This window comes from Anopheles marshallii, chromosome 2, assembly GCF_943734725.1.
Source record: "Anopheles marshallii chromosome 2, idAnoMarsDA_429_01, whole genome shotgun sequence".
NCBI classification, from domain to species: Eukaryota; Metazoa; Arthropoda; class Insecta; order Diptera; family Culicidae; genus Anopheles; species Anopheles marshallii.
This window is the reverse complement of record NC_071326.1, coordinates 1,137,722-1,249,582: the sequence shown is the minus strand read 5'-3', so window position 1 is coordinate 1,249,582 and position 111,861 is coordinate 1,137,722. Positions and strand designations below refer to the sequence as shown.

Genomic DNA, 111,861 nt, shown 5'->3' with positions numbered 1-111,861 from the left:
CTTCGGTTCTGTTAGTGGCTCGTGTGCTCAAACTGATGGAAACGCACGGCACATCTATGAGTAATCTCTTTTCGAAGCAAACAAAGCAATATTGCGAAGGAACTCATTAATTTCGAAACCCATTAGCAGCCAACCCCATCCTTGCCAATTAAATCTTGAAATATGCGCGCTCTACGTTCGGACCATTCTTTACTCGTGAGCGCAATGGATGCCTTTGCATATTTACTGAACGGCTTAGTTCCGCATTTCTCCATCGGACTGGACCGTGCCGAGCCGTTCGATTCTCCCCAGGGGTAGGTTGGAAAACTGTTTGACCGTGTGCATGGTGGGTTCTTCTTCGTGGCTGGGTAGCTCTGGCTGGGTGCGTGCCCAACGGCAAGGCCAACGGGTGAGCAATAATAACAACAACAACAACAAAACCCCCTTCTGTAACAGTGAAAGGTAAAGGACGTTTGCAGCAGAACAAAACCCGAAACAAAAATACACAACCGCAAAAAGGAAAGGATAAATGGTGGCATGCCCAAAAAAAAAAACAAAAGGGCGAACTAACGCCAGGATGAATGATAAACAAAACCGCACAAAAAGCCGTAAAAAATGAATAAAAGATGCTGAATTTTCCGTACCATAACTTTTGAGGCTGCGTGGTATTAAATTCGGCGTTGGTTCCGAGCCGCACCCGACGGTCCAATGGTGTCAAGTTGGGTGCCGGGATTGTCGGTGGAGTGTAAAAGCTCAAGTCCGGGAAACAGATGGCGAAGCAGAGGAATTCGTCGGACACGACGATGGCTTACCGGAAGAAGGTACGTGTCCACGGTAATTCCGCGCGACGGAAGATGGTTTGGAACTGTCAAGCAATGTGGAAGTGCAGCAGGAGAACAAAAAATGGAATACAAACTTGCAACCCATTAGTGGGCGAAGATGCCGGTGCCCCGGTTTTGCATTAGGGAGGGTGGCGTGCATTTCCTGCGTCCCAGTGGACGATTCGAGTTGTGCTGGCGAACATGTCCGGGTGCGTCGTTCACTCTCGTGCACACCTTGTGTGCTTTGTTAATTAAATACTGTCCGTGTGCCTCAGTGGCACTCGAATTTTTCATTTCCATTATTAAGTCTCGGTGGACCACGGGTCGTTACATTTTGTGCGCCACGTTTGGTACAGTAATTTCAGGCAGGAGCGTGCACGAGACACAGGTACGGAGGCCCGGGTGATTTGTTCCTTCGTATTCAGGATGAATGGATGAAAACAATTAGACTATGTCACACTTGCCACATGCAATGGTGCAGAGTCAGTGAAAGCACATATTTAATGAGAATTCCCGTTTTTCAATGCCTTGTGCAATAATATTTGGTGAGCACGTTAGCGGCAGCACAGGCACGGGAGCTCACTCCTCTGTGGCACGATACCATGGGCTTTATTAAAAGAAAATATTAATCAAAACCCATATGAGGTACCAAGTGAAGTTTGTCAGGTACGTAGAAAGCGCGAATAAAAGAGGAGAAGCTCACCGTATGTCAATGTCCAATAAAAAATGTCTAGGAAATACAAATTTTCCCGAACAATAAAAGCATTTCTTTGCAGTAACGTATTGTAATATGCAAGGAATTTCCTGAAGGTATCGGCTAGGAAACACGTTTGAAGAATCATTATGCGTAATGGAAGGTTGGCTAAAGGGAATGCTAAATTCGCTGCACCTTAAAATGGTCTGTTGCATGCACTGCTCGAGTAACGATAATATGGCCGAGGCTTCACTTGTACGTGCGCTAAACAGAACTCCCTGGCGACGGTCGGCATCGTTACTCGAGATCTACCAAAACGGTACGGCCCGAATCGACCCGGCACGAGAGGAAGCTAGCAGACGCCCTGTTACGGCACGGTTCTTGTGAAATATGGTAATGGAATATTCAAAATGAAGAATTGTTATGTAGATTGTAGAGCATTGGTTTGTTTGCACTGTTTGCTTTTCATTTCCCTGCGCTTTCCCGATCCAGCGCCATGTGGTTCGGTGCAACGCTGCAAGTCAGGGCGACGCATTGATTAAGACGAACGGTAGACAAAGATGCTTGTGCGAATGCGAGAGACGCAGCTAAATAGAAATGCAAATTCAAAAGGAGAATCCCGAACGAGCGGGGGAAACAATGGCTAGGCGGAGGGGGGGGGGGGGGGGGAGGGGGGGAGGGGTCCCGGTACGAAAGCGCCGTTCGGAGCAATATGGAGTAATATATAATTTAACCGGCGTAAATGGCAGTTGCTCTATGATTATCTCGCTCGCTGCAATTAAATGCAACCATGACGGCTGTCAGCCTCGGGCGTAAGCACCGGGTGTGATTAAACGTGATCTGCAGCTGGCGGAAAAGCAAGCAATCGGTTCGCATCGAGTTAAGCTCCTACCGCTGACACCGTACGGATCTATTTGCCGGGTTCGCTGTTGGCGGAGATCCGCCCGCGTCAGTATGATCTTTTCGTCACAGTGTGGAACGCTATCTGCGTGGTATTATCTGTGAAAATCGAATCAATTTAACCTTTGCCACCGACCGGGGGTTTTCCGATCCGGTGGCCTTTTACACCATTTTAATTACACGGCTTAATGGCGTGCAATGTTTGCGCTCCCGCTCAGCTCGACGCTTTTCGAGTTCGTGCTCTGTCCCTTTTTGGGCGCGGGATCCAGGAAGTAAAATGAAAAATTTAGGACAAATGCGAAAAGGACGGCACGGACTGTGGCACTTGATTGGGGCAAGCTGCAATCGGTGCGAATTTGAAATCCCTTTCTAAAGCGGTAAAATGGATTCATCGAAAAAAAAGGGAAACGAATTATTGGATACGAAACTGTCTTACTTAGGCGAATTTGCTTACCGCAGCGAAAAACATAAACGTTCCAATGGTGAGAAAAAGCTTCCAGCTTTGTTTTGATGAAGTTTGCAAAATATGCTCCGATGCTGCAGAAACCGAGCGAAACCTGCCCGGTTCGGAAAGGATAACCGCTGCCGGTGACATCGAGCGCTGATGCATTGATGAGAGGGTAAAGCCGAGGGTTGAAAATCGAACCGACCTGCGGGAAAAAAGGGCTGACCCAAACTGTTAATGGTTGGTTTCTTAATTCCCGTCCGACGGTAGGAAGTAAATCGAACAAATATGAGCCTTCCGGCATGGTATGGCAAACGAGATTAAAGAAACCTGCTGCGTAGCGGGGTGCATCTTTTCATTTCGGACGATTATTTCCGTTCGTTCGTGGGCGAGGATTAATGGGAGAGTCGTTAAGCCATGGAGACCGGGTGAGAGTTTAGTAAATAGATAAATCAGCATAATAAATGTGGATTACTTCGGGTTACATATGCAGCATAGTATTCATATTATCGAATGGAAACCGTGCCAACTTTAGACGATGCCGTATGCGTTTATTGTAAACTGCAGTGTAGTACTTGTGTGAATACTTCAAACCTTGGGGATTGAACATGCGACGAAATTGGACGAAAGTTGTGCTCAATCTCTAGCACGGGCTCCCGGAATCCCGGAAGAGGACCATGCTCCGAACACATTTTGTGAAAGCATGAGCGACCTGTACGGATCAAAGATCCGTGCCATTAGTTCTGCCTGTCAGCCGAAGGATCTTAATCGCCACCACCACGTCATCATCATCATCATAGACGATGGTAGTTGCTGGCGATAGTGTGTTTCCACCCAACTAGCACCATACGGATTTGCGTTGCCCGGCACCAGGGCATGTTCCATTCGATTCCGTTCGACGAACAGGAAAGACAGATGCATTGTTGGAACATGCATGTTTTGCTCAAGCAGTCGATTAAGTCCACAGCATCGGTCGGTGGAGGGCGCTGATGTTCTTCGTAAGTGGTTCCGGTTTGATTAGCCATCTCCGCAGCGCCGTCTAGCGCCATGGTACCGAAACCCCCACCAGAGTGGCAATAGTAACGGGGCAAAATTAATTTAATTTGTTCCGGAACAGAACTCCCCGAATGAACCGGAACCTTGGGTCCAGCACAGACGCACAGACACTGTCGGTAGAACAGAGCAAAGTGTTGGGTTTTTGGTGTGCATTTGCATTGATTCAATTAGGATCGATGATCATACAAAAGCAAGTTGCGTGGTGGTATGTAGAACCATAATCGTATAAATTCGTATCGGAAAGCTGGCAAGCAAAACTGGACCGTGGACGAGGTGGAGTTGATAGTTTTGTTGTTTATCAATGATGCAAATCTACTTATCCTGCAGTATTCCGTACCACTTTTGAGCAGACTGAATGTATTTGGATTGTTTACATTGTGAATTGTCTTTAACAATTGAAAGTGCAAACAAACATGTTGCATCGTGTTGTATTGTGAAGAGGAAAAACAAATCGAACCAACGAATGGTGGGAAGTACCAGCGGAATTGGGTTTGGTCCGCATAGAATGATCAACTATCTATCATACTGAAAGAGCCACCTATAGCTAGCCCTGGTTCGGTTCATTCTTCACGTCTTTATGTTTCTTTAATGGTACGATGGACAAAGGATGCATAAATCGCTTGAGAACCCTTTTTTTTTGGGTTGCCTTGTGGAAGGAAGGATGTCATCATTTTCAAATTAGATTCACATTTGAGAACCCTTCTTCGGAAGATGGTCGTGCAAGTTGGGCATAATTTTACAAAGCGGTAGAGTTGACCTATAGGACATAATTTTTCTACAACCGACAGAATGATTAATTGCATTATGATAAACCTCTAACAAGTGGTTTGAGTGTGGCGATAGCTTGAATACATCGCGTACGAAGAATTTGCCATTTGGGAGCGAGAGAAGGGAATGGTTGTCATCATAAAATAGTTACTAGCAAACACATACCCTATATCGTTTGATAAGTATTGTGGAGTGTCATAATAAGAGTTTTGAAAGAACACCAACAAGCGTCATCCAGTTCGGTCGTTCTGTCCGGCAACCGAGCTAGAACTCTCGTAAAGCCCGATGGATAGCTGTTGCTCGGTTGCATAATTGGATCAGAAGTGTTGACCAACGGATGTCTTCACAAACTCGGTCGGATATTTGGTTGGCTCTAGCTAGCGAACGGATAGAGGAAGGTAATGAAAACTCCGGGCTGCGTCCGGACGGACGAACGAATGCAGGAAAACATTGCCTCAATAATTTTCCCATTTTGCCATGGTTAATTTCGATAATGGGTGAGATGAGCACTTGCCGCGTGGTGGGTCGTGAGCTTTGGCTGATCGGATGTGTTCCGAGAACGATGCGCCCGGTCTCGCAGGCAGAGCGCAGTGGCTGCCAAAATGGGCGTGTTGAAAATGGGACAATGGTGCCGTCCCGGTGAGCCGAAGCGGAAATGTATCCGGTGTTTGTTGACTATGGTCGACCTTGCATCACCATGCACACACCGTTGCCATTGAGATAGCTAGGGCAGGAATGGGTACCGCACAAGTCAACACACCCACACACACACACACCTCGCTTCGCATGTTCTAATCTTGTTATCAATGCGAATACTAATGCAGTGACACGGTCGTAAACCGTTATTCGCAGTGTTGGAATGGAATAATCTTACACTCAAATATTCACCACCGCCAGACGGGCAGACACGACAAGCAGCGTTGTTTGGAACACCGCCATCCTGGAGGAGGAGAGGAGAAAGGACACCAGTTCCGGTGTGAGCTGACCTCCGACGTTGGCTTTATGTGCCAGTACCGTAGATCTGATTCATCGTTCACGTTGTGACATCTATTATGCTCTGTTTACTGTTCCATGCATTGTAGCAGGACACAGATACACAGGCGCCATGCGCCATGTGGTTTTATGAGCTCATTGTTTTTCTATGTGTAGCTTGATAAAGCTAGAACTTGCGCTTAGAAGGTGCAGATGCCGTGGAACCCAACTCTAAATAAACCCGACTTCATGCATCGCGGCGCCGTGGCTTAGTTGGTTAAAGCGCCTGTCTAGTAAACAGGAGATCGTGAGTTCGAATCTCGCCGGAGCCTTGCTATATGTTCTCTGTATTCGTTGGAAAACCAAAGAAACGAGAGAGAGGAAAAGCAACAGAGAGTTTTTTTCTTTAAGGCAAAATGCGTAAGAGAACGTGGTGATAAATGAGAAAATGGCGATGAAGTGTGTTTGTATGAAAAATCTGTGAGACGGGGGGATATTTATTTACAACACTCTTTACTGGGCGGTAAGAATTCAATGTGAGGTAATCATTAGTCACGTATAAATAACTGGTACCGGTATTCTGTTTTTGTTTTCAGTAAATAATGTTTCATCCTCTACAAACGCTCATCATATTATTGCTCGTTGGTGGTTAGTTTGTTTGAAAATAAAAATAAATACACGACACTGCCTGGTCTCCGCTTTCAAGTCGTCCACAACTGCCGAAATCGCGTCCGCTGCAGTTGTAAGCACGCATTGATTAAGAAACTAATTATGTCCCCGACTGCGGAGCGATAAATCGCACCCGCAACGGCTGTGCCGAGGCCCCGAGTTGTCGTTGTTGGATTTGTTCGCTTCGCACGAGAACACGGTCCCACCTGAACATAGCGCGTCCATACCGGTGAAGCATTGTGGACGGTAGAGGACGGGACCGGGTTGTTTGTTTAGATGTCGTTAGCGGACGACGAGTGCTTTACGTGCTGACAAAACGCTCGTCCCGGCGTTGACGGCGTGAAAATGTAGTCGCGGAGCGCAAGATGTAATGGTCCGGCCCTCGGTTGCAGCTGGGTGAACGTTTAGCAAGTTATTTATGAGCGTTCTACGTCGACACGCTGAATGATGTTGGAACTTTGCGAATGTTGTGTTAGGCTGGCTGTGTGCGTGTAATGGCCGGGAAAGCGTTTGGTTTGAATGGTCGGGAGAATCGAATTCGTGTATTTTGTGGAAGGTTTGTTGTGCATTTTATGGTTTTACAATGCAATGTGTGCCTGGGCGTGGTGAGGCTTTCAATGGCGTTTATTGGCATTTTACAAGTGCTGCGTTTCGCCAATAACTGCCATAATGCGATGCATGCTTAATTACCGTTTAATTACAGAGTAGTCTTTCCAATTATGGAAGAGCAACTCTGTGAAATGAAGTAAGTCGAAAAAAAGCGTGAATACTTTTTTTCTGTAAATAATCGTAAAACAAACACGCGTGTTTACATTCGTGAAGATGTCGTTTTAAATTAAATACTCTTGATGACTTTTCCAGTTTCGGAACTCAAAACAACACCCGTCACGGAAGCATTTTCTGATAGTGACATGCTTCCAAATGGTGGAAACATACATCAAACGAACCAATGTTAACAATAAGCCAGACCACACCTCTGTGATCGCGGGTTTGATGTGTCAACTTCGCCGCTGAACTCTGCCAAACAGAGTATAACGTGTGACGGGGATTAGCAACATACCCACATGACACGTACGAGTATTTTTAATCAGACACCATGTGGTGGAAGTGTAATCACAGTGAGCATACAAAGCAACAAATGAATGAAACTCACCGCAACGGTTGCAATTAAAAGGTGCGCCCTGTGTGTGATCAATGCGTGCGTACGGGGGACAGAGGCTGCCGTAGGTGTTGGCGCTGCAGCGATGATGTTGCACAGGAACGTACAGTTGGTGCGCAACTGTAAAACCCCCAATCTCATGTTGATAAGCGGCGCTTACTCGTGTACTCGTACCGCCGAGAAGGTACTGCTTTCATCACTGCGTATCCGACCTGAAAATAGTTTACCGGCAGTGCAGCGTGAGCCGAAATAGCTCAGTTGGGAGAGCGTTAGACTGAAGATCTAAAGGTCCCCGGTTCAATCCCGGGTTTCGGCAAAGTTAATTGCGTTTTTTTTTTTAGTGGTGGAGATGTATTATTTTTATCTTGACTAACTTTCGTAGATGGAGTTAGCGTCTTGGACAGTTTCTATCGATGTGTTGATTATCTCTATTTTAATGCGGGAAAGATTGAATGGCGATTAAAAGTTCACTTCGACTAAAATGTAAAATCCGCATTCTTAAAATGTTAAAGTTTAAATGGATTTGCAATATCTTTTCGGTTTTGGTTATCGAGTGAAAGTTCCACTCTTCGGGGGAGTTTTTGCTGCCTTCGTGTCCGTGTGCCATTTCGTGACAAACAGAAACTATTATAAGTCACTCGAACCATCCCAGCTGCAGTTCTATAGCAAAAATGCATCGGGAAGTGCATTGGGTTGGGAAGTGTTCCGCCACCTCCAAGAAATGGGTGGATGCATTTTCTGCTTCTGCGTTTAAGGCTCCAGTGTAGTGTTGAAAACGGTGTGGGAAGGTTTTTTTTTTGTATTTTCTTAATATTTTTTTTTCATTAAAAGCATCGCGATATCGGTCTGCTTGAATGGTTACGCCTTTTTTTACGCCTGTCAGTGCTCTATGGCCAGCAATGGTGGCATATTTCTCGGAGGAAAAAGGAGAAAATAAATTTTCCATTTTCTTCACCGTTCATCGATTGCGGTCCAGAGCGCATTGATGGCAGGAAGGTATGAACGGTGCTAGAACAGCAGTTGGATTTTGGCAATGGAGACGTAGTGTTTAATAACATACGATGCTCGAACGGCAGCCAGTCCGTACTGGCAAATATACAAGAACTTTCAGCGTACGGTACGGAGCGAAGGGAAAGTAGATATAATAACGATGTTTTTCGAGCTCTTAATAACTATATTTCCAGCATCCACAACACTGCGCGATCGGGCTAGGCGAGCGTGAAGTCAAAGGCGTGTGGTGCAGGATTGGAAAGTTTCTAGCTGCACTTTGCTCTCGCTGATGCACGCCCTGATGCACTCGGCGCACAAAGAGTGCGGTGCATCGATCGTGCGAAGTAGAAAACCATCCCTACGGTGTCGGAGAAAACCGACATCAGGAAAAGTTATTAAAAGGAAGAAAAAGTAAATGAGTTTTCGCAGCACTTTCCGCTCGTTTACTGTGTGTGTATGTGTTTTTTTTTTTCACTTCGTCCGGAACCGGTTTTTGGCTGGTGCGGAAACAGTAATAGGAAGAGCGCATTCGGTGAAATCATTTTTAAATCGATTACCGAGCATTGCCGCTTGGCTTTACGGCGAACGGGCAACCACCGCTAGCCAGCAGCAGAACATTAAAGGTCTATTACAAGGCGACTGGAACGATTTAACAAACAGCTGTGCAGCTATTTGGGCCGTTTTGTTGAGTCTGAAAAGCGGAAACGCCTAGAGCAGCAGATACTAAATGTCATCTATTATCTGGCCTCAGCTCAATGACCAAAAAACGCCGATCTGCCGCTATCATCGTAGCGAAAACGGTAGGAATGGTTGGGTTGGGTTTGACAAAGAGACCGATTATCCTTGGATGTAAGGCACCAGGCATGCATTCTTCGTCCATAGGTACGCCTCAACCAAGTCTCGTCCAGTTTCCATGTCGGGTGCGAATTGGTTCTTGCTCATTTCTTGCCCAATTTCTATATACTGGCCACATTTGAAATTGGCCATAATCTTACCACAAATCGAATATCTGTAACTGTGGCGCTTTTTTAACAGTTCGAATATGTCTTTATAGATTTTCTCTAATCAAAAGCCAAAAGTGTAGCCATAACTTAAACATTCTATAGTAGAAGAAGGTGTTCATTTATCATTATGCGCGAACGATCTATCATCAGTTTTATTTTGTAGACAAATTTCGACCACTCGATTGATTTCTCTGCAAGGCCAATATTTCGACGCATAATGGGCGAAATTTCTTGTCCTTGCAAGTGTTGCCGAATGTGCGCATGTTAAACATCATCATGCATTAGCAATGCATGTACGTACACGTGGGAAGAATGGCTCGTTACGTAGGATCATGGATGCAGGTAACGGATGCGATAAAGGAGTTGGACATTTTTCTTGCATCATCCTGTGTGAGGAACGTTCTCGTTGACACTCGTTTTACATCGCTTAACGAGGGCAGCCAGCGTAGGTAAAAACGGGCTGAGTTCAAATCAATAATGTGCTACTTTGCGCGGAGGCAACGTACGTTCCGGTGTCAGCTTGTGTTTCCCGCCGTCCTAATGTGATAGCCTGTTTGGAATACCATATCGAGACAAAAGGTGTTACTGCGGGCTGCTCATGCATGTCCTCCCTGCGCTCGGCAGATGTTGCAGCAAAGACGGGAAGCACTGCAACAAACTCATCGGTTTTGTATGGATAAATGGTACTTAAGAGGTTGCGGAACTTAAACGAGCTTCGGCAAGGGCATCGAGACACAAACCCGGGACAACTGCAAATACCCGACCCGGCACGGGAAGTGTATTGCAACGAGCTGAATGCAAAAGAGGAGGCCACGTTTACAGCAGTTATGGATGCACTGGGTGCAAAACGAATCGTTACCAAGTGGCATCGTGCTTTAGTGGCCGGTTTTGTGAGAAAACCTGCAGTGGATGCTGGATGCGCACTGGATACATCATTGGTGCGAAGCATAAAGCCATCCCAGCCATTGACTGGATGGCAAAGATCGTGACTAGCTTGGAACATCGTTGGTGAAATCTGGTGAAAGAATGAAGCAGAAAAATATTCGCACTCGCAGCACACCAATTTCATTTCGGGGCCACATTTAGTTGATGTCAGTTCGGGAGATGAATGATTTTATTTTGCCTACCGCATGCCGATTTTAAAGTGCTTTAAGGCGTGAAATATTTTTGCCGCCAAGGAATGTGGCGCTGCTACCCATTGCTGGGTGCAGCGAAAACATACGTTGATCCGAAAAGTGCTTCTTGATTTACTGCATCCCCAAGAATCGGGCAGCGTGGCGCAAGTAGGGCGAATCCTTTGTAGTGCCTGGAATGAAGTCAGAAATTCGCACACGCCTGTACGCAAAAGGGCAAAGACTGCGAGCACCGGGGGTTTGATTGGAGTTAAAAGGTTTGCACTGTAATTATAAGTTTTCTGGCGGTGTTTTTGTGAAAACCGGGTTGGCCACTCTGGTGAAATTGGTCTGCAGCAATTCATTGGCCCGCTCCATGGCTGGCGGCTTTGTTTGTCTGCCGTCCAGGAAGAATTGATGGAGGGATGCGTGAGGAGCCTGTGGATGAAGATGATTACCCTGCGGACGGCGCTAGGCTCTGGGTTCTTAATGAGATGTGTAAGCAAAAGTTAACTGGGCAAGGGCGTTCGATTAAGACAACGATTATAAGATTAACTTTAATTCGATTAGCAAACCTACGAGCGAGGTTTCGATGGAAATGTGTTATTTGAGTTCATTTCTCAAGTTTTATCTTGGGGCCTTCCGTTAAGAACTGATTAAACCGAGTACAAGAAATGAAGCTTGAACTCGAGATCTAAATCAACTATCAGCACATTCTAACATTTTAAAGCTTCTCAATAGATTTGTGCAGCAATGTTTAAGCAAGCTATAGAACTACACTTCCTTGCCCACCTTAAAAAAGGATCATTCGAACGACCCTTGAAGAGGTGTACATTAATGCAATGCAGTTCGGCGAGAGGTCACGAAAGGATAATGAACAAACGGGACTGAGCGCGTAAAAGAATTTTAATCAAAGTATCAGATAAGCAAGTCAAGACCCGGAGGGGGGTGGGGGGATCTGTTTGGAATGTGCAATGGATGAAATATGCATAAAAGGTGTTTTTCTGGCTACACGGGAATTTTACACTGTCCGGATCAGGAGTTTCTGTATAACCGAACAGATACAAAAACACTGCGTGGAATGCGTCTTACCACACCTTTTTCTTTATCCAATTTTTTACTACCTCCAAACCGTGTTGGGAAAGGTTTTGTGTGTGTGTGTGTGAAGATGTCTGAGCGTGGAATAAATAATGATACTGGTCAGCCGGCGTACAGGAGGATCAAACGCACTGCGCCAAACATTCACCCTCGGTTTGACGCGTAGTGACGAAGGAAATTAATTCTAATTTTCGCAGATTGACCGCCTGAAGGATGTGCGTAGCTGGTTGTGAGTTTTTCCCTGAAGTGAAATTACCATGAATAGCATGGGCGTGTTGCGGGTTCGTCTTGTGGGTCGAAGCTCTCGAGTTTCGTCTATCAGATTATTCCCGGACAGGTGGCACCGTACTTGCTGCGGGGTGCTGGTGGGAATTTCTCTATTCTCCCGGGTCGCGTCGGGACAACGGCCCGATTGTCCGAAGTGAAAGTAATTCAATTCGCTGACGCTCCTAGATGCGTCTAGCCCACCAGTGCCCACCGGTCTCCTCGGCGAAGGAGCGTTGATATTCGGTAACTGGTTATCGGCAAACGCAGCTCCGGCGGACATTTCATCCCTGGAGAGGTCAAGCACGGGGAGTACGGATCAGTTTAGCAACGCCCAAACGATGGACAAGCTGACTCGACACGCTGAATGGTTCCGGAATAGGGAAAACTCAACCGTATCGTCCAAGGCATTCAGCCGGAAAACTGGGCCTCCACACTTGGTGAAACAAAGAAACTCGCTCGTACCGTCTCGTACATGGGCACGGAAATAGATGGCGCACGGATCGTCAGACACACACGTTGGCTGGATTGACCGGTCGAGTTGGTCCGTATGCAAATCGAGTCTCCAAAACTTGCCGATACCAACCCTTTGGGATTGTGTATAACAGCGAAAGAAGTGCGAGAGAGAGAGCTAACTAGAGAGTGTGTGTGTGAAAAAGAGAATAATAAACTTCCAGAGGTAGAGGATTGTGGCTCGCTTAGTGTTCTGGTGGCGGTTTATGCTTTTCCTATTTTGCGTTCAAAGGCTTACGTGGCATACGGGTGGACTGGAGTGCTCCGTAGATGAGAAGTGGCTTCCCGTTCTGACAAGTTTTCCCGGTGCTACCGGTCAGCACACGGTCGGACATATTCTTTCTGCCCATTCGCAGCAAAAGACATTGGCGCAACGTGCCTATCGGTCTCCGCTATGCCAAAGCGTCTCGAGGGAGCAAGAACCAGATGCGAGCACAATCGTATGACAATCGTTTTTTGTTGGATGGACGGCTTATTCCTCTATTCCAGGCGTCACCTAGAAAGAGCCTGAGCTGGATACGATAGGTTGGAATAGAATAGTAATGTTTGATCTAGATGAAGCACGAAACGAAGGTGTACTACTAGGAAATCTCCACTTGTTAGTTAAACTATGCAAAAGTAGTGCGTATTTACAGTACTATTATTTCGTTCTACATGTATCCAATGAACGTTTTTAATTCCAATGCGTAAATGTTGTTTTAAAACATAATTAGTTCGGGGCCAATTGGGATATAATCTTCAAAAGTTAGAAAGATCTCCAAATTGCCTTCAAAACAATTGGGCATCTACCCGCCATTATGGTGCATTGGGTTGGTCAAAGGTAAAGTTTTCATTCGCCCGAAACCAAATCGATCATCGTTTGGGAATTGGGAAGAACATTGTTCAGATGCAAAATTTAAACGTACCAGGCAGGTTTATCATTGTAAGCCCAAGGGAGAATGCAACGTATGTTCCGAGACGGGAAAGGGGAAACATCATTCCCACCCATGAGTGCGCTCGAGGAAAGAGAAAAACCACAGCACGGTTCAGCACTTTCTGGAACGGCTACGGACAGTGGTAGTTATTGGTTAGTCAGAATTGGTTGCGGTTGGTCCGACGTCCGGTTAAAATCGTACCGGTCGGAAATGAGAACAGTTGGTTGGATCGTCTAGTAATAGACCTACGAGCGATTATGAGCTTGGCGTCGTATGCGTTAAAACCACTACTGCCGGTCTTGACAAATAAGTTCGCTTTCGTGAATGTAATGAAGCGAGAGTCCATTCATTGGTTGGATACAAAACTGATAAGGGGAATAATTGGGGAGTCGTAAATAAAAATACGTAACATGTGATTTTCTACACCTGTTTTCACTGTAACCGAGATGAGGTTAGATACAAAAATATCTATGCTGTTATTGGTAACTGTATTGTGAACTAGAGCAAAAGCAATAAAGCACTTAATCCGATCCAGCATAACCATGCATTCAGCACCATTTCACATGGCAAGAAATTCTGTTACTTGCAATACGTAAGATGTTTGAAGCGGTTCGTCGTGCTGGCGATGTCTTTATACAAGGGATGATAATGTAATAGGAGGTCAATTACCTTAACGGTTTCTATTTTTATGATACTACGAAGTTAGAAGCAAGGCTATAATGTAATATGACAACCGTCGATAAGAGACTTTTATTTTTATATAAAACTTTATAAGAACAACATAAACCCATTCCGTTGAAAAGTAAAATGCAGCTGGCGAAAGCGAAAATAAAACAACTGCTAATGTAACGGCCGTTTTGTATATGTCCTCGATAGTATAGTGGTCAGTATCCCCGCCTGTCACGCGGGAGACCGGGGTTCGATTCCCCGTCGGGGAGAGAAAGTTTTTTTGGGCTTTTCTCCCAACCCGAATGTTATGCTTCTCAAGTTTTTTTTTCAAATCAGTTTATTAAGTTGAACGGCTTATTCGAAAAATTAAGCTGTCCGATTTATGCAAAAAAGTTACAGGCCCTTTTAATTTAGTCGACATTTTCCCATGTTTGATAGCTCGGTTTCGTGTTATTGGAAATTGAATTTCAAATTAGCCGGTGAACACTTTTTTGCGATCGTGGCACGCAGCTTCATTTGCGTTCTAATTGGACGGTTGGAAAAGTGGGAGGGAAAATCGGACCGTTCGTACCGTTCAATAGATCATTGGCTACGTTAAATTATTAAAACACACTCTAACGAGCGCTACCTTGAATCAACATTGGAATGAATGGTAGTACAAAAAAAACGGAACGAAATTTAATGGCATTAGTGGCACTGCTACACGATCCATCGGAAAGGAATGGTTCGAGGCAGTGAACAGTAGTAAAAGGATGCCACCGGCCGATAGCGAAATTTCTAAAGTCGAAATTTATCGAATCTGCCGGCTCTGGGGTTTTTTTTCTGTGCCCGTAAGCCATGTACAGTGTTCGCCCCGTTTCGGGAGACATCAACCATTCTCGATGCACCGCCACCCAATAATCACCAAAATCGCGTGACCAAAGTGCATACGCATGTGAGTGGTGGTGGTGAAAGTGGTGAAAGCGCTAGAAATCGATTAAAGTAATTTATTTGAAAATTAATTAAAATTCAACACTCGCGCTCAACTTGCGAGCTATTCGCACCCGAAAGTCGCGTCATTCCCTGCTCTTCGCAAACGTGGGATTTAGGGTTTCCACCAGCGTCCCGTCGTTGTTTCTTCGCTAGGTTGAATCCTGTTGGACAGAGATCCGGAAGACCGGAGTACGGGTTGTTCGATAGAGGGCAGAAAGAATGAGTTTGATTTCGTTACAGTGGAACGGAGCGGAAGAATTCACTCTTAATACCCTCGTCCCGTGGGTACCTAACGACGGGAAATTCATGAAGAGCTGCAGTAAAATCGCTGGCGCCACACACTGACCAAATAGAGCGACCCACATACTCGTGCCACCGATCCAGCGGTGGGCGAAATGGCGGAGCACTGCGTGTCCGAATGTGTAAAACCATTTGGCAATGTAAATTACTGACCATCGAGAGCAGTTGGTTGTTTCTGGTGGAGCTTTATACATTTTTTTTCGCTCTCTCCTCCGGCTGCCTTTATGGGGTAAAGCTTTTTGCCATTTACTGACACCCTTTCAGCACGTTATGTAGCGACGAGCAAGGTGGTGCAATTGGAAACGTTCGGCGAATCATCGACGAAGGTTCACGCTTTCTGTCCCGCTGCGCTTGGGGTATTTGCATCGATTTTGGGGAACCGTGCGAATCGAATTATGTAAATGTCCAAATGGCATTGCCACGCCACTACAAAGTGGTAATTCGAACGCTGAATTCGGTTCTAATGAACGCTGTGTTGGGTTAGCTGTTTGCGGATGAGTTGCATCGATGTGACACCAAATTTGTCTGCGGAAAAATTCAGCTGATTTCGGGGCGGTGCTTGATGCTCGGTGAAAAGCTGTGAAATTTTAGCATAATTAAATACCCGTTCGATGGTTGGGTTCGCTAACAAACCACATGGGTGTATTGTGTTTAAATCGATTCACAAACATCAATTGACGCAATTGTAGAGTAAGTTTGCACAAGCAAACTTTTCACAGAGTTTAAATTACATTAAGCGTATAACCAAGTATGTTCAATTCGTAAATATTTTGTTCAATTGCTGCTCGTTCATTTATAGCCGTTGTAACCAAATAGTCGTCAAAATGCCAAGAAGCAACATAATTCCCAACAATTCCAATAACACCTCATTGTTTCAACTAAGCAGATTAGAAAATCGATAACAATTTCACCGGATTTTAGGTCGCAGATCAGTGTCACTACATTTGGGAATGTGGTTTTGATTACAGTGGCCCTCGTGGTCACTGTTTCTATCGATGATTGCCATAGATGTTGGTAAAGCCCGACAATCGTTACAGCAGCTTAGGAATCGTTTCGGACCTCGTTGATGACAATTTGTTGCCTGTTTTTGGAACAAACATTGTATTGCATTTTTCAGGAATTAAGCTACACTTCCAAAAATAAACACTCATTCTCATGGTTCGCATTTGATGCCGTCAACATTGGGAAGATTTGAAATAAACTCATTCGGTTCATGCACAAGTTTGAGCGATCCTAGCAAATCAATCAGATCGTAACACCGCACATTGCTGTTCTGGATGCCGAAGTTGTAGAGACTTTTGTTGCGTGTCAGCTGCTTGGCATTGACGGAGGAGATTTTGTTTCCGTGCAGCAGCAGTGTCTTGAGGTACTTCAGCGGCACGAAGACCAGAAAGTTTAGCTCCGTGATCTCGTTGTACGAGAGATCAATCTCGTCGATTAGGTCGTACTTGCGCATTGAGAACGTACCGAACTCGATGTGCGAGATGCTGTTGTGACGCAGGTTGATGAAGTTGAGCGATTGCAGCTCGGCAAAGATGCCGATTGGTATTGCTGAAATGTGGTTGTTCGACAGATCGAGTGTGGTGAGCGAATCGAGATCATTGAAGATGTTGTGCGGCACACCGTCGAAGGAGAAGTTCATCCGCGACATATCGAGATCGTGCAGTGCGCGAAGGTTGTGCAGGAAGTCAAAGTTTTTGAGCTGCACGTTCCCGGAGAGGTCCAGGGACTGGAGAGCCGTTTGATTATCGAACGCGTACTGTCCAATGCCGATGAGTTTGTTGTTTCGCAGATTGATTTTGGACGCGTGCATGAAGGCGTTGTTCTCGATGATGCTGATGTTGTTGTAGGACAGATCGAAATGCAGTGATTGGTGATACAACCCATGTTCCTCGTAGCCGTGCGTCACTGCGATGGCGAACGTTCCGGATGCGATCTTTGTGATGGAGTTCCGGCTGAGGTCCAAATTGGTTAATCCGACTAGTGGGGAAAACATTCCAACGGGTATGGTGGTAATTCTGTTATCGCTCATGTTGAGCCTTGACAGTTGTGACATTTCTCCAAATATGCTTGTATCCAAGAGTTCCAACTCCAGCTTCATATCGGCCATATCCAGTTGAATCAGGCCACTTAGCATGGACAGGAAAGCAAAATCTTTCAGTGTTGGATTACCACTCAGATTCAACTCCACGAGCTCTGTCGGATATTCAAAGGATTTGGAAGAGAACTCGCGGAGCCTGTTGTACGACACATCCAGCCGGTGTATCGTGCTGAAGGTGTTTTCTTCAATTCGCACCAAATTAATCGCATCCGCTTTCACTTTGTTAATATAGGGGATCGGTGGCAACGTGTGAATGTGACAGTCGAAAAACTCGATAATGTTCTCGTATCGTTCGTTGCGAATTTCTTTGAAGCGATCATCCTCCGTTGCGTATATGTTTTTCAACAAACACTTGTCATCCACTGGTTCACAATTGAGGCGTATAATGGCGGCATTGGCCACTGTGAGGCAAAGCGCAACAGAGCTAGTTAATAGGGCGAACCACATCCGCGCCATCGTGGGGTTGAACTGAACGGCAAATGGTTGAAGATTGAAATGAACGAGACGTTCTTAATGGTTGTTGTTATCAGCTCCCGGCACACATCTATTGATAGCTAGAAGTTTGTTATGAACTCTTGATAAGATTCGGATGCCAGTTTTGTAATGCTTACGGAATCTTCTTGCCTGTTCTGCATCGTATTCTTTGTATTGATTACTTGTTGATAAATGCAGCCAATTTTGTTATTTGTGCTGTTAGAGCTACTTGAGCTTAATGTGAAGACATATCGCTCATAAAAGTCTAAATGAGCGACAAAACAAACAAAAAGAGTGTTATTACGAAATTAAAAACGAAATGTCTTCATACTTACCCGGTAAAGTAAGCTTTATTTTCGCAATTGATTCTCGAAACAAAATGCGACCCGTTGTAGTTGTTTTAGTTTAATATTGATTTTTGCTTTCACTTATATTTTTGTCTCATTTCTGCCGGTCGTTTAACTTGGTACACATCATTAGTTACAAAGTTTTTTTTCTGTGTTCTGCAAAACGGGTATGCATGGGTTGGCTAGTTCGAATTCCTGCTTAAGCGAATCGATTCGCCGGTCATTGTGGTTTTACAGTATCATAATTGTTTTCCAACTGGTTTTTGTCCGCACTTATTCGTTACTTCCAATTTACTTTGTGTTCAACAGTTCGGAGCAAAAGTTATACGTTAATGTGTTTATCAACAGTTGTGCTCCGGGTTTTGGGTTTTGGGTAGCAAACAATTTTGAACATACGTTTCCATTTCACGGAACGCGAAACTTTTTTGCTTTGTTTACGTCCTGGGCTTTTGTTTTGTCACCGTTTTTTTTTACCAGCTGCACATCAGCATGGCTTGCTTATTTTATTGATTACCTACGTATCTAAAAGATTCTTGCCTGCTCGCTCGGTTGCTGCTGCCATCGCCACGTCGCATTTATCGTATCGTATTTTATTGCTCTGCCTCTAACCTAGACACGGTCAGTAGCTTGTCGTGATGTAGGGCTTTCTGTTTGTTAAACTGATGGTGAAAACTTTTCGCCAGACACCGCCGGGGGGGTTCAGGGCGCGGTGCTGTTCTGCCACTGGAGGAGTGTCCTAACTTTGCTTTTTCATGACAGTTTTCATCGCACCGCGAAGGATCACGTTTAACAGCTTTCGACGCATTTTATTTTCCCGTGGCATGTTGTTCACAATTTAGAGATAGAGGCAAAACACCGAGCCGTCTTTAAATGTCCAATTTGCCGCTGGCAGGTAACGCGGGTCTGGTAAAGGCATCAATCGATTTTGCTTGCGATACGATTGTTGTTCCTTGCTATTGGGGAAATTGTGCCAAAAACTCGCTTTTCGAAAGCGTAACGATATTTACGCCAGCATCAGTCCGGCAGAGCTTTTTTTTATGTGATACTCTTTTGCCGTTAACCACCATCTCAGTATCTGGTTTGGTCTGTGTAATCCTAAATTTATGGCAAACTTTGTATTCGGGCAGAATGTTAGAGTTTTCTTTCCATAAATTTTCAAATGAATAGCCATCCGTTTAGCTGGCCGTTGTGGATCGATCTCCTAACACCGTACACTTGACCTCGCTGATCGTGCCAAACAGTGGAACTTATGGCTACCGAGTAAAACGACTTGTTGTTGGCAAGTACGAAACATCAAATTGTTTTCCACTTTCAGTTCATGGCCGTTTTGCTGCCAGCAATTATCCAGCTTTTTTCCTGGATGCGCGAATGCCATCTCGAGAGCATCAAATGGTACGCGGTGCTATGTTAGACTGAAAGTTTTGACAGCAATGTATGTGTCACTTTGGTATTCAGAAAAAATGGTCATTTTTACTATTGTAATGCTCAGTTCCATCGTACTACACTATCATACGTTTCTGTGTTTCCTATGACGTAGAGAAGGGGATCAAATCGAACCAATGAGCTCATTGGCATTTAATGTAGCGATTCTTCGATGACGCATGTATTATTTTGCTGTGTTTACGATCGCTTTATGAATAATTTTGTCTGATATGTCACCATTTAATCTATAGTAGAAATCAAGTTTCGTATAAGAATGACGCAACCTTTTTGTTTCTCATCTCAACGGTCAACCAAACACCCCAAAAGCGATAAACTCTGTTACTGTTGTGATATCGAAAACGCTTCGAAATAACGTTGTGTATGGTTAGTGAATTTTAAAAGTTCTTTTTGACGACAGTTGAAAAAGGTCCAACGAATTTACTATACGTTATACTGCTGCCTGACTCTTGCTCTGTTGAGTTAAAAAATGAATTTCAATCTACCACATAAACCGCTTTATAGGGCATCCCTATGTTGCATCATTTGCATATATTGGTTTTCTTCAAAGTTCTAATAATGTTTGCTATGTTTTTTTTCTTTTGTACAAATAGTGTTTATACTCTACACGAGATTGTATGTACAAATTTTCACGCTGTACAAATTAGATAATTTAATTAACTAACGCTCGTTTCATAACGCTACAACTGGTATTGTTTTCGTTTGCGTCAAATAAATCACTCGCACCAGCGGAGTGCATGGGAAATGTTTATTACAACTGAAAACTAATTTCTTGAATTCTTGGATTTTAGTACAAATTGTTACTACGAAAATTTAATTTGAAAGGTTGCAACTGAAATTGAAAAATAGTATTCATAACTTTTTTTGTGTAACTGACATAAATCAAACTGAGATTTCATGAAAGAATAAGGAGCAAATGAAACAGCAAGAAAAACAGTGATTGATTGCACAATTAATCAGTGACGAATGATTAAATGAAATGCTTTACAAGAAATAATGATTCTATGTACGTTTGTTGTTTTGTGGGTTGAAATAATTTATTCACATGCACACCGTCACACAGACACACACACACACGTACACTCTCTCGTGGACACTCAAATATTCTGTACAGTGTTGAACAAACAGGAACAAAAAACAGGGTCGGAATAGCTAGGTAGATTTACTACGTTAGCCGAAATTCCTTCCACCGAATACTGTGATGATAGAAGAGCAAAATGGTCGACAGTACGAACGCGACCAAGCTCGGGCCGGACAGGATGGTGGAGATGCCGTGATGCATAGCCGCGGGGTGTTCTCCTGGAACGAAGGGGAACGAGAGGAATTTTTTCACTAGCAGAGCGGTAAGTTGCAGTGTGGAGCGAAATTTGACGCGCCTTTTTGGGAGGTGTAAAAGAAAAATGCCGTGCGAAGGCGACCATCGCGGGATAACACTTACCGTTCAGTATGTGCACCCGCACGGAGGCCGGATTAGCGTTCGAGGGCTCGCAGGTGTACAGGCCGGAGTCGCTCGCGATGGCCTTCTGCACCAGCAGCCGGCTCGTTGTCAGGATGCCCTTCTCAGTGACGAGCGAAATGCCTCCCCTGGGCGAGTCGAAATTAATGTCCTGCGAATGGGAATTGTCGTCCGACATCGGGAAGTTTCGACAAACGGTTAGCGGATGAATGAAAAGTCGCCCGAGAGCCCAGGGCCCCAGGCTACCCCCTCGAGGGAGAGGACCACTAACGAGACAGCGCGTACTTACATCGCGATTGTGTTTCCAAACGACGGCCGGCGGCGGCTCGGGCGCGTACTTCACGATGCAGGTGAGATTTATAGTCGAGCCTTTATTGATAAATAAATCAGGTCCTCCGTTAATCTCTGTCACTGGTTCTTGAAGGAAGAAGTGTTTGGCAGCAGTGGCACAGTGGACACAGCGGTGGGTTGCGGTGTTGCAGGGTCAATTGATGGAACGTTTGCGCCGAAGTTTGTGGGCCGATTTGACGAACACACAATCGTCCCCAATCAGGCAAACGGCGTCGAAATTGACAGATTGGACCGGGGCATCGATTGGACGGAGGCGGAAAGAGTGAAAGAAAAAGTAAGGAAGTTTATTAAATATACATTTAGCATCGGCACGGTTAACAAAAACGAGCGGGGCTCAGGGAAGAAGAGAAAATCGACAACCTCCAAACGGTGAAATGACTTGCCATTCCGCTTTAGGCAACCTTCTTTATGAACGGGCTCACCTCTTCCCCCTCGCCCTCCTCCTCCCCAAAAAAAAGCACTCATTGATGGAGGAAAATTAGGGGCCGCGGACTCGTCGTAAAAGTATCATAAACGTAACGCCGTTAAAATGGTGCCTTCGTGACATCAAGGCTTCCTGGGTGGTGGTTGATGAAGGCAGGCAATTTGTGACATGTTTTTCGCACTTTGTTTAACAATGTTCCCGAGGACGGGTGGGACGGCCCCGTACAAACGTGGTGCAAATTATTAGGGAAATGAACAATCAATTTTGGTACGCGGCAATGGGCGATAGCGTGTGTGGCAACAAGTAGGTCGAGTGATGTGAGTGATTAAAATTAATGTTGCATATGTATGGAGAGCAAAGTCAACACTGATGGAGGTGCCCAGTACTTGAGCGCGGGTAAGTCGGGATGTGTATTTAAAAGTGTTTTTTTTGCTTAAAGACAACTTCAACGGAGCAGTCACTTACAAGTGGTTTATAGGAAATCGTAACCATCGTCCGATTGTTGCCTTGCTACTAAGTGGTATCGGGAAATAACACTGGGAAAAAGGGTCGGTATGAACATAATGGTGTACATAAATCGAAAATAATAAAATCTAGCATTTGTACCATTATTGGGTGCATATTTATGTGCTTGTCACACTCGCTACTTGCTTGTCAATGGCATAATTTTCGCTGAGGGAACATAGGTTCACCCCCCCCCCCCCCCCCCCCCCCCCCTTCCCCCCCCCCCCCCCCCCCCCCCCCCCCCCCCCCCCCCCCCTTCCCCCCCCCCCCCCCCCCCCCCCTTACATCGTATCCACTCCACGGTTGCGAATGCTTGGTCATTTGGGTACTGTAGATCTTGAGCAGAAGTGAATGAGTGAGTGAACAGTTGAAGTTTATTTCTTCTTGTCCCTATTGGGTCACAAATCGTGAATCGTGTGGTTAAGGCATCTATAAAAGCAACAGTACACCAACTGGCAGGGCGGGAGACTTTTACGGTACGGTGCGGAAGGAATGGGGATTTGGGAGGAAGACGTGAGAAAGCACCCCGATGGCGACCAGATCGTACGGTTGTACGTCCAGAGGTTTCGGAGCAGCGCAGGTTCGCCAAGCGGTGGAGGTTTATAAAAATACACTCAATCCCCGTGGGCTCGAATACGAGAACTGTCAGCTGCTCATAATATTGTACATGTTCTACATATTTCATAACATCCGGAAGCCGTATGTTTTCTACGAGCGTTTCTGCCTGAGCCGCACCCGCAGTTCCGCAATGCGATGGTTCCGGTTCCGGTGTACTGATTTGTCGATGGTGCTCGGGTATTCCATGCCCGGGCCGTTTGGAACGGGCAGAGTCTGCACGTGGCAAATCTTACGTAGCCAAGCCGGCAATTGGGAATTGTGCCGAAGTACGCTGTTGTGCTCTCGACGCACGTCGGCGGTGTTGGTGGGAAACATATTAGAAGGAATGCTTTTAATGTTGCTCTTGCCATTTGGCGGCTTCGAGCAGTAGACGAGCATGGAAAACACATTCTGACCTCCTCCGGGCCCCGATACACATGTTTCGGAACATATCACAAAACAGCCCGGTAGACGCACCGTCTGCTAGCGGTTGTATTTCTTTATTTGTATATCAAACGTAGCGCAAACCAGCCGTTGCAATAGGAATTCGTTTTGGCTGTGATCATCGCTCGCATGCGGGGAAAAGATAGCAAAAGGCATCGAAGGGCCTTGTGCTTGAAATTAGCCAAGCAGAACGAGCGCAAAGCTGAAATTAAGTTACCCAAAAAACAGCATATTAAAGCGATCAATGTCGGGCTTGCATCTTGGCAACGGATTCACATTGGGGGAGTTATTGGGGTTTTTTTTGCTTTTTTTATTCTGACCACATTGGTAGAGCAAACGGCAAAAGAGCGGTAAGCGTGAAATGTCAAAAAAGTGAAACACCGTTCGCTGGCCGCGGCGACCATCCCGCGCAAAATGCTGCAAAACAATGTTTGAAGTCGAAAAAGTTTCGCCATGCTGTTTTCCTGTATTGCAATTTTCCGCGCCAAACGGTGCCTTCGGAATGATAGTACTTTTGCTCCTGCATTTTGCTGATGCAGCATCGTTTGGTGGGGGATACCTGGAGACCGGAAATCGGCGAAGGCATTGCGGCAAGCGTCGAAAAACCAGTGCTAAAAGCTCTTTCGCCGTAGGCAAGCGAGCAACGTGTCCGGTACAGTGGCACAGTTGCTCTTTGGCAGGCAAGTCAAGCAGGAGAAAAAGGCGAGTAATTGGAAATAGTTTGAGTGGGTTCGAGACGTGGTCGAGTGGCCGAGGGAAGGTCGGGCGCTGGGAACGATTTTCAAGGTGTTACGTAATACTCACCCACTATCGTGAGATACACGAAGTGTCCTATGGGTGGCGTGGTCGATATTTGACACTCGTAAATGCCAGAATCCTTGCGCTGGGCGTACCGAATCCTGAGGGTCCACTCTTCCGTGTGTGGCGAATGCATGGCCTCGAACCGTTGATCGGAGGTGTAGGTATAGCGGCCGACTGTGAGCAGGTGAATGTCTCGATGCCGGACCCAGGAAACCTGCAACGTGCGAGCAGAAAAAGGAGATGGAATTGAGCCACAGATCGAAAACGAAATCACAACGATACGCCACTCGACATCGGGACCGAAACCGGTGCTTTCGAATGTTTTGCTTGGCTGGGGGAAAAGTTCTAGCTAAAAAGCTAAGACAAGAAAGGGCACTTGTTTTCGCTTGGGGGGTTTAGCAGTGAGGACTGCAAAGCCTTTTGAAATGTGGAGAGCGCTTCGTACGGTTCGGTTCGGAATAAAATCGATTTGAGCTGTCGATGTTCATATCCACACTGAGTTTATTCTTGCGAAATCAAACGTTGGAAGGAAAACGTTGCAGCTGCATACGAATGGTGTAGAAGTAGCGCTGATTGTCTGAACTCCGGCTAGTGCAGTCCGGCGAGGGAATATTTAAAGCGCGCGAACGATCGCATTTGAGCAGGGCAGCGATTTTGCAAATATGTTTAGGAAGAAAGGAGAAGAACTTTGTAACTTTGGGAAACGGTGTAACTTTAACCATGGCTGCCGCTCAATCTCAAGCAACAATTTATGGGAGAAACCAAAGAACCTCGTGCGGTGTGTTAGAAAGTAGCTCAAATTATAAAACGAAATTAATTACGTGCCTGGTGCGCGGAGTGCCGCTTATAACAGGGCTAATATTCTGAAAGAACCATCACCCATAAAGCGAACAAATCAAGCACGTTATCCTTTTTCTCGCTCGGTGCAAAACAAAGCTTGCGGTACCTTTGTGAGCGGGTGCCCAACCGGCAGTGGCAGGCGTGGTAGAACCATACGCAACCACGGAAGCGAAAACATCGACATTTCTCATGCGCCATTCAGCAACCATGGTTACCGTGGTCTTTTGAAAGCTCCAACACCACAATCATCTGGCGACGGTAGACACGGTGGATGAGTCTTTAAGAGGCAACAAATATGAGTTCGCGCAACCCACCCAGGATCCCAGCCGAATGCTATTCAGAAATCTCGACAACATATCGTTATTACCCGTGCCCCGGTCTTTGGCGGTGGCTCACGAGGCCAATTCTCGCGCTGCAGGAGTACTGCAGGAGCTCGTCGGCCGTGTTATTTTTTCTCATTACGTGTGTTAGACGATGAATTACGGTAAAATGAACTGGTTGATGGTGGTGTGAGTGTGGGCTAGCGTGTGATTGGCAATGGCGTCGCTCGTATGTTGACGCGGTGAGCCCGTACATTCACTCATAAAAGCCCGGCACAAAGCCTTATTACAATAATAATAATAATAACAGTAATGGGGGTGATGATAATAAGTGGGTAATTTTTGTTCTCTCGACGTCTGCACTTGAACCTTTGGGAGCCCGGCTCCTGACGAGGTTAGGAGTTACCGCGAGCTTCTGCGACTAGGTGTGTTAGATGGCATAGAACCGCTCCCCTGTAGGAACTCGTTAAGAAAGCCGTACCGTTGTCCTGACTGTTGAATTTACATGATACTGCCACATGCGTGTTAGCGTTGGTGATAAAAATAAAATGGAGGCTGCATCGTTGTTGCAAGCCCGGCATGGAAAATATAAATTTGTAAGAGAGAAAAGTGTTGCTTGGTTTAGGATGAATGATGTCTTTTCTGGATCGAACGATGTTTTACAGGATGATTTTAGTTCCACAAAAGTTGAACGAAGATAAAGAAATTGCTTTGCCTACACCCTTTAAGTTGTATAAACTAAGAAATATGCTATATATCTTAACAAATGGATTGCGTAGCTAGTGATGGGAAACATAGTTAGGGCAGGTGCTACCTCAGCTAAGCCACCGTTATTACACAGAAGCCGCGCCTGAAGACATCTTCCGAAGCATTTGCGCCGTCCATTAGTTTTGCTTGGCAAGTGTCCGTTTTCGATTATTTAACCGATAAGCGTTAGAGCGTTCCCTTAAGTATAAACTAGAACCTCCGTAAGCAGGAGTAGCCAGAAATGCACAACAAAGTCCTACATAACTTGCTACTGTTACTCACTGACGTACACGTACGATGATTATCCATTGCGGTGCGTTTGTATATGATCCGTTGTTGTTGCGGAGGGTTGGGCAAAAGATAAGCTCTTTGTGTCGCAGGAGAAAAAAAAACATACACCCAGCCCTGTTTCTGGTGAGCCCCAGGACAGAGCCTCGTTGGCATTAACCCATTAGGTGAGATTTAAGCAGATTCCTGAACTGAATAGAAACGGAGATGACGATAATTATCATCCGACCTAATCCCGCTTCAAATTCCAAACGAAACTCTTGCCCTCTTGAAATTAAGGCAATGGCAGAAAAAAACTCAGAAAAAAGTCCTTGTCAATGCTTCAGAAGCACAGCCAGAGATTAAGCAATCTTTCCGTACGAGCCGCGAGAGTTCACTGTTCGCTTGCGTGCCGTAAACGCAAACGCAAAGGACTCATCATTGAGGATGTTTTGGGTGGATCGTTCAAGTGAGATTACGATTAGCACCGTAATCCCGGACATTGACGGAATGGTACGATCCGGCGCTAATTAGCTAGGACGGTCAAAATGCTTACGGTTGGTGAACTGTTGTTTGTTTTTTCGCCTACAAAATTTCTCCGAAACCTAAAGGCCTATCCCGGCTAGAACGGGGGCTTTGGAGCATTGGGTTAGCTTGGTAGCGCTTACAGACGAAAATTACAATTTGCTAGCAGAAATAGGAAAATATGATTTAATGAAGAATTCAGCAGCTTACCGTTCGATTGCCGAGGTTTTTCACCTTGCAGTTTAGCAGCACCGTCTTGCCGACCAATCCGGTGATGTTGGTTGGAACGGAGGTATCAAAATAAGGCCCAGTTCCTGGCGTTGGCCACTCCTGGAGGAATTCTGTGCGAAATTTTCTCGATCCACCGGCGAGTTCAGCTGTGCGGGAGAAAGATAGAGAGACAGAGAGAGAGAGAGAGCAAGGGGGAAGAATCCCGTGGCGTTAGTTATTACGTTAGGAAAGTCAAGTCAAGTCAGTGTTGGTGTGTTTTAAGCTATTCCGTGAAACTTCGATAGCTCGAAAAGTTGAGCACTAAAAGCTGGAAGTGGGTTTTTATTCTGTAATGTGTATCTCGAGTAAAAGAACACTTCTAACAAATTGAAACATTAAACTTTGTTGCTGAATATTTCGCTGAGCTTCCACCTTTCACTACCTCAGTCAGTCAGCGATTGCTTGGAATTGGAGCCCAAGGATGTTTGGCACGCTCGTGCCATATATGAGCTTACGTCGATAATTCTACAAGAAGTGGAATTTAAATATTAACAAGTACTGTCCCACTTCGGCGCTCGGATCAGGATGCTCCCAAAAAAAAAAAAAAAAACGCTTGAGCAAATGTGGGAGTTTGTTACTCATTCGGGGAAGGTAGTCTTTAAGCGCAAACGTATGAGTTTATTTTCCGCTGCGTTGTTGAGCCGTGAACAGATGAAATGACACGCACGCGACTGGGATTATTGTACCGTTGTCTGGTGACAACAAGAAATTTGACTTTAAAATGGTAAGAGGACATGGTAGGTAGGTCGAGACGAGCATCTTAGGAATGTTGGAGTCATGTTTGAACTCTCTGTACGCAATGTGTGTTTTGGGCGGAATACAAAGCGCAGTGGACATGCGAGTCTATTATACGAGTCTTTAATGTAAGAGTGGAGATGGAATGAGGCAAGAATTGAAAAACTTGGCAAAGTGTGAACAATGGAAGCGTGTCGTTGTGGTAAATGGAGCGATGGAAAATCCTGCTCATTACACGATACATTAGTAAATGAGCAAATTGTTAAGCACTTTAGGTATCCTAGATGAACTGGAGGATCAAACTGGTTATGGAGTGGGAAAACGAATGGGTGAATAGAAATAGAAATCTACACCTGAAAGGTTATCGTTACGGTCGGCTGAGAATTGAAAAGCTCGCCGCGTTAAGAGATTTTTTATATGACAGTTGCAAAAATCTGTATGCTGAATGAAGAGATTATTGTAAGTTGAGCCACGGCCAGTTATACCAGTTCGCGTCCCAGCGCATCATGCGATGTCGAGGGTGTGAAGGGTTTGACGTTACCCGGGTTCCAGAGTGACAGCACAATCCAATCCTCGGGTATCCTTTTTGTGAAACGAAGTGCACCCAAAGGTAACCGTAAAAACAAAGGTTTCATGTTGCGCAGACAGCTGTTGGGTGAGACAGAATGAGAAATGTCCCCCGGGGAGATGTCACGGGTGGCTGAACTCCCGCACCCAATCCTCCCCATACCTTGTTGCACGGGGTAACACAGAAGCCGGACGCGAAATGAAGCCCTTTTTTCGAGTGTGTATTCATGACCATGTCAACGGAATGATTGATCTGATTTGGCTTTCAATTACCGTGCAACGTGATTTCTTTCAGGGGTCTCTAGTGTGGTAGCTTTTGTTGTTGTTATTATGTTCACCGCTCTCTACTGACCTCGTCCGCTACCAGGCGTTGTATCGCACGCTTTTTTTCTCGTTCGCGTTTGCATCAGCGAATGATGGAAGCACGGAAACTGGAAATAATGGTTAAACGAATATGTTTGTTATAATTATCGCAAACAGCGAAGCGAAGGCGCTCAAAAGGCATCCATCATGCACGATACATAATGCCATTCATCCATTGCACGCCTGTTAGGCTTTTACAGGATTTGAGGGCATGTTTTTGTAACGTGGCGCTCTTTCACCAGAGTCACCAGATTAACATTAAATGAATGAACCGGTGCTACCAGTTGGGGACCGATCGTGCACTCGATGAGATTAAAACCCAGATAAAGTTTGCCAAAGGGATGGAAGCAATGGTGCATTAATGGTGGACACGAAACACGAGCAAGAGCACTTGTGCATGGGGAGGCGCCGGGTAATGTGTACGGCGCACGGGGAGGTTCGGTAATTGGAAAATCTTTCATTCCTGCAGTTGGATCTGAATTTGACTTTCACCGAAAGTCCAGGCTGAATGCTGGCTCCCAGCAGCAGTATTTGTTTGTTTGTTTTATTTTAATCTCTATGGGTTTGGAATGAAACCTATCCGGAGCTCTGGTGCTGCTGTGCATTTTAATCGCGTTGACAGTAGTTTACCTCACTATTGATGAAGCGCAGCACATACAAACTTGTGTCTACTTTTTAATCAGCCTGAGTGTGTATCGATGTGCAAATAATGTAAATACCTGAAATCCTTTCAATTACTTTAAGTAGGTCACACAGGAGGACTTGCTGCATACAGCCTATACAGACGACAACATTCCGTAATGAACCAATCTGATTTTGCTTTTCTTTCGCAAGAATGAAAGCGGAATTGTAAGTTGTGAAACTTAAAGTTAGTTCATGTTTGAGCGACACAAATGGCCACACATGTTTGCTGCGTGTATTTGTGTTTCACGTTCGATACGAACGCGTGCTTGCACACGCTCTCGTATGCATTAAATAATAAGCGATTGGCGCTAGCTGTTGTGGAGCTCTTGTTTGTATCGATGCTATTTGCATTAATCAGGTAGAGAAACGAAACAAAGAGGATAATGTGTTATTTACATAAATTTGATTTAATCTGGCCGGGGTAAAATTCGCTAGCTTTCCCGTACACAATAGGTGTGCTGTGCTGGTAGCCATAAGAAGGTTGAATGGCGAGTGGTGTGAATTTGGAAACACCAGGAAAGTGTTAAATTGATAATTTATCTTGTGATTGTGATTGTTCCGATCCCCAGGTTTCAAATAGATATAAATATTTTTCTCTGTTTGGAAATGTTGTTGTTTCATACAGTCATTGATCGTATTGATGACTTTGAAGAGAGAGAGAGAGCGTAGTGTTTAAGTATAACTCTTTAAAATCATAATTGTGAAATGTGGTGTGGCTATCAAACGACATAGCATTTACATTCCTTTCAACAATGAATGAAAACCAGACACATATGCAATCAGGAAGAGGAAAAGCCCAAGATCCAGTTGATGTGAAACGAAAGTTGGGTTTTTGCCACTGACAGTAATCGTATTCGAAGGGAAAATGCTGTCGAGTTCTTCATTTCCTATGCGATACTATAATTCCATTCATTTCCTTTGCCATCAGTAGAGAAGCGATTCGAGCTGTTAAAATTGAAAGCCTTGCAGCTGACGTAAAAATTGGTTATAAAATTGAAACGGAAATAAGCTACATTGTTGTACTTCCTGTTGTAGCGGTGAAGCGTGTAGAGAGTTATCCAAACGTATTGTGGCCATGAGTAGATGAACGGATGATGTAGGGGTGGGATTAAATGTGAATACGAAGGCTTAAGTAAATAGTAGACTTAAACCGACCTTCATTGTTGTTGTCCACAATGGGAAGAAAGATGAAAAATAGCAAGAGAGTCCAACACTGAATACGCCTAGAAAGTTTCACTCACTCTGAGGTGATTTTTTACAATTCGAATAATTTCCATAAAAGCAAAAATTGTCCACCAAGATGAGCCGGGAGTGGACTGACTGGGCTGGGAAGGTTATTTTTTTGGAAGCGGTCCAACGGATAATGAAAATGTACGTTGAAAGGAAAATGGAACGAACATGGTTAGTGAAGCTGCTGTTAAGCATAAAACATTTGGGATAGGCAATCGATCAATTTCAGCTGCTGATGGATGACTTCCATTGGCTTTGGCTTTGTGTTGTGATTAATATGTATGCACTTAGCTTTTATCCATGGAAGCATTTTCTTTGAAAAGGACGAGGTTGAAGGGAATGGGGAAGGGGTTTGGCACTCGGAAAGCAATTAATGTCAGTCGGACAGTATAATTATGAGTCAAACATAGCGTCCGGATGTAACGCTTCCGGGCCAATTTCCGACGTGACATCCTTAGCAGCATTGCTTACTGTTGCTGCTTAGCTTTTCGGTAACTCTTTTTGGGAAACCATAATGAAGGAATGGAAGTTCAGTTCATTGGAAAGATCCTTAGAATGTTGGGTTTCGTATCGTTCAATGTGTGCAGAAAACATGCTTTGATCATAAAGAGTGTCAGATGCACGGGTCTGCAGAAAGATCCGCAAGGTGGCCTCTAATTAGATGTGCGTTAGACTGATTACAGCCAAGGACCTTTTTGTTCGTAAGGATTGGATAGTAAAAAATCCAAGAAACAAACATTGGATACATTTCTACACGAAGTTATCAATAGATGTTTGCTTGAATAAGCAGACATGTTGCTCTTACACAAACAAACATTAATGATGTAAGAATCGTTACAAGCTTTGAGGATCGTGGACTGTGGAGGTATTTTTCCTGAAGCAATACAAACGTCTAAAGCAATCGCCTCAGGATGGGATTGTTGTAAATATAATTTTAATGGCTGCCCCAAAGGATTCCAACGAAAAAGTTTTCTCTTTAAAAAAAAGGAAAGGAGAAGACATTCGTTCACAATAACTTTCGTTCTCGGAAAGACGAAGCAGATCTTAAGGAATTTAATCTAACTTTCCACCTATTATTGCTTGCATTGGATGGAAATGTTTTATCCAGAATCACTCAGCTGGAATGTGTATTCCACATACGCAACAATATCAAACGATACTGAAAGAGAGAGAGAGAGAGAGGCAGATGGGCACAGTTTATCACATGGCATGAGTTGCATGAAGGGGGATTTACCGTTTAGCACACATTCCTCACAGTACATATCAGCAGGTTTAAGCAGATACTATAATATTTGTGATATAAATTCGTCTGCATTTATTATTCAAAGTGGCTCATGACAACATAAGCAGGTGAATCAGTAAACTGCGCTACAGTATGGATCGGGTTGAATATTTTAACATGGTACACCGGATTTCATATATTTGTTTGGTGTGCAAGTAACAACAAATCCCACCGGTTTTCCAACCCGTGCAACAAGACCCGAGAAGTCCCGCTGGCCGCATTGTACACGATGGCAGTAGTCTTTTGTTGTGAAGGATCGCATCAAAAAACCGTCGTATCGTGTTTGCAGTTGTATGACTTTTTGCACGACAATGCACGCCGTTGATGGTACCCACCAGGAGTGGCTGGGCCGGGCTTTCGCTCTCATCTGTAATGGTTTTGACGGAAAAAAGGGAGAAAAGATTTACTGCTGAACACGATTATGACAACACTCCGAACGACAGGTTGAATGCGGTGTTCGCTTCAGTGTTCTTCGGCTTCAAGGAGTGTAGCGAAGATGCATTTCTCATTTGATGTTATTTCAAAGAATCGTTAGCAGTGGAATCTTTCGACCGGGTGGAGAGTCTCGTTTATGGTAGAATGACTGCTCATGGCAGGATTCCGTTGATAATTTGATGACAAAAACGTACTGCTCGCAAAAAGTGACAATAATTGATTTATACAACGTGCCGTATCGTCGTCGTGCATCAGATTGTGCAGTAATGCGACGTTGGACCGAGTAACATGCAGCTCGTTGGCCCCGAAAACGGGAGGCGGGAGAGCTTCGAATGGTACCATGTTTGAATGCACAATGCTACCGGGAGCAGTCGGATCGGTGGAATGCGCCTGCACCCAGCAGCCAATGCTGTCTAGGACATTTATCAATTTCTTTCCGGAGGTTCCGGATCGGATTTGGCAGAGAGCATGTTTTGGAAGTCGTGCAGATTTGCTCTGATGCAGCGATGTCGATTTGAATTTATTGCAGTTTGCTAATGGAAGCGCTGCAATCGAGTGAAACCCCTGGCGAGGCAATTCGAATCGGGGGAAAAAAATGGGACCAACATCTTACATACGATGTTTTCAGTTGAGAATCATGTCTCGGGTGGAATGGTTTGGCAGTGAAATTTAGTGAAACATCCATTAAAACATCCTGCGGACCGTAAGACTGCTTGACAACGGGTTCCGGTTTTGGAGTAGGAGAAGCCAGTAGAGAGCCCTTTATAAAAGAAGGATCGTTTCCTCGCATTCGTTTTGGAGCACGCTCGTAAAAGCATATTTTTGTAAGGCAAAAAGGGAGTTGTCCGTAAGTTTTCGCCGGAGATTTCACACGATCCATTTAACTCGACATACCAACTAGCTTTAATGGATATAGCGTGCGCATTACCGCTCCGACCGTCCGATTTCCCAAACTATTTGTAGCCACTATCGACTGTAAAACGATGATGGTAAGCTGTATTGGTGATGAGCACATGTTTATTGAAGGTTGAAGTATTTTGAAACACATTTTCGCACTCGCGTGCAATGGAAATCTTGCTTTTCCCAGCGTGACTTTCTGCGCAAGATAAATGATAAAAGGGATCGAACAAAATAAATGAATCCACTTAAATAAAACGGTAAACTTTTTGCTCTGCTTGCGAAGCTACAAAATTGCTTCTAATTTTCCGTGTGCAGCGTTAGTGGAATGTCTCAAAATAAAATGCTCTAATGGTCTAAGCCATTTAGTGGAAAAAGGGTTTTTCTGTGTTCGGGAATCTCTTTTCGGTTCATTGGCCGTTTGAAGCAAAGACCCCAGATTAGTACATAAAAGGAGCGTCCTTGATGATCGTTTGTCGAATGCTCGTGTATGCGTACGTACACTGGAGAAATGTTTTTTCGTGTTTGGTGAATTGAAAAGGGATTGCGAATGGGAGCAACAAGAACAGGCCGCCGAAACAGACAATCAAATTATGCCGTGAGGTCGGCAGACGATCCCCGCTTAACCCCTGTGCTTATAGTACCGCAGCGTGTTTTGTTTTGCAAGTGCGTGAGAGCGAGCAGCGAGTTTAGGTTGCGAACATTTTTAATAACGATTGGCACGACACGCACTCAAAATAAACGATACGGCAATAATCATAATCATATACAAATTCACCCCGATCCCATAATGTGGGTGCTTGGTGGATGTTAGCAGGAATGTTGTGGTGGTGGTAGTACGGTCTTTCTTTGAACTCAGTTTTCATTTTATGGCGGAGCTTTGCTCATCGGGCGTAGGCCGTGGACCGAAATTAACCCGATAGAAGGTCAGAGATAGATTTGGGTGGCAAAGAGAAGCTAGGTAATAGATATTGCTAAGATAGCAGCAGAGATTATTTGTCTCTTTTTCTTAATGAAACAAAATGGTACTCAGAGAAAGAGAGTGTGGGAAGATGGGAGAACATTTTGAGTACGGACAGACATGAGCAAATGCAAATGGAGACGCCTGGTGGTTTGGGGAAGGCCTATTGAAGAGATTGTGAAAAGTGAATGTTTTAGAGTTCTCGAGCTCGGAGCAAGCCATAAACAGTTGAACAAACGGAAGATGGTGGTTTTAAAACGTGTATAAAGCTACTATTAAATTGTTTCATAGGGTAAACGGCGCAAACCGCATTGCTGGATGTGGTAATATTACTTTTCCATTTGGTCTCGCGCATAATTCGCGTGTTTCACGATCTATTCCATCCTACGGAAAGGATTTGAATGGTTTACCTTATATTTTTAGTATTTTATAGGATCACAAACATGAATGTATTTCATAAAGTATCCCAGATGTTGGGTTTAATTTTAATCTGAGTGAACCTTCGCGTAACAAGGCTGACGACTCGACTATAAAACTTTCGGAGAACCAAATAAGTCATGCAGACACTTAAAGTAAAGTTGTTTGAAACATCATTAGTAACGAAATAAACATCTAACGGAAATGTGTAGCATTGTGCAATGTAATGTTACACATCTCAAACTAAATGTCTAATCTGTACCGCCGAATATTGAACGTCTTATGATAAAGTTTTGCAATTTAAAATTTGCTGCCAAAAATAGCTGTGCACCTCGCTGGGCAAGAATAAAGTAGAAAAGTTTGGCCCATGATGGGTTTTCCGGAATGAAGAAGCAAGTTAGCAGCGTGTCCATGAAATTCAAATGCACATGAATTTGAAATATGTTGTTTCGGTTGTATGATATCATTCAAATCATTATCGATTTATTTAAAAGCACAATTGCTATCGGCTAAGTTAGGGCAACACTTTGCAAGTGTGTTAAAGTGACAAATAAAGAATGTTTTCAATCGCATGAAGAACATATAAAATGTATTAAGCAGATGAATGATTAAGGTTTGAAGTAAAATGAACTCGAGCTTGTTTTAATACAGTTCACGAGCACGAGCACCATTTCAAGTGCACTTCAATTTTATGAAAATTACAACAACTCTGCGCAATGGTTCACAGATGTGTACACACACTGGCTTAGCAAAGCAATTGCTCACATAGCACCCACCAGAGCAGTATTTTGTAAAATGAAAGCTAACTGCTCCTATTAACTGGGTCGGTTGACGAGCTTTCGTTTGCGAAAGTTTGCACTAATTGGCAATGGAAACGAAATGTTGCCAAAGAAATGCTGCTGTCACTCGAACGCGCATTAACAGTTCGAAGTGCAATGCTATTGCTACACTAGCACGAAAAAACCTCAGCTAGAGCAGCAAAAGTTGTGTAAAGTTTTATCAAGTTTTGCAGTGCTTAGGTCATTGCTTCAGTTGCATGGTGTTCCAAGAATGCGTAAGTTAAAGTTGATACTTTGAACTAGCAGTTCATGAGTAAAATATTCTAAAGCAATGGTTGCGATGAAATTTGAGATGAAAACACAAACTCGATTCATGTACGGTGCGGTTCAGCAGAGGTGCGCAAATTGGAGTTTTGTGTGAATTGGAGCAACTATGCCTGAAAGGCTATGTTAATGATGTCATGTTTTGTAACCGATATGCACTGGGTTGACATTGAAACCAGAAAATGTGGAGATGTGCCGATATAAATGAAAAACATAATCTGAAAACCTCCGGCATGATGCTCTGGTCGTCTGGTGTTGCATCTCCACGTGCTTCAAATTTTGATAACAATTTACTACCGCTGTGCGAAGTTTTCGTTTGCTGAATATGGTTGGGATCACTGATGTGGTGCTCACGTGTCAAATGAAGAAAGGATAACCATATCGCAGGGCATCGACGGGTTTTATGGTACAAAACCCAGTCCTAAAATTTATGTAGCATACAATTTCAAATTGAGCTACGGTCGGAGTCGGTATAGTGAGTAAGCAAAACATCGGGGTACTGGTCAAATGACGTTGTGAGTGGAATTATAAAAAGGGGGCTCAAAAATGATCAAGTTCTTTTCGGGGCCACCGTAGTGATAACACGTGTCCGTGCGTGCATACGTGCGTGGGTACGAACCATACGCTGATACCGTTCTCATGGCAAAAGACAAACATGTGTACTTCGTCGTCAGCGTCTGCCGTGACGCTGTACGGACCCGTTGGGTTGTGTCCAAATATATGTTGGGGGTAATGGTAGGGCGTGGAGATGAATTTATTTTTCTCCCCTCACTGTGCGCCGAGGTATCCATCAAAGCCATTTACCCCGTTGCTCGCACGGCGTTGTACGTTAGCTGGGTCACCTTTCAGAACATGTGCTGTCAATAGGAGCTGTTTGATAAATTGAGTAATTTCAGGAGCGAGTCAAGTTTATTACGTTTATGTCTGAGACATTTTCATTTCATCCTGCTAAAGAAACAGAGAGCCGGAGTTTTCTGTTCATTGCTGGGGAAGGGGCATCGTGTCCTTGCAGGGAAGAAAAGAAAAAAAAACTACCATAACAATCCCGACAGTTGTGCTCATGGAACCACCAACTCTGTCCTTCGTTTTCCGTCGTGGCAATGACGATGCACGATCCGGCCGGTACGCACAAGTGTTATGTGATAGGCGAATGGACTCGTAACTCTGGGGTTTGAGAAATGTCGGAAAGATGTTTTATCTCTATCAATTTTGTTTGCCTTTTGCCTGGGTGCTGTTTGTACGGGAACGACGTCTCCGCTTTCGTAAGCTTTCCCACAATTCGGTTATGTTTCTGTTACGAGAGCTGTCGTGTGTACGAGAGTTGCAAGAAGTTCGTCTAAAAGAAGTAAACAGTGTGGGAAAACAAGAAACGATAGTCAATCCGGAAGAGGATTCGATATTGCAGGCATTTTTGGGGATGGTTACCGAGGGCCGAGATAACGCAGTTCCGATGGCTTTTACTTCCGCAGCTGAAATAGCTTCGGTTTCGGTTTCGGAGACTCAGTCACCCAGAAAGAGCACTCGATACAGGTGTTGGGAACACTGGTGGCTGGTACGAAGATGTCTTTATTTTTTGCCATTCCTTCGGATGAAACGTGATTCATTTCGAGCAAAGCGGTGAGATGTTTTTTGGTAGATAAGTAACTTATTTGGTAGATTTGATTGAATTTTTTAGGAAATATATTTCCCAAAGATCATCTTGGAAGCTGAACATGATTAGGTTGTTTAATCTAGCTTTAGAGAAGCTAGGATATCGAAAGCAACAGTTTCAATTCTTAATAATAGAATGCAAGTAAAAGGCCTTGTTAAGAGTTATCGTACTGCAACTGTATAAGAATATTTGTTCGAATAAAATGGGCTTCTGCTCTAGTACCCGGGCACTCTATACCAGGTACAATGAAAGATAGCCTCAGCAAAGAAAACACCCAGATTGAAGTTGGTGCTTGAGGGTTCGAAGCAGTGGACATTTTGTCCAATATCTTACCCACGTGATGTGTCGCAATGATATCTGAGTCCGACCGCAAAACTCAGCGCTGAAAGGTGATTGAGCAGATAGGCAAATCATGGTCAGCATGTGAGAAGATTGTGCATGGCAAGCATGAATCGGATGGTCGTTCAAGGTGGGCGACCGAGAATCCGAAAAGGGCCAACCACACTTTGCAAGATAAGTAGTGCCGCAGAGACATCGTTCAAATGTTTCGAGATGGAAAAAAGGGATTTCTTATTCGCTTCTTCGGTGGCCGGTGTTTCTATGACACTTGGAAGGAATTGGAATAGCTTACAGGGAAATGAGCAAAATGCAGTAGCAAGGGTTCGTTACTCGAGTGTCGGTTGGGATACGATACAGAACTGTATCGTACGTGAAGAAGTTGAATTGAGTCTTGCGGAAGAACTGTCTTATGATTGTAGCCATTTTTCCTGCGAAGGTTTTTGCTCGAATGCGACGATATGTTGATTTGAAGACGTTATCATCTTGGGTTCATCTGTTCGGATTTGTCCATTTGAAAATAAAAACGATTAAGGGTAACCATCGAGGAATCAAGGCAATCTACTGTTTAAATCAAAAAGCAATTAAGGCATTCTATGGTGAAGCGATGTGATTTTCCAGCGTCCTTCATGATCTGCATCAAATTGAATTGCGTGATGAGGTATGGAACAAACCACAATAAATTCGGCAAATATTGATATATCCATTCAAAGTTAAATGCATTAAATGAAAAGCATGGTGAGGTCACAAAACGTAATAAATCTAATCCAATCGATTCGTTGAATTCGTTCGTGATTGCTTTGTGATTGTTTTTCTCGCATAGATACAACCACATCTATAGGACAAGGAATTGCAAGCACACCGAAGCCTGCAATAAAAAAAAGGGCGATGCAGGTGTGAATGGAGCTTTTGCGAAAGCACAAAATTAAAAATGGGGTAAACAAATCGTTTTCATCATAATCATGTTTCGGACAATTTTTTCCCCGATATATTGTGAACAGTTTTTGTTTGTCTAGCGTTGTGCGCCGACCGGAATACAGTGTATATGTGACGCATCGTAGGTGGACACAACACCCGTTCTGTTTCGTTATCGAAACCACGTGTGAGCATGCAGAAAAAGGCTGAACCTGAGCATGGGTGCTTCCGTTTGGTGCTTTTTCCGCCGGGAATGAGTTTCACATATTTTTTTTTGTTGGTTTGCTCTATATGGTTTGCTATTTCTGCTTTGTTTGGATGCCGACTGTATGATGTGGTTTTTGTGGAGAACGGTTACCATTTCCGGTGAGGTATTGTTCTAGGGCGCAGGTCCGACGGAGAAATGCCCGTGTGGTTTTTGGTTTACGGTTGTGTAAATGTTGCTGCTGTGTTTAATTGAAGACGGGGGAGGAAAGCTTCATCAAACTTTTTTTTTGCCACGGGACTATCGTGTCTTTATGTTTCATCACGCCCTTTTGCAGTACGTCCACGAGTCGACGAGTCGTTATTGTTTTGAAAAATTATTTACCATTATAGAGTGGTTTTATAGAAATTTGCATAACACGAAGCGACAGTAAGGATCAGCAATATTGACCAACAAAAAATAAACGCCTTTAAGCTTCCATAAATAATAATCACCGTTTCGTGCGTGAGCCGTTTGACTTCAAGCCAGTTAATATTTCGTGTTTGTTCTGCGTTTCGGCGGTGGCAAATATCTGCTGATAGAGTATCGAAAGCAAAAGGGAAACTTTTTAATGGGATTCCATCGTTTAATATTTCTTAAACCCATTTTATGCTTCACATACCCCGTAGAGATGCTATGATTTTGCACCATATCTGACCATGTATATCAGGCCCAGTGACTGTCGTCAGTAAATTTCACGGGGCATCCTACTGGGAGCAGACCGCAGCGCTTTGGGAAGTTAGTCGCTTGTCGTAAATTAGGGAAACGATAAAAAATCCCTGAATGCAAAAGCGAAGTTTTTGAAATTCCGCTAGAAAATACAAGCTTCCTGCTCTCAACTTTCTTACGCGTTAGTGGGAATAGGGAAGATACGGGGAAGTTACTGGGAGTTGTCTAAAGGCGAACAATCACAACTCCTTTACTGGTGGTAGTGGGATCGAACGGAACCTCCCCAGTGGATGGAAATTGCGTTTGGAAGTTCGTTCTGAATGTCTCGTTACCACCCGCTTTAAGTCCATAAAACGGTCAGGGGGCCGCGTAGGTTTAGTGTCCACCACTGTGAAGGGATCTCGTCGCACCTTAACCAGTGAGGTGGTCAAGTGCCGTAAGATAGAAAAGAAACGCAAAACTCTGTGGGTGTGTGGGTGTGTGTGTCGAAGGATAAAGCTGGATCGTAGCACTGAAGGGGAACAGATGTGGAGGGAAAATGTTCTGCGACAAGCGACAATTGATCGTCCTGGGAGTTGGAAAGGTAGGTTGTGGGTTGCAAAATGTTTTTCAGGTTTCTTAGAAAGCTACACTGCTCTGCAAGTGAACAAATGGCTTCGGTGAATGGGAGAATGTTTGGAACAAACTGGCAAATTCCGGATCCAACAATGCCACGTAGTAAAAGGCAAAAGTTAATGAAACATAATAAAGTTAGTCCCTGGCATTAGGGGTTAACATTTTTCAAACCAAAGTGCTTAAGCTGTTGAACTTTCGGGACGATGCCGAGCTTTTCCGTGACACGGGCAGGCGGTAATATAGAAAAAGGGGAAAGTTAATTGTTCGCTTGTTGGGATATTTATGGTGAAAAAGAGACTTGGTAAACGTTTATATCGACCAAGAATTACCCGAAGTGTAAATTATTATTGTGTGAGTAATAGGAATTTGATTGTGACAATGATTGCTATAAGATAAAAACACATATGTGTTATGCTCTCACCTCTTTTCTGGGGAAAGGGAGCATAATGGGCGCAAACTTTTCACATAACAAAGTGTCGTTAAACAAGGTAAAATGAACCGGCGATAATGTGTCCGTTTGTTTTTACGGGGCGGAAACGTGCGAAAAGCCCCAAGTACGGTACATGTTTGACATAGTATTTAGCTAATCCGTCTCAGAATCACGTTTGCATATGTTCGACGCATACAATGATGCTCATAATTCGTTCAAAAGTTCGCATAAAGATCACTCCTGGGGTAAGCGAGTTGAAGTAAAAAAGGGGTTTGGTGATGCTTTAACGTTTATTGTAAATGAACTCAATAAAGATAAAAAGGATTTCCGTTTTCAATTCCTTTCACTTGCTCCGTCGGTATCGTAAGACATTGGCTGTCATAATATCCCTGCGCTGGGCTAAGGTATCATCCTACAACCAGATCCCCATATCGCATGCCGTATGGAAGTGTAAAAGCAATAACATGGCTGTAGTTAGAATGTAACGTTATTGATGCTTCGTCAACGTGGATGAGCGTGCAAAGTTGATTGTTATTTTATCTGGGCAAAGTTAAGCTTGCACAGGCGTTGCTGGGCCCTGATCGTTTTGCCCATTGACGAAAGCCAGAGAGAGAGAGAGAGAGCGACAGCGAGAGTTTTTTTTGCAAGGGAAAGTCAACAGTTTTGACTCGATGTTTTAAAATGTTGGATAAAGTGTGTCGTAAAGTTTTTGTAAAAACAGTGCATGATAAACATCATCACTTAGTTTGGATGATGATAAAATTTAATTTTATTTGGTAGAAACTTTTGGGCTCAAAATTAACGCACATTTCTGGTGCTCGTTTTCGTTTGTTACGCCCATACATTTGTACGTTAGCTTTTCGGAAAAAAGTTAACAAATTTTCAGGTCATGTTTTTAACGCTCCCTTGATGGAAGACTCCGTGTGTGTGGGAGACAGTTCTTTTAGGCGTGTGTGAGAGAGAGAAAAAATGCAACCCCTACTGTGAACGGGTGCGGCAAAAACCATGGAAAATTTGCCTACCAATGCAGGAAACATAAAATTGTCACCGTTGTGGGTGCCGCGCCAGCAAGTTTTTAGGGTAGGGCCCTGTTTCTATGGTATATGCGAGAATAAGCACGAGTGCACGTTTCGAGATTTTCACACATTTCGGTACCAATAGCGTGTGCTGCTTGATCGAAGTGGTAACACCGTCGACGTAACTGGCGCGTAATGGCTGCAAGGTAGATATTTCGCAGCACGTAATGTGCTTCTGCTGATCCAGCATGGCAAAGACAACGTGTAAATTGAACGGGGCCGGTTCGAGATTCGCCTTTTTCACCCGGAATTTCTTTATCATCTGCTTGCCGTACACAAACGTAACCAAGGCAAAAAGGGCCGCCGCTCATTTACACGCACGATCGTTTGGTTGTACGGGTTTACGTTTGCCGTTGGATTTGGAGTTTTATGCACTGCTGGAGGCATAAAAAGAGAGGATAAAATGAGCAAGAAACTGCAATGATGGTGTAGGTGTACACCGGTCTATACGGGTTTGGTGCTCTACGCTGGAATGATAGCAAGCTGTAGTAAAAATAGGGTTGCAGAATAAACAATTTGATTTAGAATTGAGTAGTGAAAGGTAACGATATTGGATGGGTTTTAAAAAAGAACAAAGTAAACACATTGCTCAATATGTATTGCAAAAAAAGGAAGTGAATACAAAGTTTTCTAAGCCTGGCAGTTAGTATGTAACGAAGTCGGAAAGGCTCGCCGTAAAGAAATCATTTAAATTTCAACTTGTACTTCTGTGAAAAGTGGTTTGCAATAACCGATCGATGGATCAACTTTTGATTTCTTTAACCGAATGATTGACACTTTAGTATGGATTCAATGCTATCATTTCCTTCCCATGGTTTGCGGTGTTTCAAATACCTGAAGCCCTTGGAATGCCAAAGCTGCAACTCTTTACACAGAACTTTATCGATAACCAGTTCTCGAATGCACTGGTCAAACGATGCTCCAGTATGGGATGATTATTCTTGTCTCTAATAACGAAACCCGCATTATCGAATGATTTACAAATTATTCTTAGAAAACATTTGGAAAGGTTTAACAGCATTAGCTTAATTTTGCTGGAAGATTTACCACGTAAACGATGTTCCAATTGGTACAGCAAATTTCAAGAATGCAATTATTTATTTTTTTTCTTTGAACTATACATTTTTATAAATTTGCAGTAGTTTGACTCTGAGCGTTGTTTGAATTATTTAACCTTGAGCAGTTGAGCTCAGTTTCAAGTGCTAAACGTATAGTATACCAGTAAAAAAACTGGAAGGTGGTTGTGCTGTTAATGGAATTCTTCATAAAGATAAAGATATTGAATAGGGGCGGCCCGGTGGCGTGATGGTAGCGGAGCCGGTCTTCACACGAACGGACCGGACCAAAATCCCATCCGGGCCAATCCCCCGTAGCAAGGACTGACTATCCGGCTACGTGGTAAAATAAGTCGATACGGCCAGGCCGTTCTAACGAAAAAAAAAAAGATATTGAACAATTTAATGGCTTAATTGATTCCGTCTAGCACTTAGACTACGCTTCCGTAGCACTTTGTTGTCTTCCGCAGTCTTTTATGAGAGATAATTTTTTTTTGTAGCCGCTATAGTAAAACACATTTGGTAATTTTATCATTTAGTAAAGGTCAAATAGCAGATTCGATATCATATCATTTACATACGGAAAGTTTGAGTTTCCGAGTGGAGTCTGTTTCACCTCTAGGAAGTTTTTCCAACATGATAACGAAGACCGCTGAAGTCGCCATAAGTTGTTAACCGAAAATCCCCATTCTCTTCGAGTTTATAATAAAGAGCACGAAACAGAAGCTACCTTCTTAAAGAGGGTTGACATTTTATAGCTATGTTGACAGGGCTGATACAACTAAGCGCTGGGAAATATTGCCAGATTGTATAAATTGTGGTTGGGAATATAAGCATGTTTGAGAACGGTGTGTAACGACAGATGTAGTTCGTTAATCGATTTTCAAGCAGGCATTAGACATTTGATTTATGAAACCCTGGTTATGGTATTAGCAAGAGGACAGTTGAGTTGGAATTTGGCTGGAAACTGTCGTTAAAAATCTATAGTTAAAGTGAAAACTCTCTGATTTCGGTTTGAACCAAGCTACTGTTTCTACTATGAAGCACGAATGGTAAAAAGTAAAAAGTAAAAAGTAAAAAGTAGCTTGTCGAAGATAGCCATTGATAAAGTTAATGGACAAGTAAATAAGATCGACTCAATAATCCTATACGTGGCTTTGATCTCGTATGATTAAATATTTATTTTCGATGATGCTATCAACAGTTGAATGAAAGTTTAGAAGTGCATGTGTACGTGAGTACCATGCTGGAATTGTAATAGAAATAGTTCTGTGTTAATCACAAGAATGAGCTTATCCGTGTGACAGGGAAATCCTAGCAATCGATTGACCAGATATTACTAATTAATCTGGTAGTGTTGGTCATCATATTAGCCGCGCCTGCGAACGTAAATCATTTAATTATGAATTTGGCGCCTGGTTGATAAATTTGGGGTAGTAATCTTGGGGCCCTTCAGTTGGCTTGCAGATGCCGGTGTAAGAATAAATGCTGGCAGTGAACCACACTAATCATCACAATCACGTCTCGAGGACATCGTTGCTTATTATTTATTCTGGTGCTGATTGTTTCCCTCCTCTAGAGCCTGCTAGCACGTGCTGTTATGTGCAGGAATTCTTTGCGTCCAGCCTTACACTTGTACCTTTCTGCGTTCGTGAATTCCTGACCAGCGCTTTAGGGCTTAGGAAGTTCGTATACAAGTGGTTCGAGGCATACCGTTATGCGTTCCGTTTCCGTTCCGAGGGTGGAGGGAAGGTCGAAACATAAATTTATCACGTTCCCAGAAGTCCATCGTTATCCATGGTTAGACACATTGGCCGAAAACCGAGCAGGAATGTGTTTCCTTTTACTGTCCTTGAGCGAACTATATTAGCATGTGACAAAACAAGAGCAAAGGCGATAGATGAAGCACTCCTTGCTAAGGTAGTCACAATGGAAGCAATGTTACGTCAAGTTATTGCTGTGGTTCATGTTTTTTTTGGTTGTTCGTAGTACCGGCAGATGTACTTAATTAATCACATTATCCTTTAACAGTTATGCGTTAGAAGAAATATCGCAGGCAATGAATCATCGGATAAAAACGAATAAAAGACAAAATTAGATATGCTTTACAGCGTTGAGTAGAGAATGGGTTTTAGTAAAATGTTGCTTCGAATGGAATGGCATTAGTTAATGTTCTTCATGGGTTGAAGCAGTATATCGAGACTGTGGCCGTTATAACTAATTTCTAAAATTTAAAGCTTTAAAGAATGTTGATGCTAACTTTGTTATCAGTACGTGTGTTGAAAAGAAGCAAGCTTTTATATCGCATCGTCAGCACCAGAAATAAGATATTACTGAAGAAACCTTCATGAATTTCCACGGAGAATGAGAAATCTTGACATGTAAATGGAATGATGTCTTTTACTGCTACTGTGTATCAGATGCTCAGCACAAATGAGGAAGCGAGCATTGAAGACACATGCGTAACGTTGAAAAATGGCTAAAAATTTGCATATTGACGAAACGTAGCAACAGCACAATGGAATGTGTGTCGTTGCTCTTTGTGCTTCGATATCATCAGCGACGTGTGTTGAAGTAAAAGAAAACATGGAGTTACGTTTTAAAGTAGATGGTTTGTTGGAAATGAAACAGCGTGGGGAGTACTTCAAGATGTTGATGTATAGACGTTCAATGTGCTGTTCACTTATTTACAGCACGTTATCGATAAATTTGCCCATGTTCTAAAGATATCAGCCCAGAATGGATTTTAAACCAATCCATGGTGCGGAAAGACTCTCGCCTATTCCACTAAACCACTGGGCGCCTCCTTGAATGCGTGTTGATATTTCGCCAAATGTTCGTTTGGTGAAATCTTTAGCAGAATTTGCAAGACATATAAAATAAGAATTGAGCTGGAAATGACGTTGGTTGATTAAAAAAAAACAGCATCATACCAACTCTAAGTGATATTCCACTTAAATGCCAGCGATGGTAAAAATCCTCCAAACTAGCGATTCTAGAAAATGGCTTTAACCATTTGCGCAATGTTGACCGAGGATTTGTCAATAGATTTATTTCCCATACCACCATGGCATCGAAACGATGCTTAAAATCCCATCACGTGCTTAAAGGAAGCAGAAAAAGCGTAAAATTTGCTTTGTTGAAATGAAAACATTTGCATACATCAAGAATTGAATGGCTTCGTGAAACCGTCAGTACGCAGCCTGACGCAGCGTTTGTGGCAAAGGACAGACGGAAGATTCGTTTTTTTTGGTCGGCCTTTATGTTATAAATATGCACATGAAATGGAACATAGTGCTGCCGAGAAACCACCCGATACATTATTATTTTTATGATCCTATTGAAAAGCTTCTCTGCTAGATCATAGAAATGCAAATGAGAATGGAGAGATCGAGTGGATCGATATTTTGCTCAGCTTTCAATCCGCGATAAATATTCGCTTGTGGTGGGTACTACATTGTATGCAGAACAATTCATGAAGGATGCATCTCTGGAGCATGTATTTAACATAAAGGAAACAATGTGGTGGAGAAACCCGCGTATCAGTTACACATTTTATTCCTATTGTTGCAAAAAGATTGGGAATCTTTAAACGTATCTTGAACTGAACGTAATGCGAAGGGTAGAACCAACGCCCAAGTGCTTGAGTAGCGGGTAGGAGTAGGGCCATCAATTTTCACTCCGATTACGATGCGAACCATCAATTATAATCCCAGCTTTACATCATGCAGACTGCACATTACAGCACCGGTACGTGCATAGAAACAACCAGTGCTGTAGTTTGCAAGAAGACGAAAAAACCCCGCGATGGTGTTGGATGACCAACGTTCTGACAACGATCGATTACAGCCACTTGAAGGGGGTGACGGCTTTGAAAAGTTTGTGGCCACATTTTGAGTAAAACGAATGTCGACAGCTGGAAAGTGAGCTCGACCGACGCTGGGCGAGGAAAATTCTCAGCTCAGGCAACGGAAGCGCTTTGACTGGAAGTTGAAAGTCGCGCAGAGTTGAAAGTCTGAGTAAACGTTGCGGTGTCTTGGACGGTACGGGTTTGCCTGTTGCGGTCTGGGGGTGGCTGGATTTGCTTTTCCGGTTTCTTTATTTTCCCCAGATCTTTCGGCGTCAACATTTCTCGGTCAGCTGTACTAGACGGCAAAAGTGGGAACATTTGCTGGCAACTAGCTTATCGCGCTACTGTGCTTATCCTGATGGCATCATGCTGGATGTTATCCAATAAATCTTCCAGAAATCAATTTTACCGGCTTCCATTCCGACGCAGTGAAATGTATGTTGTTTGTTGCGGGTTTTGTGCGCGGAAAGTTGTTTTTAAAACACACACTCACCCTCCATTCATGCTTCGTTCCAGTTGCACGGAGAGTTGCGAAGTGATTTCCGGTTGATGCTCGTGGCAAATACGTGGTTTGCTGGGAAGGTGCTTTTTCTGCTCGCGGGACCACAATCCTTGCACAGGTCGGAAAGGAAAATTTGTGGCGAAAACCAAAAATCAACAATCGGAAATAACCCTCAGTTCGGGGTTGGCCACTAAGCCGTGGTGGGCGGCAGAGTAGGTAAACAATTTATGGAAGCAAAAAGGGCAGGTGGAACGGTGTGCTGGCATGACACATGAAGCGAAACGACGAAACGGGAAAGAAAAACAATCAAAGAAATACTTGCCGAAAGTTGTTCTCTATCAAAACGGGCTTTTGCAATGTACAACTTTCTTCTGGTAATTAAAAAAAAAACGAGTCTCGAAGTTAAATTAAATATTAAGAACCAACAACAAATATCAGCATTGTTTGACAGTGAAACGACCGTTTAACTTCCTGGCGAACAATATGGAGGGGGAAATATGCTCTTTAAAGCATTCGGAGAAAGTATGGTCAGAGTGAAATTAATACATTTGGCCATTAAAAACGAGATGTTGAAGTATAAGTGCAAGAATTCTTCTCCAGAATGATAATATAGAGAGAGAGAGAGAGAGAGAGAGAGATTTAAGTTGAACTATTTACTACATGTTTATTGCGCAATGAAACGCTTCACTTGCTTGGCGAGTTGTTTTAACCGTTCCGAGATTTTATTGCTATAGCCTGACAGGTTTGGTACGCCCATATACTAGCACGCGATATGCTCGTGCTGAGCAGCATTGTAACACGGCAAGCCAGTAACTTGGTCGTTTCTGAGTAGTCGGGCAGTGTCTCCTCATATCAAACGATGCCACCCCGAAGACTGAATCGCTTTTATGCACGGTGATGTAAATTTTACTATTTTACTTACATCCACCACTACTGCTATGAGGCTTTGCAATCAATGTTTTCCACTTAAAATCAACAGCCTCTGGCACCGGCGTACTCTCACTGGTTGAAGGCATGAAATGAAAAGGGTACGGGATAAGGCGGACAAACTTTGCGAGAAGCAAGCGACAGCAAGAGTCAACAAGAAAATAAAATTCTTCGTAAAAACCATTCGGGAGATAGTCCAATGAACGTGCCACCGTGCATAGCGATGGCTTCAAAGGCCGTGGTGCAGCCAGGGTAAAAACAATGGCAGCGAATACGGGCCGTGGAGCTTTGAATCGGTTCGCGGGTGGATAGAAGATAAGCGTAGAAAGAATTTATTCTTCACCACAAATTCAAGCACAACCGAAGGGTAGTTGTAGTTTGACTTTGGCTCCCTCGGCGGTTTTCGTAGACCGTGCGGGCCCCGTCGAAGAGTGGATCGAACAGTTGCCGTGCAGCGCTGATGGGTTCGCAATCTTATCCGGGCGTGCGAGTGCTGTACCGTGTCGCTTCACATGCTTCATGCTCGTCGGCAAAACCCCGGAAGAAGCTCGAATCGAATAAATAAAATCCAGTTTAATGTATACCAGATATCAGATCAGCCCCTACTTTCCGTGCTTCGTTCCACGAAACGTGTGTGCGGGGGCACAAACACACACACACATATGGTGCGATCCTATGTGATGCTTTGGGGATGTTTTATGCGTTCTGGGGGTAAGCGTTCACATAAGGCTATTAAGAACCGGGAAGGTTCATTGAGAAAATTTCGTCCGCCTGCTTGCTACACGCGGACCGAAACCGGCGGCGAGTAATCGAAATTGGGTTTTGAACTTTTTCTCCCAAATTGGTTTTAAGGTCAGAAGGTTTTTTTTTTTTCTCTTCCGGGGGGTTCGGCAGGGTGGTCCAGTTTCGTGGTTATGTGTCTTGCTATTTCGTGGTTCTATGCTATCGTTTATCTGACGGGAAACGAAACCGCACACATAATCGGTTAAGAGAGGACACAGAAAATCGAACAAATCCACAGCTTTTGGTTTGGCGAAGTGAAATGAATCAAATAATCAGACAAACCTTAATGGCGGTAACAATTTAGTGGCAGCTGGGATGGGATGCAGAAGTAGATTGAGTTGTTTCCCGAAATCGAGCATGATTCAATTAATCGGGCAAAATATCGTTTCGCAAGAAGTGAATCCGTACATCTTGTAACTATCATCGAGTTGGAGAACGCATGTCATGGAGAGATATCGTAAAATGTTATCAGTTTGAGAAACTCATGAAGGAGAATAATTTAAACATTTATGTAGGCTGGACAAAATGCCTGCAAACGTTGAACGAATGGAAAATGTTTGCTCAGAAGGAATTGGAAGGAAAGATATCTGTACCACCCGACCAGTATCTCTCGTCCGAAGGTCTTGTGTTTGAAATGTCTGAGTTTCAGACGACTGTTTTTAAGTAATTGGTACAGAACACAAAGGAGCACTCCGTTCCCAAAGCAACAATTTAAGCATCTTCTTTTGTACGACTCTCCGGGGCGATTTCCGTTCGTGGAAATTAATGTTTGGGCGGCACCAACTCTGCCCTTCGTTGGAAAAGGATGGTATCGTTGGGAAAATATTTAACGCAACATCGGTAGGATTTATCAATGTTTTTTTAGTACTTCTCCTTCCAGTATAAACAAAAATAATGAACTGCTGTTCATTGTCACTTTCCAGAAAGGCATGAATTAAACGACTTTCATCGGAGTTCGGTTACTGTGACAGAGCAAATAGACGCCCGCTCGTTTTTGCAATTATTTTTCTGTTTTGCGGCAAGTCACATAAAGCCTAGTCAATGCTCGTGAATCTCCTCCATAGCTTTCCGTGATTCCGTTGTTCCTCATTCTCTAACGATTCAGTGCCATCGGCGGAATAAATTTTGCCAGCCCAAAAAAAAAACCGGTATGTAAATCTAAAGAAGAGAAATAATTTTCCCCCGGGGCACACTTTGAATTCAGCGAAATAAATTGACCCCCTGGATGCGTCATAAAGTAAGCCGCCATGCCAATTAGGCAGAACGAAAGGAGGAAACTTTTCTCGCCCATAAGTCGATCGGTGCGTCCGAAGGTGGGGTACCTTTCGGAGGAGCTTCTTGAGGTTTCTTGGGACGTGTTCAAGAAAAAGGTATGATAAGCTGCCGTCGATGACTAAGAATGCGAAAGAAAGCTCCAGATTAAAACTTCTTCGTCTTTTGGGAGGCCTTCGGGGGGGCTGGTAGCATGTATCGTACTCATCCGCCCGGCTCCTACACGATGGTCTCTGATAAAGGCGGTAAGATATGGCAAAAAGGTGGTCGTAAAGCCAAAGCCAAAGCCGATGCGAGAATTGTTCTAATCTTGATTGTTGTTCCGAGCAAACATGGCCGTGTTTTTGTTGTACCGTACCGTGGGCGGATTAGTGGAGTACACTGTAGCAGACTCGTTGAAGCGGGGAGCGATCGGGGAGTCGACTCCTATCTGTCCGTCTGGCTTGATGACGTTATTGATTTTACTTAAGATGGTCGATCCGACCATTGTGTGTGTGCGAATCGTGCAGGAAAGAAAGAACGTACGTGCTGATTGGTTTCTGGGACATAAAGAAAAGATAGAATAGTGTCAACGTGCTCGGTACACGAAACGGGGGCACCGTACATTAGCGGCCGAAAACAAAGCAACAAAGGCCCTGCCTGGTGTCCCGGTGGTCGGTAAATTGGTTGGATGGCTGTGGCTATCCCACGAAAACCATTTCACTGTATCGTGTTAATGGTCCGCTTGAATCAATTACCGCTCCGTTATGCTTCGTCTGCGGATGCGCTGGGTATGATTTACACACTTCCGTGTTTATGGACGGCTTCCGTTCTGTCGGTGGATCTCGCCAGTTCATCCTAGACCAGTTTCGGGCGGCGATGGAAGCGAAATTAGCCGGCAACAAATTCCATAAATTCAAACAATTCACGACTGTATTCATCATTTCCGTCATTATCCAAGCGGCCCCAAAAACCGTCCAGCCGTATCACGCCGCCTGCCGCGTGTGTAAGGCATAACTGGCCCCTCCGGTCCCTTCGCAAACGTGCCAAGATCATTACGATAGATCATCATAGCGTTCATTAAATTAATGGTTCCGCATGTGAGGCTATTTGCGTGGTGCAAAAACGGCGCGTAGGGTATTCGGTTGGGCTCGTCCTTTTTCGGTTCGTTATGCGTTTTGTGGGTTCAGAACGGATCCAGGAATGGGACAAAAATGTTCACTGCTGCCCGCGATCAGAAAGTCAGCCTTTGTAGGCCAAACCCTTTCGGGTGGGAAAGCAAACCTGGCGATTAGTAGGGATTCCTACCACCAGGAGGTACCTTTGCAGGAGTTCGTAATTCGTATGCTGTTGGTCGAGGCCGCGTAACGCGAAAGAAAAGGAAGGTAAAAGGGCATAGGGCAATTATGTGAGAATTATGGTGGTAAATAAATCATAATTATATCCTGCTACTCATCCCGGCTCTACCGGCCGTACGATGCAGTGGAATGGCCCAAGTTCGGTAGAATTAGCAAGTAAGTGCGATGTTGTATGTGTGCAATGTTACTGTGCAGGCGTACCAACGCCCCGTGCAGGGTTGGTTGAAGAAATTGTTCAAAATGCTACCCAAAACTCGGTAAAGGATAGAGATCATACCGTGTAGAACATATAAACGCGTTCATCATAGCCATATAGATGAGATAACACGAAACACGAATCTCTTTGCGGCTGTAGGTGTATTTCGAATTGCTTTCACATGCCTAGCACGGTAAATTCTCTGTGGCCTTGAAATCGTTTAGTTCTAGTTCTACTAAAATTCTACATTGTTCGGTGTTTTTGCAAGTGGTTCAACATTAACGCTCGGAGTATTATAAGAGAAAATATGAAGATTAAATGAAAGTCATGCCACCGAACGGTAACTCTTTTTAATGTTTGATAATAACATTTAAAGCTAACAAAAAGCTTTCACTCTTGCCTGAAATATCTGGAAATGCTTGGGGCTGCAAAAATCGATCTACCTTCCCAAGAGGATGTCGAGACAACGACCATAATGGGACAACAAGTTCAGCCGAGCGTCTTTGTTTTCTAATGCAACGACGATACCAGACGAAAGTAAATGGCAGAGTATTGGAAACAATGCCGATGGCGTGTTTGTGTCAAGGATTTGGGTTATTTCGTTCGTTTTTTCACCGTTTTACATATCGGGCAGGAGCGAGAGACAGAGCGAGTGTATCCGTCATGGCTTTTATCGTTACAGGAAAAACGTTTGTTGTAACTCTTTTTCATCTTGTTTTGCTATCAAAAATACTTGCGGGCTTTGCTGTCACGAGCCGTGCCGTGGATCAAGGAACCGACTCGCTCGGAGGCCGGAAGTAGTTAAGTAAACTTGCATGTTTGCAGTGATTTCTCGGTTCTCGTCATTCAACAGCTTGAACAAAATGTTGGTATGGTAAGACAGAACATGCAGAGGAGCTCGAGTTTTATCGGAATACAATTTTCAAACAAATATTGCCGCTTGAAAAATTGCACAGTAATTTAAGCAGATAATTTTGGAAGAGAGGAAGAGAATATAAAAACACCGTTTATACCGGCACATGAAAACACCTTCAAGTTCTGAAATGTAATTGAAGGAAAAGGTAAGGGCAATGTTTGAAATATCGAGAGTTCTTTTACCCACGGATTTTCAAAGCAACCCTAACGTCTATCGGTTCGTTGAACATTATTTTCTATTCATCTCTGGGATGACAGTGAAAAGAAAAATGATAGTAGCAGCAGATTCCGACCTGCTTACTTAATGTGTGTTCTCATCTTGCCATGATACCACTCGCACCAACGGTGGGACCGCAACGCCTTTGGCCATTGGAGCATCGAAAAGGGCTGTGCTACTTGGGTTTCCCTTCAGTAACATAGGAATCCCTCGGATACCGAGCTGAAGCTGCGCACTGTTCAACCAAGTAATGACGATGACGGTTACAGCGATGGTGATGATAAAGGTGATAGTATGTTGTTGCTATCTTCTTGGTCTACTCTTGGGTTTTGTTCAGGTTTTAGGAAATTCTTGACGGATACGGAGTGTTCTAACAAGAAGGATACGCAGACTGTTTGCTTTCCGATATGATGAATAGCAGAAGAAGCGGCGCGATAGGATGTACTATTCTTTCCTACCTTCAAAGGAATACTGGTTCGTGATGAACGAATCTTTGTTTGGATATTTTTGTAGCATTGATTTAAAATAATGCGTTTTTGGCGAAGGTTCTGCTGAAAGAGATGATCGAATGATAAAAATCAGATTCATTATACAGAGCAGACTGAAAGCAGCAAGGTAGGCTCAAGGAGAAAACGAACTAGCACAGAGCTTTATAGAACGATAAAAAATATGACAAAATGCTGGAAGTATTGTGTCGAGTATCATACTGGGAGCTTCTTCCAGGATTTATTATTGTACCTTTGGTTAAATATCTGAAAATGATGCTTAAAGTCCACTTTACCATTCATTAAACTTATTGTATTTTATTTGAGCACTGGCAAAGGCCATCGCCCACAGTGAGGCTTGGCGGACCATCTCGACTTGTGTTTTAATTTAATAGTTATCACCGTTGGCGGTGCGCATACATTGAATTTTATACTATGTGTTTATGTTTTGGAGATTGTTGTTCGATGAGCTCGGGAAAGGACACCTGCGGTAGCAATGAAGCAGTTTATGGATCATTACTCACTGATATTCATTTGGAAGCTGCAACATTTTCCAACCGGTGCTATAATTCCTACGATGCCGCAGTGTACCTTAGCTTTGGGGGATGCTTCAGCCTTGAACACGGAAAGGAAATAAAGTTTATTGTCTGCTTTTATTCTTGACTTTAGCTCCCACGTAGCGATCACTAGGAGGGTCCGTGAGGGATAATCTGTACGCAACACCAGCTGAAACTAGAGTCTGAAGCTGAGAATGACCGAGAAATAGGCCCCATAAAACATTCCACTCTGCCGCCCTCGTGCTTGTACAGAAATCTAGATGCAGATATGGGAGGTTAGCATTTCCTACTGCAAGATTTTTCCTACCGAAGGATCTTTACGCTTCCTAGAGGCGAAGAAATCCGGTAGATAACAGATTTATAACGGCGCTAATTTCATAATTAGTACGATACGATTTATGCGTGATGCTCGCCCGGTTAGAACTCGTACTTTAGTCACGCCAGTTTTTTCGTACGCTAGAAAATGGTGGCGTAGCTGGCGGACCGGAACGCGAACTTTACTTTTGCGACGAATTAGCGAATTACCCGCTTGTACCCGGCTGGCGAGATGGGCGCTGGAAGCAAATAGCGGCAGCAATTTTATTGGCATTCAAATTAAGTGGTCGCTTCTGTATCTGTTACGTGCGGCCCCAATCCCGGTGTTCCCAGTGACCCGGAAGAAAGTTTTTAATTAATAAAAGGACCAGAAACGGGACCCAACTAGCTGCTAGCTATCCTATGTCGGGAAAAGGCCAATCTGGAACATTTGCTCCGGGCGGCATTAGGACGTGTCTGTGATGGAAGTTCATTGTTTGTGTGCGTAAACGCACCGCTACGCCCTGAGACAGAGAGAGGGAAAGGTTGCAGAATGTTAAATTAGGACTTGGCAAGAACGGATTGCAGCACCGAACATTGTTTCAAGAAAGGATTTTCGGGAACAGGCAGGAAAGTTTTTGTCAAAAATTTACAAAATACGTAACCAATTTTGATGCCTTTGACAAGGGATTTCGGTAAAGGCTTTCCGTTTCTGAATAACGACACGTTCCACTTGTCCCAAAACATTCGGCGCACTAACGCACGGTTGAATGAAACCATACGACACTGCTGGCAGGTTGGGATGAATATTTGATGGACGTTAAAAGTAAACTTCTCGAAATGCGGGTTACTCTTATTTAGCTTTCTAACCTTATTACCAAACGGATTACTCGGTAGATGAAAAGGCATTCGGCATGATAAATGGTAACGACTGTTGCATTGGATGGGTCGTTGAATTAGCCATGATTTATTCAGAGCATTGACAAACGGTTGTTTTAAAAACATAATTAGGAATGAAACGCCATATTTTTATCATAAAAACTCAAACCCAAATAACCGAACAATAACTGAGGTTATTGCATAATATTCGATTCGATTATAATTAACCTCACGAAAAACGCAGTCAAATGATTTAAGTCCACACAACCTAGCAAAACACCATGTTAGACATCTGAAATATAGGTGACATGATTTCGTATGAATAAACGACATGTTGCTCTTCACGCCACATGCCCAATGAAATGAAAAATCGTAACGGTTGGATTATTTTACTTGTCGTACCCTTTGGATCAACACAGCAAAACGGCACAAGCAGGTGAATCGGATCGAACTCCATTTCACTTCCTGCCCAAAATGCGTCCTTCTAGATGATGGCGCCGTACGGCATGACCGTTCGTTAGGGACTGTTTTGATTTGCTAACGAGTGTAGTTGATTTAATTTAATGCTACTTTTTTATTTACATCACCGACTGGGCGTTTCGGCAAGCCAGTGCAGAGCTCTAGCTATAAACTCAGCTGAGCTTAGAATCTTTTGGGAGCGCTTGGTAATTGAATCTATCACAGGAATGTTAGCATAGCGTGTGAGTTTTGATGAAAGCAGAGCGAGTTCTGACATTGCCGTTGCCGTTGCAGCAGTAACGGTCAATGTCCATCGAGTGTAAATAATCGAGTTTATTGCAGGGTAGAGTTTTGAATAAATACACAACTTCTGCCATCTAGTGCAGTTGGTATGTGACTGGCACGATCGGAACTATTCGTTGGGCAAGTTTTTGGGAATAGAACTTGCCTAGTGGAATAAGGAAAAATCGAATTTAAAACTACATTACAAATGTAAAAAAAAAAAACACACACAAAATGAAATATTTGCATTCCGAACTGTAAACTGTGAAAGGGTAAATCTGCACAGATGAACCATTTTTTTCGGAAAAAGAAACGCTACAGCGCGTTGTGAAACAAGTTTTAAACCCAGGGCAGAGCGCAATGATCAATAGCGCGAAAAGATATCAACCACCTCCGCTGGACTATCCGTAACAAGGAGTCATGATAAAAAGTAAACACGTGTATCGATGACAGCAGGTGCCCCAATGTTTGCCTTTACTGATGCCGGTTGTCATATCTGCAAAATGTAACAAACGAACGGTGACAGCAAATCAACAGACTGGCAGAATAACAAAATGTGATACAAACGCGCAATGCCCCCCAAAAACCCTGAACACGCACCCGGTGCGCATATTCAAACATTTGCACAACACCGGATCGGTGGAATGTGGTGTGTGCTGTTAAAATGTTTTCTCCATTTTTGGTCGTCAAAACATCAAACGATCTCGGAATCGGAGCAAGTGGGAAAAAATCACACAAAGCCCCAACGCGATATGTGCGCGTCAGGTGCTGTTACGGAATCTGGGGATTTGTTGTATCAAATGTAAGGTTCGTTTTTGCGAAGGTTTTGCGAAGTCTGAGCCGAACCGTTGATTGACGGCAGACAAAAGCTTTTCAAAGCAAACTTTTCTTTACACGACCCAACAAACGCAATGACATAGATGCGCAGATAAGGCGACCATAAAACAGTTTGCCAGTGTTGATCGCTTCCATGACGATGACGAGGTGGAGTGGGTTTAAAGTGAACGTGGAGACAAAGCCATCTTTCCGTCTGCAGTACGCAGCAGATAAAAATTATACGGATGATGCTTGTTCCAACTTCCAAACTAGGTCTCTCACGAGCTTATCCATATTTTTCCATCATGGTAAGATAACGGAAAGACATAAGCATGAAGCAAAGAATGCTATAACTCCTTTGCTTTTTGTACATGTTCCACTGAATGATCAATGTTACCCGAGGACGTGTGTAACGAAAAATGTTTGCTGTGGACGTATGGAAAAGTTGTCGGCTTGGTGACTTGAGAATTGAGTCAGGCTTACTTCAACTCGCCCATTCCACTGGTCGTACCATCACAAAACTCTCTCTCACACATACGCAGCCAAACGGTTCAAACACGGCATGAATGGTTCGGAAGTTTTCGATCGTCATTTTCCTTTTCAACAGCTTTGCCAACTGAAGCAAACGACGCTCTCCCGCAGGGTCATATTGCTCGTATCCTTTCGTCGTGCTTCTTCCTTGCATTTGGCCCAACCGCTGCCAAGTGGTGCGGGTTTTTTTTTGGGCACTGTGTGCGACGATCGTAGCGATTTCTCTTTGCAAAATCAGCACCTCGTCCCGGCGGCCTTGTGCGCCGTGTGCGGCAGTGTTGTTTGGGGGTAGCAAAAGTTGAAAGCAGACGGTCCTGCTCGGCCCTGGTACGGAGAGCAGGGCAATCCAACTGGAATCGCAAAATTCATTCAATATTCATATAACGCTTTCATCCGACCAAAATATTCAACCAACATTCGGCAACAGAGTCGTGAGCTCTCGGGGGATTGTGGGATCGATGGTATTTTTTCTTTCTCTCCTTCAATGGTGAACTTTGTGCCGTATCCTGCTGAAACCGTGATGGGATGGAAATTCGATAAGCCGAGAACTCGACGACGGGAAGAATGTGAGCCAGCAGGTGGGGATGATGGCTGTAGGCCAGAAGGTGTAGAAACGAAAGGCTTCGGAAGCATATTTCACGCATATTGGAAAGATTTGTACCGAAATTCGTCGAATGGCTGGTACTATCATCCTTGTTGGAGGGATGGAATATGTTTCCTTCCCATGGATTGTAACCGGCCGAAAGCTTGCCCTCGATCCTTGTGTTCCTGATAGCCCAAGGGAGTCCGAAAGGTTGTGTCAAATTCGAATTCATAGTATTTTTTTCATGTTGCGATACACAATCCGATTCGAGCGCTTTAAAAGGTGAACTGGTTAGAAAGGGGACTAACGTTTTTATGGGGAAATGTTGCGGTTGCGGTTGCTAGTTACATCAATGTGTCGTTGTTTGGCGTTAAAAGAACGTTCTTTTGATTGAAATGATTGGCTATCGGGGAAGAATTTTAGGAAACGATTACTTGATTTACATATTGGCAGGTTTGATGGGAGCTTCAAATCAGGTGCTCTCGTACAGATAAAGATGGGGCTGGCTACTGAATGGTGGCATTATGTTGTTCACTAAGGACCCGAGTTGAGCTTATTCCAATGATTTTCCTAGTGAAGAAAAGCTCAAAAGAAAGATCAAAGGGCCGATCAAAGGCGAGTATGATCCGACAATTTTGAATACGATTGACGAAGTATGGGATAATATTCGGAATTATTGCCTAAGCGTCATATCCTCTTCACAAAAAGTGTACCATTCATTTTACGATTTTATCGCGCAAATACGGATTTTGGGATCGACATGCATTGGGTCTGAAAAGACGGATGATGATATGAGGTTTATTTTCTTGGCAAATGTTAACCAATAAAAAAACCCTAATAGATACTGGAACGTTAGCAAAGTGTTACCTTTCGTAGCCTAGTGCAATATGTGTAGATGAATGCTGCTGCAAAATGTATGTCACAGTTTTTTAGGAGTGAGTTAAAACTGACAAATAGCTCATTGAATTTTGAAAGGAAATAAATCAATTTGAAATTATGATGATTAATTAGTGTTTTTTTTGTATATTTCTTCCTAAAATTAATGACTCAATGTACATCGTTCCACCGTACCATATGATAATTTGTTAATTTTCCTTGTGATCTAAGGCAGAAGTAATTCCATTTCAATCACACCCGCACCAACTTCTGTTGAGTGGGCCACTACGCAATGGGCGAGCTTTTCAAAAGTTTCGCATAATATACGGCCTGTGTGGATTTCCGGTTGGCAAGCATTTCATTGAAAGTGTTTGGCCATCGTGATTAATTGGGCATGCCATTCAGCGCCACCTGATGCTTGGACAGCGAGGCGTAGAAACTTTGGACAGTTTTAACGTCAAAGTTTCGACGCAAGCGGGGAAAAGAAAGCGAAAATGATGTTAGATTTATCTGCGGGGTCAGTGCTAGCTGACTGGCACTTATTGTTTTCCGGGTGCGTTGGAGGGAAAGTATTTGAAGCATTTTGAACTATAGCTATGTTATCGAGGTTTAAAGAGTTGCCAGCTAAAAGCGTATAGTTTGAGGAATAAAAAATCTTCACTTCTTACCGTTCGTAACGCTACCTCATCTAACTCTGGGGCCAGTGCTAGCGAATGCCCGGGCAATATATTTGCATTACGAATTTCCCCCACCTACAGACAGCATCCATACGGAAGCATCTATCGTGCAGCGTGCAATCCCTTATGAGAATCGGTTTCGTTATCGATTCCGATAGGGTTGCGCATGGCCTAGAGAAACTCACCGAGTGTACTGGAAATTGATTTTGCAATCGAGTTGTCTCGAAATTCAATATGTCGGCGGGTCACGAATCGGGGGAGGCCATGCAATCGGTCGGTATCGACTGTGCATAATGTAAATAAATGTATAGCACTGGCTGTGACTGCCATCAGTGTTAAAGTGAGATCCGGTGTGCTGTGCTGTGGATGTGATTGAATTGCAAAACTCGGGGTTGCAGGCTCGGTGAGAGATACATATGAGTTTTGCAGTCCGCGTAGATACAGACCTGTCCGATAAGTGGTTTTGTTGGTTGCAAAATAATCACAAGCGTCATGCTGATAATGAAGATTCGTATGGGCAATGTTGATCTTCATGCTCGACATGCAATGCAAGGGTGGGTAAAATGTATCATTTCATGATGGTAACGGCCAGTGACAAGTGATACAAATGAAATGAATTGTGATTTTGCTCACCAGCGACACACTTGTTGTGGTAAAATAATAATGAAGTGTGTAACGATGAAATAAATAATCGTTTTTTTATTGCACAAGTATTACCAATTTGGTAGTTATTGAAAAATTGCAATTAGAGAAATGAGAATTATCATTAAAATCTTTAACACGAAAAGCCATTATACAAGACTTGCTGATGGATGGGAAAGATTCATGAGAGGATTAAGTTTTGCGAGGGATAGCAATTTCAAAAGTGTATTAAGTGATAATTTCTACAGAGTACAGCCATATTTCAAGGAAAAGCTAATTGGCTCCGAGCTATTGATGAAGTTCACAGATTTGAAGTGATGGATAGGCAGGCTAGCTGGCGTGGGCTTGAGCGATCATATTTAGCAAGTAACCTATTTTTGGATCCGTTCAAGTAGTGCGTTTTCAAAGTCAGCAATACGCCCACTCGTTGTTAAAATATTTACTGGGTCGTGTAATCCATACGTAGAACTAACTATACGTAGTATTAGCCAAATTCTGGGATGCACCATCCCTCTATAATATTATTCTGTAACTGATGAGGTTGAAATTTCTGAGCATTTTGTTAAAAACCAACTAATCCTTAAAAGGCATAACAATTCGAGCGTATTGTTGAGCACCGATATGAAATTGGGGGATCTGCTCGTCCACAAGAATTGAGTCAATTTTCTAATAAATGAAAACAAACCACCAGTTTGTTATGTGCGCGGTTGTGTTCAGCTGGTTTCGCGATTATTTTTATTGGCTATCCCATCAGTGTGGGATCATCATAAAACAGTGTAATCAAATATCACAGCAGTAATCATTTGCAATCAGTAGTAGGTTGTCCAGCATCCTGTTGCCGAATGCATGAGTGGAGGTAGCAAAACAAGAATGTCTCACAGCATTTGGATGGCCGATGTCGTTAGCCTTCTGCATTGGTAATCATCATAAATCTAAGCATCTGAAACAGGCTGTTTCGCGAAGTTAACATGGTCGTTGAATTTTGGTGTTTCGCTGTACGTTCGCCAAGGACATGCGTGTTCGGGGTGCCTACAGCGCCAAGAAGCGCTCCCAGCATGGTCGGGCCTGGCTTGGCTGGGTTTGCTGCCATCAGACAACGGGGATGCTGTTGCGCGAGGCACGTGATAAGCTAGCGGAAGGATGAAACGTGAAGTGTTGTGCGTAAATTTTCCATAAAATAGCGATAAATTATCCCATGCTTGTATCCTTTCGCCTCGGCGCTTGGGGATTTTGGGACAGCATCCCGTAAAAGGTCAGCATTGTTGTCGTGTGAGTGTGGAAGCAATTGTGTCAGCATACAATGTCGTATCACAATTGTTTGGTGCACATCTTGTACAAGAGTTGATGGGGCTGCGTAAGGCAGAATTTCGATTTTCGACTGTAGGCAAGATAGTTAAGAGCGTCGTTCGTAATGGAAAATAGCAAAAATTGCTGGCGCTACGACCAACAATTTGGTTAATTCAAGGCTTTATATATAAAAAGAGAAAGGCAAGCGAGGAGACATGAAAGGTTGGATTGGTTCGAGATTACTATGATTTATATAATGTTTGTATATTGTCCTGAAAATTCAATAAGTTCGCAAGCTTCCAAGTGTTTGGGTTCACAGTTTTTCGGGAGATATTGTTTAGGGCTGATAAAAGGGAAATGAATAGCGAAACTAAGAAGATTGAGCCATTTTGAAATAATACAATTAAGTTATTGAAATTTTGAGATAATAACCACTAGCAGTTTCTTCTTATACAATCAACCAGTTGTATCATATCTACATTTTGGTATTTCATATTAAGATTACATTTATAATGCTTAATAAAAATAAGTCTGAAGTAGTAGTATAAAGTAATATGGGTATGAATTTAATTACGGTCATGTCAAGCCCACTGGATGGATTCTGACGTTCTGCGTTCAGGAGTAAAGGTAAGCGCAGGCGACTCAATTTATGTCGTCCGAGCAAAGGCAATGGAACTCAAAAGTATGCTAACGAGAAGTTTGTTCGTTTCGCATTGTCGGTCGGCAGTCGGCAGTCGGTGGAGTAATCATAATAACGAAATATTTCGGAACAGATAAATTGATTGTGTGTGTTTGTCTTCGGTACTAATTTCCTTCCACTGTCACAAATTGTAGAAGAGTCATGGTGTTGAGTTTGGTTTGCAAATTCATTTATTCCCATTACCGGGATATTCATTCAGCGTGGAGCACGGTACCCGGTCCCGTCCCACCCGTCTGCCCGCGGCCGCGAATTACGAAATGAAATTTGTTCTCTTAATTTTGTCTCATTTCGCAACGATGGCTAAATTTGTGGCTCATTCAGCCGAACCGGAAGGATCGAAAAGAAATGGTCATGGCGAGCGGGAGAGACAGGGAGCGTGAGATGCATAGACTAAAGCAATTTGTGAGGCATGTTTTAGAGACATATAGAGTCGTCTACTTGAGTCATTCCTATAAGCAGGACGAAGACCCGTCTTTCTGAATTGCACAATTGACATGCATAATCTAATTAACGACTAAATTAAACAAGCGAAAAAGTTTTGCCTGCAGGTTTGTCATCATTTTCCTCGCTCCCCGTTCATCGCGAATTCTCTGGCCACACGGTGAATGTGGCTGGAGCATGGGAACTGAATTTAAATATATTAAATTGCGAGTCCCAACAAGCTGAATGCTGTACAATGCTCGTGCCAAAGGTATTCGCGTACCGTTACTGTAGTCTCACCTTCATTCTCCCATGCCGGTACGAACGGACCGGAAGAAAGTCCTCATGGTGAATGTCGCCGGAAGGAAGGACAGAAATGAATTTCGAAAGGATCAGGAAAGGGATGTGCGAAGCTCAATTTACCCGGGAGTTTGAAGTGAAATGTGTGTGTGGAGAGAGTTCGCAATGAACAGAAGCAGGAGGTGGGATGAAAACTTTTGTCACCGGGATTCTTTTTCGCTACTTTCTTACAGTTTGCGTGGAATGCTTCAAGCGAAACCAGAACTCTTTAGTTGGAGTGAAGGCGGCTCTTTGCGAAGAGACAGGAGTTTGTTTTTTTCTGCTTCTCCTTGTTCCGATGATCATATAGTAAAGAATTAAGCACAGTCTTGAACAGCAAAGCAATGTTTCCACTGTACGGGCGCACACGAAAAAGGGTCGGGAAAGAATGAATTCTACCGACAGGAAAGTTTATGAACACAATTTTCTACGCCAGTCAGGCACGGAACATTCACATGGTCGTGTTACATGCTGTGCGAGGGTGTGCGTGTGTGTGTCTGAGTATGTTTGTGCGAATGCGATAATTATGTTTTTCGCTAAAACCGGGAAACCGTAAAATTTACTTTAGCAGAATGCATTGTGCTAAAGTGGGTCTTAAGAACCGAAAAGAGGTGAAAGTACACAAGGACATCGTTGCATGCACTGGCTGCTGCATCTTGGAAAGACGAAAATATTGTGGAAAATCGTAAGACAGACTGCAGTGACGATGGGACGTCGAGAATCGCGCTGCTGGTAGTTTAGTGTAGCTTCCGTTCATTTAAATGGCGTGGCGGTTCGTGCTGCAGGTGGAAAAATCCCCAAAAAGGATTAGGACGACATGGAAGGGGGAAGTGCAGGAACAGGTGTTAAAACGGAACCATCGTCAGAACTTATTCATGTCAGTGGAAAGTACGTGGAAGCGGCAACATGATTAAAGTTTGCGGACGGTAACCCGCGGTTGCCCTATTTCTGCTTCAGGAAATCCAATCTCAAAGTAAAGCGAAACGAATACAGCGGACAGGGACGTTGGTTAGTTTTCTCACCTAGCCGTATCTTGTGTGTATACCTAGGTCGATAAAAGTGTTTCGCCGCTGAAATGTGGCGAAAGGGACGCTATCACAATATTCCTAGCGTGAGTCCATGTCGTAACGAGACGCGCATAAGATCGGTTATCTGCCGCAAGGGGTTAGGAATGGAGGGAAGTATGGTGAGAGAAAGAGAAAGCACATTAAAGTAAGCAGCAAAGGTGTTGGTGCCAACAACATTGGTGTCATCAAGCCTGCAGGAAGGTTGTGTGGAGTTTTAATATCAGCTTGCGCGATAATGCAATCACTGTTGATGTGGTTTTGGTTAAATGCATCCTTCATTGAACGATGCAAGCGACAGTGGAAAACCTTCCACTGTCGCTTGCATCGTGATGCAAGATGAAAAGAAACTTGTTCTTCGGGACGGTGACTGTGAGGGAGAGATTATTTCTCATGTACGACCATTGCAGTACTTGAATGGTATGCACGGAAATGTCATACGTGCTGTTGCTTCATTTAAACTAATCAAGTTAGAGGAAATTTGAGTTTGTTGTGAGGTGTTTTAGGATGGATTTTAACATCCGAAAATGCTGAAAGGAGAGTTGTTCAAACAGTTTGTTCAAAGACATTATGTAATCAATATTGATTTAATTTAAGGTATAACCGAGCGTGCCCGGGATAAGGCAAACGACAAGCTCATGCGAGGCAACTCATGCATATGTTTTATTGTTTAAAGATCGTAGTACAGTTTATGAGCAGATACTATCAGCTTTATAATCGTCTATAAACTAAAAAAAGACACGAAAGTCCGCATCTTACATCGTTTGCAATGTCGAAAAGGCGAAAACAAAATTTGACTGAACCTGGAAACCGGTTTTATGAATGAAAAAGCAATAAAACGTGTATCCAAAGTGAATGGTGAGAAAAATAATTTCCATGTTTAAAAAGGCGCATCGGGAAAATGGCGTTCGCGCTACTGTTGGCGTTTCCCAGAAAACAATGGTAGGAGTTTATGCATAGAGCGATTGCGATGCTAAGAAAGGACAGCTGAGCCCAACCATACTGAAACAATTAGGGAAATAATTTTTATTTGCCAAATGGGAGAATGCGCATATTGGCGGTGTGGCATACGTACGAAAGCTAGCAACAACAGAGTGAAAGAGTGGAAAAGAGGACAAACGAAACAAAAAAAAAAGAACAAGAAACAAGACTCGAAACGGTTGGAAAGTCACACTCCAAGAATACATGAATTAATTATCATAATCAGCTCCGTTAAAAGGTTAGCGTTATTTGCCTGCTGTGGCGGTTTGGAACCCAACAGTTTTCGGTGCCACTTTTGTGTTCCTTCCATAAGTCATATTTTCCCTTCGCTTTCTGTGCTGGCCGGAACACTTTGGGTTCATTTTCCGCCATTCAACGCCGTTAGAAAAGCGTTTTTAGGGGGGTTTGGGGCGAAGCCGTTGAAATATGAGACGTTGATAATGTTTCATGTTTATGATTAGCCATGAGGATATTGCATTTTTCATGGTGCCACAATGGTGTATTCCTAGAATATCCGGTTTTCAAGTTTTCAAGAAAGGAAACCCAGTTATCAGCAGTTTGTGCTGTTTGGGGTGTGTAGTCGACCGATGCAGTTTTCGGCATTAGATACGGCATCAGCAATAACACTGCAATTCTAGCATTAAATACAATGCAAATGTGAATTGCAAAGGATTGCTGAAACTGTGTTATGATGTGTATAAAAACGTCAGCTTTGCTGAAAATCGCACAACTTTATGGTAGAATTGTGTTGCCCAATATGAGCTATCATACAGCATACAATAAAAGAAAAAGAAAAACTACAACTAACCACTAAAAGAAGTACAGTACGAAACGGAAGTGAGAAGCCAAGAGTTGCAAACCACTAAAAGAAGCTACTCGAAGTTCATATATACCTTCACTGTTATCCCGGTTTTCGTCGACTCTTATGCTGCCAATGGTAAATTCTGGAGAGAAAGGAATAGAGTTGTTAAGAGAAATATATTGTAGGCGACATTTTCAGAGTGTTTGAGAAGATTGCGAAGGTACGAGGTAGTAAATAGGTAATAGGGCGAGATGTTCCTGATCGTAAGTTGTGATTAGAGCTACATTGATAGTGTAGATAAGGTTTTTTGGTATCATATGAAAAAAATGCTGTGCTAGAGTCAACTTCGTGGTGATTTTTTTGCAGGAAATGCTTGATAATTCAGAAGAACTACCGTTGAAGCTGAAGATGAATCTAAAATTGTGTATACTGCTCACTAAAGATGTTTTTTCTCTCAGCATAAAGCAGAACTGCGCTATGCCCGTAGCTCTTATCGAGCAAATGTAAAAATCCTTTAATGCACGCTATGAATGAAGCGTACTTTCACCTTTATGTGTAATGGTACGTGGGGTTCAAACGCAAACAGTTGTGGTTGTTCGGAATACGATTCCACCGACAGCATATTATAGGCTGGTGCCGTTGCTACGGTTGTTGCTAAATTTTTGATTCTGTTTTGCCCCATCAATCACATCCTGCATCCAGACTGACAGGCTTCGCACAGTACATTCTGCAAGCGTTTCAATATTGTTTCACCACGGGAAAGGCAAAGTGTACGAATTCACAAAATTCGCCGGTAAGAAATTGTAAGCTACGGTTAGAAAAGAATTTGGTCACGTCGTTAGGGGTCTAAGGAGAGTCATTAATCATAACACAAAGAGCTATTCATAAAATGTCAAGCAATTTCGTACCGGGCGCGGGTAGGTCGTCGAAAAGTCGACAGGTTTGCGTGCCGTGCGGTGAATTTCACCTGAAATCGCGCGCATTTGTAAATGTGTGCGTTTGTGGGAAATCGAATGGCTGTCTCGAAATGGGGTTTTTATATCTGTTTATATCTGTCGGATATAATATTTTATGCAAAATTCAATGTTGCTATCATTCCCCTAATTAAATAGAGTCTACATGGTGGTTCAAAACACTTGTTACGAATGGTGAAACTCGTACGCAAACATATTGACTCATTAATGGTAACGATATGGTGCGATCATTAGATCCCATGGTAAGCCGAAATCATCGCTAGATCTGTTGAACAAACAACATCCATTTGATGCACTATTGTTAACCCATGCGTGATAACCAATCATCAATCAATAACCAATTAGAGACGAGCGTAATGGTTTTTGCTTTCGCCCGATAGGATTCATTTCTCATTCTCGATGTTCGAACGTATTTTACACTATTTTATAAATGATTCTAGAGATGGGAAAAAACATGGGAACACTGTATCGCTGGACCAATTAACTCATGAAATGCAACGCTGATATGGTGCTAAGCGCATCCGTCATGTTGTACCATGGGGGCTTACCTGTACTCCATATTAGCAGTAAAATCGTCGTGGAAATTGATGCCATGTTTTTCCCCATTATTTTCCCACCACCCAGAGACGCCATTGACTGATGGAGGGGGCTTCCGGACGATCGTTACCGGCGGAGTGTTTCCAGTTACACCACGTCGACGACGATACTGTTGCCGTCGGTACAATCAACCAACACCAACTTCGTTAGGCTGTGGCGCAATGCTCCAGCAGACGCCTGCGAAGGACGATGGTGGCTGAATGAGTTGTTGTTGACGCCGTTTTTCTTTGCATTACTTTTCACATCCACGCATACACATGAAACGCTGTGCGGTACACTCGCTGTTGAATACGCCACTGAACTTTAAGTATGGTTTAACTTTTTCCCCGGCTCTGCCTGGGGCACTGGGCTATAGGTTGTACACTAAAGCTGACTGCACATCATACTAGCTAGTATAGCATAGAAGTACACACACAGATACACAAAAGTAAAAACACTGGAATAAATACACACACACACTCACGCAACGTGTTTGCCGAGTGGCGCATCGGTACCAGAGCGCTTATTTTCGTTTTAGAAAATCTTTGCACGAACCGAGTGCACGTGTAAGAAATGGAATGTAGTGGATGGGAAATTTAAGCACTTTTCACCTGACAACAAATTTCCCACCATTTTCCATCCCGAACCAGACACTTTTTGTGCGGGAACTTCTTTTTTCTTTTGCTCGTTCACTTTCGTCTGTGTACGTGCGGATGTTTTGTGGGGGGTTTTGGACGCGTGGCCGCGAAAGATGGAATGCTGTAACACTCACTAAAACTCGCACGAACGGGTATGTATTGATCGGTTTCCTTGCCGTACTTTTAACACTTTTGATTTCTGATTGGAAGATTTGACGATTGTTACCATACCCCTAGGCCATGCTGCCATGAATTGCGATAGATCGAGACAGATCGATTGATTGACAGCAGCAGGAAAGGACATCCGTATTCCTGAGTGTGCGCCTTTAAAATTCGGCGGGAAATCGAATGGTTGGGATTATGTTTTCCCGACGCCTTTTCTTGATGACACTTTGCGGGTTGGCTTCCGATGCCTTGCGTCTCGAGGATGCGAATGACCGCCAGCCACCCGTTTGTGTGAGATGCGCCGAGGCTGAGAAGCGAGAAGTTTTCTCAAAAAAGGAAAACTAACTCAGTACAGTGCTGTCCGCCCGACCAGGCCTAAAGGTTTTTTCCTGTCACAGCAGTGTGATAACAAGACTCAAACCGAGACTTGTTTTTCGTGGACGGTTTTGATGAATGTTGAAGCTCCGTTCGGTGGTTGGTAGCGTGCGAAGAAGTGTTTATAGACCTTCGCAAGTGTTTGGATGCTCAGAAAGAAAAGTAATCTTTTGTGTTTGCGTTTTTGTTGCAGAAAAGGAAGCTACATAAAGAAATAGAGCGACAGAGCACTACAGAGCCTACGCGCCAAGACCGCGACAGTCTTCGCTTATACGTTCATGACGTCCGACGTTCGTTGTTTTGAATGCTGTTTGCTTGGAGTTCCGGCTTTCTGCTGCCATCATTTATCTTCGCCTGGTTGTTCGCGTTGTTCTGTGGTAGATTTGTGTGGCGGGTTTTTCTTTCCCGGTCCGGAACTGTTGTTAAATTATGTCTTCGGTTAGTTCGGCAAGACTGTGGCTGCTATAGGCGATTCAGTTCCGATCGAACGGGTTTGAACGAGTGGAGTGGAGAAATATTGCTTGATTATTCCACTCGTGCACCGCGCCCTAATCACAACTGCGTTTGCCTGGCTGCGTAAGGTTTAAACGCTTTCTCTGCCGGAGCGAAACACAAACTGCACTTATTCCGAAGCACTGGAAATCGATCCGGGTGTACGAATGTTTGTTGAGCGCAGTTTTTTCCGCGTCCAGCACTACCGGGAAAGGGAAGAAAGAAACATGCAGTTAGTGTGGGTAAACATTCCTTACCGAAATTTCCGTCGTAGAATGTGGTCATTTCTGTCAGAAAAACGGGCACAGCATAATTCCGAAATTCGCTTTCTTACCGGAAGCAATCAGTTTTTGTGACTCTTCGCCCACCCCGTGTGACGGGCGCATTCTTTTCGTCCGTGCTGTTATTTCGAACGAGGCAAAATACCGTCAAAGTGTCATAAACAATTCTACTCTCGCCACTCGCAATCGTCCGCCAAGGATCCACCACCAGCAACGGCTCCGTTGGGTGACCAGCAGCAGGCCGCCACGTTGCTCACGGCAGGTTTTGCTTATTGGTTTTGGAGGTTTGGTTTTGTTATCATTAGGGTAGCAATGTCCAACGGACTAACATGTTGTTGAATCTTTTGCATCCTCCAAGAAACGACCATCCAATGGTTTGAACGCACATAACTAAACGCTAAGTTGACCGTGGTAAAATAAAGCTATGCGAACCATTCTGTTCACTCCCATTTGATTTCTGTTTTCTTGGAACGGTTGCGGAACATTAGCGAAGATTCCGAGCGAGCGTGTGGAATCGTAGCACAAGAAATGGAAACCGTTTAGCCCCAAAACGAGAAGCGCAAATAAAATAAAAATCAATTTAATAGCTTTTTCCGTGGCAAAAAGTTGTTCCCAGTTCGGCAATTGATTGTAATAAATATAAATAAAAGCACTCAATCGCTCAATCTTCGGGTGGTTGATTTGGTTTTGGTTTGGGCCGTGCCGGTCCCGTTGGCCGGTTTGGCTGTGGTTAAATGGACGAAAATTTTCAGAAGATCGGTATCGATTTCGTTGGCCCTTAAGTGCCGGCGGGCGAAAAAGAAGTAATACATTTTGGAGTTTTTTGTCCCTCCCCGGGGGTTTTAATAATCGAGAAATGTTGGAACATCTGTATGATAGCGGAAGTTTATGACAACGGTCAATGGAACAATGGAAGTGTGAGATAACACGCAAGAAATGTATGGATGTTGCGTGTTTGGCAATTGATTGTTGCGATGTAAACAGTCATGTAAAGTTTGCTGATATCTATTCATTCCAGATAATCTGTTTGGACATTAAACGCAAGACTAACTTGGCTTTTCTATTTACTTGCAGGGATGCAGCATTACGGTTATGGCGGTATTTCATTCATCCTGCACCTACACGCCACTCCGATGCCAACCATCCGAATCGACAACGTCGGTCTCTAAATAAGCTTAATTTATTTGTAAGTCAAGCACATGCCTTCTGTCGTACCGCGCGGCTCAGGTTTTGGGTCTGTTCGCAGGGGGCTGGAATTTAGGTAGTAGCAATTTAGTACTTACAGCGGACGAATGTTGCAAATGGAAGGTGGGCTAATGTTTGTGGCATTCGGCAATGAGATCGGATTCGATGTGCTTGAAATTTATGGGTTTGTTGATTGAATGGACTCGGAATTGATCGTGGAGTTAATTGCAAGGAAGTGACGGAGAAGTTTATGGTTTCTTAGCTGCATTCGTTTTTGTGGTTGTGCAGTAGCAAAACGATCTTTTTGTAGTGATTGAATGAAAGAGGCTTTAAAGGTGGAGGACATTTGCTGAAGTTAAGTGTGTTCCTTTAGGGACTTTAATTGTATATTGGTTGTGGTTGTAGTATCCTGTTTTGTGAGCGTTAAATATTTGGCTTATCTGTGTTCAATCTGTGAAAAGTAAATAATTTTCAGCAATTAGTGAGCAGAAAATGGGGTGTTACATAACATTCGCCTGAACGTTGCTGCTGTAGGTCGTCTACGACAAAGATATCGTCACTGCCGATGGTGCAGACCCCGGTTGTAGCAAAAAGTGCTCTTGCTCGCTAACCATTCGACGAAAACCCCGTCGTCTGGCGCAAATAATCAGTAGCAAACCGAAAAGCATCAAGCGAAACGCAATGGCCCAAGGGAAAACTGTAAATTATATAAAAATACCGTTTTATTCAATTATCCTTGCAATGGTTAGCAACTCTCTGATGTCAGTAGCTCGCTTTTGTGCGAGCATGGTTCCAAGATTTCGGGCACTCCCTGCCCATATATGATGAGGGTTGCTGTAGTCGTCCATATCGTGCCACATACAGATAAAAGACATGAAACCCACGCACACGTCCATGAGGAGATGGAGCAGCATTTTTTTTTATTCATGTCGTTGCTTGGTGCGTCTACCCTAACCGGGGGTTGTGAGATGAGTTGAATCGCTTTCTTCATTCACATTCTGGTGGAAGCGAATGGCAGCGCTTCTTGCACATGGATGATTGCGAGTGGACGACGAGATGGTGGATGATGGCGGTGGCGGTGGTTTGCCAACGGAAGTCGCTTGTTTCGTCTGGAGACGGCAAAGTGACAGTGAATGTGCTGCTAACTGACGTAGTGCCTGTCACTTTGAGCCACTTTGCAGCGCCTGGAGGAGAGTCGAAGAGTCTGCTGAAGTGGCAAATACTGCCGAGTAGCTGGAATAACTGCACGGTGAGGCCCATGATCGTTCTGCTGAGCATGGCGAATTGACGAACTCATCAGCAGCGGGATAAGGAGCGTAGGACATTCAACGGACACAGCCTCGGACGGTTCAATGACAAGTGTTGGAATTCAACGATTGAATTATTCCTGCCATTTTTTTTTCTCATTGCTCGCCCACTCGTCCGCTTGCGAAAGTTCGATTGTTCAGCAGAAATTTTCAAGCTGCATTGAAGACGTGGAGCTTTTTTTACGTTCCATCCGCATCGCGGTGCATTCGGATCGATTGTTTCGAACCACATTTACGGCGTGTGGACAGCTGTAAGTGAGTTTCCGGTTCGGCGGACAGTCGAGTTTGGAATGTTTCGTGCGGTGATATGCATCGCTGTCCCTGGGTGAAAAGGACACACCCAAACCGACCATACCGACCGTAATGTAAGCGGCCGGGAAGAGAAATTCAATCCATAACCCAATCAATCATTCCCATTGTGCAGTGTGCGAGTTCGCTAGCGCCAGAGTGGTTATTTCCTCGTTCGTAGAGTGGCATAACCAGCCTGTTCCGAGCCCGAGGACATGGAGGGATTTTTATTTACTCAACCAGTTACCGGTTACCGGCTCATTTCCACTGTTATCGGACCACTTGTACGAGGCAAGATCATCCTTGTGGTAAGCGATTTGCGACTCGTGAAGCAGTCGGAGTGAAGTATGGTACCAAGTTTTTCATGTCACACACATACCCACGCACGCATACGCATGCAGCACACCCACAAGTACCGTGGTGATGTAACCCTCTGATGGAAGGTTTACGTTCGGACAGGCGGAAGCACATGGGTAATTGAGTTTTGATGTGTTCTGCGTTTGAATTTAGTTTTTCTAACTGATGGCTTGGGAAAAATCGTGCTCACTGCTCAATAAAGGGAAGGAAGTTCGATAAGAAGTGCAGAACTCCTTGTTGGACAAGTTTTCCATCACCAACAATAATAACACCAGCAGCAACGGCGAGTGTAGTAAATTTATCACACGAGAAACCAAGACCTCCGCGGAAGAAATGGAAGATTGGAGCAGTAGCCAGGGACGGACAAACAGAGCTGATGGATCGATCGGGGCACAAGCATCCTGATGGGCATGAGTGCAGTTTAGTCTGCCCTCAAGTTGATTTCCACCCACCCACGTACACTCCAACCGCTTGGTTTAATTCTTCCGATCCCGCCGGGATACTGGTCCCGGGTGGACACGGCCAAACGAGCCAAAGTGAGAAAAAGCACAAAAAAAACGGGCAAATCAACCTTCGCACAACAAACGACTATAATTCAGTGCGGCGTTTGGTTCGCTGTGGACAGTTCTTGGAAGTTGCCGTTCCGTGCAGCAAAGGGACATCAGCGAGAGCGTGCATGGGATACACGTTGTACATGGGCCTGTCTTTTTGTTTTTGCTCTTTTTGTCTGAAAATGTTACGTATTCACCATCGTGGAAAATTACCGTACGAGACCGGATGGTTGGATAAACGAACGGGAATTTGACCAGCGTAGGCGTGAGAAGAGATCGTCCGGGAGGGGGGCGCGAGATGTCGGCTCCAGCTCGGACGCTGCTCGGACGCAGAATGGAAAAAGGATAATTGAGTTTTCATGGTTAGTCGGTTACATCAAGCATCTGTCAGGCGTTTGTTTTGTGAGTCAATTAAAGAGTGAAGAAATTGTTTTCGGTGACTTTATCTCCCCCGGGGGATGGAATTTCCAAAAATGTCCTCGACTTGTGAAATGGGGGATTGAAGTTAGCTTGTGGGCGATGAAGTGTACAGCGCGTTTTAACACATTTTCAAAATTAGACGACCAGAGCCGGCTCTGGTGACGATGCGTAGCGAAGCAAAATGATCGTGCGTTTCTAATGGAAGATGATTGCGAACCACGCCCTGGGTCAAATAAAAGCATAATTTGTGTAATTTAGTGTGTGGAGTGCAGAAATTGTGGGTATTAGCTCGCAAGTACCTGAACCGAACCAGCAGAAGGAAGTGATTGGACCATCGAAAAGCAAAGGTGGCCATTAGTGTTGTGGCGAGGGAAAGATAAATTCATAAGTGATTTGAAACATTTTTTACACCAGGCATGATTGTCTTCCTGCATTTGTGGAACGTTCCGTACGTACCGAACACCAGAACCGCATCCTCGTAACGAGCGAATAAGTAAAGTTTATCGATTTTATATCTTCCCACTAGCACGGACTCTCGGCGTTTGCTTTGGTCGGGTCTGCTGGTCTTTCTTATAAACAAACGCCGTATCTTCACATGGCGTCCTACTTAAAGTTTCCTTGTTGCTCAACCATCCGGCTTACCTCGTCCAGTGTGATGCGTTTTATGTTGAACCACGGTCGTCCACGTTCCGCAAGTCAGCACACATTAAAATACTTAACAAACACGGCACCAATGTGACCCTCGGGTGGCTCGGCCCTCGCAGGATGGTTGGGCGTTCACAGAAGGCAAGAAGTTTTGCTTCTTTTCCCCCCGTAAACTCAGATCTACTTTCGCACAATTTAACTACCGTTTTGGTCGAAGTAAACGTGCCGCATCCTTTAAATTGCCGCCTGATGTGGCCCAGCGTACGCACACTGGCACTCCGTTGACCGTGGGAATATGCGTTCTCGCTCTCTATCACTGGCACTAGATCGTAATGTGGCGACGGAATGTGATGAAAACTTTCCGTTTCAATGCCCAACGCCCAACGAACCGCTGCTCCTTCTGGTGCGGTGTGTGGGCCCAAAAACCCCGAAGTTATTTCTCAGCCTCCTTTCGAACGCCCAATATCACCACTGGAAACGGGTTAAGCTCACGACATTTTTGCACTTTTCATCTCAATTTCATGATTCCACTTGAACGAACATTCAGACACCCATTTCCACCTCACCTTCGATGTTTCTTCTCAATGCCTCGCACTGGATTCGTGGGGGACGCGTTCACAGCACACACCGTATGTACCCCGTTTTGATGACATGTTAATGAGGGATAATCCAACAGATGCTATGGTTAAATCAAGGAACTGCTGCCTAGCACGGTGGTGCTTTCCTTGCACTTGTTCACTTAGGTTAAATTTTTATTTTCACCTGCAGCACGCACTTCACAAACACACGGACACACAGACACACAAACACCTAAGATCATCCAGCGGCAACGGGATGAGACATATTTGTCATTCACCGTGCAGAACGCGAAACACTCGGTGGCGTTATTTACATAATCAATGTACGTGAAAAATCCTTTTTGCGTATATTCTGTGCAGTGGTGTCGGCCGTTACGGGCAATTCAAGCGTGAAATCTGATCGGCGACATCAAGCTTGTGTTGGTGGGCCGCAAAGCAAGGGGTGAGTATTCTTTAACGATAACACCGCACTATCCGCACCGTTCGCGAAAAAGTTTAGTACGGGTTTCGGTACGTCGCGTAGGAGTGCCAACCGTTGAAGGGTGCAACACACCGAACACCGACCGCTACTGATGCACGGTTTCGACGAGACTGGAACTGGTTCTAAACATCCGTTTCCGTTCGAACGTGTACCGAACGGAACAGCGTTGGAACCGAAGCCGGCATTCGCGGCACCGTGCTCACAGGGAAGCGTGTTCGCCGGACATGCGCCGTGCCAAGGGCAGATACTAGACGATTCGGGTGCCGTTCGGTTCTGAGCACCAGGCGGCGATTTCAGTATAAACAGGTGGAAACACTGATGGAACACTTCCAGCGGCGGCTGGGCGGCTCCATTGGAAGTGCGGCTAGGAACTTGGAATGATGGAAGCTTTAGGGATGTCTTTCGAGAACGGAGCGGATTTATCGACTCATCATCACTCAAGGGAACGGGTTGCAAAAGAGAGGGACGGACAGACAGGGTGTGAGAGTATGTGGGTGAGAGCAATAACTATTTCACTTGTCTGGTTTCTTAAACACGGATTAGTTGTAAAGCCGTACAGTTACCCAGCAAACTGTAGCAGTATGAACAGGTACGTCACATTGGTCACCAAAATCTGTTTAAGGAGAATGAATAAGAAAAGGGTGAGAAACAATCGCACGATGCTTGCAAGTGAATACTCACCGCGAAAAATGCACCTAAATTTATGTCGAATGTGTAGGTGGTAGCTTTGATGGCATTATGTTGTATTTGACAAAGAAAGCTATGCAGCTATGTGTGAAAAGGAATATATCTTAGTAGCACATGAGGACTTGATGTAAACATCACTGTAAGACTTTACCTTTTTAATACATAATTTATCTGTTTCTTGAGACATTGCGTAACTAACGTACGTTGCTGTTTGTTTCCCCTGGAATCGATGGGATAATGAGTTCGAATGATGCTACGGGTTCGGGAATTCGTTAACACGCTGCTTTACAAACCTCTGCCTGAAGCAAGTGACAGTTGCTGAGCGATTGAAACAGGCTAAGCTTGTATATCAAGTCCCAAACCAAGAATATGCTGATGGAGTACCGCTTTTCGTAACCAGCTACAAAGATAGCGCGATAGAAGGTGTATATCGCCATGATTCCAAACAGTACGTTCAAAATGCAGTAACCGGAAACCTGGGAAAAAAATCGAAATAATCGTTGTGGGCGAATTTTTGCAGAATCGGTTAGCGGTGATACGGACCACAAATTTGTAGCGATTGCTAATTTTCGTCGAAATGCTGTGTAACTCGTCATAGATCAATCCCATACGAGCGATGAGTTCTTTTCGCCAATGAACCTCGTGTTTTGAGCTTATTTTGATGATTTGTCTTCCGAAAGCCGGTTGCAAAGCGTAGAAACTGGGATCGCACAGGTTACTGCTGTGGATTTTTAAACGTCATAGACGAATTATGATTGCATTGCGTTCGTGGTGCATTCACACTCACCGTATGTGTGCGTTAACGTCGATTAAGCGTAAGCGTAGCTCGTAAACTTCAGTGCTGCAAATGCCGTGGATAACTCCAATCGAGACACCAACCATCAGGTGACCGATGAACATCGGTGTGTTGTAGTTAAGATTTTCCCGCAGAACCGCATACACCGAGTAAACCATTGCACCGATTGTGCACAACACCAGCAGCAGCAGGTGGAACAGTAGCTCGCTGCGGTGCAACGTACGCGTCTGCCGAGCGCCCAAGGCATCCAGTTGTTTATCAATCGATCGAAAGCTATTCAACAGTTCAGCAGTCCATTGACGCCGGTAGAACCGCCCCAACAGAATTAGAATTATATCGCAGAAACCTGCTTCGAGCAGGATTTTTCCTCCACTGTCCACGATTTCCGACCCGGTGTAGGTGTAGGTTTTCGGGTTGCGCACATTTTCCACGGCAAAGTACGCGTACGCAAGTATGTTCACGGCGTACAAACAAATGCCCGACCGGGAAAGTGTAGCCACGAAGCCATCCTTCGTTTCTTGATAAAGGTAACTGTTGAAGCCAAAAAAGCGTGCCAAGCGCAGCATGACTAGTAAGTTTTTCATCCTCCGCGGAGCCCGAAACGTCCAAGAGCCAATTTTGTTTTAAAAAGAAAAACCGAACCTTATCACCGTGCTCGCGTTTAACGCTCGACTGGTTTCGGAAGAGTTTTCACGCTTGCCGCACGGTTTTGCCTCGGATGACTGTTGGGCGCCCACCCGGGTGAACGATCAGATATGGATCGCGAGCGTAATTGGGGTTTATGAAAAATTGATTTCATTAATTCTGATTGCCCTAAGCACGTGCATCGTGCGTCGGTTCACGGTGCATGGGTGGGTGGGCATTTCCGGGGCGATAGAATGCTGTGCGGGTGCTTGCCGCACGATAATTGCGTGGTAGAAAGCAATCGAATACACTGTTCCGACCAATCGATGTAACAAGTAAATAATAGAATCACAGATCTCACGGGGTGCTCTGTCTGATAAGGAAGCGAGCAAGGTAGAAACTTCTGCTGGAAGGAGTAACTTTAGTAGTTTTTTTAAGGCTACATGAAATTTCATACCCCACATGTGGTTAAATGTGGTTAGCTTTTGCCAAAAAAATGTTATTTTTTCCTATATCTCTTCACTCCGAATCAAACATTTGACCTCGATGTTACGAGGTTTTGAAAATAAGCAAAGTAAATTCCAGAAAGATCCAGCTAGAAGTGCGAGTTACACCGAAACAAACAACGTCCGGAATCTTCTTATCATCGTTCGTCAGTGGTTCGAAACAATTTTCTAAGACACGTTAACTCATACGCTGAAGACGTTTGCAAGGCGCCTCGAGCATTCGAATGAAGGTATTTTAACTTCCATCTCAGGAAGAAGGCGAACCGGTATGGCGTAATGGAATTATAAATGTTTAGCCACGCTGGAAATGTTAGAGCATCGTTTATTAGATTTCATTCGTGAAGCATTGAAGCCGGTACGATAGTAGAGCAGCGCTGCGTGAGAAGGTGCATTAAAAATGTGCGCTCCAGGTCGGTTGTATACGTCATTTCTTTTTGAATTTGGAATTCCATCGGAGGACGGGGGTATGGCAAGCGGTTGGACGGTTTACCGCACGAATTCGCAAATTCAGCCGTGCGGTACAGAATTGACACGGTCGTACCGAGTCGTGACAGAATTCGAGCAAGACGCACTTCATTGCATAAGACCAGCATTGAGGCATCCGGATGAAGTCGCCCTGTTGTTGCCTCATATCAAACTCGCTAACGATTTGCAAACGAGTTGGTTGTCATCTGGATGCTCATCTGTCGCCAAAGAACCGAGCGATTCTTTTGATGCATTTTTGCAAACGTTGTGTATGGGTTGGTTTGTGAGCATTTTGATGGCGATGGTCTGAATTTGGAATCGTTCGTCTGAAGGTTGGTTGTTGATGTGTAGCGCAAGGTTTTCATCTCAATCACCTGATTGGAGAAAGAGGTTCTGCTCCAGTTGTGATTGGGAATGTAAATGAGGACGATACTGTTGTTGCAGTATCGTATTTCTGGAAACGTTAAAACTGTGAAACAACCATCGTCTTGCGAAGCTGTCGGATGTACTTAATGCTGTAAAACCACCAGTAAACTAACCCAAACCACCACGAATGACTGCCCGAGCTTCGTCAGACAGGTTGTAGTGGTGGCAGAATTGTGCCCACCTTAAGAACAGAGGTTTGGCGAAAGTTTTGTCATGTGGTGGGTCTTTGCCATAATTTGCCGTCATTTGTCACCAGCAGGTGGATGGTGCATGGTGGGAAGGCCCGGTGCGCTACAGCGCGACTGGTGAGGAGGCAAATTAATGAAGTCTTCTTAAGTAGGATGTGTTGCGAACACGCGACCCAGCAATGTAAACCCCGAAGAGGATGGCGTTGGTGGCTGAATTTGCTTGCCCTTCAGATAATGAGTGAGAAATTACGGTTATTTTCATCACGAGCCCGTTTGGGATGCCGTCTAGGATTCACCAGGAAGGTGCGTGCGGTGTGTATTGTAACGACGGATCGTTGTTACGGACGGAGTGTCAGACAACCAAAGGGGCCCACGGTCGGTAAAATCTATCTCCCCACAGTCTCATTCAACTTCAAACAAAAGCAATTAAGAGAGATTCAATCCACCACTTGACGGAAGGCAACCGTGATTGCTAGCCACATTTCAAAACCGCTCCACAACGCACTTTGTCACCCGGTGCGAAAACGATTTACGACCTTCGGAATCAATTACCAGAAGTTGGCTGTGAATCCGGCACTGTTTGGTTGTAATCGTTCGGAATTAATCTAACCCTTTCGATAGACCCCCGATCCCCTTGTGCCGCCAAACGCCTGCACGAAGAATAAGATTCTTCGTAAATCATCTTATTACAACACTTTCGATTTGCCAGTGATATGGTTTGTTAGGTGTGCCATTTTAATTAACCAAACCAGCAAGACAAATGGTGCGCCAAGGCCAGCTTTAACTGCAGACACCGAAATTCCACGATTCTACGGTGGAGAGTAGTTTTTTTTTCGTTCGCAAATAGCTTCAAATTATCAGCTTAATTATCTCGTTTTGTTTATTGTCCAAGCACAAAGGGTTCTCGCTTAGTCCCGCGCCAATCGTGCCGCCCAATGTGACGTCCAAAATGTCTGGAATGTATGAACATTAATGTGTAATTATCGGGGTATGTTTTATAAATTGATAAAGGTATGAAGTGTGCATGTCCTAATCGGGAACGAAAATCTTGACATTATATCACGCAGGTACACCGTGGCCTGGCGTATCGATCACGAAACGCGCGTGAGTATGTCGATGGATGGGATTCATTTTAATTAAGACAATAAATTTCACGCTACATAAACTTGGTGTGTTTGGTTCATAAATTATGCATCAGCTTGCATGATAGCAGCAGTGCCGGGGTCCGACAAAGCGACGAGGAATATTGACATTGGTTTACATAATGGACATTGATGAATTTCGTCCCGAAACTCCTAACCGTTTTAGTTTGAAAGTGACCAGTACTGTAAACAACATCAGTCATGTACGGATGGAGAAGAAGTTTAGCCTTTGCACGAAGCTGTACCGATGTGTTCGACGTAGTAAACCTGCATTTGCTCACATTGAAAGTATGTGGCGAGCTTTTCGTCGATCGAAATAGAAACACCGGTCAGTTGTACATTTCGTGGAAAAGTTTCGCCTGCTTTGTGGCCCAATTAGTATGCTTAGTAGTGCTTGTAGTTGGCGGATATTATGCTCAGCAGATGTACAGCGAAAAGGATGCCACGTATCTACATCAAGCCACTAGCCTGTTGATTCGGTTGACTGGTGTGTTTGCTATAGCGATCTCGATCAGCAATGCGATTGTTGGGAAAAAGATATGGGCCATCTTGGAATGTTTGGATAAGTTTGACAAACGCATGATCATGCTTAATGCACCCGTCGATCACCGTACACAGAAGTTGATGATCATAGGATGGACGGCTCTGTTTTTCTTCGGTGTTACAAGCTTCGGTGCGGGATTCATTTTTGCAGTCTTCACTAGCTTTACGAACACTGTTCTGAAGGTAGTCACCGTTGCGCAGTCAATTATTTTCGTAGTAGTAATGCTTTCGATGCTATGTCAAATGATACTAGTGATGTATTTGACTAGCTTCAGATATTATCATCTACGTCGTTTCTTTGAAGTGCACTTCCTGCCATTGAAAACCACATTTTTCATGGCGAGCGAACTGGCGACTGTCAACCAATTTCGACGTCTTACTGATTCCGGCTTGTTTTGTACCGTGATAGATACATACCTTGTATTGCGAGAGAACATGCGTCTTATACACCGAACATATTCCGTACACTTGCTAAGCATGACTGTGTCGATCATTCCAACTCCCACTTTGGCAATGTTTGCTACGTATCGTTCGTTCATGACGTCGAATTATGAGATGCAGAACCTAATTGTAATTATGTCGCTGTCGAGCATTATGTATACGATGTCGTACTTTTTGCTGATTATGCTTTCCGCCCTAAACAAGCGCGAGGTATGATTTCTCCTTCATCTTCCAATGAAATTAATCGTCACAAAGCTTTTTGTTTTGCTCATCAGACGTCACAACTGGTCAAGTCGTTTCATCACTTTACAAACCTGTACCACGTCGAGTTCGAAAGGATGGTCAAGATCAGTGCGGATCGGATGCATGACGGTAGCGATACGCTGCATGTGGGACCAAAAGAGATGAACTGGCAGTTTGCATTTTCTGTAAGTTACTGACTAACAGGGCATGATAAGCATGATTAATATACTTTATTATTACCATTCTCAGATGGTGGGCACTATGATCTCGTATCTCGTAATTTTAATCCAGTTTGATCGCAGCGGCGTTGGTGTGTTTATTTTGCAACACACCTTTAGTAATGAAACTGCAATCTCGTGAATAACTACGACCATATTTAGGCAGACCGAGCAGGCAGTAGGCAGTATGTAACTTGCAATAAAACACAATATTTTTGTCCATGTGTTACACCACTATCACCACATCGTTGTACATGTGAGCATTTTTATTTCGGCGCCTGGTAGTAGTGTGTCGCCACGAAGGGCATCTTCGAAACGGTACTGTGGTAGTGCTTATCGCGCACTTTAAGTGTGATTTCCGTGCCCGGTTTTTTGTACTCTTCGCGGATGTAGCCTATCGCGATGTTTTGCTGCAAGCATGGACTCGGACAGCCGCTGGTAATTTCGCCGACTTTCTGCTGCTCGTTGTTGTAGATTTCCACATGCTGGCGTGCTGGAGCGGCTCCCGAGTCCATTTTAAAGCCTACGCGTCGACGCGTGACGCCGTTCTTTATTTGGGAGACAATTTTGTCCGAGCCCGGGAAGTTGTTCTCGGCGCGACGAGCCTTCGCTACCAACCAGAGTAAATTGGCTTCGACGGGTGTCGTACTTTCGTCTATATCGTTGCCATACAAGCACAGGCCTGCCTCAACACGCAGCGAGTCTCGTGCACCCAGCCCGGCTAGCTTTAGCTTTCCGACGCTCGGGTCGAGTAAAGCGGTCGCAATGTGTGTGGCTTTGGTTGAGGGAATCGAGATTTCGACACCATCTTCTCCGGTGTAGCCACAGCGTGTTATCCGACAGCCCTCGACACCGGCAATCGTGTCGGTGGTGGTGTTCATGAAGTACAAGCGTGAAAGATCTTTTGTACAGAGCTTCTGTAGTGTCGTGACAGCGTTGGGTCCCTGGACGGCAAGCAGTGACTGATCGTCGGAAGAAAGAAATTCCACAGAAACATCCTTGCCTTTAGCTTGGAACGAAGCAACGGCATCGGATATGTTGGCCATGTCAACATCTTTTCTAGATGCGTTCGATACGACGTACAGGAGGTCGTCTGCTACTCGGTTGACGATCAGATCATCCAGAATGCCTCCGGAAGTGTTGGTGAAAACTGTAAGTGATCCAGTTCCGTTGCGCAAACCCTTAATGTCAGCAGTGCAGATAGATTCCAAACAACCGATGACATCTTTGCCTGTTGAAGAAGATTTACACAATTAGCATCCTTGAGCTTTCCAGTTACGTTCTATCCTTTACCTCGCAGATAGGTCTGCAACATGTGTGAAACGTCAAAGATGGAGCCATGTTCGCGTGTATAGAGATGCGACTTGATGATGCTTTGATCGCTGTACTGCACCGGCAACCAGTACCCAGCAAAGTCCACTAGCTTCCCACCCTGTTGCTGATGGAACTCATAAAGCGCTGTTCGGCTTGGTGTTTTATCCGAGGCAAAGTGTCTAGCCAGTGTAGCTCGGTTTGGCGATGAAACTCGACTGCACCCGGATCGCACCGCATGGCGAAGAATATTACTTTGCATTCTATCCGCTTCCCGTAGAATGGACGAACGTATCACTTTCACTTGTTATGCACAAATAAAGACGCTCCCAATCCATCCAGCCGAGCGGCTCGGTAATCGGTAGATTCGAACGCTATCAGTACACCACGCGGAATCAGCATCCCCGCTCAAAAGGCAGAGGTCAGTCCGACCGAAAAGCACCACCAACACACGGAAAGCCGGTCTAGTCGGCTCAATGTGTTATCACCATGGAAGAATCCCGAGGGGACATTAGAATCGGTTGGTGATTGTTTCGACGAATGGTGCAAACCATCGATCTCGGGAGAACGATCTATCAGGCGATAAGGCAACCATTTCACGTTTGACACAAACTGACATCTGATGCTCTGGCGATCATCGTAACCGTGCCACAGGCACGGTAAAGCAGCATTCGTTTAAGTGTTGAGGAAAGGTGTCGAATGTAGTGTACACTTTGTTGAGCATGTCACGCGATTGCCGTGCTGCAGCTCATTACGCCGTTCACATGCGGATAGTGTTTGGACGGAATATTGTATGAGATTACACGAATGTGAAGTAGTTTGTTGATGGGAGAGCCGTGAAATGATTTACGATTGTCTATCATTCACTTCCAGTCCTGCATTTAGACACTCGGTATTAATTGGAATCTGATTTCAAAGGTCAATGATTAGTCATGTGTTTGCTGTACAGAAATCCACACCACATCTACGATGTGGTCCGTCCTTTACTAGCCTTTTCGAAGGTGTTTGGACAAACTGCATTCAGGATTGTAGGCGAACCACCGTACGTGCAGATCAAAGTTAGCCGTATCGAGTGTGTAGCGTTGTTGATGAACTTTGTGGGGAATTGTTTTTGCGCGTACATCAACATTTCCAACAGTCGCCTGTCCCGATTTACCGGTTCAACAGTGATGGATAAGGGACTTAGTTTTCTGTTCCCATTGGGTGCTATCATTATGGCCCTGCTGGCCATCGATAACTTCTTGCGGCGCAACATTACCTGCACCATACTAGCACAGCTGTTCGCAGTGGATCGGTCCTTGCAGAGGAAAAACCTCGGCCTTAACCATAGGCGACAATATGTGGTGCTTGTGCGGCTACTGTACGTGTTGGTCGGGTTCATCGCGTTTGGGACGTTATTCTCACTGGGAATGGCTGCAATTTCTGAATTTTCTCTACTGAATCACATGATTAATGGGTTTTCTTATGCATATACCGGAGTTCAGTTTTTGATAGTGAATTTTCATTTCGTTGCCACTGCACGGTTGGTTACCTATCGGTTGGAAGTGATAAAACGTAGCATAAAGAAACACTTTGAGTCGGGATCGTGGTGGATCGAGCAAAAGCAACGCTGGGGACGCCGGATGGAGCCAATCGATGTCGTCGCAGAGCTTGCCGGAGATTTCGCTACCTTGACGCGTATCGTTGAACGAGCCAATCGCATCTACTCGAATCAGATCGTCGGTCTAATTAGTGGTGTATTAATGTTCAGCATTTTCGTAATATACGCCTGCTCCTACAGCTATTACGTTGGAAGTATACACGAATTTCGGTTGACATTCATTCTGCTGACAGCCTGGATGTTTTACATCCTCATGGTGGGATTCATTTTCTTCTCGGGAATGGGTGTGAGAAATACTAGCAATGCCGTTGTGGATCTGTTACACGAGGCTCTGCAGCAGGAAAACGATGTATCGATCAAGCGGAAGCTGGCATGCTTCTCCCAACAAATTCTGCTCCAACAGCCGAGACTACGATGCATATTTTATGATTATAATTGGAAAACGTTGTTTAGTGTAAGTTTTGTCCTGCCAACACTGAACTACCTTCTGGTGCATAATTGTTTGCTTTGTTTGCAGATGTTCGGGCTGGTGGTTACCTATTTAGTAATACTGTTGCAGTTCGACAAAATATCTGACCGTTCATCCAATGAGAATCCCTTGTCTGCGTGAAAATAGTTGAGTACTTTCTAGGCGCAACAATTCCAGATTTCCAGCAGGAGACCCCTGTTGGAGCAACAGGATTCGAAATGTTTAACATATCGTCAGCTACCCCGGGGGCTCGTAATGAATTGAAATTTCATCATAAATGACGAAATTAATTAGCCGAATGAAGTATTTAATGATTTTGTGACATTTTATACCGTTTATCATCGGATTCTTTGCCAATCAACTGGCGTGGATTCCTTTATCCCGTCGCCGGATGGTGGCTTAATTGCATCTCATTAATTAACGGCATCGGGTGTGTGAAAGTTTGCAGAAAAAAGCTACACTTCATTAATTGATAAATAAAAATCTTTATTCGCGAACTCGCCGTCGATGCGATGGGAGCATCTGTTGCGTGTGCAAAATTCATTTCAGGCGGACTATCACCTGTTTGGCAAATTAAAAGCATTGACAATTCTTCGCAAATTAATCTTCGCCCGTGAAACCGTTGATGTGTCGCAGCAGGATTGCAGAGCGTAAACTCATATATTGTAACAGGATTATATCGGATGGCCGGTTCAATGCGCGGATTGTAAACAAGAATAAACGTTATGATCGATAATTGAATTCCCCTTTAGGGACGCGTTACTTGTAAGCTGGCCTTTCGGGATGTATGTATCGCGAAGCATTAATTTGATTTAACATTTACTATTTGTTCCGAATTTGACGGCACAAAGATATGGCATGGATGGGATTGGATTCAAATTTGATTAATTTTGACACTAAAACGGAATCGAGTTTTGTCCGGAGAGCTGTACCTTTTGTAAATGGTTATGCGTACATTATATGGCTGGTTCTGGAGCAAAGGCGTGTCGGGTCGTGGTTGAACATTTTTATGACGTATATTACGATGTTGTTTTGCTGTAGGCTGCAAACCGTTTGCCATTTATTGCTGTGCCAATAAAAGCGCATGACTTGCGGGGGGAAGTTGATACAATCGTTTCCGCAAACCGCTCGTTCGTAGTTGTCTGATGTGTGCAAAATTGAGGTTGATTTGTATCACTGTGGCTGCAGCGGGTATGTTAGGACGAAGGTGAAAATCAGGCTGAAATTTTCACTGTTTTATATCGAACTGTATCATAATAATCAGATAAGTGGTCGCTTCCCCACAGGCCTGGAAAAGTGTACGGATGCAAAACAAAGCGAAACATTCTCATCTAGTGTTACAGATCTTACCTTCACTAGCAATGGCCAATCGACGTCAAAAAATCGAAAATCAATGCTGGGCGAACGATGGTTCATTTGTTCGGAAAACTGTTGTAGAAGATCCTCAATTTCAGTGTCGTCGGTTGTATTGATGAAGCGGTGTACCAACTTCCAGGTGACGACGGTTCGTTTCTTGATATCTCCTGCCATCCAAATGGTACCGATTGGCAGCAAGCAATAGCTCATTGTACCAATCATGTAGAAAATGCAATCTTTAAGTTCGATTGCATCGTAATGGTAGAACGCGACACGAATTAAAGCAAAGGTGGTTAGCATCTGCGAGACCAAAACGTGGATCATTGTCAGGACGGTCTGTAGAAAGTTGTAAAAGTATGAAAATTAATTTCATATTGAATATTCACAATGAAAATTTTCCCACCGTCATGGCAAAACATCTTGAACAATTGTTTGCTATATCGCCGAGTTTATCATGCAACCGCATTACTGTCCTGATCAGCTCCATAGTGTCAGGCGTATTATTTTGAAATCGATCGCGATACAAAAGTTTCCTAATTGGAAGGAAAAACTCATTCTAGTTCGTATTGATAATGCGTTGAAAATGCCTAGGAATTGGCACTAGTTTACCTGAGTAAATCATTGATAACTTCAACGCGGTACAGAATGTGGTAGAGTATTATGTTGAAAACGGTGTTGAACAACAAGCCGGCCGACCAGGATACACCAATGAATGCTAGGACAATAAAGTGATTCATCCAAAAGCTCAATCCTCGAATAGCTACCAGTATAATCAGTGGAACACCGACATCAATTGTAGTGAATATTGTTGCAACGATATGGAAAAATTGGTAGTTGGGCGTGTAATTGCACTTCTTGATCTGTTGGGAAAAGGAAACAAGATGAAAATGAGAATTTGTGGTATTTGTGTGGTATTTTTCCAATTGTGGAGGATGGTACACTTACTAACTTATCGAAAACAGCCAGATCGTGTGATAAAAGGGAAATTTGGGGTTTGCGCAGCAAAAATATCCAAGGAAAGAACACGACTAAGCCGATTGGTATCTTAAGCAGAATATCCAAACCGTTCTCTACGTACTGCGAGCTCGAGGTGAAGAGTAAGTCCCATGAATCGGTGGTAAAAACAACGTAGATCATGTAGACTCGCAGTAGCGTCAGTGCGACGGATGAGCCAAACTCAAGGATGGTCGGCTTGTCGGTTGTGGGGTTAAACGGAACAGTGTACGCACCAAATAGTCTGGCAGTGTTCCAGACGAATGAGAGTGAGTGAATGTGATCATGGATTTTCGGCCACCAGGATACCGTGAACTCTCGACTATTTTCAAACCCAAAACAATCCATAACGCAACTGTCAGTGATCTACGACGAACTGACTGTTGGACACCGTTCAGGGGGTTTAATAAACCCATTCGAAAACACCGCAATTTAGATGGATGTGATTAAAAAGACATTAGCACTTCACTTCGAGACCAAGTAATCATATAAGCAGCAGTAGTGATTGTAATGAGATCCCAGTGTTTCAAATACCATGGCTCGAAGCGTAAGCAATTGGTTTCTGGCCGAACCTTACCACGTGTTTGATGTCATGAAGTACAGTGAAATGTTGTGTAGCGCTGTGGGAGTTAACATTTATCAATATGTCGGAAACGCAACGAGCAGATCGGCCAAACTCACCGCAGCAAGAATTGTGCACTTTATAGTGCTGCATGTGCTGCTTATGGTGGTAGCTGCCATCCATGCCAGCATCCCGTATGAACTGATGAATAATGGATCGATGATCGTAACGTACGGCATTCGGACGCTGCTGATAGGCGGCATGTTTGGAACATCCGGCGTAATTATGTTTCTAGCTTGGAAATGGACGTCTGTTATGCAGCTTTTGCAGAAAATTCATCAACTTGATCTGAAGGTAACGATTCCAGCACCAAATGCCCAGGATATGCATTGTCCTACTGATCGTTTGTTTTCGCTGCATTTTATTCCAGTTTCAGCTGATGAAACATCCACTGGATTTTGTAGCTCACAAAAAATACATCCTAACAGGTGGTGGCCTGTGCTTTGCCGTGTATCTTACACTGCTCACCAGCTACAACGTGGGCACGGTGATGTACGTTGACGATCCAACGGTTTCATGGCGAATGGTGTTCGGACAGCTTTATTTCAATGCCATTTACTTGACGGTTGTGTTTCGGTTCTATTCCTTGGCGTGTGTCGTGTCGTTTCGGTTTGTGCATTTAAATAATGCACTGAGGTTAAGATTTGACACCACCAACGGAGAACGGCATGGAAAGTGGCTAGACGGTACCCGGTACCATGGTGGAACGGTCGAGGAGCGAATAAGAATCGTGCAGAAAATGTCTGACATGCACCATCAGCTGACCGAAATAACAGACCACATAAATGGCGTCTTTGGAGATGTGGTTATAGGAAACATGTTGGTGCTGATGCAGTTCTGTGCATTTAACGTCTTTACGTTGCTTAAAGTTTACGCCAGCAATGATACCCGCACGCGCATGTTCGCCGTATTCAATTTCAGTGGCAGTTCGTTCTACACATCGATGTTCATGCTGTTCGTTCATCTGTCCCGAAAGGTAGCCAAGGAGGTGAGAAGTCGTATGTAATGAATGTGTTTTGGAGGATTTTTCTTTCAAATGAAATTAATTGCAGAGCAAGCTGACGGGCGTTTTGATACACAAAGCAATGAATAATGAAACAAACGGCGAACTGATTCGATCGATGGTGCTATTCTCGCGGCAAATACGTAACCGATCGGCCATTATCGGATCAAGAAATATCGTAATCGATTGGCCATTCGTTTTTCGGGTGCGTTTAATAATGAATTGGGATCGTACATGCAAGTTTTCTATTTAATTTTGCTTCGTCCCTTTCACAGGTTGTAGGCGTGTTGGTATCGTATCTGGTGATTCTTTTGCAGTTTGATGCATCTATTCGGTTGAAGTAGAAAGGATGACGAGCAATAATCGTCATCCTTTTATGGTGATTGGTTGATGATTATCTGGAATCGGAGTACGGGAATCTATAAAAGGAGCGTTCGTGTACGTAGTTTGATCAGCAGAAATGAGGTGGTTTGCAGCAAATTCAGTATACGAGTCAGTGAGACCTGCGTACTTGGCAGGAAAAGCTTTGGGAATTTTCACCCACACCATTGACTTTCAGCAATATGAGCTAAGTAAAAGTGCTATAGATCAGTTTGTGCTTGTGGTGGCCCTGCTGATTGACGTGTACGCGCTTACAATAACAAGCAGAACTACGTTCAGCTTTTCCGAGTCGATTCTTCTTAATGTCGGAATCTACAGTTCCGTAAATTTGGGCATTATCATCTCGCTATGCATAACGATTTGCAATCGGCTCGTCGGGCGTCGGATGTTTCACATTTTTAAAACACTCAACCAGGTGGACATTATTCTGGCCGGTTATGGTTACCATATGGACCATCAATTCAATCATTTTATCAGTTGCTTTTTCATCATCACTCCGGTAGTTATAAACATGCTAATGATGGTGTCCACATTCTTCATTTCCGATGATCAAACAACGCAACAGTTTACCGCACCGGAAATCGTAGCGTTTCTTCGCACGTCGTTAGTAGTCATGATTTTTGGATCGTACACGTGTTTGACCGTTACCTTGATTTATATGCGCTTTCGGGGCTTGAATCAAGTAATATGGTAAGATTAGTAAACTATACAATAACTCTGTGGAAAGCGAGAGTCTTTCTATTTGCAGTAAAGAGTTTCCAACCTCACTAGCGGACGAGGTTCATAAACCAAACAAACGAGAAGTGAAAGATGTTCTTGACACTGTGCGTTGTTTCGGAGATGTACATGAGAGGCTGACTGAAGCCATAACCGACTTTAACTATTGTTTTGCACTTCAAATACTGCTAATGATGGCGTCTGCCTTTGGTTACACGCTATTTTCCATCTTCGGTATAATTCATACCTTATCTCATCCGGAAGTGGATACATCGCACAAAGTGTCTATGAACAACATGATCTACGGTTGTATCTACTTGTCATTCATCATCCAAGTGGTTGCAGTTGGAAGTTTAGCAACGCAACAGGTAAGCTAAGTGGTAAAAAATGTGTTTCGAAGCAAAACTCAATAACATTTCTTTTCATTGCTTTCGGTGCAGTGCAAAAAAACTGCAATATTCGTTCACAAAGTTGTATGTTATGGGCGCTACGAGCTGTCCGTACTTAGACAATTGAAGTTCCTTTCGCAGCAACTGCGAAGCAACGCACCGAAAGTGTCCTGTTTGCTGTATGATTTTGAGTGGCCCTTTTTAATTTCGGTAAGATGGTTGAATGTGATTTGATATGTGCATTGAGCATGAACAGCTTCCCAATTACAGGTAGCAGCCACACTTCTGATGCATGTAATCATTCTTGTTCAATTTGATTTGTCAACTATTGCGAATAAAGTGTAAAGTGCAACTGCAGTTGGGAGTGTTAGATTTTTGTTCGTATTTCTGGGATGAAATTCACCGTGCAGCCTTTTGGGCAGCTATTTATCAACGTTAGTAATAGCGGTGGTATGGATTTCCTGATGCCACAGAAGATTGATGTTCATGAAAGCCAATGCATCCATCATTTAGCCGTTCGTCAAAACATTAGTCACAGTCGGTGCATCGTGTGGCAGCCGCGATGGAGGGGATGGAAATTGAAAAGTTGGAGTTCCAGAAAAATGCATCTCCACTAGCAACTGCCGCAGCATGTCTCAAAGTAAGAGTTTAAAATCTATCTTCTTGCTCACCCGCGGTGAAACAAATCACGCCTCCTTGGGAGGTTAAATCTAAGCTCGAGAGTAAGATAAGAAGTGGCCGGTGCAGTGAGTGACAGTATCAAATATATCTTTTGCAGAAGGCTGCTGGACGCTGGGCTTGGATATCATGGTTGGGCTGGGCTTCATACAGTGGCCCATACCGTCTAGCTCGATCCAGTACAGGGAGAGCTTCACATTTAACCAGAAGTATCGCAGACATAACGCAATCCGCACAAGTTAATAGGAAACTGCCAGGACGAATGCGAAACCGACAAAAACGACAAGTAAAATTTATCACGTAGCCAGGACCCGGACGGGTGGTTCGTAGGATGGCAAAACCTCCGTCTTGCCGTCGGCCACATACCGTGGCCTTGCGGCATGGTTCGGTGCGTTTTGCCAATCCCAACCCTGTCAAACCGCATCCGGTCTTGTTTTCATAGTTCGTCATCTATTATTCATGGCTGGGTTGCAGTTCCAACGGTTCATCTTCTGGCCGGGTTTTCTATTCAATGGACGTGGGACTTGCGGGAGCACTGCTTATCGTGGTAATCACACACAAGCAAATCAAGCGGCATTGTGGTGTGGCACAAGATGTATAGCCTGCGTGGAGAAGATCTAGCCCGTCGAACGCAAAATTATCTGCCTGATGTACGTGAGCTGATTATTGGCCGTCACTTTTCAGCTGACCAATTGAGGTGCTAACAGACTGAGTGCGACGGGAACGGTTCGTAGGTTGGGGCTTAAGACGAAGGGAAGCTTTCAGTAAAGATTTAGATATGGGGATGAACAGTTAGCAGAGTCGGGTGTAACGTGGAGAGTGGTGGTAACGAAAAGGTGGTAAACATATTTGATATTTGGAGCGTACCGTATTGTCTGAAGGTGTTTTCGGAGAAAAGAAATGGTATCAGAACCAACGCGCGTGGAACGAGATGTTGCAGACTTATTTTTGAGAATTAAAATAATATATGATAATAAAATACTAAACATACTGCAAAAACTTATCTAATTTTGCCTTTTTTGCCTTAACATTGTAATAACATTTTTCTGATGGTAGAGGAAGCTTCCGGAAATATATTTCATCGATCAATACACACACACACTTGCACCAATCAGATGTGAAAATAGCTGGAAATGTAATTTTAATGTTGGTGATTGCACCGGCGATGGTATAAAAATCCATTCAACAAAGTAGCATAAAGTCAAAGCAATTGTTTCGATATTTCCGTTTGGTGAAACTACTGCTGGAAATGCGCCAAATAATGCCAATAAAGGCGGTAATTTGTATGTTCTCTTGTGTCTCAGCACTGGACAATGAGTCGGACGCAACGCAATGGTTCGTACGCAGAGAGATGAAAGTAAAAGAAAAGAAAAGCATACGCTGTTGGAACGATTTGAGATGTGACACCAAGTTGCAGCCATTTAGGCGCGTAACGATGAACACGTCAGACGTACACGAACGAATGAATTCAATCTTTTGTTTTGCTCGAATATTGCATCATGTCTTGCGATTTGTACATGAGACTACTCCTTGTTTAAAAACTTGATGCGGTTTTTAATGTTAATTTTCCCTGACTTTTCAGATTACGGCCAGAGTGCTGTTACTCTTGAAGTTTGATGTTCGCAGCTGTATAATGTCGAACTGCACAAGTATGTTGAGGTAGGTAGCGAACGAGGAAATCATCTGGAAAGACAGAAAAAACAGAACTGTAGGTAGACACTTTGCACGTTGGAAGCGCTGTAGAATAGCAGGAACACTTAAACACACTTGTGCGGCAAGTTTTAAACTTCAACTCTTAACATGATTTTCGAAAGCTACTGTAGTGACGATGGAAAAATGCATGTGAATGGTGTGTAATGAGACGTTTTGTTTCTCTCTTACCGTCAGCAAGAAGGCCCAGTCGATGTCATAGAAATAGCACGAAGCTTTCGGCATTTCGTGGCATAGTTGAATGGAAAAAGATCGGAGCTGAAGGTGTATGAGAATCATTATTACAGTTTGATTACTTTATGCAGGACAATTTATGTATTTACCTGCTCCAGAACCAATGCATTGCATTCATTATAGATGACTGCTTTGTGCAATAATATTGCTGTGTGTTTTGCCTAAAAAAGTTGATAGTACTGATTATTTACTGATATTCGTTAAGATTCAATACATTCCCATACTTTCTTATGCATCAAATTTCCGGCAAACATTAGTTGCATAATGATCAGAATGAAGAAAAAACTCAGAAATATTTGAGATATCATGATGTTATCGATGCTTTCGTCACTACTACCGACCAAATACACATGTATGATCGTAAAGACACACACCAAGTTAAGTCCAAAGGCACTCGCAATGATGTAAAATATGTGCACAAAAAAGCATCGATTGTATATCTGCACCACAGTTCCCAGCTTCATGTACAACAAGGCGATTGATTTGATCGTTTCCTTTTCGGACAGTGGCAGCAATGGTGTAATGGTTTGTTTGTTGGTATGAAAGTATAAGCTGAAAATAAAACCACCCGTCGTTAGGTCAATTGTTTCTCTCGAAGAATGTTACTGTTAGTTGGATGCTTACCAAAACGTGGCATTGATTTTATGATAGCGATAAACTATTGCCCAGAGTGTCACACAGCAATAGCAACTGGTTACGATGTAAATCAAGTTGCACAAGATGAAACCGATAAGGACAAAGACGTTGCTTTCGGTGCCATAACCAATGAGAAAAGTGTTCGTAAAAGCCGTCCCGATAAGACAGCCGATTTGAATAGCAACGGAAATGGTCAGGTATGCTGTGCTGTAGAAATACTCCGCGCTGTAATCGTGAGCGCACCCAAGTCGCTCCAACCCAATGTCCACTTCCATGATCAGCGCTATCATTCGATTGTACTTGAGCGCTTGAGCATAGTTAGCGATCGGAATGCCGAACAAAGCAATTAGCTGAAGCGTAAGAAACAGACTGAGGATGAATTCGATGAGCGACGAGTTGAAGTACGTTGGGCTGTCGCTTAAAGGCGGTACACCCGTATTGTAGACAATGTAACTGTTGAAAAACATGAAGCCAACAAAACCAAGCACGTCCTTGAAACTGCGCCGTATATTGACTACATCGAACGATGCGGTAAACGAAATGAGTCCCACAACTTTGGCGACGTAATACATCACACGAAGCGTTTGAATGAAGTTATTTGCCTGAAAGAATCGACGCATCTTCGTCGTTGCAGCACTAAACTCGCGAAAATGGTGGAAAAGAAGTAGGACTATTTTCCGGCCAGTCGATACCACCACCGGATGATCTCACACAGGGTTAGTGTTCACTCGCCCGGAACCAGATGGCGCCGATAGGTAACCGGTGACCACCGGTGATGGAAAGAATTAATTATTCCAAAAAGGGTCACATTAAAGCAGCCGATAACATCGGTGCCGCAAATGATTAATGAATGAATTGTGGGTGTAAGCGATAATTGATGATTTGCACTGGGGCCATTCGGGCTCGAGCAGGGATCGTGAGTACAGACAGGAGAACGGAAAAAATAATGAAGGATTCGAGAAGTAAATCGAAAGACAAAACGCATTTTTTACATTTCCCCGAGCGAAAGAGTACAAATTGGTTGTAGAGAGTGGAAATTAAGTCATTAAAAGAGACAACAAGTCGTGCTTGAAGTGCACGTTTGTGAAAAATTTCCTATTTAAAAATGCATTTTCTGTATTTAAACCTATCAAAGCGTACTGTAAGTTAGTTGAACTACGCGATTGTTTTATATGGATTTGTAAATGCAAGTTTGTGAATTTCATTTCAATGCAATAATCCGTGCGAGCTGCCCACTGTGCGTTGTGCGCTCAAGTACAATGAGTTTTATAGGATTCGTCCCCTCCAGTCACGCACCATTTCCATTAGTTAGTGTTTTGATAGCTTCATTTGTGTTGTTACGTTGGATGCAATGTCACCCAGCCGTAGGAAATGGGTTGGAAATGTTTTCCATGAAATTGACTTTACGTTCTACAACAAAAAAAAGAGCTAACCAAGCGTTATTAACCACGCGACAGTGATTGAAATAAATTATTCCGTGTTTCTCGTATCCTTATGGATGTTTTCTAAAGGCTGCACTACACTTCCATTTGTATGGCGAGGGTTGCAACAGCACTCCATCAGGTAGCGTGGCAAATTTAATGCAACATACACCGCAAACGTGGCACTGGGCTGGTAATCCATCAACGCCAGGAGCACCCTCGGCATCGTCAATAATATGCTAATTCATTCATCCCAGCTGCTCTTCGGGGCAGTTCTGTTGCCCACGTCGCTCATATTGATGATGTTGACCACGGTGGCGCAGCTCTTCCCGTGCTTGGCTGATGTCGAACACGGTTTTACAATGAGCACGGTGCAGTTGCAGACGGCATTTCGTTTGTGCACGTGTGAGAAAGAACGTTCTACCTTTTGTCAGTTCCCGCGTGGAAGAGGGAAAGTTTGAGGGGGACTGCTTTTTCAGACGACATTTTGGCTGATCCTTTTGGGGGACGGAGTCACCGGAGGTCACAGACGGACCGGAGTTCCGGCAGCCCGTCGTCGGTTTCAATGGCGGCTCAATGTAATGCGATTGTGGTGAACAAAGCGAGCGGCAAAGAGGTGGCAATAAATTTTGAATTACGTCCCACTTGGTTAAAACCCCGGCGTACCGATTGCTGCACCGTCGGGGAGGAAGGGGAACCGCAATGAAGGGTTGTATCCGGGACCCTGGGTCCTTTGAAACTGACACCCTTCAGCCTTCGACCACTGTAGACGGTGCCGGACTGGAGAAAAACCGATGCCTTTCGGTTTCGATGTTTCCCCAGGGTACAACTTATTGGAACGGAAGGTGATTTATGTGACGGTTGACGTTTTGCATGCGATCCGCAACGAACGTGATCACCTTGTGATGCTGTACGATACCGGGGCGCATCGAACACGGCCGGTGGTAGTAACTGTACCTCCCTCGAAAGGTTACAAAATCGAGCAGAACCGATAATGGGATCAGTGGAGAATCGCTATCGTATAGCGTATCAGGAAACGTCGTTCAGGAAATCTGAGACCGATGAAATGTATATAATACTTGGCCGTGGACGTATCCTTTTTACGTATATGGAGGTGCTTGGCTCAATAGATTTATTTCGCGAGGATATGCAAGGCGACATCGTAACGCTAGGTGGCATGGTTAGGTGTCGCCGTTGAGTTTAAAATAATTTAACCATTGGTATTGGTGTGCATTATAGTAATTAGCTCTTTTGTAAAGTAGTACGTCCACGGGCAAGCACATGACACGTGTGACACTGGGGATGGTTGTGATTATTCGATAATTGCACGGCTAATTAGTATGGAGACGCATGGTGCTAGCGTAAAGCACTGTTATCATCGATGTTTTAACTAATTGTTCCTAACGGACTAGACCTTAGCATTATCTTGGGAATGTCCCGACGATTATAGACCCAAGTTTCCAGCATCATTTATAATTATGTACGCTGTATCTCGTTCAAATCGGATAATATCGATGGTTAGACGAAGTGTTGTGTTAAATAGCTTACCGCGAAGAACTGAGAGAGAGAGCGTATTTTCACGGTGGTTTTTCAGTTCTTTGGAGCATAGTGTGAGCAGTATGAGATGATAACTTAAAAAAAGTTTAAAATTTAGCCACTTAACACGAGCTGGCTCAAGATAGTAATTTTTTGTTAGCATTTGTGGACGAAGACTCACAATGGCCAGCAATATCACTTTTTTTTTAGTCAAAGTTCAAGAGATCCCAACTCTTTGGACTTAGATCTCCCGTGCATTAGTTCACCTCGGTTTTGGGCTTTTTAATGAAGTCACGAAGCTTTACTAGCTCCAATAAATCAATATGCCAAATGGAATGCAATTCTTTCAGTTCTGGAATAAAACATGAGATGCATCATATGCTTTCTCAAAGAATGATAAGCAGTGGCAAAGATTCAATGTGATTCGATTTCCAGTGAATTGAAGACCGATGGATGGTCATAGTGATCAGAATATTGAACGCACTCGGAAAGGGCCAAGATGTCCGAACGACCTTTTGTTTACCTTGCTGTAGTGATTACGATGATGGTAGTGCTTTTCCAACCGAGCACAAATGTGGTGGAAAACCAAAATGACCATAAAATTTACCTATTTACCGCTTATTTGTAAGAGTAACGCTCGTTTTCCGTACGCTGGAATGATGCATTTTTTTCGGTACGGTTTTTGGGGTATGCTTTTGAACATGCGATGGACTTCGTAGCTCGCCACAAATCCATCGTACCATCGTTGGCAGGTCCAGCTGTTTCTACTCGTGCCGGCCGAGCGTGTTTGACCCGTACAACCGTATGCAGCCTGGTACCGGTGGCTATCCTCGCATCCGGTGCATTGCTAAACAAAGCCAACCGTCGACGACCCGGACCAAGGAACCTTGGCTTACATTTCCCTTTTACCGGTCGGTTTGGAAAGCATCACGTCACTCTGCCGCCTCACGCCAACGGCATTCCATTCCGCACAGTAAATATGGTGCAGATAGTTGAACAATTTTGCATGCAAACATAAGCAATGGAATATATTCACCATGGTCCATTTTCATAAACGGACCATATTTCAGCTCGTTTCCATGTCTCGATGGTGCTGCCGCATCGTTGGTCAGCTAGCTTTGGGAGGTGAATGCAATGATATGAAGGAGGGGAGGGGGGTGGGGGGAGGAGGATGCTAACAACATAAGGGGGGTGGGGAGGGGGGGTTTGTTAGTGTTGACCACTTGCAGGGGCGAAGATCAACATCATTATCGAGGAAAGCAACAGCATCAACGGCTGGTTCGGTGCCGCTTCGGTAATGTGCACTGACCAGTCAGAATCATTGCCTGAGGGGGCAACAGACGAGACATTTGCCAATTTTCTTCTATCCAGCCCCTGATGAGGTTAGGTTCATAATGACATATTTACGTTGGTGGAGGTCTGTTTTTTCGACATGCACCTCCATTACATGGGTGCGTGGTTAGTTGATGAATGTTTCAGACGTTGTTGGATTAAAACCGTTTTCGAACTCCCCCCCGGTAGAATATGTTGAGCGGTAAGCCCATTAAAAGTGACACCCCATTAAGAGTCATGTCCATCATATGTTACATCCTGTGATATTGATGAAAAAAAACTGCACTCTAAGCTGGAGTGCAAGAATGTTGCTAATATAACAGCAACAGGTGCTGCATGTGAACGATTCTCAGAACATCTTGTGTTCCGATCTGTTGACTTTCGCTTCAAGTCAGACATTGTGGGTATCACGGAAAAAGCTCTATTTCATGATAGTTCTAATGGCTTTTCATTATGTACAGAAATGCAGTGAAGTATTATCTGAGCTGTAGAGTATTCAATTCGGAATATGCAGTTCTACTTACGACCTCCAAAATGAACCATCTTCGGCGAAAGACAGTGAAGAGCCGTAGCAGTTCTTCGTGCGGAAGAGCATTAGCTCACTGCAAACGTTATGTGTTACTGTTTGGTTTAAATTGCTTCCCAAATTTGTTCTCCTTCCGTGCGCTCGCGTTACGTACCATGAAGTGTTTGCCGAGGCGACTAAATGCTTGTGCACCAGTTTGCTGGTTGTAAAACGCTTGCACGGTTAGAACGTGCCGAAGAAGAGGAGCGCCCCCTAATGTAATAAGCATTCTACATCAAAAGAATAACTGTCTTCGAGGAACGTTTCCACCTGAAGTGAAGACATTCGGGGTATGATTTATTCATAGTGTGAATACAATTAACTGTCAGAATGCGCCACTTGTTCACTTCAATGTTTCAGCGCCGAGTGTTGCGGATGGGACAGTGCTCGTACTCGTTGTTCGCTGGCTGCTCGGCAAATGAACATGGTGACATTGCAAATTTAATCAAGTTCAGCCAGAAGCTATGGATGAGCTGAGGTCGGAACTCTGTGCGGGGACTTCGTGTTGAATACCCAGCAGCGCAAAGCTTGGATAAACACCAGCAGAGGCCAACGTTCATTGCAGCCAATGGAAGCGCGGCCAGAGGTCAGAAGACGGTTTTTGGCAATTATGGTTGCTCCGGAAGCTCATGGCGATCCGTATCATCTTTTGCCTGATGAGATCTTGGTTGGAAGGTTGGGTTTTTTATCTAAGGCAGAGCCGGCGTAACGATGAGGTAATTCGATCGAATCGTTGAAATCGAGAGGCATTAGAGCCATACCCCAGTACATAGATGCCGACCGGGGGACTATACTATTGCGTCTGGCACACGGTCCGTGCACAAGTTGCTGTACGTACAGCTACAACAGTGAGGCAACGTTACGATCTCGCCACTGCCACATCCATTGCCGCCTTTGTTGCCGGTTGCAACCGGCCACCCAGCTGCGCCCGAGTCATGAGGCTTTAATAGTCTGCTAAGAGAGCCAATAAACATAAACTGCAGTTCCCAGTTATGCTGGTTCCTCTGCTTCGCGACATCCGCATCCAAGCGGTGTCTTCTGCATTGCCATGAGCATGGTTTGTCCTTGTTTGTAGAAAGCTCATCGTTCGTCCGGGGTTGCTGGGTTGAAGAACACAGCTAAAGTGCACTCATCGGAAGATGCGTAACACATGCAACGCTGTTATCTGCCCTATGGTCAAGAGAAGTAATGCGCAGAAAAGTATTGACGATGGAAAGTTTGTAAAATAGCGATTAGGGATCACATTCAGCTAGCGTCGATGTATCATGTCGATGTATTCAGTACTTTAGCAATTTTTTAATACAAAATCACTCAGGACAAACATTAAAATGGTATCTAGGAGGATTGGTGCTGCAATTTCATCGCGAATTTCGCTGTCTCGCGAAAAAGTGAAAGTCTGCGCCCTCCAAAACTGGCCTCTGGATGGGATGAAAGGTGGCAAGAATTCGACGGTGCGGGATGTCACGCGTTTGCTGCGATGCACCGTAGAGGAGCGAGCGAGAGAGTGAGAGATTGGCTAGTGTGTGACCTTTCATTGCATTATTTTCACCTCGTCCTGTTGCATTTTCTTCAGGGCCGGATCCGATGAGACGCGGGCTTTCTGCTTCTTCTTTAACGGGCCTCAATATCCAATTTCATATTCACCGTACCAACCGAAAGCCCAGCGTTCGTGCACAGAAGCACGCTCTTTGAAGCGGTTCGGTCGTGTTTTTGCCGGAGCTCGTGAAGAAGCGAAGAGACAGACGATGTGGGTAGGGGAAAAAAAGATGTGCCATCCTTCCTGCCAAACTATTGCAACATCATGTCGTCTTGCAGTGGGATCACGAGGGAAAATGCAAGCGGCATCCGATCAGCCCGGTACCGGTGGCCTTTCCCAGCATGCCGGCTTGATGCACTTGAATCTTTCGCGGATCTGGTGGATATTGCAACATCGAGTAGTGAAATGCATCTACCCCACAGTGCGCCATCGTGGGCGTTTTGAGGGGGCACGCAGCCGGGCAGGAAACTTTCCTTTTGGCGAGATGAAATAAACGATGCAAATTCCTCTTTTGGACAATGCAGCACCGGGAGCACGGGTGATTGATGATGCACACTGTGCATCAAGCCGGAAGTGGATGTTGGTTGGCGGATGGCGTCATATGCTTCGAGCGCTTCGTTGTGCACGTGACTTTCTGTGTGCCATCAGTTAGTGGTGTGGTTGGTGCCTTTTTTGCTATTCTTACGTGTTCTGGATTTTTTATTCGCCCGGGCATGCATCGGGCAATAAAATATTGAAGGAATAATTTTGGAGCAAGGTTCGTAGGATGGGTGAAATGAAATTAGTAATACAATTTATGATCGCGTGATATGGTGGATGGGTTTTTTTTCCAAACCACATTCTAAAAGACTATTAGCGATGCATTTGTTGCTTTTTTATCTTGTTGAATATGTTGTTGGACCATGCACAAATGTATGTGTTGAAGCTTGACTAAAGGAAACCAACTTTTTTTTCCAGGAAAAAGTTTATATTTCCCCAACCAGGGGGAAAATGCAATGAAATGAAAAAGTACGTTCTTCCATACCGTAATCCAGGATAGACAGTATGCTACTCTTTCCTATCCATCACTGGATATATTTACGATTCGTGGTAAACAGAGGTACTTGTGGTTTTTTTTTGTCGAAGGACACGCCTTGCTCGCGCCTTTGGATACTACGAAATGTTTATTGCATCATTTTTTGGACAATATTTCGGGCAGCACTCGAAGGTACTTTGGTTGAATGGCAGAACGTGGGGTATCTCCGGGCACTTGGACTCGCCGCCGATCTTCCGCCACGTTGGGATGCGCCCACAAAACGGGTAATGGAAATAGCGTGGTCCTCTCTGGCGAATGGGCTGCCAGAATACGGTACGATAAAAATGCCTTTTTGCGAAATGGATGAACATTCGACTTAGTGCCGACCGGATGCAATGGAAATAAAAGCTACTTTTGATGGGAAGCACCTTGTTTGCCCTTCGTCCATCCTTCGGCACATCCTTCCACGCCGGAAGGTAGCAGTAACAGAAGTTCTGGAAGTAAGTATTTTAACCTCGGCGTTTTACGATTATTAACTGCGCGAAGAATCATTAATTTTGATGATAATAAACAAGGTCGGAAGATAAAAGGAGCGACATGGAATGGTGCTGGGTCCTTCGGTTTGGTTGGGAGGTGGTGTTAGGAGAACGAACGGGAGCAAAAGTATTCGGCAAATGCAAATCACAAATGATTAATATGGTACACAATCAACAATTTTGCGCGCATTTGTTTTGTCGGTATTTCTAAGCAAGAAAAGAGTGTTAACTAGCAAAAAACTCTACGCAGGACACGCGCATTTCGTGCCGCTGTTAATAAGCAAAAAGTGAGTGCTTTACTAATTTGAAATAAATTGCTCTATTCGACTTATGATGAAAAACTGCAATGCTTCCATTGTATTTGTGCGGAATTTTCAATCAAATGAGTTATGATAAATAATGAAATTACTCAATGTTTGCTACATTTCCGTTCATGGTTACATTAGTGGCGCGTTTGCCGATCGATATGACCAGACTCCATAACCACAAGCACTGCAATACGTGCATCCGAGGAAAAAAAGCTGCAGTAAAATGAGAACAAAGAGAACATACCACACACTCACACACTTCCTAAACCGTCAGAAACCATCCCCAGGTGGGGACAATCAGAACGTGTTATCTGCTTTTTTCATAGCCATGGAAACCAGCAGCGTTCAACTAGCAGCCCAGCACATGCCAGCCCGGATGGTTTTGGTGCCGGCCATTAGATAAGGACATTGGAGATACGAGGCAAAAATGCAACCAAGAGACCAAATAGAATGGCGAAGGTGTTTGACTGTTACTCGCCTGAGAGAACCGATAATCGTGCTTTTACCGAGCGTTGATTATCCGTGAGATTATTGAAATGGGTGTAATGAAGGTGTACGTTTATTGCCCCGAAATGGGGACACGTCCCACGAATGGGGGTTTTCGCTTCGGTAATTTGCACTGACCACGCCATGTACACCGAGCGCACTAGTGGTAATTACACGACGTAGTGACGATTGTTTGCTGCTTACTGCGGCATTCTTGGGCGTTTTTAGTTTTTGGCTGCTGCTGACAACTTACAGCACATCTGCTTTGAGTTGAATGGATTGTTTAATGTGAACGGGAGACATGTACGATAGGTTGGGTTACTGCTGTCCTAAGAAGGTTTTATGATTTTTTTTATGACGCTCTATTGGATAGTCAGGGCTTTTGTTAAACTTAAGCTCTTTTTAGTGTTTAGAGAAACATTGGTTAGACTTATTCTTAGAGTTTGTGTAAAGTTTAATATACGTCCACATTCATATGAAAACCAAGAATTAAGTTGTCTGTGACCCCTTTGCCCAACTGCTGTATCTCAAGTAATGATGAAAAGAAACGGGTTTCGCTAGTAAAACACATTCACTGTGCCGGAGTCGTTGTTTCCGCACTAAACCAAACGAGTCCCGAGATTCATACGGAAGCAGTGGATTGTGTAAAGTGAAAATTACGCGATAGAACCGAATGCCGCGAGAGTGAGTGTGGCCGACCAGTTTTTGAACAGAATGTCATGCAACAGCGCAGTACGCTGCGGGTCTCCTGCCGGCATAATGCTCCTTTGCGCCAAACACGTTTTGGCCACATGTCAGATGGAAATGAAACCAGCTGACGATTACATCTGCCGACTAGCGCCTGCAAGGCTTTATGCCGTCGCGGGATGGATCAGTAAGTGGGAGGTAAATCACGAAGTGGCATTTATGCTTCTTTCCGTTTAGAAGCGAAACCGGGAATCGTACCCCTTCTCGAAAGGGAATGAGCTAAATGATCCCAAGGGACCAGTGTCATGATGACGGGAACCGGTCTTGGATGATTTCACTTATCGATTAAAGGCTTTCCGGGATTGCCAGTGACCGTAGCCATAACTTTCACTGAGAATCCAACTCCAAGGCCATCGGAGAAAAGCGTCGTGCAGTTGTAACAAAAAATATTTACACAAAATTCCATTTTTAATTGTTTCTGTCGTACCTCGGTTCGAATTTCCTGCCGCCCTTACTAACGCTTTAATCCGCTTCCTATGCATATTTTCAATATTAATACAGTAACAGCAATCGAATCGATTTATTTTAAAATAAATATTGCATCGCTTCGAAATTAGTGCACCGGAAGCCAAGAACGAAAGTATGAAACGGAATGCAACGTACTTTGAAGAGTTGAATGCAGATGAAAATAAGCATCGACTTTTAAAATCTGCTCCAATGCGACCGATGGTTTTTTTTTTATATTGGGATGCATGGGAAAGCGGGATGGAAAAATAATGTAAAATGTAAAAAATTGAAGTGCGGTCATTTGTAATTCAGCCATATTGAATATTTCATTCCGCGAGTTCCCTATCGCATTCCTAACATACACACGCAAAAAAAACACAGGCACGCAACTTAAAAAACGGGCAGAAAACAAACCGACGCTGTGAACATATTTTGCTCCACGGCAACTATCACGCGCCTGAAGTTGCTATGTACGTTCGACGATCGGTTCACATGTTCGTTGTTGTGTTAGTTTTTTGTTGCTGATTCAGAAATTAATGCCTATTTTATACTCCGGCCTTTCTTTTCAGGCTTGCTATTTGTTGTTGTTGAGTACATCAGCTTTCCCAAAAGGTTTATGTTGTAAAGGGGTAGTATGTTCCATTATTTCACTTTTATGATATGTGTTCTACCACCGGTCTGTTTACTCACCAAAATGACGCTTTCATCAGTGGAACTGCTGGTCAGTTTTTGTATGGTCTTACAACGCCATGAATATGCACAGTGATTCCCGTGATGTTTATGATCCTTTTTTTTTTATTTTTCCAAGTAGTTTACATTTTACTCGCACCTACTTAGCATACGCTCATTACAGTTATCATATACGTTTTACACACACTCTCATCACACGCTCAATGCGAACACACCATACCATGCAACACACACCCATACGACCCATTCAATAACGACCGTGGAACGGCGTTGTTCAACGGTAGATGAAATAATTAAATACTTAATTACAACGGACACCATCTCGCTCTTTGCTCGTCTTCTCCGCTGGATAACATTTTTAAATATTTCTCTGTAACTATCTTTTGAGGATCTAGCTTAATACTTCCTTGAGATTCTCCTCTCCTTGCATTATCGATAAAACAGTTGTCTTTACTGGTTGTTCAATGTTCCTGCCCACGATCGCTGTAGATCAATGGATCTGAGAGATTACACAAGGCAGTATCCAAAAGCGGAGACGATTACTTCGAAGGATGGTTTAGGGGATGAAATAAGTTAAACAATGGAGGTGATTTGGGGGGGGAGGTCTCATTCCAATCTTGACGGTCTACTTCATCGCTTATGTCCTATGTGTCCATTAGGATGATCTTGTAGAGTTTTCTGACCTTCGGGACTTTTCAAAAACACAGACACCTCGCTGTGATCAATGTTGGGATCGTATGAATCGTGCTCATCGGCTGCCCGATGTTGCTGAGGCTGCTCGATAGCACTCAAGATCGATTGCAGCAGTCCCTCGGAAAGGATCTGTTCGTGTGGAGCTGAACCGGCACCTTGCGGATCGGCCGACTGGAACTGTAGCTGGTATGAGCCGTGTTGACCCTGAACGGGTATGGTAAGACTTTGGGATTTCTGGGCCGAAATGAGCTCCAATCCGCCAAGACCACCGTCGAGACCGGGCAAGCTAGATGTTTGGACGTGTCTACTGGAACTCTCACCATAGTGCTCCTGGATGTTGTTGCTGTTGCTGTAGTCGGCCGAGTAACTGGCCGTTGCCGATGGTCCTACGATGGAGAGTTGATTCGTTTGGATCGATTGCTGCACGTCCACGGAGGTCGGCCCATGTCCGCAGTCACTGGAGACGGACACCACATCGTGCGATTGGTAGCGTGGTTCCTGAACGTACGCTTGAGCCTCGGGCAGTTGATGTTGCGTGAGGAACGGTTTGGCCGGTTGTTCCGAAGGTAGGGCGTTCAACTCCACGCTGGAAGGTCCGGAGTGTGCCACATCGCGCGTTGGTGGTGGCAGATAAACGTCACCGGAGTAGGCCGGTTTGGTGCCAAAGTTTTCCTGATGCTCAACGGCATGGCCGATCGATTCGATCAAACCCTGCGGCACTGGTGGGCGGTAAGCGATGGGGTGTCGTGGAGGCGATCCAGATACAGGCCATGGCTTGAGATTTCCACTGACGCTGCCATGAGAAATGCCAAGACCGGGATGTCGCATCGGTGGGGGACCGTAATGGGGGGCTGGAGGGAAGTGTAACTTCTGGGGCGGCGGTGGCGGAGGAGGTAAAGGCTTCGCAAATGAGGGTTTGTATTTGCCGGGAAGGAATGAGTCCGCCGGGGGAGCTCCATAAGAGTCGCTGATAAAGTTCGAATGAACCTGTGAGAAGAACAACAGCAAACAACAGGTTCGTTAAAAATCTGAGATGGGTTAATAATGCGCGCTTCTTACCTCGTAGCTGTTACCCTTGGACAGTTCCAGCCCGGCATGGAGATCTGAGTGGGAGTTGAAAACGGGCCCATGTTCCAGCTTAGGTAGCTGCAGTCCGATATCGCCAGTGCTCACGACCCCACCACTGGATTCAAGCTGATGGTGAGTGCCCAAGAAATCACCACTTGGTGGCGGTCCGTACGAAGATTCTGGTGCATGTACTTCGGGCTGAACGACGGGACCGGCAATAGGTTTCCATCCGTCACACTTGATCTCCGGAGGAGTTGGTGGAGCATGGACTGGTGAGGGCGGGTGATGTCCGAAGGAACCAGATTGATGCCCGAAGGAAGACGATTGTACGGCGTAGCCAGACTGGATCGGCGGACCGTACGCCGGTTTAGGCGGACCGTACAGCGGTTTCGGAGGTGCCTGATGCAAAGGAGGACCATAGACGGGCTGTGGAGCAGAGACGGGCGGTCCGTACGCAGGTTTTGGAGGAAGTACAGGTCCTGCGGGAGGTCCGTAGGCAGGAGCTGGATGAGATGGAGGCCCGTACACGGGCTTCGGAGCATGATGGTGATGGGAATGATGGTCGTCATCACCGCCACCGAATCCAAAGGTCGAGAACAATTGCTCCAGGAAGGAGGAAGATTTCTTGTGATGCGACGGTGGTGGTCCGTGATATTGCGGTTTGGGATATGAATGGAAGATGGGTTTCGGAGCCGGGGCTGGAGGCGGTCCGTACTCAATGTTTACGTTTGGCGGACCATAGTTTTGGACCGGAACTCCATACTCCTTGTGGGGCACTTGCACCGGTGGTAGAGCCGGAGCAGGTGGTGGTACATCTGGCGGAGGTGGAGGGTAGTGAGCAACTGCAGGAGCTCCATAGACTGGGACAGGCAATTCGGGACCAGTCGCTGGAGGTGGTCCGTAGGAATCCGCTAATGGTGCTTCCCTACGCTGGGCTTCTTGGTTCGATTGATTTGCGTTGTTATTCACGACGCCGGAGACAGTTGACAGCAACAGCGCTCCACACACTAACGACACGGCGAGCTTCATCATCTACGAAAAGTGGAAAAATGAAAAGAAGCCAGGATTATTTCGAAATTCGATTTTATTCCCACATCATAATGAATGGTCGGTATGCGGCGCAGCTTTTGCATCACCAACCACACCCAAGGGCAACATCCATCTTCTCTTGCTCAACTCCCCATCAATGGTGATCACGATCACCTGCGATTACTTGACCCGACCGATCATTTAGGCATTGGCTAGTGGGAACGCTAGCGGGAATAGGGCGAGGGTTAAGTTCAAAAAGATATCGAAACGAGGAAACACCATGGTGAAACAGATAATGGACACTCCTCCCTGTCAAGACGATCGTTTTCTCTTCGCTATCTTTCTTCTCGATTCGTACAAAAGCACGACTCTTTTAGCGAAATCACATGGAGAAGGAACTTCACCACTGGAGGAAAAAAACGATCATTATAAAGATTATGATCTCACCGTGTACCGAAATATGGCAGGTATTCTCTCATTCTTCAGTCAGTTCCGTGAGTGAAAGTGATCGTCACCCTCCGAAACCACCTTAGGGTAAAGTGGTGGTCGTCAGTAGACGTCAGACGAAGCAACTACCACCTTTCGCCCTCTTTCTCTCTCGCTGCCTCTGCCTAGCTATAGGAAGCGTAACTTTCGATTTCCATTCCTTGTATATGAGTGTTTTCGTGTGTTGGTTTTTTTTTTTGGCACGCAAAACGACGTAACCTCTCAGCATCACACCAGCGGTGCTACTGCGGAACGCATCGATTGTGACGGGATAGGGATAGGGCCCGGAGCAACGGACGCTGTTTCTCCGACGGTGGTTTGCTGTTTTTAATTAGAAATTCCCCGACTTCCCGTTACGGAACCGGAACCTAATTGCCCGAAGCGCCCAGGGTCGAGCGAGGATGATGCTGTTTCTCCGTTGTTGCTGCGTGTTGCTTGGGGGTGCTGACGATGACATTGTTGCGGTTACTGATGACGTCGTCTTTTGAATGTTACCGGCAGCTGGTGATTCCCTTTTAGCCGTTGCTTGGGACACCGGTTACAACCTCCGGTGGTGGAGAGAAATTGTCACCCACTCATTGCCAGTGCCGGTGGGACCGAACAACAAGTTTACGATTCTACGAGCTTCACAGAGTCATGCATTTGATTTTAATACGCCACTTTAAGGTGCGCAAAAAGTAGGCGTACGGATTTGCATAATAGTCATTCCGCCTAGCACACGCATGCAGCCAGCCATTGAATAGCGATTGCGATTTCACGGTTATGTTCACACGGAACATAAAACCATGGCTCGGCAGGAGAAACCCATGCCATACGGCAAACGACGGGTGTGGCTCGAGTGCGACCGGGCGTAATCAAGAACCACAAAAACCGCACGACCGCGTGGCCAAGCAGGGAATAAAATTAGACAACTAATGACAAAATCGACCGAATCTTTTCACGACACCGAGTAAATTACAAGCGGATGTGAAAGCGTTGCGGTGTAGTATGAGTGATTTTTTCCCTTCCCGAGTTTGATGGCTGTTTTCCGATGGCTTTGGCGCTGTCATCGGAGCCACACATATCGGGACTGTTGCATACCCGCGCTGACAACCCGCGTGTCCGGGAGTTTGATATTTGGATAAACTTTCACTTTCGATAAGACCCGACCGTACGGGGATGCGGCGCACGGGACAATAGAAAGGAGCCCCGAACACGGTATCGGGAATGAGACAAATGAGCCTTTGGCGAAAGAAGTGGAGAGTTTTCGTATACGCATCGCTGTCTTCAAAACTTTCACATTCGATTGGAATTTAATTTTTTAAATTGTTATGTTTATCTGGCGCTTTTTTGTTGGATAAATGTTTGCAATCGACTAGAGAAGAACCCAGAAATACCGGAGGTGATCGTCGTGATTGCGTTTACTTAGTGGTGGCGCTGTGCAGTTAATGAAATTTAGTCAGCGCACATCCACCACCGGAATGCTGAGTATGTGTTGTAAATAATGGGAACAAATACGGTTTGCAAGTTACGCGCGTTACGGCGTAAAGTTCCTCGGGGATGTTATTCGATTTGTCCAAACTCTTTCACCGCAACAAGCAACAACAACAACACCCTACGGAACATCATCTCGGTGAACTATGTTTGAGGAGAAATGTCGCAATTTGTTCGGCGTACACTGCGAAGTCCCCTTTTTGCCCACCACCACCGAGCGCGTGATGAATTCTGGAAGCAAACAGAACAAGCGTGGACTAGAAATTACCACATCCCTGCCAAACACTTGAACCCATGCCCTGGCTTGGAACGGAGGGAAAGAAAAGAGGGCAAGAAATAAGAGTGAGACCATCGGTGCCAAGTATCTCTTGAAGTGGGCCGATTCGACGTGGGCGCGTGAGGAGTTGACGATGGCGATACAACACACAGAGACAGAACGTCCATTCCGTTACAGAGTGTCCTTTAGATTACCGGTGGGGATGGGACCGGAATCCTTAACAGTTGTCAGAGCGTCCCAGCTGAAGTGGGACATTTGCTTGTTTACGGTTACCCGGCAAAAGGTTCGTCAGTGTCAGCATCAGTGCCTAGCGTTGGCGGTGGTTGCGGTCACCACGATGCCGGTGCCGGTGTTCGGGGCCAAGGTGATGTCGATAGTGCCCGTGTTGCCCATGTTTACACACTGGTCGATCAACTGTGTGGTACCGTGTACAAGGCACAACTCGGTTCCTCAGCCGGTCGGTCGGTGGCACTGTGGCGCTGTTTGTTTGTGCTGCTGCTGATGCGACAATTCCCGACCATGGCAGGAAGGGCGATGCATAAAGGCGAGAAAGTTGTCGAAAACTTTTCGTTTTACTCTTCGCGCCACAGACACAGTCGACGGGCGCTGAATGACGCCGACCCGATCGTCAACAGCCGGAACTTGGCGGTGTTTTAATGAAATTACTGTTTTCGGGCGGCGTGGCTAGGACAATCGAATCACGCGTATCGCCGTGTCGACCGCTGCTAATACTGTCGCGGGTCGTTGGACATCAACACACACACACACACAGGTCGCATGACGATTTCGTGGGGTTGAGATTTCTTTCTTGCTGCAACTCTTTTTTTTCGGTTGTCTGATACTTTTAGTCCATTTCTCCCGGTATGGTAAATCGATATGCTGTCTCGTGCCCAGCGCCAGTCAAACCCAGCGCCTCCGGCAGCGAGGTGGAATTTAAATATTGATTTTATGCGAGAGGAGAAAACAAGTAAACAAAATTGTATCCACCGAATTTTATTGGTTCCAATTTCACATGTGTCACGCCGGCATTGGGTTGGGTACAAAATGCCCCCCAGGTCCGTGACAGTGAGAGTATGGCCCCACCACAAAATCATCATCGCCGGTGAAAGGTAGCTCTCGGTGGCCTCGAATCGAAGCACAACCGGAAGCGGATTCCTATAACAGGCTAAAAATGTTGACCTGAGTACGACAACCGTAAGGGCGATGCCGAAGAAAGTAAACATGTTGACTCTGCCTTTACACAATCCCCGGGAATACGTTTAGCCGGTAGAAACCTCGGTAGAAACAACACAAATTCTCTGCCCTCGTGTGGAGCGCCCTAGAGGGATTTTAAAAACTCCGGTGTTATTTCATCCCTCACGAAACAATCGTTGCGTAAAATCGGAATGGTCGGTAACATTCCTGCTAAATTGTGTTCTTACAATTCCTGCTGCCCTGCCATCGGACGAATAGCTGGGCTCCTTTTTGTTGGTCTATGTACGGTCAGGTGGGAAGAAAGTTGCTAACGAGATGATTGAAATGTTCCTTAAAAATGATCGGAATCTTGGCAATCAAGTGATCTGGGGCGGGATTTTCTGGCAGCGACAAAGAATGACATTCAATTCATGAACTTCACTTATTTATTATCACCATTCGCACAGCACACATTTTCGTAAAAACTCATCGAGAATAATTCAAGGAAATAAGTTACTTTTTCGCTTAATCCACGTCTCATTTGATCCCAGTTATGTGATGTAAAACCATCACCACGCAAAAGCAGTCTTCATATTGCTTCATTGTACGAGTATTGATACCGTACGATGACCAGATGACCGTTCCTATCAACGGCTGATATCGAAACGGCGCACCAGCTGAAGCAAAAATGCAATCAACCATCGCTCGGGCTGACTGTCAATACTCATCAGCAGATATTTGTCACGATTGCAACCAACGAGCCGGAAGTGAGATGGCTTTGCAGTTCGGCAGACGGACTCCGGCACACGTGTGTCATGTACAGGCCCAACTTTGCTACCATGAAACACGTGTCAAATGAGGGAACTAACCGGAGCAAATCCATTGAGGCCCGTTTTCTTTGCGCCCGTCATCGTGCCGGATGCCAAAGGCGCATGGGTAAGTTTTGAAAAGTGCTTAAAGCGTTGACCAGCGTTGGCCCTCCAGTACCGTCACCAGAAGCAGTTCGGAAATACCTGGGGAGAATGACACTAAATTGAACTGTCAATCAGCACAAGCTCTGGCAGGTATCGTGTTTCCCACAGCTTGGCCGTACGTGTTGGCCCTTTGGGAGGACCGAAGAAAAATGCGCCCAACTCCCCTCCCGGGAAGCTGTCGCAGGGGCTCAAGTGCTTGTCGGAGAGAAAACAACTCTAGGGATTCATCGCTTTCTTGCGACACTTCACCGGCAGTATCCTTTGAAGTGCAGTCTTGAACAAGTCTTGTGCCGGATGCGACTATCAAATGACCTCTGCACAGGATACGCCGGTTTGCTCGATTGCGTTGGTACTCAAAGCATGCCACCATCCATCCATTGGATGTGCATGGCCAGGATCGATGTTGTGATGCCGCTGAACTGAGCTGACTGTACGCGCGAAGAACGCGCAGCAAGAAGAACAGCGGAACGATTTTTTTTTTCACGATGGACCGAACGCAGCATTAATTAGCCATCGACGGAGAGTAATTGCTCGCAACAGTACAGGGGGTGTGGTGCTGCTAATTAAACTTGAAATTCCAATCAACGAAAAATGGTCGAAAGTCGCCGTCGAGCCAGATCGGTTCTCGGGGACCCATCCCCGGCGGTGCGTACAGGGGGGTCAAAGGACCCGGACCCTTTTTGTGGGCCTCGAAAGGGTGGAGGTTTTCTGGGGAACCGAATTATGGCATTCATGAATTTTTAATGAGCTTGCCTTAGCTGTCCTGACCTGGCGCCATCGCTAAAGCTGGAAGCAACAACTGGGTGGAAAACATTTTCCACGCTTCCGTGGC

General features: G+C 44.4%; 8 protein-coding genes and 3 non-coding genes across 11 annotated transcripts; 5 read left to right on the top strand and 6 right to left on the bottom strand.

Moving 5' to 3' along the window:
* Window positions 1-5,893: 5,893 nt before the first annotated feature.
* On the top strand, window positions 5,894-5,967 carry Trnat-agu (transfer RNA threonine (anticodon AGU)). Its single transcript has one exon. It is a non-coding gene; the product is annotated as a tRNA-Thr (tRNA).
* A 1,739-nt stretch (window positions 5,968-7,706) lies between these two features.
* On the top strand, window positions 7,707-7,779 carry Trnaf-gaa (transfer RNA phenylalanine (anticodon GAA)). The gene has a single exon. It is a non-coding gene; the product is annotated as a tRNA-Phe (tRNA).
* Window positions 7,780-14,224: 6,445 nt separating this feature from the next.
* Trnad-guc (transfer RNA aspartic acid (anticodon GUC)) lies at window positions 14,225-14,296 on the top strand. Its single transcript has one exon. It is a non-coding gene; the product is annotated as a tRNA-Asp (tRNA).
* Window positions 14,297-16,452: 2,156 nt separating this feature from the next.
* Window positions 16,453-17,856, bottom strand: LOC128709793 (chaoptin-like). Its single transcript, XM_053804811.1, has one exon. It carries the CDS (start codon window positions 17,854-17,856, stop codon window positions 16,453-16,455), a length of 1,404 nt encoding a protein of 467 aa, XP_053660786.1.
* Window positions 17,857-20,826: 2,970 nt separating this feature from the next.
* Window positions 20,827-67,152, bottom strand: LOC128709794 (zwei Ig domain protein zig-8-like). Its single transcript, XM_053804812.1, has 7 exons — window positions 67,068-67,152; window positions 65,637-65,687; window positions 27,148-27,314; window positions 24,242-24,452; window positions 21,407-21,534; window positions 21,100-21,268; window positions 20,827-20,960 (listed from the first exon to the last, which is right to left on the bottom strand). The coding sequence occupies exons 1-7, from the start codon at window positions 67,150-67,152 to the stop codon at window positions 20,827-20,829; spliced, it is 945 nt and encodes a 314-aa protein (XP_053660787.1).
* A 14,251-nt stretch (window positions 67,153-81,403) lies between these two features.
* On the bottom strand, window positions 81,404-82,710 carry LOC128707138 (aminomethyltransferase, mitochondrial). Its single transcript, XM_053802085.1, has 2 exons — window positions 82,431-82,710; window positions 81,404-82,368 (listed from the first exon to the last, which is right to left on the bottom strand). The coding sequence occupies exons 1-2, from the start codon at window positions 82,708-82,710 to the stop codon at window positions 81,404-81,406; spliced, it is 1,245 nt and encodes a 414-aa protein (XP_053658060.1).
* A 670-nt stretch (window positions 82,711-83,380) lies between these two features.
* Window positions 83,381-84,658, top strand: LOC128709391 (uncharacterized). Its single transcript, XM_053804389.1, has 2 exons — window positions 83,381-84,502; window positions 84,566-84,658. The coding sequence occupies exons 1-2, from the start codon at window positions 83,381-83,383 to the stop codon at window positions 84,656-84,658; spliced, it is 1,215 nt and encodes a 404-aa protein (XP_053660364.1).
* Window positions 84,659-85,745: 1,087 nt separating this feature from the next.
* LOC128709341 (uncharacterized) lies at window positions 85,746-87,010 on the bottom strand. The gene is made up of 5 exons (XM_053804339.1): window positions 86,813-87,010; window positions 86,483-86,727; window positions 86,277-86,406; window positions 85,868-86,209; window positions 85,746-85,805 (listed from the first exon to the last, which is right to left on the bottom strand). The coding sequence occupies exons 1-5, from the start codon at window positions 87,008-87,010 to the stop codon at window positions 85,746-85,748; spliced, it is 975 nt and encodes a 324-aa protein (XP_053660314.1).
* Window positions 87,011-88,951: 1,941 nt separating this feature from the next.
* Window positions 88,952-90,323, top strand: LOC128719651 (uncharacterized). Its single transcript, XM_053813278.1, has 4 exons — window positions 88,952-89,562; window positions 89,621-89,957; window positions 90,030-90,188; window positions 90,249-90,323. The coding sequence occupies exons 1-4, from the start codon at window positions 88,952-88,954 to the stop codon at window positions 90,321-90,323; spliced, it is 1,182 nt and encodes a 393-aa protein (XP_053669253.1).
* A 1,911-nt stretch (window positions 90,324-92,234) lies between these two features.
* LOC128709216 (uncharacterized) lies at window positions 92,235-93,856 on the bottom strand. Its single transcript, XM_053804199.1, has 5 exons — window positions 93,225-93,856; window positions 92,825-93,152; window positions 92,690-92,761; window positions 92,538-92,624; window positions 92,235-92,339 (listed from the first exon to the last, which is right to left on the bottom strand). Exons 1-5 carry the CDS (start codon window positions 93,854-93,856, stop codon window positions 92,235-92,237), a joined length of 1,224 nt encoding a protein of 407 aa, XP_053660174.1.
* Window positions 93,857-104,486: 10,630 nt separating this feature from the next.
* Window positions 104,487-110,966, bottom strand: LOC128709400 (uncharacterized). The gene is made up of 3 exons (XM_053804397.1): window positions 110,925-110,966; window positions 105,609-106,649; window positions 104,487-105,536 (listed from the first exon to the last, which is right to left on the bottom strand). The coding sequence occupies exons 1-3, from the start codon at window positions 110,964-110,966 to the stop codon at window positions 104,487-104,489; spliced, it is 2,133 nt and encodes a 710-aa protein (XP_053660372.1).
* Window positions 110,967-111,861: the final 895 nt, after the last annotated feature.

What these genes read in the sequence shown, in the direction of transcription:
- LOC128709793 (XM_053804811.1), bottom strand. Translation starts at nt 17,856, where the DNA reads ATGGCGCGGATGTGGTTCGCCCTATTAACTAGCTCTGTTGCGCTTTGC.
- LOC128709794 (XM_053804812.1), bottom strand. Translation starts at nt 67,152, where the DNA reads ATGGCGTCTCTGGGTGGTGGGAAAATAATGGGGAAAAACATGGCATCA. An exon ending in ACTGCTAATATGGAGTACAG is followed by an intron (nt 65,688 to 67,067) that starts GTAAGCCCCCAT and finishes CTTTCTCTCCAG; the next exon opens with AATTTACCATTGGCAGCATA. An exon ending in AAACCGGGATAACAGTGAAG is followed by an intron (nt 27,315 to 65,636) that starts GTATATATGAAC and finishes TCTCCCGCACAG; the next exon opens with CTGAACTCGCCGGTGGATCG.
- LOC128707138 (XM_053802085.1), bottom strand. Translation starts at nt 82,710, where the DNA reads ATGCAAAGTAATATTCTTCGCCATGCGGTGCGATCCGGGTGCAGTCGA. An exon ending in GTTGCAGACCTATCTGCGAG is followed by an intron (nt 82,369 to 82,430) that starts GTAAAGGATAGA and finishes CTTCTTCAACAG; the next exon opens with GCAAAGATGTCATCGGTTGT.
- LOC128709391 (XM_053804389.1), top strand. Translation starts at nt 83,381, where the DNA reads ATGTGTTTGCTGTACAGAAATCCACACCACATCTACGATGTGGTCCGT. An exon ending in ATTGGAAAACGTTGTTTAGT is followed by an intron (nt 84,503 to 84,565) that starts GTAAGTTTTGTC and finishes CTTTGTTTGCAG; the next exon opens with ATGTTCGGGCTGGTGGTTAC.
- LOC128709341 (XM_053804339.1), bottom strand. Translation starts at nt 87,010, where the DNA reads ATGATCTACGTTGTTTTTACCACCGATTCATGGGACTTACTCTTCACC. An exon ending in TTTTCGATAAGTTAGTAAGT is followed by an intron (nt 86,728 to 86,812) that starts GTACCATCCTCC and finishes CAACAGATCAAG; the next exon opens with AAGTGCAATTACACGCCCAA. An exon ending in CAAGATGTTTTGCCATGACG is followed by an intron (nt 86,210 to 86,276) that starts GTGGGAAAATTT and finishes AACTTTCTACAG; the next exon opens with ACCGTCCTGACAATGATCCA.
- LOC128719651 (XM_053813278.1), top strand. Translation starts at nt 88,952, where the DNA reads ATGAGGTGGTTTGCAGCAAATTCAGTATACGAGTCAGTGAGACCTGCG. An exon ending in GGCTTGAATCAAGTAATATG is followed by an intron (nt 89,563 to 89,620) that starts GTAAGATTAGTA and finishes TTCTATTTGCAG; the next exon opens with TAAAGAGTTTCCAACCTCAC. An exon ending in GAAGTTTAGCAACGCAACAG is followed by an intron (nt 89,958 to 90,029) that starts GTAAGCTAAGTG and finishes CTTTCGGTGCAG; the next exon opens with TGCAAAAAAACTGCAATATT.
- LOC128709216 (XM_053804199.1), bottom strand. Translation starts at nt 93,856, where the DNA reads ATGCGTCGATTCTTTCAGGCAAATAACTTCATTCAAACGCTTCGTGTG. An exon ending in AAAATCAATGCCACGTTTTG is followed by an intron (nt 93,153 to 93,224) that starts GTAAGCATCCAA and finishes TTTTATTTTCAG; the next exon opens with CTTATACTTTCATACCAACA. An exon ending in GAAATTTGATGCATAAGAAA is followed by an intron (nt 92,762 to 92,824) that starts GTATGGGAATGT and finishes CAACTTTTTTAG; the next exon opens with GCAAAACACACAGCAATATT.
- LOC128709400 (XM_053804397.1), bottom strand. Translation starts at nt 110,966, where the DNA reads ATGACGGGCGCAAAGAAAACGGGCCTCAATGGATTTGCTCCG. An exon ending in GCCTCAATGGATTTGCTCCG is followed by an intron (nt 106,650 to 110,924) that starts GTTAGTTCCCTC and finishes CACTTTTCGTAG; the next exon opens with ATGATGAAGCTCGCCGTGTC. An exon ending in CCAAGGGTAACAGCTACGAG is followed by an intron (nt 105,537 to 105,608) that starts GTAAGAAGCGCG and finishes TTCTTCTCACAG; the next exon opens with GTTCATTCGAACTTTATCAG.